This window comes from Malaclemys terrapin, chromosome 9 (genome assembly GCF_027887155.1).
Source record: "Malaclemys terrapin pileata isolate rMalTer1 chromosome 9, rMalTer1.hap1, whole genome shotgun sequence".
In the NCBI taxonomy this organism is placed as follows: Eukaryota; Metazoa; Chordata; order Testudines; family Emydidae; genus Malaclemys; species Malaclemys terrapin.
Window position 1 is genome coordinate 100433899 of NC_071513.1, and position 121896 is coordinate 100555794.

The 121896-nt window shown below is 44.9% G+C and overlaps 1 protein-coding gene across 5 annotated transcripts; it reads right to left on the reverse strand.

Annotated features, from left to right (window-relative positions):
* Positions 1-4451: 4451 nt before the first annotated feature.
* ARMC9 (armadillo repeat containing 9) lies at positions 4452-118180 on the reverse strand. 5 transcript variants are annotated; one of them, XM_054040353.1, is made up of 26 exons: positions 118149-118180; positions 116170-116257; positions 114388-114513; positions 111747-111917; positions 108745-108900; positions 102835-102927; positions 101472-101496; positions 87972-88129; positions 82704-82802; positions 73709-73744; positions 64151-64185; positions 61920-62031; positions 60385-60477; positions 57253-57343; positions 55703-55826; positions 53237-53376; positions 52106-52182; positions 43820-43894; positions 40548-40638; positions 38964-39022; positions 26516-26620; positions 25975-26090; positions 20774-20898; positions 16796-16916; positions 10049-10224; positions 4452-5399 (listed from the first exon to the last, which is right to left on the reverse strand). In XM_054040353.1, exons 2-26 carry the CDS (start codon positions 116221-116223, stop codon positions 5377-5379), a joined length of 2481 nt encoding a protein of 826 aa, XP_053896328.1. In that variant the 5' UTR covers positions 116224-116257; positions 118149-118180; the 3' UTR covers positions 4452-5376. The 5 variants fall into 5 exon arrangements, with proteins under 5 accessions (XP_053896328.1, XP_053896329.1, XP_053896327.1 ...); XM_054040354.1 differs by lacking the exon at positions 118149-118180 and adding an exon at positions 117081-117484 and having other exon boundaries at positions 10049-10221; XM_054040352.1 differs by lacking the exon at positions 118149-118180 and adding an exon at positions 117081-117484.
* Positions 118181-121896: the final 3716 nt, after the last annotated feature.

Consider the following 121896-nt stretch of genomic DNA (forward strand, 5'->3'; position numbering starts at 1 on the left):
CGCTGGCTCTCTCCCAGCGCTCTGCCGTGACTACATGGCCGTGCTTAAACATTGCTAGTGAAGATGGGCCCTTATAAACAGAGAATGGGGATTGGGTGGGGGCAGAGTTAACCGAGTTTCTATTCAGTAAGTATCCGTATTGCTTGAGGAAGTCTGCACGTCTGTAAAGACAATGTGGCACTTCCTTCATCCACACACTGCACCCAATGCCATGATGTACAGTATAAAGCGTGGTGGAATGTTCCTTATGACGTTGCTTCAGAAAAAAAAAAAAAAGTCAGCGGGATGGGAGCTAAAGGCCCAAAATATAGGCAGCAAAGAACATTCCCTCAAAATCTCACTATTCCTCTAATTTTTAAATCCACCATTCTGCTACCAAGAAAATAACCTCCCTGACGACAAACTCATGCCATAAACGGCTTGCCGTGCAATGGCCCGGAACTGCCCCACTGATCTACCAAAACTAGTGTGCAAATTCCCCCTGCTGGTGCTTCACTTCACTGCTACAGCGACTAAGGGCATGTCTACACTACGGGCGCCACAGTGGCGCCCGTACAGCGGTAGTGTCGTAGTGTAAATACTTCCTACAGTGATGGAAGGGGGGTTTCTGGCAATACATGTAAATCCACCTTCCCAAGTGGCAGCAACTAGGTCAATGGAAGAATTCTTCTGTCCACCTAGTTCTAGCTACATGGAGGACTAACTTGGCTTAACTGTGGCGCTCTGGGTGTGAATTTTTCAAACCCGAGAGCACAATAGCTAGGCTGATCTAACTTTTAAGTGTAGACTTAGCTTAAGAGCTAAATAAAAGGGGGCCGTGTGTGTCACACAGGTGGTGCAAAACACAGCAGGGAAAGTGGTTCTCTCAACTGTGAAATGCAGGGAAATGTAAAAACAAACAACAGAAACTGACCAAGCAAACCTACAAAATGAATTAAGACTATCCATTCAGTGGTGAACAGCTGTTTTCAAAACAAGCACAAATCCAGAAGCCCTCCATGCAGAATTTAAACATTACAGACACGCAGTTTTTATTGTATATCTACACACACACACACGCTCTAAAGATAAAATTAGTCCGAAGCTATAACTTAAAGTAGCCTCACAGCTTTTTGATCCCAGAAAGCTTTCCTCTTTTGATATATGGAACTCCTGTATTAGTTTCCTGTAAACAAGAATACAGCTGGTTTAAGTAAGCAATGAAGCATTCAAGCAGGGTATTCTCCACTGCTCTGATTATGGATTTATTGTGGGTATGTTTTACCAACCAGCAGCCTTTCGAGAGCATGTGAAAGTGACTAACTTCCTTTAGGCATGAGGTGCAGAATTTATTGCATGCATGTTATCCTGTTTCCTCTTTTATTGTCCGGCTACTTGTAACCCTTTATCAACAGCAATACTTACACTTATGAGACTGAAAAAGCTCTGCCTGCATGACTGACGTTACCATTTTTCCATGGGAAAAAGGTCCTTTATCAGCCTTTAATAGGAATTGCATTGCTGAGAATGTAGTTTAAACACCCACACATGGTTCAATGTTTCATTGCAAATGTGGATGGAAAATTGTCATATCTAATCGATTACTTAGATGGACTGAGGGTAGCTCCACACCAGTCTGATAAAGTCTACAAATTATAGATTGACACTCCAACATGTCTAGTGGCTCAAAGGAGGGAAAACTCCATAGAGTCCTCACTTGTAAAGGCCCCTGTAAGAAAGAACTATTTCTCCCCTCCCCGGCTTGTTGATTTGGGCCCAATTCTGCAAGGTGCTCTGCACCCTCAATTTATCGTGACCCGCAGTTGGTGTAATTCAGCACAACTCCACTGACTGTCATAGATTCCAAGCTAGAAGGGACCGGAGTCTGATCTCCTGCGCAACACAAGCCTTATGACTGAGAGTTACTTTTTGTTTGTTTGAACTACAGTAAATCTTTGAGAGACACAAGATGGGTGTGGTGAGATCTTTTACTGGACTAACGTCTGCTGGTGAGAGACAAGCTTTTAAGCTTACACAGAACTAAGATCGAAGCTTGTCTCTTTCACCAATAGTAGTAGATCCAAATAAAAGATATTATTACCTCACCCACTCTGTCTCTCCACTATCCTGGGAGCAACACATCTACAACAACACTGCAAACAGCATATCTTAGAAAGACATCCAATCTTGATTTAAAAGTCGCCAGTGACAGAGAATCTACCACAACCCTGGGTAAGTTGTTCCACTGTTAATTGCCTCATTGTAATTCAAAGGCGTTACACTAGATTTATGTACCAGCAAAGGATCGGGCCTGTTAAGTTTACTAAAATAGAGAGCTCTCAACCCTTCACAAAAGCTGCTCGCATCTCACAGAAGCAGGCCCATTCTTTCTAAGGTAAACCCCAGCACTGCTGTATAATAAAAAGAAAACTGAACTGAAAGGGAATTCTGGGTATCAGGAAATGCAAATGTGCATACCTAGCACCCCATTTGTAACAAGTAGTCTTGATATTTTACATTGGAAAAAGACAATGCGTAAGAGGAAAAAGCAAAGCTAACTAGACTGACACTTGTCTCCATCAAACCTCCACAGAGCCACCCTTGTGATGTTAATATTCTGTCTGTCGCGGCCTTCTTAGGAATCAGCAGGAATTTTCACCTAATGGCATTTGCCTCTCCCAAGTCAGGATGGGGAGATCTGTATAAGGAGTTGGATTCTCTCCCCCCCCCCCGAGTTTTTTCTCTGGCACTTTTTAAAGAAAGTTTTAAAATGACAGAAGACAGAAGTCAAAGAGACCCACAACCACTTTTGGTCCTATGCAGATATGGAACTATGTAAGAACTGCTGATTTCCTGACTACTTTATCTTTCTTGTGGACAAATCAAAATTACCAAGTGATCTGGTCTTTGTAAATTGCAATATTTCAAACCCATCAGTATTTGCCCAATTCCAAAATGAAGTCTAATTTCCAAGGGTTTGGGTTTGTTACTCATGGGTCAGAGCCCCATTTGCAATAAATTGGTACAGTTTCACTGTGCTCAACGGACCTAATGACAATTTGCACCAATTGAGAACTGACCCTGACTGTTTAATATCACCCTAGGCTGAAATTCGCCACCCAAGGTCTAAATCCAAGTGTAAAACTTTTCTTCCGTTCAATATAAACCATCAATGACAATGCAACCATTTCTTTCCTATGGGAAAGTGATGACATTTTTGCTTCAAAGGCAGTGGGGTCATTCAAACCACCAGGAGGTTCATTCTAATTTGCGAATGCTCTCAATTTAGTGTTGCTTTATCATGTCTAAGGTTTTCGACTTGCCTTCCTCAGATGCAGCAATCCCAGCACAAAAGGCCTCAACTCCCCACCTGCCCCGATGTTTGGTTTTGAAAAGTGAACATGTAAAAAAGTGAAAAAGCACTGGCTGCCCCTCCCCCCCCAATCAGCAGCCAGACGATTTGGGATTTGGAAGAGGGCTTCTTGTTTTTGTTTCCATCGGGGCTGACACGTGAGAGGATGTTACTGAAAAGCCAGTCCCGGTGGCTATTGCAGTGTTTCCTGATCCTTGCTACATTTAAAAGAATGAACAACAAAACAATTTCTGCATCATAAATCACTGCTAGGAGTAACTGCTCTAGTTCTGATTCAGTGATTGGCCCTCTCACCCTCCACTTTACATTTACTGAAGAACAGCTCAAGCCTACTTTGAGAAAACAGGTTCCTGCTAAGATTTCACAAGAAGATGTAACAGCTCATTGTTCAAAGTCAGAGGTAAGGAATGTCACACACGGTGACAAAGGGTCAAGGAAGGATAGCCAGGTGCACACTTTGGAGGGGTGTGTTTTGCTCGGGACTGGCTCAGGGACTCACAAGGAGAAAACATTTCTTCATCCCAAGTGTGAAAGTGGATTATTCATTCAACGGACATGGACGAGTGCTCCACAAGGGGTTGGTGCCCTCAGGGAAGGCTGCTGAATAGCTCCCTACTGGAAAGCACTGCCACTCCTTTGGGCAATGGTGCAATATTGTTTCAATTGCCACAGGTTGCTCCCTTGCCCATTTTATGTTTCTTCAGCAAAACGGAGCAGGTCCACACATCTTCCCAGAGAAGGAGCCTGAACACTGCCTCCTGAGTACACACCGACTAATACCTGCAAAAGATTCCCCCAACACCACAGACACACACGTCTCAAATAAGGCGGATGAACAGGGATCCTAGAAATCCATTTGCTGCGGAAAAACGCACAATTGGCGTTTTTACAGAGACGCTTCAGTTTTTACATTTTGTGAAAAAAGAAAAACATACACGCACACCCCTTTTATCAGAGCCTCCCTTATCCAGCTGTCCGTCATAAACAAACTGGAGCAGTCAGCCCCGGGCGGCAGAGCTCGGGCTTCAGCGGATCTGCCACCGTTCCAATTAGATCGGATAAATGGGGTTCCACTGGACAGAATACAGACACAGAAGTATCTGGGATATGCAAAAAATACAAATTGCAGTGCTATTAATTTTATTTTATTTTAAGAACTGATGGCACTGGTAGGCTTCGAACTCGCTTACAAATTGTAAATATAGCAATAAAATATCGTGTTCAACTGATACCTGTAGATATTGTGACTTGGGAAACTAAATTCAGTGTTTCATTTTCATCACATAAAAAGGCGGATTTTTAATATTTTTTATAGGAGAATTTGGGGGTTTTTAATCACGGAAGACTAGGATCCCTGTCGACCAAGCACCCAGCACAAATCTCAGCGGGCCAAATTCAGAGCTCACTTACATGCATGTAAGCCCCATGAAGTGAACAGGATTGCATGGGGCATTAGTCAGCACAGAACCAGACACATGGTCTTTCTTGGCTGCTGAAGTTTCCCTGTACATAGATGTTCCATCCCCTCAGCTCATAAACCAAGGGCTAGTTTTAAAAGCAGGTCCAGAATTTGGTCCAGTGAACAACATGTAAACAGTACACTTCAGCCAGCTCATTACATCAGCCCTGTGGACCTTCTCCCCAGGGCAGTCCCTCGGGGGGGGGGGGGGGAGACACACACACACACACACACACACTCTGTTTAATTCTATTCAGCAATGTCGCTTCAGAATAAACTATTAGGAATAATTGGATTGTGTACATCTATCCAACCAGTCCTCGTCTGCTGCTGGAGTGGCGCTGCTACCCAAATTGTGATTCCTGAGAAGGTCTCTTGTTTTAACCAATAGGGGACACATCCCATCAGATAATCCCTGAATCACAGTGCAAGGCATATGCAGTGGAGTGTTGATAACCTCACTCTCCTCCGGGGCTGCTGCCAGTGAAGCTAGGAGTCTTGTTACAGGATGCTACCTGTGTCCTTAAAGGATAAGCCAGGTGGTTGATGAAGAAAGGAACTGCTCTCACTTCCTGGAGGACTGGCTGCCTGCAGAAGGGGAGTAAGAAAGGGACTGTCAGCTGAAAGTAGAACTGATTATCAGATGTCCTCTGCCTGTGGGGAACACCTGTTCAACCTGGACACCAGCACGAACAGCACAGCAAAAATGCACAAAGGAAACAAACCACAAATGTTACAATGTTGAAAATATGGGTTTAGTCATGACTGGCATTTACACTGTAGCTGAGCTTCCACCTATTTGTCAAATATTACTGTCACCATCTCTGGACAATGGGATACTGTGTTAAGGGCTGGTGTTTCCACAGATAAATTAACCCTTTCTTCTTCTTCTTCTTCTTTTTGTATTCCAGTAGCATCCAGATGTCCCCGCCAAGATCAGGTCTAGCACATATACATAGTCAGAGAGCCCCTGTCCCAAGGAATCCACACTCAGACTAGCCAAGACAGACACAGTGGAAGGAAGGAAGGAAGGAAGGAAGGAAGGATACTTCTCCTCATTTTACAGAGTTGGAGCTGAGCACAGATTAGGTTAAATAATTTACCCAGAGTGTCTGTGGCAGAGCTGGGAACTGAGCACAGATCTCGAATCTCAGGTTGGTGCCTTAACTGCAAGCCCACGTGTCCTCCCTGTACAAGCCTGCCCAAGAGGGAAACTAGTAAAAGCCCCAAAGCTGTTGGCTTTACTCTGAGGGGGCCTAGTTTTGCTTTATGTTACATCTGTGCAGCGCAGCCCCCAATGATGTCACTACTGATGCAGGGCTCAAAATGAAGGTGGAATTTGGCCGTAGGTGTGTAGATACCCCCGTGCTACCTGTGCATACAGAAAACATTAAGTCCACGTGCCCTCAGTCACCCCAAAAGGGAAACCCATCTAGTCAAACACGACTGTTTTTAGCAATGAGAGCTAGTGCATGAGGACGCACAAGCTGGGACTCCTATCCCTAGCTGGGTTCCTAGTGTAGACGCACCATTTGACTAGATGGGTTTCTTTTTTGGGGTGACTGAGGGCATATGGACTTAATGAGAGCTAGTGAGTGTCTACCCCCAGCTGGGAATCACACCCCTAGCTCCTGCTGTAGATGGAGCCTAAACTTGATTTCTTGAAATGTGTTGCTGTTTTCTATAAAATACAAGTTACACTGTTAATAACAAGCGAGAGACTCCAGTCTGTGGGACTACACTGGCTATAAGCTGTATCGGACAATCATCTTTCTCTCCTCATCATGACCAGAGCTTGGCTCTCATAAAATCTACGTCACCAGAAACTTGTGTCAGACAAACAAATCAGCCTGACCCAAGGGTGTGTGTGTGTGTGTGGGGGGGGGGGGCTATAGTCCCTCTGAGCATGTAAAAATGAACAGGCCTAGAGGTCTGAGCAGAGAACTGGGAGTCAGGCACTCCCATGCCCTCATCACAGTTGCTAACTTCCATGTGGTCAATAAGCACCCGACTTTCACAATAAGCCGAAAATCAAGCTAATCCCATTTCAAAGCAAGGCCAAAACAAGCCAATCCCTAAGAACCCCAATGCTCTGTGTGACTAGATCTCCCCAGCGTGCAGTCTGGGACTGGGGTGGGCCCGCTGTGCACCCGACTCTCTCTCCCCCCCTTGCTCCCTGCTTGCCCTACCGGGAGCTGGTCAAAAAAAGAAGCAACAAGTAACAAGTCAAACAAGCAACAAGCCAAAAACTAGCCAACAAGCAACCATAAGCCAATTAAGCCAAAAACAAGCCCAATTTGTGCTTTTTTTTCATGGGTTTGGCATGTCTGGCCCTCATCCTTGGGTTTGGTTGCTCATTTAAGACCAGATTTTTAAATATTTAGGTGCTTCATAAAATCCCAGTAGACATCTACCTGCATCTTCAGACACTTCAGAAAATCTGGCCCTTAACCTATGTATCTCAATTTTCCCCTCTGTAAAATGGGGACAAAGATGCACACCTGTATCACAACACCCATGTGAGGTGGGGGGGGTGTTCATTCATTAATATCTGCGAAGTGCTTTGTGAAGGCAAAAGGCTGTACAAACGATAAACATATTGAAAGTAATATTTATGAAAGATACCTGTCTACAGCCCCTAGACTACTTAGAAATCTCAGCCATTACTAACGAGATAATACAGTGACCAGCGAAGAGTTCCCTGTTAATAGCCAAGTTAGTGCCAGGGAATCTGTGACTGATGCAATAAGCCTAACCTGGAGCCTCTTTCCAACACTCAGGAGAGGGAACTGCCTGTTTGTGTGATCAGATGTATCCACTGTGCACATAACTTTAAGATGCACACTCAGGGCAGAATTAATAGAGCTACGTCCAGGCGAAGTCTTGAAGTTCCAGTAGCCCGGGAGTCTGGGCTTGTGGAGGCACACCCCGAGCCTTTAGAGAAACACAAGGGACTTAAATCACTGATCACATTTGGTTGAATGTGATTTTGATCAAAGCTGCACTGTACGCTGGTTCCCTGGATACAGAACTCCCTTCAAAGCCCCCACTGAGCACTTAGCACAAGACTGGATGTAGAGAGGACCGGTCAGGACAGATCTTTCATAAAACGCATGCAGTCAGGAGCATGAATTCACGCTCAGCTCCACACTCCCTGGAGAAGCTGGACACGTGGACAGCATTTCCTTGTGTGCGCGCATGCTGCTCTTCCCCCTTTTTCAGCAGCGCTTCCCTTTAAACAGGGAGCGAAACAGGAACCGGGGAAGGATTCTTGGCTATTTACACCATTATCGATCCAGTCAGGACAGTGCTCGTATTACAGGAAACAGCAAGCACTGACATCAAAGCTAAAGGGAGGGGGTGTGCAGCAGGAATACAATGGGGTCAAGCTAACGGGCCTGGCCAGCAGCATGCTCGGGGGGGGGGGAGGGATGAACATGGGACTAACTCGGTTCTAATCCTGGTTCTGCCACTGACTCACTATGTAGAGTCCCAGCTCTGCCACCGATTTACTATGTAACCGCAGCCAAGTCACTTCACCTCTGGGTCTCAGTTTCCCCATCTGTAAAATGCGCTTAATAATACTTATGTACCTGATACCGGGTGAGGCTTAGGGGCATTGTGAAGCTAATTAATGCTTGTAAAGCACTCCAAGATCTTCAGATAGTAAGTGCTACAAAAATGCAAAATCCCAATGATGATTATCGCCTGCTTGTAATAAGTACACAGCTAGCAGGTGCTTTCATATTTATTCATGCTGGCTCCAAAAAAATATGCCTGCATATAGCTGAGTTTTGGAACAAAGTGTCTAAAAATGTCAGGCCTCGTCATTACAAAAGACAGATGTGTTCTTGAGTTGAAATCCTAACAAGGACAAGGCAGTTTGTAGTTTTCACACGAGTTAGCAGGTCGAGACACAGAGAAGGATCCCCCATCTTTAACTCAACCTGCGGACTCGTATGAAAATCAAGAAGTGCCTTGTCCTCACGAGGATGCTAACTCGAGTTAAGAACACACCTTTTCTCCCAGTGAAGACACAGCCCTTGGACTCCTTTACATCTGCTGAGAGGCACTGACTGCTGCGTGAGCATTTGGGAGTCAGCTGAGGCACTTACACATTGAGGCGTCAGAAGGGCTAAGAATATTACAATAGGCTGGAAGCGTCTTTCACTTCCACTTCCTTGGCCATCACACCCCTTTTTAGCTCCTCTCTTCCAGAGTCTGGGCAAGCAAGCGACACCAGCTTAGACTTTGTTAGGCTCGCACTCAGCAGGTCAAATTCAACAGTGATTCACAGATTATAGATTATAAAGCCAGACGGGACCATTGTGATCATTTAATTGGCCAAGCAAGTTACACGTAAAGTGGGTGTGAGCCAAAGGAAGTCTAAAGGATTAGACCGGAAGTCTAATTTGGGGGCTGGAAGAAGGTTTAAGTGTCACTAACTTAGATTCACCTTTGAAATTGGGCCACCTTCTATAACAAAAGCAGAAAGGAGGCTATTAATGGCTATTAGCCAGGATGGGTAAGGAATGGTGTCCCTAGCCTCTGTTTGTCAGAGGGTGGAGATGGGTGGCAGGAGAGAGATCACTTGATCATTACCTGTTAGGTTCACTCCCTCTGGGGCACCTGACATTGGCCACTGTCGGAAGACAGGATACTGGGCTAGATGGACCTTTGGTCTGACCCAATATGGCCGTTCTTATGTTCTTATGAGGTTGGATCTAAATGCTGACATGACAGTCTTGAACAGTGGTGGGTAACCTGCAGCCCGCACGTGGCCCATCAGGGTAATCTGCTGGCAGGCTGTGAGACAGCGTTTACATTGACCAGCCGCAGGCACGGCCGCCCGCAGCTCCCAGTGGCCGCGGTTCGCCATTCCCAGCCAATGGGAGTTGCGGGAAGTGGCGGCCCGGGAATGGCGAACCACAGTCATTGGGAGCTGCGGGCAGCCGTGCCTGCAGACGGTCAATGTAAACACTGTCTCGGGGCCTGCCAGCAGATTACCCTGACAGGCTGCGTGCGGCTTGCAGGCTGCCCACCACTGGTCTCGAATTATGAGCAGCGTGCTCAGCAGGATAGAATTCTATGATTGTATATCCAGCAGTGGATAACTACATAGTCATATACTGCTGGAACATTTACAGCACATAACACCATTCATGGAGACTGCTGTAAAGCTTCCTTCTTTCCTCCTTAAACACAGACAACTTGAAGAGTGAGAATTTTTCACTTACTCTGCCTGCTTCTTGTAGATGATCCCGAAGAGCTGGGCCGGCTTGTTTGCTGGGGTCCAGACTGTGAGAACTGTGGTGCAATGGTTGGGATTTTTCCCTTTCGAGGACTGGGACTCTGCACTTCGGGAGTGCGCAGGACCCTACGTTTACCGGTGAAGGCAGAGGAAAACTCGCTGCTGGAAAACAGATGGAAAGATTTAGAGTGTTCATGCTCATGTTTTTATATCAAGGGACAGAACAGGCTGCAGAACATAGAGGAATCTAACTGCCATTTGGATACCTACAGTCAACCAAATCTCATTGTTAGGGTTATCATATCTCATAAATAAAAAAAGAGGACCCTCCACGGGCCCTGGCCCCGCCCATTTCCCCACCCCAGCCCTGCCCCAACTCCGCCCCTTCCCCACCCTAACTCCGCCCCCTCCTCCCTTCCACTCCCAGCCTGGGGTAAAGGGCTGCCCCAGTGCTACCAGCTTCACGGTTTGCCGGGCAGCCCCCAGACCCTGCGCCCCCGGCCGGCGCTTCCCCAGCCCAGCTGGAGCCCGGAAGGGGAAGTGCCAGCCGGGGGCGCAGGGTCTGGAGGCTGCCCAGCAAACCGTGAAGCCGGTAGCACTCGGGCTTTGGGCAGCCCCTATGCCTCCGGACCCTGCGCCCCCAGCCGGGCACTTCCCCTCCCGGGCTCCGGCGGCGCAGGGTCTGGAGGCACGGGGCTGCCCAAAGCCGGTAGCACTCGGGCAGCCCAGCTCTTAAACAGAGCCAAAGAGTCGGGGAGGAGCAGAGCCGCCATTTTCCCGGACATGTTCGACTTTTTGGCAATTCCCCCCGGACAGGGGTTTGACTGCCGAAAAGCCGGACATGTCCGGGAAAAAGAGGATGTATGGTAACCCTACTCATTGCACACCCTCGCCAACACAGCGCTAGACACACTGGCCAAAGTCTAGCGAGGTCACAGATGGACATGAACATGGTACCCCCTCAGCTGCACCTTAGAAAACACACGCCTCATTAAGGAGCCACATTCCCTTCCGTGGCTCATGTTTTCCACTGAATACTACTTAGGTCACAAACACAGAATCAATGAACCTGAGGTGCTACAAAGCTATTGAAGAGCTGAATATATGGCTCTCACATCAGTTTAAGACTACACTATTATTTTTACCTGTGCGCCTCATCTAGGTGTCGATCCTGAGATTTCTCAACTCCCGTTCAGGTCAATGGGATTTGTAGGCACTGGCACCTCACAGGTCTCCCTCACACATGTGGATCATGGCAAGCTAAGTTCCCTTGGCTCTCCCTCAGTTGTGTAATCCATGCACTTCTCGTTTGCAGTGTGAGCCTCTTTAACATCTGCCCTTACTTAATGCCCCACCCTGTGCCCTAAGTTCAGTTCTGTTCAGAGTTTAGTCAGAAGGACGCAAGGATAAAGTCTCCTCTCTTAGCCCTCTTTCCAGGATCAGTATTCTTGTGAGGGGAATGAGAGGTACTAACTAGTGTTGGTGGATTCTCTGGAGGCACCTGGCCAGTGCCCCAAGCGTTGATCCATGGAGTATTCTTGCTTTTGGGTCTATACTAATTTATGACTCTAGCCAGCCATACTTTTCCTAACCAGAAAAGACCAAACCGAAACAATTTCAGCATGAAAAGGACAATCACCTTTAGGAGGAAATAAAATTAGAGTCAAGAGAAGAGACCCAAAAAGTGCCAACCAGCAAAAGGTAATTGAAGTGGTAGCTGGAGGGCCTCTTTTGCTTCATCAAAAGAAGCCATTGTGAGGGATAGGAAGAGTGATTAGGAGGATTTGAGGACAGCTAATCTTCCACTCTGGATGGAATGCTGCAGAGTTGGCAATGATTAACTGGTCCCCGGCTGCTGTTTCACCTTTTGCAGAGCTACGCTAGCAAACATTTCTTTTATTTTTTAAATAACATTATTTTTCCGGGAGTTTGCTTTTGCAAACACTAGCTGTAAGACTTGCTAATCAGTCAGTGACACAGACTTGCTAATCAGTCGGTTAAATGTCTGCTCTGAACCATCTTTGTAGCAAGATCTCTCTCAGATAGTCGTTTATTACCCTTCCTAATCATTTCAAAAGATCATACAGATGATATCCAGTGTAGGGAAAAGGCATTTACAAAAAGAGGAATCTGACTGGCCAAAACAAAATTCCAGGCCATGGTGCTATTACAAAAGATCACAGGGATTTAGAACCAACAAAAGTGATTTAAATGTTACTGTCCACAAAATAGTTTCACGGTCATCTCCTGTTTGCAGTTTTTATCACTTGCTTTCAACTTATTTAGTTTTTGATATTCTAATGATGTACTTGTTACAGATGTACATCTACAGATGTAGATAATCATTAAAATGCTAATGACTACCAAAAACAATCCTTAAACACGCTTTGCACCATTTGGGCAGAAAGTAAGCTTCCCTATCCCTCAGTCCCACATACAGTCTAGATCTAAAATTCTGCATGTTAAAAAACCCTTGCATGGCCATTAAGGATCTCCCTGGAGATTAGCTATAGGAACCTAAATAGCTATACTGTAAAAAGCATACTTAGAGACAAAGTAAAACAGAGCAATCAGAATCCATGTCTTTGCAAAGGCACAAGTGCAAGAGGACAGGGAATAAACTTAAGGTACAAAATCTCCCATGTTGAAGGCAAAATACATGGAGCATATGGCAAGTGTTGATAGTAGACCCCTAGGTGTCCACATGTCCACTGTACCTCAGCCACCTATCAAATATCAAATATCCAAAACTCGATGAAAACAGAATTAGCCAAAAATAATGAGAGTTTAACTAGAGAGGTGCTGGACACAAATATGTCATGGGACAATATTTAGCAGTACCTCCTCTTTTGTCCTATAACTCCAGAGGTGTTAACTGGTCAGGGCCGGCTCCAGGCACCAGCTTGGCAAGCAGGTGCTTGGGGCGGCCACTCCAGAGAGGGGCGGCAGGTCCAGCTATTCGGCAGCAATTTGGCGGATGGTCCCTCACTCCCGCTCGGAGCGAAGGACCTTCCACCGAATTGCTGCCGCAGATCGCGATTGCAGCTTTTTTTTTTTGGCTGCTTGTGGCTGCCAAAACCCTGGAACCGGCCCTGTAACTGGCCACTTCACCTTGAATAGTCTCTTACAATGTGTGTTAACTACTTATGCTCAACGATTTGTTCCACCTTTTATTTAGCTGTGACACCCTCCCTGAGTACCTTTTCCAGACCTGATGAAGAGCTCTGTGTAAGCTAGAAAGCTTGTCTCATTCACAAACAGAAGCTGGTCCAATAAAAGATATTACCTTGCCCACCTTGTCTCCCATAGGAGGAATTATTTATGACAACTTGCTGCCATGCACAGAGAGTTTTCATCCCCCTTAGCATTACATCAAAACTTAAATCTTTATTTAGAAGAAAAAAACCTATTTGCTTTCCCAGTAGCAGCCTGAAGCCAGAGAAATAACTGGAGAAGAAAGATCCATCATTGGATGTGATAGGGTTTGAATGTATGAAGATTAATGACGGCCTTGTTTTCTCCAGAGGAACCACAGTTGAATTTCTAGATAATTAAAAACGTGACATTAGGGAGGTATCCAAACTCTCTCTCTTCTGCAGGTGCCGAATGAAGGGCCTGAGATATTAAAATAATACTGCGCTTGCTCTTAACCAAATACAAATACAACTTCAGCTTGTCAAAAGCCAGCTTATTTACAAGTGTTCTGTAGACTATTAAATAAAGACAGACTTTATTATACATAAATTAGTTTTTGATTGGCTAAAACCACAACAGGTCTATACTCAGACAATGAGAATGCCGCAGATCAATAAAAGTACAATGGGCAATTGTCACTCCATCATTCATTAGCTAAAATGATAATATGTTGCAACAGAAATAAAGTCATTGCAATATGAACTGTCAGAGTCAGTGGTGTTCATTCATTTCTCAGTTTGGTTTAATACCAATGTAAATTCAGGGCCTGGCTACACTTGCAGATGTGGAGCGCTTTCAGTTAAACCCGCCTTCGGCGAGCGCAGGAGGGAAAGCGCTGCAGTCTGTCCACACTGACAGCTGACAGCGCACTGGTGTGGCCACATTTGCAGCACTTGCAGCAGCACTGGGAGCAGTGCATTATGGGCAGCTATCCCAGCATGCAAGTGACTGCAATGTGCTTTTCAAATGGGGGGGGGGTGGAGTGTGAAGGGAGCGTGTTGTGTGTATGTGGGGGGAGAGAGAGAGAGTGGGTTTTTGCTGTCTTGTAAGTTCAGACAGCAGCAGATCCCCCCCCCTCTCTCTCTCACACACACACACACACACACACACACACACACACACACACAGCATTCCACAGTAATGATTGATTTGTCTCAGAGCAGATAAGCAGCCTGCTGTCAGAAATGGAGCCTTCAAAGGGCACTTCGGCATTCCTGCAGTGATTCAAAACAATGACAAGAGTGGCCACTTGACTTCAGGGGATTATGGGACGTTTCCGAAGGCTGATCAGAGCGCAGTAATGCAACATCTCGTTCACACTGGTGCCGCAGCACTCCAGTGGGGGCGCAGCAAATGTTATTCCTCTCGCCGAGGTGGAGTACCAGCAGCGCTGTAGCTGCGGAGTCAGAGCGCTCTACGTGCCTTACAAGTGTGGACAGGGAGTGAGCTAGGGAGCCCAGGGCTGCTTTATTGAGCTGTAACTCGCAAGTGTAGCCAAGCCCTCAGTGACTTCAATGGAGTTATTCCAGATTTACATTGCTGTGAGTGAAAGAGGGATCAGGCCCAGGGTCCCTGGCATTGAAACAAAACTATTCTGCTTTGCCTCAGTGCATACTTTCCATATATGCCTCGGCCAATGCGCAGCATTGAGAAGATTGCTTACAGTGGGCAAAACTAAGGTGGAAGCAATGGTCCATTCACTTTGTTGTTCATTGTCGGAACTAGTTCATGTAAGTATTTATCGAATGGAGGAAATGAGACATTGGAACAAAAGGCATGTTTGGCTACTGTAGAAGCACCATGTTGACTTAGCACCTCTAATGCAGAAAACCCAGCACACTGTTTGCTTTGCAAATGGCTACATTCCAATATCCATAACTTTAGGCTGCTTTTGTATATACAAATCACTGCAAACATGGGGGGAAAAGAAAAATTGCCTCATGGGTGAGATTTCACTTTCGCATCTCCACATAGAGACTCCTCTAAAACAAGAGCTGTACGTCAGTGAAGAAAGGGATACCCCAATATTACAGGTCATAAGCCACTATACGGAGCTGGAGAGTTATTTCTGGTGACTCAGTAGACAAGGTGAGCCCTATTCGCTCAACCCAGGAGGATAAAAAGGGGTGAGGTATCCCATAGAGGCAAAGGAAGGAAGCTTAGGCAGAGGTTTGCTTTTTTTTTTTTTTTTGTTATTTATCAGTAAATGCAAATCCCAAGAAGAGGTTACGTTTAAACATTAACACAGAGCGTGCGCACGCGTGTACGTGTACACATTGTGCTGGGAATGGGGTGGGGATGCTGCCAGTTCACAGCTAGCTGCATCCAGAGTATCTGAGAAACAGCCGGTTCTGTCTGACACAGGGGAGGACACGTGGATCCTTTCACATACTTCTGTTCGTGTTTGTAATGTTTGCTCAGTTACCATGGAGATGGGCAATTCAGAAATATAAATGCTGCTGCAAGGCAACAGAATCGGACCATTACATGTCCCAGAAGTGCTAACTTGTTGGCAACAGATAATGTATCAGATCTCAGCATTGGAACAGTGCAACTGAGAAATTAAGGAAATAATGGGGAGATGTATGCAACAGAGAAACAGAAAGCTCTACCCACAGAGCCCAATTCCCAGAAGGGTGAGTACCCACAGCTTCAACTGAAGTCCACGGGACCTGAAGGTCGTCAGAACCTCTGAAAGTTGGTCCAGATACTGGCTTGGTATGTCCTCTCCCCAACACATCCACACCCGGCCCCTTCAGCATCTATCCTCATCCACTCCATGTTCTTTTGCTTCTGAGTCACTGCTTCAAATCTGCCCCAAGTCAGGCAGCAGCAAAAGTTGGTGCCACCCAATGGTTATTTGAGGGAATCTATGAAAAAAAGATAGTGGGTCTCGGGGTCCAGTTCCTAATAGACAAGGATCCCCAACCCAACAGCATCACAGTTGCAGTTCCATGACAAACCCTTGCGGAGAGGCCAAGCAGTAGTGATCTCTTTGGGTTAGGGATGGAGCACACTGATGGAAGAACTTGCCCTGCTGCTGTCTTTGGCTATCCCTCGATGCGAGGATGATGTCTGCCAAGGGGGTTCATTGGTGGGTTTTTAAGTGGCTGAGGAGCCCAATTCGTGCCCTGCAGATTTTTCCACAGAAGTACTCAATGGATAACTCAAGGACTCGATCTCTGTCATGCTTCCAATGGCCCCGGCTCCTGATGGATATAATAAATGGTTTTTCTGCACAGTAAGTCATCTAAGGAAGCGATCAGGATTTTTTTTGCAGGTGACAATGTTGAGGCTTATGGCTGATGTTCATTAATTAAATCAGTTTGCTTTAGATTTCTTCTGTTCTGGCTCAGATTTTTAAAAACTGAATAGCTGCCACTGGCAGAGGTAAGAGTATTTTGTTTGGCAAGTGTCATCACAGCTGTGTCACACCACACTACATCATACATCAATTGGCTTCACAATAGTATGAAATTAGCTGGTAACCACCTGGAGTACTTCCCCGTTTCCTGATATTCAGCACTTTAAATCATACCTGTATGATTGCCCATTAACTTTGTCCTGGACAAAATCAGTGGATCGGGCAGACAGGACTTCAGTAACTGCTGGGACGTGTTGATCCGCTGAGAATACCTTAGATGAGTCTGTTTCAATTGCTGTTTGAAAAGAGGTAATGTTTCAAGGCAGAGGTGTCACTTTACAAATTACAAGTAAACATTGTTAGTCTGAGTTCCCCTCACACAAGGAGCAGCCACTCAAAGACCCCACTGTCAGTATCATGTTATGACATTTGCTCATGAAACCAGATTGCCCACCCCCTGCCCAGCACTAGTGTAGAATGTATAAATCAGACTTGTGCATGAAAGGACAAGTCAGTTTTCTGAGAGGGGCACTGGGGACTAAGACATGCAAATCCAACTGGAGTGAGGAGGCACTGGTGGCTAAGTTCCCTCACTTAGAAAACATGCCCCCAAAGCATTTTCATTTGGTGCTCTCATAAAAGTGTACTGCTCTCATGTGCTGAAACAAGGACATACACTGGGACACTTTCAGACAAGCACCAGACCAGCTGGAGAGAGTTTTCTATTACTGTCTCACGTTCTGTGAAAGAAGTGCAATGATCAGACCTGGGGAGATCACAGGGTCTTTGCTTGAAAGTTGCAAACAGGTGTCAGAGGGTCATGGCCACCCTGTCCTTACCATGTTGGTAAATGGAAGAGTGGTGGTCCGAGCTAGATCCTAATGAGAAAGGAGAGGGATTCCCAGGTGGGTGAAGGTCCAGGTATGGATGAGCAGAAAGTGGGCAAAGGTTTGTTGGGGCAAGGGCAGGCACTTCCTTGTGACTCTAAGCCTGGATTACATCGATCCAAACTGTGCATCTGAAGCTTTCGTCTCACCCAGCCCTTCACTCCTGGTCAATTTCTGATCATTTTATACCTCCACTGCATCAAACCCAATGACACCCTCAATCCTGGGCTGTTCAAAATGAAGTTGGAAAATGACCAAAACGATCATGATCAGGTTTCCAGTACACCAAGGGCAAAACTTAACTAACTAAATGCCCTACAGCAGAACAATATTATTGGGTGACAACAGAGCTTCCAGAGGGAGTACAATTTTTATCAGACACGTATGGAAAAGCGTTACAGAGGAGGGGACAGAAGGGTTTTGCACACTAAGATTTGTAGGTTTGTAGTTTCATGTGATTATTCTACATATTGGTTTTGACTCAGCCTTTTCATGGTAATAATTTTCCATAGGATCACAGTGTTGCAACCAGATGGGAATGCACCAAGCACCCAATCCAACTTCCACTGAATTAAAGGAGTGTCTTGCCACTGACTTCAATAGCAGTTGGATCAAGCACCAAGTTCTCTCTTCTTGCTTCTCACCTCTTCCATCCCCTTTTCCTTTCTGAATCCCAAAGATCAGGGGAGAAATGGATGAGCAATCATTTATTTTGCAAACCACTGGGAACCCTTACGACAACAATACTGGACTAGTTGCATGACTATTAAAAAGAACCTCGTCTCTGCTATTTGAAAAGGAATTACTTTGCCTGCAAAAGTATATTATACTTATAATATGTGCATAGATATATATGTAACACGTTCCCATTTAGTGACCTCCCCTCCTACAAAAAGAGATACTGCAACTCATGTAGTCCTCTTGATAAGCTATATATTAAATACATCCACATGTACACAATCTGGATAGAACCTATGAGTAGATTTTGGTTTAGATGAGACATAGTATCAAGGCTATATTTATCTGTGATGATTAAAGAGTTAATAGCACTTTTTCCAAGGGTAGGGGCATTAATTCCATTGTCTGTGTCGAATTAAACAATAGCATTTACACTCTGCTCTTACCTAAATTTCCTGTTGTTTAACATGCCCCTATTAACAAACTGCTGTATAGCATCACTGGCAAGGAATGGCTGTTGCATTTCCACGCCAGAGATGGCTGTATTTCAGGGGTGAGATAATATCTAAACACACCATTTACAAGACACTTTGGGCTCCTTCGGACTGAACTGTCCCTTAGAAATAGAGGGATTATTTCTCAGAATCAGTATCCAATAGAGGGTTTCATCCTACCAGACATTTTTAATCAGCAAATAGTAGCACCTTTGATGTCTGATTTGCTTAATCCCCTTTACGAAGTTTGAATACTGTTTTTTCCTCAATATAGGAAAACTGCCAAGTCAGCGGGTTTCCTATTAGCTTATAACCTCTGATGTTCTGAGCCAATGTTTCTGGCCAGCTGATCTCTGCAGAATGTTTTTGTTCTGTTCCTATGCGCTACTGAGAAATCTGAGGCTTGAAGACCATGCCTCTCATTATGACAGAATATACGGAGTGCTCAAATGCATGCCTTGAGCTGGAACTTCATCTGCTCCTATTGTACCCCGTCTTGGGTTAGGCCTATTATATCAGCTCTGCACATTATGCAAGCAGATTCTTGTCTGTGAAACCTTGGTTATTCTTCTCAAAATCCCTTTCATTTCCTTTCGGAAATTTAAAAAAATATGCCATTTCTTTACTGATTCAAAGCATATTTTTTTAGCGAAGCAAAGACATCTTAGTCGGGGACTTTTTAATAATTCTGCACTGCCAGCTGCAAGACACTGTAACTGGGATCCCAAAACATTTTGCTGTTAGTGCCTAATTTACACAGTCGAACTTACCCCTGCAAATAGGCTGGGACCCTACTACCCGGATCAGTAAGCTGCATGCCCTTCCCCTTCTCAAAAGCAGGCCCAGATGAGTTTGTGTTAGCTTCCATTCAAGTTGCAAGGAGAGAATCTCTAGCAGAGCCTTCCATGCTGTTGTTCTCTACAACAGGACCTTGAAGACTAAGCTTGATAAGTTTATGGAGGGGATGGTATGATGGGATAGCCTAATTTTGGCAATTAATTGATCTTTCATTATTAGCAGGTAAATACGCCCAATGGTCTGTGATGGGATGGGATCTGAGTTACTACAGAGAATTCTTTCCTGGGTGCTGGCTGGTGAGTCTTGCCCACATGCTCAGGGTTTAACTGATCGCCATATTTGGGGTCGCGAAGGAATTTTCCTCCAGGGCAGATTGGCAGAGGCCCTGGAGGTTTTTCGCCTTCCTCTACAGCGTGGGGCACGGGTCACTTGCTGGAGGATTCTCTGCACTTTGAGGTCTTTAAACCACAATATGAGGACTTCAATAACTCAGACATAGGTCAGGGGTTTGTTACAGGAGTGGATGGGTGAGATTCTGTGGCCTGCGTTGTGCAGGAGGTCAGACTAGATGATCATAATGGTCCCTTCTGACCTTAAAGTCTATGAGTCTATAAATGCTGCCCAGCTGAGGGAGGCTCTGGCAACTTGCTAGGGACCTAAGGGCCACAGCTAATTTAAAATCATACGGAACAGACGTACAGGTGTAACCACAAGGGAGGAGATGAGGGGGGATATGCTGCCCTCTCCCCCCCAAACTTTTTTACTATCCTGTTTATGGCCCTCCCACTCTGCAGCTGTAAACTCAATGGGTTCCCATCCTCAACCACATTTTATCATTTCAGCGTAGTCGTGAAAGTGACTGCAGCTGCCTTCAATGGTAATAGAGAGGAGACGACAGGTCCCAGCGACAATTCATTTAGGCCCAAGCAAAGGGCTTATTTGAGGACAGTAATATTGCCTGCTGGAAACTGTAGATTCTGTGGGCTGCAGTTCCATTTGATTCAAGATGGAACATGGCTTTCTTGGACCTGTAGTTGTAGAGCGCAGTTTCATCTAGCTCAAGATGCAACACTGCATACTGCAGTTTCGGGCCCTTATGTCTTTGGGTTGCAGCTCTGCTTGGATCAAGATGGAGCACTGCATGCTGGGGGCTTGTAAATGATGCCATCCCAAAGAGGAAGTCAGCGGCAGAGCATATTTTAGAACTCCACAGCCCAACCACGAGGCATCCCCGTCTCCAAATGTCCGACCCAGTTAAGGAACAATTAACAGCAGCATTCTCAGAATATCCTTACCTGCAGAGGAAATACAAAAGTCGGAAGTGCTGGACCTGCTGCCACTACGAGTGGGAGGACGACAGTTATGCATAGACTGGAATTTGCCGTCCCTGCCATGGGAAGAAATGGCATCATTTTCTGGCCTAGAGGAGAAATGAGAATGCAGGGTGATAAATATTTACAGCCTAAAAAAGCTGCATGAGAATTACCATATCATTTCCTGGAAAGGTACAGAAGAAACAGAAAAGTGTATTTTATGTTGCAAGCTAGTGCCAGGGGCACAACTTAATAGCATTTTGAATGTGCTACTCAAATCAGATGATGTTAGATATATTTGAAATTAACCTTTTTTCCTAGTGTAATAAATAGCTTGGGAAGGAACCCACAACTTGCGACAGTTTGGAGAGACAAAATACCAGTGGCCCCCTCACCAAAGACAGTGCCAATGGGTCTACCAGGTTTCCCACATCAAGATTTTTCAGGAGTGTAAAATTTGTTTCTGAATATTACGGGGGTTCCACACGATGCAAGATCAAAACATAACGTAGTATTTTAACTTAACAGCTGTAGAACTTCTTGGATAGGGCTGGTTGTCAGGAGGGAAAAGTTGCTGAAAGAGAAGAGAGAGGATAAGATTGCTTGGCAATCAGATGGGGTGAGAGGAAGCACTGAGGGTGGGTTGGGTGGACAAAGTAGGGGGCTAGAAGCAGGGCCGGCTCCAGGGTTTTGGCTGCCCCAAGCAGCAAAAAAAAAAAAAAAGCCACGATCGCAATCTGCAGCGGCTACTCGGCGGGAGGTCCTTCGTTCCGAGCGGGAGTGAGGGACTGTCAGCCGAATTGCTGCATGTGCCGCCCCTCTCCAGAGTGGCCGCCCCAAGCACCTGCTTGCCAGGCTGATGCCTGGAGCCGGCCCTGGCTAGAAGGGAAGTTACCCTGAGTTGAGAGTTTTGTTGAATACTCATGGCAAGATCAGGCTAAGAGACGTCTAGTTAGAAAAGGGCCTTTCCAAGGAGGTGGTTAATAATTGGCCCACTAAATCAGTTTCTAAGGGAACAGACAGAGAAATATTAAACAATTTGTCCTTCCTGAGTGATCTCATAAAGTAGGAGGTCTTTAAAAAGAGCTCTCCAGTATTTCCTGGTGAGAGCATCCCCTTACAGTGTAGACTGAGGGCTTGTCTACATGGGGACAATAGGAAAATTAATCCAAATTAACCAAACACGTAAAATTAAAAACGATGGGTTAAACCGTATCAAGTCCCTATATGGACATTCTCTTTCAGAATTAAATGGTCTTAATTTGGTTTAGTTTAATTCACTTCCAAAGGCCACTTTAATTCTGAATGGGAGTGTCCATATAAGAGTTTAATGCAGTTTAACTAATCCACTTTTAATTCACTCCTTTAGTTAATTGGAAGTAATTTTCCTGAGTGCCCCCCGTAGTCAAGCTGTAAACTGAATGAACGCCACGCTAATTCTGAATAAGAGTGTCCAAACTGGTTTAATGTCATTTAATCCACTTTAAATTTATACTTTTAGGCTTGGTCTACACTACCCCCCTAATTCGAACTAAGGTACGCAACTTCAGCTACGTGAATAACGTAGCTGAAGTCGAAGTACCTTAGTTCGAACTTACCTTGGTCCACACTCGGCAGGCAGGCTCCCCGTCGACTCCGCGGTACTCCTCTCGCCGAGCTGGAGTACCGCAGTCGACGGCAAGCACTTCCGGGTTCGACTTATCGCGTCCAGACTAGACGCGATAAGTCGAACCCAGAACTTCGATTTCCAGCCGTCGAACTAGCTGGTAAGTGTAGCCAAGGCCTTAGTTAATTTGGATTAATTTTCCTGAGATTCCCCATGTGGAAAAGCATCAAGGAGTAAAACTTGTCATAGTCCACAGCAGTTTGATACAATGCAGTCACTAGTTTACTTAAGTGATTTAAAATCAAATAAATATAGCTCAAGCCTTTCTCTTCATGTCTGGACTGCTAGAATTTGATCAGTTTTACTGCTTTTGCTCACAGAAGGGCATCCTATTAGTTCTTATCCTCTAGTAATCAATTTCATTTGCTAAAATAAGTTAGCTGGGTATAAACTCCATTAGATCTTGTCCTTTTCTTCTGTAAATCCACTTTTCTAGTTATTGCCTTTCTACTCTAGTAGTTTTCTTGCACACAGAAGTTAGCTATAGAGGGTTTCACTGTAAAATGCAAACCTCTCATGCATGCTATTAATGCCTGCTTTCCTATTTTAAACTTGGTTGGCGCTTAATAGTGTTCACACTGGTTTTACCATCTGACTAAAATAGTGAAATTTACATTTCCCCCAGTTTTTAAATCAGCAAAAACAAACAGAAATGATTTCAAGTTTTGCAACATGGGGCAAAGAAACAATCTGCAGAGGCTGCTTTGTATCCTCATTATTCCAGTGCAGGAATAGTTCCCTCAACTATTGTAGCTGGCTGTACCCAGAGGGTTTCTGAGCAATCAGTCATTTAGTTGCATTGTGAGACAGGAGCAGGCTGCAAGGCACAATTCAAATTGTGTCACAGTCAGCCTGTGGCGTGGAATCAATATCAGGCAGAGAAGTCTGGGAAGCCTTGATGAAATCTTTAGAAAGGAATCAGTTCTGGGTATTACTTGTGTGGAAGTGAGTAATGGACATGAGTTATTTAACCTCATCTAGGGAACAGCTGTGATCTAGAGAGGAGTGCAGTGGAATGGAGTCAGGAGACCTCAGATCTATTCCCAGCTCTGCCACTGATTTGCTGCATGACCTTGGGGCAAGTCATTTCACTTTGACATGCTTCATCTTCCCTTTATCTATAAAATGGGATAGTGAGGCTAAACCACCTTTGTGGCATTTGAGAGCTACAACGATCGTAAACTCCACAGAATGAATCCAGGTTTTCTCGCTTACTGTGGGTAGCAGAAATTACAGGGGAAGGGGAACCCTTGAACACATTTGATGGTGTTGACCAGTAGCAAAGTGGCTTTGGTTCCATGTTCAGCAGCATATTCGACAGATTACATCATTCGAGTCTGTAGCTCTTTTGGGGAAGCGCAATAAAACCAAGAATAAAAAGATCTGTGCGTTACTGAGAGCAGCCCACATTCTTACTGAATCACTCCTCTCCTGCCATATGTGGATGGTTTGCTAAGATTTGGAATTTTATGGATATGGAAAAACAGACCATTCTGAAGAAAGATTCTTTTACCATATACTTTAAAATCTGTACCCCGCTTATGCTGTGAAGAGGAACTGGATTCTATAATCACACCTCAGCCATTTTCTTCATAAATTTACCGAGAATAGTATATAGGCAAAAATAGGACCTTGCAGGCCAAATTCTTCCCTGGGATACCCACATACATTTCCAATGTCAGAACTTGGGACTCCTTGTTTTATGTACCCTGCTCAATTTTTATATCCTGAAATGGGGAAAATGTTACTCACTCAACTAGAAACTGATTTTGACAAGGTTCTGCTTAGTGTCTTTGTAGATATACAATACATGTAGAATAAATGTTGTCTTTACCATTTCCCCTACTTTCTGCTTTCATATTTTACCTTTGTAAATGCTTTAATCAAATAAAGCATTTTGTGACAGTTTATATGAAAGAAACTATATAAAAGTCATATTATAGTCAAGTAGCACATGGATATTACAAAAATAATTTGTATTAAATGAGGCTTTAGCTCATATCAAAGTGATTTTGACCTTTGGGTTTGGTGCAGTATAGATATTGCAAATACTCTTGTTGCTTATTCAAAAGGTAATTTTCTCACTGGACACAATGCAGTAAACCATTCTCTGTATACAGAAACTCAGTATAAACTTGTCAATCTACTGATATTACTCCCCAGACTTTGTGAGTGTAAGGGCAGCTTTAAAATAAATGATCACAACTTGTCTGAGAATGCTCCCTATTTTTCCAAGTAATACCGAAGATCACTGTAAATGAAATATTTTCTCTGTAATTTCTCTGTTTGTTTACTTTGTACATTCGGCAGCTCTTTGTGTTTAATCAGTTTCACCGTTTGCACATTCAGAGTCAGTTTCCCTATTTGTGTGGGTCTTCCGCATGTAATGGGAAAGAAAAGCATTTTAAGAAATAGAAAGATGTGAAAGTAAAAACAAAAAAAACTGACTGGAGAACTTAAAGGCAGATATAGAACCTGAAACTGAAGGTAACTCATTTTTTAAAAATGTGCAGATTTCAACTTGACATTTTTCTTTTTAATTTTTAAATAAAATAAGTAAAAAGCTATTTAACTATCTTGTTGATCTAGTGGTTTTTGAGGTACCATATTCCATCCTAATAGGAATGGTTGGTAGTCTTTCAGTTTGAAAAGTGCACACAGAAATGGATACGAGAAATCCTCAAGACAGACTACTCCTCAACCCTGTATCATGGCTACTTGGATTTGGTACAATCCAAGATTGCATGAACCTGAAAGAAGAAAAATTGGTTAAACTTGTTCCTTGTGTGACAGGACAATGTCAAATCCTCTACCTCCCCCATAATGGAGATGAAGAGGAGAAATCCCATCTCAAGAATGAACTAGGTAAGACTTACTTTGTTTAATAACAGAAAGCTTGATAAATACCATGTCTTTAGGGTCCTGAGGTCTCTTATTTCCAATTGCAAAACAATATCCTACTACTGATTTCAGCTACACCTAGAGCTGCAACCAAAAGTCACAGATCACCCTTTCGCCAGATCCCTTTTACTTATTATTTTAAGTAACTAGAGCATTTATCACATTTGTAATCTTTGTCTATCTTAATTTCTGCTCTCACATGAGGGTAGCAATTGTCCCTAGAGGAGATTACATTTTCTGGTTTATGAAGTGGAAGATCCACTGGTATGTCAACTGCTGCATGGAACTCACTCACAGAAATACTATAACCAGCTGGAGAACATGGACACACAGGATTTACTGCAAGCTTAGGCCAAATGACTCTGTAAACTTTCATTCCATTATCCCAAGTACATGACTTTGGTCAATGGACCCGTCTTTGACTGCAGTTTTCCCTCCCTTTCTTTTTCAAACGTCCAGTATTTTAGATAAAAAACCTGTAAAGAATGACAATGGCAATGTACTTTCCAATATGTAGGCTTTATTTTTTTGTATATTCAAGTTACATTATTTTGGAGTAAAATTCAAAGTTAAGAAAAAAATAATAAAACTTTCTGCCTCATTTGCCCAGACTTACGTTGGGTATGCAGCTCTGTGATAGCCCGGGGTGACTGGTCTCTGGAGAGGCTCATCTATGCTTTGATGGACACCAGGAAACAGCTTCTTCTTCACTTTTGGTGTATGGGTCATTATCTAATACACAGAAGGAGAAAGAGGAGGAAAGAGAGGGGAAACTGAAGTCAATGGGACAGGGATATGAAGACTATCTGAGCATCAACCTAGATTTGTATCCTAATGTCACTGAACAGGATTTGCCATGGTTTACCGCATGTCTACATTCTAGCTCTTTCTGTTCCAAGCCGGCTCAGTAAGGATGCAAGTTCACCTTTCCCAAGCCCATCTGATTTCTGCTGGATAGACGTTCCTCAACGTTCCCTAGTAAGGGGTTGGGGCTGAGTAGGCAGTTAAAGACTTGAGTCTCAGCCAGCCTTATATGTAGAAGGCGGCGGCAGCTGTTATAATTAAACCTCTGGGTGTTACATGTCGATTGAAATGTTGAAATTAAATACCTACCCAAACAAATTCAGTATTTTAGAATCCCAATGAGTGGTACTTACTCCCAAATACTCTGTTGTCAGCAGCTTCTCTCCTGATAGATCTCCCAGCTGAGGCTGTAACACCTCATCTTTGTCCAGATCAGCCTCCATTGTATCATGGTCCTCCTGTTACAATAATATAGCTTGATTACTTGAACCCAGTCCCCCTTGGGCAGCTTTCAGTTCCAGTCTAAGCATTTAATTTTCATTCCGGCAGTCACTTGTGCCATACACATTTAAAACATAAATGACTCCTGCTACTAGGGCTGCACATGTGAACTAATGTGTGTCTGAATTTTTATATAGGTGTGTGTGTGCGCATGTGTGTACATACACACTTGTCCAAGCTTTTGATTCAATCAGAAATAAATACAAATAATTCCTCCCAGCAATAACCTTAGCAAGGCTGGAGGAAAAAAATTATAGCCCTGACGGGCTGCTCGCCTTGAAATCTCAAATCCCCAAGTATTCTACGCAGGCTCAATAATAAAGAACATGGTGTTAATATTCATTACTTTCTAACGAGAATAGTTCCCCCTCCATCCTCTGAAGAACATGACAGATCAGCACCACGACAGAACTAAGGGAAAGGTGGCGTTGATTTTTAAAAAAGTTGTAACAATGAATCATTGTACGGAAAAGTAAATTACCGTAATCATTCTAGGCGAGGTTACTTACTTTCTATAGTAACTGCAGTTCTTCAGGATGTGTCCCCCTATTGGTGCTCCACATCAGATGCGCATGTGCCCCACGTGTCTTTAATCAAAGATTTTTGGTAGCAGTGGCCTATTCAGCCACGCACACACACCAGACCTCCTTCTGTCCCATACTTGAGGATATATAGAGCTGTGTGGGCAAAACATCCTCAGTTCCTTCTCTATTGCAAAGACCCGTGAGACGAGACTCAGAAGCAGAAAGGAAGGAGGGCATGTAGCGGAGCACCCATAGGGGGACACATCTCAAAGAACTACAGTTACTGTACAAGGTAAGTAATCTCTCCTTCTTCTTTGAGTAGTTTCTCTATGGCTGCTCCACTTCAGATGACTCCGGAGCAATACTCCTGGAAGGAGAACAGAGCTTCAGAGTTGTATCTAAGACTGATGATAGGACTGCCATGCCAACAGCCGCATCTGACCGGAAGTGTGCATCAGTGTGCATCAGGGCACAATGTTTAGAAAAAGTATGAACTGATGCCCAAGTTGAAAAGCTTTGCAAATTTCTGCAACTGGTACATTTTTCTACAGTGCCATGGATGTACATTGGGCTCTTGTAGAATGGGCTATTAATCTAGAAGGTGACTGATCATTAGCAGCCTCATAAGAAGAAAGAATACTTGTTTGCCTGTAGGCAGTACAGTAGCCAGAGTCTGCCAGATGGTCTTGCAGGTTCAATTAGAGCCTCATTCACTGGCAAGGGCACTTGACCAGAAGTTGTCACGTGCAGAATGTCTAAAAACTTATGCTGCAACTCTTGGACTGACTCCATGGGGATCTGGAGAGAGTTAGCAATCTGTTTCATAAGTTCTTGAAACTGTTTAAAATCGTCAGCATGAGACGGTGGGGAAGGCCTTACAGCCTCATCTGGTGAAGATGAGGAGATACTGGTTTGTGGTGTCACTTCCTTCTCAACTCTTGCCTCTTGCTCCTTGAAAGCAGGCTGAGGTCTCTGTATACCAAACCCCAAACCTTGTTTAATACTGTTTAATGTCGGGCAATGACAGTGTCATGTTAATACCTTTGAGGCTTCGGGTCTATATATTCCATCTAAATTAATACAACAGATATCCCTGTCCAGAAATCTGGGAATCTGAGGAGATGCCTTCAGCATAGTCCAAGGGAGGAGCAGACTGGAGGCAGAAACAATGTTTATCTGCCTCATCCCGAAGGTACCGGAGAACTAGGGGGTACTGAGGAAGGGGAAGGTCTCCGTGACCTAGAAGATCGCAGTACTGACAGTCATTTGGTATCCAATAACAAAGGAAACATTGGCTCATCTGAGATAGACAAGTTTCTAAATTCCTGCAGTACCAGGAGAATGTGTGCTGAAACTGAATGAGGTTCCGCAACAGTCAGCAGTGGTACCAAGGATGCTGTTTGCTTCAGTGGTATTTGTCTAGCAGACAGAGATGGTATGGAGGATGTTGCTGGCTTTAGAGTTACCAATGTAGTAATCTGAGACACCTGCTTATGTACTGGCCATAGCATGGAGAGCTCTGTAGACAGTACCAGCTTCCTTGATGCAAAGTGTTTACTCTCTGTGGTGCAATCTACTTAGACTGTACTGGAGATGGCTTCAGTACCAAGGCATGGTTGGTACTGTGATTCTTGAAAGAGCCTGAAGTCTTTGACTAAGAACTCCAGGTACTGGAGAAGCCTAGAGCCTCAGCGGTACCCTTTCTGGAACATGAAGTCTCTGAAACAGTCAATTTCTACAGTGACTGAGGTCGATGGGGTACTGTGATCACTCAGAGACTGATGTACAGGGCAGGCATCTGGGCCTGGATCCGAGCCTGGTCGAAGGGAGAGCTCCCTCATGAGGAGCCTAAGTTTAACCTCCCTATTTTTCCTAGATCTACTCCTGAAGGCTGAGCAGATGTTGCTCTTACACAGTATGTACGTGTCTGCAAGATATACTGGCAATGCCCGTTGCTGACTGGCATAGATTAATGGTAGGTGAGGCAGTACTTGAATCCCAGGGATCCCAGAATCCCACGCAGAGGACAACCCCTGAGGGAGAACCCCTCAGATAGGGTTGGGAAAGGAAGGGATGTCTAATGGAAACAAACTCTTAGTTAACGAGCAGAACTACAAAACTATAAACGTAAAGGAGCAAACTAAAGTAGACTGAGAACCCAAATGAGCTAAAAGCTAAAGGTTAAGCTTGAAGTGGGAACACTATAAACTCCATCTTAGGCCATAGGGCAATTGAGAAGGAACTGAGGGCAGTTCACCTGCACAGATCCATATATCCTCAGTACTGAGCACAAGAAGGTCTGGAGCACGTGTGGAACGAACAGACCCTGCTACCAAAAACCTCCAATCAGAGGCACATGCACATCTGAAGTGGAGTGCCCATAGGGACACTACTCGAAGAAGAACTAGCTATTGTTATGAAACATAAAAAGTCTGATCCAAAACCCATTAAAGTTAATGGTGACTATCTATTGACTACAGTGGGTTTTGGATCATTCCCAAAGAGCATAAAAGGAGAAAAAGGACAGAACAAGTATCTTTACACTAGCATGACATAAAGTGAGGCAGTAGGTTTCAGTCAAGCTGGGAAATAACTCTGTCACAGGATGGCCCCAACAAGAGCACCTTCCTGGGTAGGCCATGGCACAGCAGACATGCCTGCCTCAGTTTCCCCTTTCAAGGCCCCAGAAATCGTCCAAATGGTATTCCTGAGTATAAATATAACCCTTGGGGGATTTATTTTAGCAGGCCAATGCACAAAAGCCATAACAAAGTAAGTCCCAATACCAAGTCCCGCAACCACAGTCCAGACAGTACATCAAGTAGAACCCCGGCATCCCTCATCACACCCCGGCTCTCCAGCCTTCTTCCTTCTCTGGCCCTCTGGCTTCAGCTCTCCAGCTCCAAGAACCAGGAGGCACCTCCCTCTGCTGCTGTCAGCCTTCAGTCCTCTCCAGCCTTCTGTGCCATGGTTCTCTGCCTCAGGAAGGACAGCTGGCTCTCTCTCCCCTGGCTTCCTAGCTCTCAGCCTCCCAGCACCAGCTTTGACTCACTCTTGAAAGCCAGCAGGCTAGCCTCTCCACTGACTACCTGGTAATTCCTCCCTCTTTCCAGGGAAAGCCTGCAGACTTAACTCACCAGCTCGTTCTCTCACTGAGTCTCTCTCCTCTCAGATTCTCCCTGATCCTTTATAGCCTCCAACAGATACGACCATCCCCCCTTAAAAGGCCAAATGAGAACAACTGTTCTGGCACAGGGGAACAGGACCTACTTCATTTAATGGGTCAGCCACCTTATGACACTTTGCTACAAAAATCATCCAAATGTCGGATGCTTATGCAATCTCAAAACAGTTTTAGAAAGATGATACTTTATAAGTGTGCGTATGGGAGAGATTTCATGTGGTAGAAATGGGCACATGTTGGCTACAGATACTGCCGCCACCCTCAGTAGGCCTTGACTCAATGGAGCTGTGCAGACACACAACAGCTAAGGATCTGATCCTATATTTTTCTGCTTGCACCTTTATCTATTTAGCACCTATTGAATATTTTAAACAAAACCATAATCTTTGTTCTGATATGGCTAGTTTGTTTCTTACTAGCCCTGCTGCCATGGGCATCAGGAGCATGTGAACATGCCTATGTTACATACGTTAGGTTATAGACATATTGCTTATACACCTCAAAAAATATTCTATGGTTTAAAGGAAAAGCCTTGGAATGAATTATTGTTTCATGCCGGGAATTAAGAAAGCACCAGTTAAGTTAATCATCTGGGATGAATTCCACTTTAAACCCACTTTCTATTTAGTGAGTGCAGTCTTTACTCGTTTTCCTTTCTTAATTATACTTCCCCAAAATAATTCCAAAAAAGACCAACAGAGTCATTTTTCTCAACAAATTGGAGACGTTATTCTTCATACCCCTTTCTAAAAACGGTTGCATAGCACTGCTAGTATAGAATGACTGCTGTATTATAAGAAATACATTTCAGTGGTGGGCGTGAAAAGTTCAAAAAGCTTGCCTCTCTCACCCATACAAATTGGTCCAATAAAAGACAGTACCTCACCCACCCTGTCTCTCTAATACCCTGGGACCAACAAGGCTACAACACCACTGCATACATTAATTTTAATGGAAGATACAGTACATGTCTAAAAGTTGAAAATATCAACCATAGTCTATAAAGCAATTTTGCAATTATTCTGGATGAAAGCAACAAGACAAATGTACCATCAGTGGCTTTCCTGTTATTTATCCTCTTTAGAATGCTTACAACGTAACAGGTAGACACATGCCAGGAGTTAAACTGGATGATCATAACATCCTTTTTTGCTTTTTCCATTGGCCTGACAGCAGTTTTACTTCTAAAAAGCTTTAAAGCTCTTTACAGATTGGCTCTATTCATCGTGTTATCTATCTTAACTAGATATTTAAGGTCCTTCAGTTTAGGCTTCGATTTCACTCTGCACACAAAGTTCTAGGCTCTATTGGCGAGTGGGCATAAGAATGGCCATACTGGGTCAGACCAAAGGTCCATCTAGGCCTGTATCCTGTCTTCTGACAGTGGGCAATGCCAGGTGCCCCAGAGGGAATGAACAGAACAGGTCATCATCAAGTGATCCATCCCCTGTTGCCCATTCCCAGCTTTTGGCGAACAGAGACTTGGGACACCATCCCTGTCCACCCTGGCTAATAGCCATTGATGGACTTTTCCTCCATGAATTTATCTAGTTCTTTTTTGAACCCTGTTGTAATCTTGACCTTCACAACATCCTCTGGCAAGCAGTTCCACAGGTTGACTGTATGTTGTGTGAAAAAATACTTCCTTTTAATCTCCATTCTAATCTTCAGAATCTCGCAACTGCCTGAATATTGCTTAATGTACTAGGTACGTGGATCCAAACATCCACATTCTAGTCCCTTGTATGGAGTACATCCCAAATAGAAGTATCATCATTCCACTACAACCACAACACAATGATGCCCTACCACACAACAGCTGCAGCAGACCACAGCAGTGAAGGTGTTAATGGCTTGAAGTCTGAGGCTTGGTCTACACTGGAAAATTGGGTTGGTTTAACTATGTGAGTCAGGGATGTGAAAAATCCACACCCTTGAGCAGCATTGTTAAACTGACCTAAGTCCCCATGCTAGGTGCCTCTTGGGGAGGTGGATTACCTACACCGACAGGAGAAAATCTCCCATCTACAGAGGTAGCATCTATACAGAAGTGTATCAGCTGTGCCACTGTAGCACAAGTCCTAACATTAAGCTCTTTTCTTTTGATGTTGCTTCTGGAGCTGTATTTTCACACTGAAGTGAACTGATTTTATTGCCAGGTGCCGAGTGATAGGTGGATCAGAAGGTATCCTATCCATGTCTGTTCTCCAGTTATCTAATAAATCTCAAATTTACAAATTAACTTAGAATTAGAGCTAGTATATCATGTATTTACTTTTACAGATGGCTTTTAAAGGCTGTCCAAACCCAATTAAAACCACATTTAAAGATTAATTATTTAAAGTAAAGCCAATATTTAAAAATAAATACTTTAACATCATCTCTGCTATTACAGGGCATAGCAAATACACTTATGTGCTGACACGAGTATGCTTTGCTGAAATAGGTGATTTACTCTGTTCTTAAAATAATAAGGGGCACATAATCTGTCTCTTAAGCAATAAATCCTGCAGTCTTTACTTCTGTGGGGCGTCCTATTGACTTTAATGGTGGGGGGGTGCACTGCAGGAGCAGGTACTGAAGATATATTAAATGATTTGTGCCTGAATAAGGTAGGAAATAACATGATATGGCATGAGGTTAAACTGGGTAAATTCACAGTTTGGGTGTGTTGTGAGCCCACCTATTAGATTATCTGGTAAATCTGTACTAAGAGTATTTTTTGTTTTTGTTTTTTTCAGAAAATGTTCTTTCAAAACATGTACATAAAATGAACCACATAATTGTATTGCAAGAAAGGTTGTGTGTAAAGATACTTTAAAAAGGTGTAGACTTTTAATATGTTTTTCTTGGAGAATTACAGAGTTTTGGATTCCTAAAGTGTACACGTGCTTTATGGAAGCCAATATTCTTTGCTCTCAGCCGGCAAATCATAGTTCTAACTCCCAGATGGTGACTGACTTTCAGCTCCTGTTTCCATGGGAAATGGCTGATGGAATTGTTGAAAACGAGGTATAAACGTTTTGAGATCAGCCAGCATGTATCTTTTTTCACCCTTGCTTTGTGTCTGGTGAGCCACTGTCTATTTCCACAGTGAGAAGTAGAATGTAGGGCAGCACACATGAGTAAGATTCCCACTTGTTAATGTAGGGTGCTGGATGGCAGCCAAAGACACCTGTTCTGTTCTCCCAACAGTGAACACACAATTCAGAAGCCCAGAAGACTCTAAGGGCTTGTCTACACTGGCACTTTACAGCACTGCAACTTTCCCACTCAGGGGTGTGAAAACACACACACACACACCTCCGGGTGCAGCAAGTTTCAGCGCATAAAGCGCCAGTGTAGACAGTGCACCAGAGCTGGAAGCTGCACTCCCAGCGCTGGGAGCTACGCCCCTCATGGAGGTGGATTTTTCAGAATGCTGGGAGAGCTCTCTCCCAGCGCTGTGCTGTGACCACACAACGTTGCCAGTGTAGACTAGCCCTAACATCTGTTGTACTTACAGTTTGATGGGAAATGCAAATTAGACTCTTTTGCCTACTATTTTTATTTATTTATAATTTTTTTAAAGTTTCCTTTTCTCAATAAGCAGATGATTTTAGCGAGGATGTACTGGCAAATGAATAACCCACTTTGTTACATTGGAGGCCTGCACAACTGGAAGCTTCCCCAACCACTGCAATGTCCACATTTCACAGTGTCTATATCATTTTATGAAGTGTAACACTGTGATGGAATCCACACCTATGAACACAAACAACGATACAATTTACTGTAATTATAACTGGTTTTGAAAAAAAAATTGTTTCAACCCATCTCTTTTTTATAAGAAATGTAATTCCTAAGAGCTGGACAAAACTCAGCAGTTTGGTTAAAAGCTTTGAGTTCTGTTTGTTTATTTATTTTAAATAAACATGAGCACATGACAGGGTTTAAGATGTTACAAGAGGTTAAAGCCTATTGTTATTATAGCTTCGCAGACCCATGGGCTGTTAAAAAAGGCCTTTCAGAAAAGCTGCAATACCTAGACAGATACTTTAAAAAAAATGATCAGAGACAAGGCTTTGAAACAGACACACAGCTCCAGCTTTTCTGAAAAGCCCAGATATTCCCCCATAGTGCAGTAGCCTCTACCAACTCTTCGCGGAGTAGTTTAGTCTTAAGTGGTCACTACCGTGAGAGCTGCTAAAAGCCAACAGAAAATCAGATTAATTTAAAATTAAATACAGAAATAGCAAAATATAGAAAGCTAATGGTAATTGGGGGAAATCTTTGCATAGACATATGGCTATAATGGAAGGCGATAGGGATGTGGTGAGGAAAATCGGTGGTGATCCAAAAATGCCACCTCCCTACAATGCTTTTTTTGGTGTTTGTTGTTTTAAAATAGCCACTAAGCTATACATATTTGCAGCAAGATAGTCACTAACGTATTATAAAACAGGCAGTCTGTGTTAACAAACAGCCAACATGTATATATCCTGAAATGCATCAATTTCGTGACAGTTTGTAAAGTTACTTCAACTGGCACTGTTGATTTGAGTGTGTACTTATAGACTTTCTGTGTATAAAACTTTCCCAAACTTTCCCTTAAGTTGGTTTGCCAGACAGCTCTGTAAAATCAGATATAATCAAGGGACTCCATCTCACCACGGAGAACAATTGCATTCTGCATTCCACAAATACAAAGATCTAACTAAATCTGTGAGGCGGTGAGTGAACATTGGTTATTTTGTAAATAACATTGCTTGTTTACAAAAACAATAACCTGCATGAAGTTAGTATATCATTTTGTTGCCATTTATTTTGGCATGTATCTTCTATACCAATTTTGTAATCAAGGGACTGGAATAGGCCTCCATTTGATAACAGAATAAAATTACAGTTATTCAGTGGCAATGATCTAGCTAAGGGCCTGACAGGATGTTCATAAGCCCCTGGAAATAAAGAATTATCACTTACCCGTAACAATTAGCACCTGAAAGTTAGCTTGCCTGGAAGCAAGTTTTTAAAAAGTGGTCTTGGGAGTTTTCTCTTTTATATAAAGGAAGAGCTTATGTAACACAAAAATATAGCCATTTATTTGTTTCAACCTTCCAGCTCTACAAACAGAACATGGAGAATTAACTCCCCTTTCACTCCTGAAAGCGGCCCCTGAAGAACAGAGTGCTCAACACTTATGAAGTTCAGGCCACACTTTTCTTGAAGTGGTCTCTGATCACTATACATCACAACAGATCAAAGCCATGTCCAAGTATTCCTCAGAAACAAAAATGCCAGAGACCAAAGGAAGATTTCACCATCTTGTGCTGTCACAGTGGACATAAGGCAATTACTGTCACAGAAGCTCACCTCTAGCAATAGCTGCTCCCAGGGCCGGTGCAAGGAAGTTTCACGCCCTAGGCGAAACTTCCACCTTGCGCCCCTCCCCCCCCCCCCCCCCCCGTTGCAGCTAACCTCGCCCACTGCCTCCCCCCCCCGTGGCAGCTAACCACACCCACCCACCCCTCCCACCCTAGGAGCCCCCCCCCCCAATGGCAGCTAACCCCACCTGCCGCGGCAGCTAACCTCCCCCTGGGGAGCCCCCCCTCGCAGCAGCTACCCCCCCCTTGCAAGTCCCCCCTCCACAGCAGCTAACCCGGCCCGGGGAGCCCCCCCCCATGGAAGCTAACACCACCCCCCTCCGCGGCAGCTAACACTGCCCAGGGAACCCCCCCCTCCCCCGCGGAAGCTAACCCCGTCCCCCTCCACGGCAGCTAACCCCACCCGGGGAGCCCCCCCACGGAAGCTAACCCCATCCCCCTCCATGGCAGCTAACACCGCCGGGGAGCCCCCCACAGAAGCTAACCCTGTCCCCCTCCACCTGGGAAGCCCACCCCAACTCTCCTCCGCTGAGCATGCCGGCGCTGCTCTAATTCTCCTCCCCTCCCAGGCTTGCGGCGCTGATTGGAGGAGACTTAGAGTGGGGGCTGTGTGCTCAGCAGAGGAGGCAGAGTGGAGGTGATCTGGAGCGGGGAGCGGTTCCCCTGCGTGCCCCCCCTGTTACTGTGGGACTCCCCCCCCGCCCCAGCTCACCTCCACTCCACCTCCTCACCTGAGCGGGCTTTTAGGCTCCCTCAACCACTAGGCGCCCTAGGCAGCCGCCTAGTTTGCCTAAGTGGTTGCACCGGCCCTGGCTGCTCCCCTAATAAGGGGTTTTATAAACAAGTGATGTAGGTAGCAATGAGAGGTCATAAAGATAAACTCCTGAAATACCCTGGATGTGCCACATCCATTGCTTTGAGGGCAGATTACTGGGCATTCATGTACTTAAAGATAACTGGAAATGAAGTAGTTATAATAATTTAATCCTATAATGAATCAGTTCTTTGCGCTATCTAGGAGCTAGACAGCTGTGAGTGTTAATTGACATTCTTGCAAATGTAGATTCAAATATGGGGAAGGTCAAAGGTGGAATCAGTTTGCTGGGTTCAATCTAGTTCCCAGGGGACATATGCTCATCACCATCTCATTAATCCATGGTATGGACATTGGCTACCAGAAACCCAATCGCTTCAGAACTACCCAACCACAGAAAACAATGCGACGCAAAGGCCAGATGTTGTGAGATGCTGAAGTCAATGGGCACTGAGGGGGCCTAGTAACTCACAAGATTGGGACCTTTGCAATGTTTTTCTAACTTCACAATGAATTAAATGTGGGGCAGGGACCATCTTTTTGTTCTGTTTCTATACAGTGCCAAGCACAGTGAGGTCCTGGCCAATGACTAGGTTTCATGGCAATATGATAATAGAAATAAATAATATTATTATTATTAATAATAATACATTATTTTGAAATGTACATTCAGCTGTTGTTACCCTGTAGTAAAAAGATTGTAAAGGGGAGTTTGCTTTGTATCAAATAAGTTCTCTGCACCTGTTCATTGGCGTTTGTTTTCTCCTTTAAATTCCATATGCTTTAATTTCTCTATGTTGCACTCTACTTCTTAACACAGAAAATTTGCAAAAAAGTTGGTAATTTTTTCTCATTTAAAAATAAAATAAAAAAACAGCTCCACTAAAGTGCGATAGCTATACAATTAAGCACAACTACTGTAGTAGAGAAGAAAAGGAGTGCCTTGAAGTTAGCCCAGTGTCTGCATGACTTGAGTGATAACAAAACATCTGTGCCTGAAGCTGGTGAATACAGGACAAAGTATCAGGGGGTAGCCGTGTTAGTCTGTATCTACAAAAACAACAAGGAGTCTGGTGGCACCTTAAAGACTAACAGATTTATTTGGGCATAAGCTTTCGAGTCTCTATGCATCTGAAGAAGTGAGGTTTTTACCCACGAAAGCTTATGCCCAAATAAATCTGTTAGTCTTTAAGGTGCCACCAGACTCCTTGTTGCTGTTACAGGTGAACTTAGAATTTCCTACGTTTTGCTGGTTTGGGTCATATACTTAGGTGTTGTCCATAGCTATTCTCCAGGAATTTTCACAGTAGAAAGTGATTTTGTAAAGAAAAACTAACCATGATTGCTAGCTATCAATGCCAAGGGCCAGATATATACATACACACACACACACACACACACACACACACATATATGCATACAAACATATATTTGTCTATTTACTATATAGTATAATCCTATAAAATCATAACTTCTAGCTGTCCCTTTAAATTGATCATGCATGCAGCACTTTTTATGTAAAAAGGCTGCTCTATAGAGGAACTCCCCTCTGGCTGTCTACAGTATTTTTCCAGAAAAATCTCCCTCTGTTGCACTTGCACAGATGTTGCAATGGCAGAAGTGCTAAGAGCAAAGGCATTTTTACCACCACACCATTCTATTCTGCTGGTTTGTTCAGGTAATAAAATGGTTAAAAGGCCTAAGTGCTGTCTACATTAGGGCTCCCCCTGTTGCTGTGTAGGAGGTTTCCCGAAAAACACTAGCACAGAAAAATCTTAAATTAGCAGAGATTGAAATGCACAGCTGACTAGTTCTTATCTACCCAAATTGCAGGCTGCCTGCACATTCTGTCCACTATTCTGATTCAACTTTTTAAGGGAACGGATTTTCCAAATCAAGAACCACATCTGTACTTACTGGTTTGCTAATTTTACATTAACAGAGTTAATTACAAAGATTTCAAAATTTCAAAGTAAGAAAAGAAGTTACACCTTAAACAGCTGATGATGCCCCAAAGAATAAACTGGTAATCATTCAGTTTACACACATTTCTGCTGGTGTTTTTGGTCATTTGCTTCCCTTGTTTCTAATTACTAAGGACATCTGCATGAAAAGAGGATCTCTGCTGGTATAACAGCTCCTCTTCTCATTCCTTACTTTAAATTGTAATCCTTTGTTAGGTCATCATAGTTTATTGTGATGATTATGATGCCATAAGAAAAGGATTAGGACTTCAAATGAGGAATAAGCAGCAGGAGCAGAGGTCCTCTTTTTATGCAAATATCCTTGGTAATGAAATTTAAAACACACCCCACAGAAGAAGAGACATACAAAATCCACCACAATCAGCACAACTGTTCCTGACTAGAATGTTAATCAGTTTCCCAGGAGATGTCAGCAGGCCTTTACACTTACTTCATCATCTTCATCCTCCTCTTCATCATCAGACTCCACACTATCATCCAATGGCTCTTCTAGAAAGAAACAAAAAACAAAATATCAGTGTAAGTGACCAAAAGTGAATTAGTCTGTGTCCATCCCATCAGAAACTCTAGCTATTACCCTCCGTCCTGAAAAGTTTAGCTTGCCAATATTTATTATGCTAGTTCTTTGTACAGCAGCTCTTGAACTTTGTGCTAGTATTTTGAGAACAGCAACATTTTTAGAATCACCAAAAATCCTCTCTTGGATTCCCTGAAGAAGGCAGAAGCAGAAATAGTCAGGAATAGCTACTTATTCATGATTGTACCCAGCTAGATAAATCCTCATATTTACAGTATGATAAGGGGATAGCAGGCACACAAAGCAGTAAACAAATAATTGTTGAAGGATATGATTTAAAGATGCCCCCAATAGTAAATAAAAAAATAATGTCATTATTGGAGAGGCATATTTCACTAGAGCAAACACACCCCACTTCGGCTTTGCTTCCTCTCTCTCCTGACCAGGGTGGTCGGACTCGGGCTTTGCCCCCTCCACCCAGGGTGGCAGGGCTCAGGCAGGCTCAAACTTCGGTCCCCCCTCCTGGGGTCATGTAGTAATTTTCATTGTCAGGGGTCGTGGTGCAATGAAGTTGGAGAACCCCTGCCTTAGTCAAACTCTAACTGCACACGATTCTATTTGTTCTTTTCCACACTGTGGCCATGTCTACGCTAGAGATCTTACGGCGGCACCACTGTACCCATGCAGCTGCACTGCTGTGAGATCACCCGAGTAGCCTCTCTATGTCGACAGGAGAGAGCTCTCCCGTGGACATAATTAAACCACCCCCAATGAGCAGCGCTGTCCACACTGGCGTTCTGTCGGTGTAACTTACGTCACTCAGGGGGTGTTTTTTCACACCCCTGAGCAACATAAGTGATACCAAGAAAAGTGCGAGTGTAGCCATGGCCTAAGACAGGAAGATTCATCGCCACCTCTACTCCTTTCCAAAGTACAAGAAGACAACTGAACTAGAATTATTTTTAGTTAGCAGGAGGATGCCTCCTGAATTCACCCTTGTTTGCTATCTTTATTTCGTCTCTCTCCAACCACTTCCCTCCAGCCACAAAGGCCAGAACATAAATGGTCAATTCCTCTTCAGGTTTGGATTGGGGTAAGGAGAGGTCACAGACACTAAGAGCTTCCTGTCCTTGCCCATCTATGACGCAAGAGAAGAGCACGACTGAATCCTGTGCCACTGTACTGTGCTATCAGCTTATTCAAGCATTGTACTTTGTTTCCAGGAGGACAATGCCCCAGCATAACCATCCAATATCATGCTGCACGTGGTCAGAAAGCTTTGGAATTTAGGCCCAAATGTTTCTTTTCGAAACACAAAAGAAATTTTAAAAACACATTTGACACGGAAATCCTCATGTTCCCTATTTGAGCTCTCCCAGTCCATCACCCCGTTGTCATTCTTTGTAAGTTCCCAGGGCCATATAAAAACATGAGCTTTTTTTATGGCCTTTGTGAAAGATTTACAGCCCGGATAATAGCTGCATCTGTTCCCCTGACCTGAATTGAGTTGCTTGATAATGAATTCAATTTGCCGGATCATCTCGGCGTTTCCTTCCTTGATGAAGCACCGCAGAATTTCTTCCATTCCCTGGATACATTGGAAAACATAAATTTGTTAGTCTCTAAAGTGCCACAAGTACTCCTTGTTCTTATTGCTAGGTGGGTATTTCATGCCACTAGCCCAGCACAGGTCATTTTACTGACTAAAATCATTGTTTTGTTGGGAAAAGAAAATGCATAGTGAAACTGCTGTGTACAATTTAAATATTCCACTCTGTCCATCATCTGCCCAGGGATTAAGGTAATTTGCTACCACACTTGAATACTGAAGCCTCCAGCACAGGCAATATTCACAGATTTCCACTGGAGCTACTCCTCTGCTTTCTAAACTCAATCATACTGGTTCATTCAAAACATATCTCTGGAAGGAAAAAGTATGGAAAGAATTGTGCAGGCTTCAGAGGAAAGTGGGAGGTGAGGTGGGGCTGATTTTCATCCTCTCCTTAAACCCACCTCATCCCTTTTTGCAACTGTGGGCTCTGTTTTGTGTCTGTAATTTTGTAATGTCATTTAATGTCCAGCTCCGTAGGTTAGGTAGCAGCTTACGGATTGGGCAGGGCAAGGCACAATTGTGCCCGCAAATTATGAATGCAAAGAGAGAGAAGGCCCTAAATCAGTAATTAGGAATGGAAGTGGCTCAGCTCCCTCCTACCAGCTTTCTTTGCCATCAGAGACCCTACTCCTTGCTTCTCTCCTCTATTACTGCACTCAGAGACCCGAAATGCCCTCCTTGGCTTCACCTAAACTAGGACAAAAAGGTGTGTTGTTAGAAAGTGTTAGCTAATATTTTCTAACTAAGGCCAGGTCTACACTACATTCCTATATCGGTATAACTATGGCCTTGGCTACACTTGCGAGTTACAGCGCAATAAAGCTGCCCAGAGCGCTGTACCTCACTCCCCGTCCACACTGGCAAGGCACGTACAGCGCTGTATCTACCTGGCTACAGCAGCGTAGGCCTTGGCTACACTCGCGGATTCACAGTGCTGCCGCGGCAAGTACTCCACCTCTCCGAGGGGAATAGCTTGCAGCAGGCGCTGATTACACTGGTGCTTTACAGCGCTGCACTCGGTATGCTCGGGGGGGTGTTTTTTCACACCCCTGAGCGCAACAAGTGCAGCGCTGTGAATTGCCAGTGTAGCCAAGGCCATAGTGGCTACAACTCCCGGGTGTCAGTGAACGAGGAGCGCCTTGCTGCACTGTGATAATCCCCTTACCCCCTTATCAAGTGGCCACTCTTCTCATTGTTGTGATCGGCTCCAGGAATGAGGAAGTGCCATTTCAAAGCTCCGTACCAGAGAGAAAACGCAAACATTTTGCTGTTTGCTTTGAGTGAGTGAATGAGAAGCAGGTGGGGCAGGGGGGTCGGAACTTGCAAGGCGGGGTGCTGACACACTCTCAGCACCCCAAAAACCACTCTCTCCCCCACCCACACATACTCCCTGTCACACTCCACGCCACCCCACCCCTTTTGAAAAGCACGTTGCAGCCACATGAATGCTGGGATAGCTGCCCATAATGCACCGCTCCCAATGCCACTGCAAACGATGCAAATGTGACCACGCCAGTGCGCTGTCAGCTGTCAGTGTGGACAGACTGCAGCGCTTTCCGTACTCATCTGTACAAAGGCGGGTTTAACTCACAGCGCTGTACAGCTGCAAGTGTAGCCATGCCCTCAGTCACCCAGGGATGTGAAAAATCCACACCCGAGTGATGCAGTTACACCAGCCTAACCCTGTGGATACAGCACAACAGGAGAGCTTCTCTAGCCAACAGAGCTACCATGCAGATGGGAGAAGCGCTCCCGTCAGGGTAGTGGCATCTTCACTAAAGTGCTAGAAGAGATGCAGCTGCACCATTACAACTGCACCGCTGTAGCACTGTACATAAAGAGAAAACCTAACATTTGAAAAGTCTGCCTTCCGCACAAGCTAAACCTGTCAAGTTAAAGCCTCGAGGCAGCCTATGGGTTAACATGATCAGCTTAGCATGTGTTAAAATCTACACCGCCTTGTCTACGTTTGCTTTTTCAAACATGTGAGTTGGATCGTGGTAGCTAACATGTTCGAAAATAGCACCTTTAAATCCTAATTTAGACAAAACCCTTGAAATCCAAGCCCTGTCCCTTCCCCTTAGGTGGATACCACAATGGGTAGAAGACTAGCGACCTGCTAACCCCACCGGATATGTGAATACATGGGAGACACCCACACACATAAATTGTGTGTATTAAGGGGGAGATTTTCAAAGGTGTCCAACTCCTCCTGACTCTGAAAAATCAACCCCAAGTTGTCCTTTAAAATAGATCGCCAGTACAGGCTATTCCTTAGGAATCTTCCAGATGCAGGGAAGTGGCCTCTCATCCTAATTATTACAAGTATTATTTAATGAGGTATCACCTTCCCCAGCTAACGCTGGAAGAGCCGATAATGAACAGCTATTTTTAATCCAAACATTTAAACACGAAAAAGCCGAAAACGGAGTCTTCAGAGATGCCTTTTGAATAGACATTGTAAGATAAGAATGACAGGAAAGGAGACATGCTGCCAAGGTTTACATTTAAATTGATTTCACATAATAAAACGGACAATGTGAGCAAGTGCAAATTAGACTAGATACAAGCCTCTCCCTGCTGGCTTGCCATGGTGCATTGTTATCTCCTCCAAAAGATAGTGCCAACTCTGCAGGAGACCATTCATCACCTCAATTCCTTCATCATCACCAGCTACAGGGATGGCAAATTCCCTCTTTCAGAACATCCAGCAGTTCCATTTTGGCTACAATTTCTCACAGACCACTTTGTAATGGATGGAGCGGCTCAGCCCGGACCACACAGCTTTGTAGTAGTCAATAGGAAACAGTGATCCAAACTCAGCCTGGGTGTAAGTGGATGCAACTCCACTGACTGCAGTCACGTCAGACCGGCTTGCATCAAGGTGGAATTGGCCCAATAGCTCCCCAAAATAAAATGACATACTCTGTGACACAGCCCAGAGAATAATGGAATATTTAACATTACCTACAGTTACTTTAATGAAATTACATATGGGGAGGGGAGGCGTTGCAGAAGTAAGATGAGAACTCCAAATAAGCATTTACAGCACGGTTTGCAGTGTGGGTGTCAGAAAAACGATTATGTAGATATGTTACTTCCTTACTCAATCAGTTTCTTCTCATTTCTTTTCTCTGTATAATCCGATGTTCCTTACCATTGCTCTGGCTTCTTCTCGTATGGAAGGGATAGCAAGAATGCTGTACAGCGCTCCATTCACATATGGCTGTATCTGAGAAGGAAGAAAAGGTGCCAATGGTCAGTCCATTTTTAATTATTCCAACTCTTGAATTCTACCTGCCAGGCGAAGCGTAGGTGGAAAGGAGCCATTCACTGAGCCATATGCATGGAATCTGATGCCTGCAGCCCACTCACACAAAAGTCTCCCTGCTTTGGATAATGCCACTTGGTGATCAGTGAACTTTTGGGAAGGTGATCAGAAGGCCAGCTGGTAATTAGGAGCTTTGTGTGGGGGCCAAGTTTAGCTACATGTGGATTCCACGGATTTCTGCACTCTGCTTGAAGAATATAAGCAATGTGGCTCATGTAGATTTAGACCAAGAATGCAAGAAATATGTGAAGGTCCTAAACACCGTTCTTGGCAAGACTTGTTGGGTTTGTTTACTGTCATGGCGGTATTAGATAGCTTTAAGGAAAAGTAAGCTAAGCTAACGTCATATCTGAAACTTCTCGAGACAAGAGGTGACCCAGAAGATCACAGAGGTCTCTTCTTCAGACCCTATCACTTGATTTTGTTAGAAGAATTTTTGTAGGTAGGTCCAGATAGTGCAAGTATATGCAACGAACTACCTACTATGAACCAAAGTTGCCTCTCATGATGAAGAGGGTTGGGTCCCACTGTTCTACGCATCTACTTTAAAAACCCATGAGGAATCTCTTTTGCACAGGACAGATTGTCAATAATTATAACATAGTATATCTAGATCTAGACTACTAGTTTGAGTTCTATAAACTTCAGAAAACACTACCATCATTTAAGGGCCTCATCCTGCTGCCCTTAAATGGCAAAACGTCTATTGACTTAAATGGTGCAGAACTGGGCCGTAAGTGGACATCACCATGCACTGTACAAACCACCTTCAAATTCACATTGGTCACAAAAACGAGGCTAACAATATAATCCAACCAAAGCCTCCCAAGACGAATCTTAATTAAAATAAAGTAGTACAGAGAGGTGCTGAGCCACATCACACCGTGAATTTTTATAAAACATGGAAGAAACACACAAGTTGCTCAGGGAAATTGTTTCTACTTTCAGTTTCAATAAGGTAAAAAAATAAAAAAATGTTTAAATGCAGAATGGGATATAAAACTGTCGGCCTGGCCACTGGTGTTCATCAAAGGTTCCAAGCAATTTTCCATGGGACTGAGCCCTGATGTCCTGGCCCAAATTCCCATTCTGATAAATGACATTCTGCCTCCCCACACTTCCTTTACAATTCACACTGAAGGCAAATGCTGTATCCACTTTCGCCTGCCCTGAACTGCTGTTTTGTCTTGCTGTGTGCAGTTAACCAGAGATCTCAATCCATCCCAGAGGTGGATGAAGTAATGATGTATAACAAGGGGCGGTGTCTAACGGGACCCTTTGAGATGAAAGGTACTAGATAAAAGTAAGCTGTTATTATTAGCATTCTGCCCCAGGGTTGCATGATGTGGCAAGCCATCACATAAGTGTTTCTGGGAAAAGAAAAGGAACTGAGATCATTAAGCGTAAAAAGGCAGCCCACATGAAGCAGCAGATGGAGAGATATTTGGAGTTGAATGCTTAGGGCCATCCAGCTATTTTTATAGTATTCTTTAAAAAAAAAGAAAGAAAGAAATATTGGTGGAGGTGACTTGTTTGCACCTGATGCTTTGCATATGGTCTGCATCGCAAATAGTTTTATATCTCCTGATGTCGTAAGGCTTGGAAAGATTTGGTTTTAGATTACTTTAAAATAATCCCAGGAACCTACAGTCTGAAATGTGATAACCACACCGCTACCAAAAAGACGGTTACTCACCGTTGTAACTGTTGTTCTTCGAGATGTGTTGCTCATATCCATTCCATTAGGTGTGCGCGCGCCGCGTGCACGATCGTCGGAGAATTTTCTACCCTAGCAACACCGGCGGGTCGGCTGTGGAGCCCCCTAGAGTGGCGCCTTCATGGCGCTGAATATATACCCCAGCCGACCCGGCGCCCCCTCAGTTCCTTCTTGCCGGCTACTCCGACAGTGGGGAAGGGGGGCGGGTTTGGAATGGATATGAGCAACACATCTCGAAGAACAACAGTTACAACGGTGAGTAACCGTCTTTTCTTCTTCGAGTGCTTGCTCATATCCATTCCATTAGGTGACTCCCAAGCCCAACTTAGGTGGTGGGGTCGGAGTGAGACATTGCTGTGTGCAAAACCGCTGATCCGAATGCAGCATCGTCCCTGGACTGCTGCACTAGTGCATAGTGAGCTGTAAACGTGTGGACTGATGACCAAACCGCCGCTCTACAAATATCCTGGATCGGAACTTGTGCCAGGAAAGCAGTCGAGGAAGCTTGGGCCCTCGTGGAGTGAGCGGTGAGGTGCGGTGCTGAGACACCTGCCAGGTCATAGCAAGTCCGGATGCAAGACGTAATCCAGGAGGATAGGCGTTGTGAGGAGACCGGTGAGCCTTTCATTCGGTCGGCCACTGCAACGAAGAGTTGCGTCGTCTTCCTAAAGTGCCTTGTGCGGTCAATATAGAAAGCCAGGGCCCTGCGTACGTCCAGAGAATGCAAACGTTGATCCTGGCGAGTAGCATGTGGTTTAGGATGAAAGACCGGGAGAAATATATCCTGGTTGATATGAAATGGAGAAACCACCTTAGGGAGAAAGGCAGGATGTGGACGAAGCTGCACTTTATCCTTATGGAAAACTGTATAAGGGGGCTCGGATGTAAGCGCCCTGAGTTCAGAAACGCGCCTTGCTGAGGTGATGGCTACGAGGAAGGCTGTCTTCCAGGATAGGTACAAAAGTGAACAGGTGGCCAGTGGCTCAAATGGAGGACCTGTGAGCTTGGAGAGAACCAGGTTAAGGTCCCACGTCGGGACGGGCTGACGTTGTTGTGGGTACATCCGGTCTAAGCCCTTGAGGAATCTAACGACCATCGGGTTAGAGAATACCGAGGACGCGAGTTCCCCTGGGTGAAAGGCTGATATAGCGGCCAGGTGAACTCTAATTGAAGATATCGCCAACCCCTGCTGTTTTAGGGAGAGGAGATATTCCAATATGAGAGGAATAGGTGCCTGTAGTGGGGACGTGGCTCGTTGTTCGCACCAACAGGAGAACCGCTTCCACTTGGCCAAATACGTGGCTCGTGTTGAGGGCTTCCTACTGCTCAACAGAATCTGTTGGACCGATAGTGAGCATTGTTGTTCTGTCTGGGAGAACCATGGAGCAGCCACGCCGTGAGGTGAAGAGAATGCAGGTCGGGGTGACGCAGTCGGCCGTGGTCCTGAGAGATGAGATCCGGACATAATGGAAGCGGGATCAGTGTCCGAATCGAGAGTTCCAACAGTGTGGTGTACCAATGTTGTCTCGGCCACGCTGGAGCGATCAGAATTACCTGTGCCTGGTCTCTGCGCAATTTGAGCAGTACCTTGTGGACCAGAGGAAACGGAGGGAAGGCATAGAACAGGTGGTCTTTCCAGGGAAGGAGAAACGCATCCGAGAGGGAGCCCGGAGCTCGACCTTGTAGGGAGCAGAACACGTGGCACTTCCTGTTGTCTCGAGATGCAAACAGGTCTATCTGGGGAAACCCCCACTTCTGGAAGATGGAATGTATGATGTCCGGACGGATGGACCACTCGTGCGTCTGAAAAGACCTGCTGAGTCGGTCCGCTAAAGTATTCTGGACTCCAGGGAGGAACGATGCCGTAAGATGGATTGAGTGGGCGATGCAGAAGTCCCACAGGTGAATGGCCTCTTGGCATAGAATTGACGAACGTGCTCCTCCTTGCTTGTTGATGTAAAACATGGCCGTGGTGTTGTCGATGAGAACTAACACACAACGGCCACGTAGGAGATTGAGAAATGCCTGGCACGCCAGGCGCACCGCCATCAGTTCCCGAACATTGATGTGCAGGGCTAACTGAGATGCAGTCCACAGGCCCCGAGTATGGTGTTCGTTGAGGTGGGCGCCCCAACCCAGAGATGAAGCGTCTGTAACCAGTTGCAGAGAGGGTTGTGGTGCGTGAAATGGCATCCCCTCGCAAACCACATTGTGATCTAGCCACCAGGTGAGGGAGGTCAGGATCGAGTTCGGGATCGTGACCACCATGTTCAGGCTGTCCCGATGTGGGCGGTATATCGATGACACCCAGGTCTGGAGTGGGCGAAGCCGAAGTCTGGCATGCCTGGTTACGTACGTGCAGGAAGCCATGTGACCCAGTAGGGTGAGGCACGACCTCACCGTGGTAGTTGGGAAGGCCCTGAGCCCTTGAATGAGGCTCGTGATGGTACAAAAGCGGTTGTCTGGCAGGATGGCTTGTGCACGTCTGGAGTCTAGGACTGCGCCGATGAATTCTATTCTCTGGGTAGGTTCTAGAGTGGATTTGTCCTTGTTGAGAAGGATGCCCAACTTGTTGAATGTGTGCACTATTATGTGGACATGATCTCGAACTTGCTCTTTGGTGCGACCGCGTACCAGCCAGTCGTCTAGGTACGGGAACACCTGTATCCCTTGTCGACGAAGGTACGCTGCCACAACAGCCATACATTTCGTGAACACTCTTGGGGCCGAGGATAGGCCGAAGGGAAGGACTGCAAATTGATAGTGCACTCTGCTTACCACGAATCGCAGGAAGCGTCTGTGAGGCGGGTAAATTGCGATATGAAAGTAAGCGTCTTTCATGTCGAGGGCGGCGAACCAGTCTCCAGGATCGAGGGAAGGGATAATGGCCCCCAAAGAGACCATGCGGAACTTCAACTTTACTACGAATTTGTTGAGTCCGCGCAAGTCCAAGATGGGCCGCAGACCTCCTTTGGACTTGGGGATCAGGAAGTAACGGGAATAAAATCCCCTGCCCCTTAACTCTATCGGAACCTCCTCTATGGCCCCCATGGCCAGGAGCGTAGAAACCTCCTGTATAAGAAGTTGCTCGTGAGAAGGGTCCCTGAAGAGGGACGTGGAGGGGGGGTGGGAGGGGGGGATAGAAGAAAACTGGATAGCGTATCCCCCCTCCACCGTGCGGAGGACCCAACGGTCCGAAGTTATAAGGGACCAAGCACGGTGGAAGTGGGAGAGGCGATCCCGAAAGGAGGGGGCTGGATCCTGGGGGATGACTGGGGCGCCGTCCTCGACCGCACCTTCAAAAGTTCTGTCTAGGACCTGAAGGTGGTCTTGGTGGCCCCTGGTTCTGACCGGGTTGAGGGCCAGCCCATCTTCTCCTACCACCTCGCCCTCGCTTTCTGGCAGGGTCCTGTCTCTGATGAGGTGGAGGGGGTTAAAAACGTTGAGGCTGGGGCCTAAATGGTCTGCGCTGGGGACCCGCAACATGCATCCCCAGGGAGCGCATGATTGTCCTGGAGTCCTTGAGGCTCTGCAATCGAGAGTCCGTCTTCTCCGAGAACAACCCCTGTCCTTCAAAGGGCAAATCCTGTAGGGTTTGCTGTAATTCAGGGGGCAAACCCGAAACTTGGAGCCAGGAGGTCCTTCGCATAGCGATACCTGCGGCCAGGGTTCTCGCGGCCGAGTCTGCTATGTCCAGGGAGGCCTGTAAGGAGGTCCGAGCCACCTTCTTACCCTCCTCAACCAAGGCCCCAAACTCTTCCCTGGACTCTTGGGGAACCAATTCCTTGAACTTCCCCATAGAGTTCCAGGAATTAAAGTTGTAGCGGCTCAGGAGCGCCTGCTGGTTAGCCGCTCTAAGTTGCAGCCCTCCAGCTGAATAAACTTTACGGCCAAACAAATCGAGTCGCTTAGCCTCCTTTGATTTGGGCGCTGCAGCTTGTTGACCGTGGCGCTCCCTTGCATTCACTGATGACACCACCAGTGAACACGGCTGGGGATGGGTATACAAGTACTCGTAGTCTTTGGAAGGGACAAAGTACTTTCTTTCCACCCCTCTCGCTGTAGGTGGGATAGAGGCAGGGGTTTGCCATATCGTAGTTGCATTCGCCTGGATCGTGCGGATCAGGGGCAACGCCACTCTTGATGGGACATCCGCCGCGAGGATATTTACAATGGGGTCCTGCACCTCCACTATCTCCTCCGTCTGTAGGTCCATGTTACGGGCCATCCTACGTAACAGGTCCTGATGAGCCCGAAGATCTATTGGGGGTGGACCTGTGCACGACGTGCCCGCCACTGCCTCATCCGGAGAGGAAGAGGAAGATGCCTCTGGTGGTAAGGGATCCAGGGGAGGATCCTGGTCTCCCTGTTCCTGGGTCGGAGCATCACCTGCCCTTGGGTCCGGGACGTCAGGTGGTGCAGATACAGAGGCCTCCATGCCCCCTGGAGGAGGGCGAGAGATGGTGGACTCTGGGGCCCTTGTATCAGAGTGACCCGAGCGAGAGGTTGTTGGAGCCCCTTGCGCCTGGTGGTATGCCCACGGGGTCCAGAACGACCAGTGAGATGGGCCATGGTCAGGGTCCTCTGCTCCCTCTTGCCAATGGCCTAAATCTTGCTCCCCGGTTTGCCCCTGAGGGGGGTATGCCGATCTTGACAAGTCCTCAGAGGAGCGAGACACCGATCTCGATGGCCATGGCGGTGCCAACTGCGCCGAGACGAATCCCGTGGGATACGGTGCCGTACGGTGCTGGTCTAGAGATATTCTATCTCTACGCGGTGCCGGCGACCTCGCCGGTGCCGGGAGTCGGACCTGGATCGAGACGATGACCTGGAGTAGGCCCGGTGCCGGGAGCGGCCTCTCGACGTCGAACGTCGATCGTACCGGTGCCGAGAACTACGTCTCGACGTTGATCGGTGCCGACGATCATAACGGTGCCGAGATGTAGAGCGGTGCCGCGATGATCTTGGCCGCGAGTACGACCGGTGCCGAGGTGATATCCGGCGCCGGGACTGCGAGCGGCGTGGGGACCTGCTTCGGGACCTCGACCGGTGCCGTGGTTCCAGCCCTTGCGATGGAGGGCGCATCAAGGCAGGTTTTCCCCTAGATTGGACCGGGCGAGTCAACGGTGCCGACGGTGCCGGTGGTTGGGGCGGTGCCGGCTCCGTGAGGGCGATCAAGTCTCTCGCCGTCGCGAAGGTCTCCGGTGTCGACGGGAGGCACTGTATCACCGCCGGTCTCGGTGGTGATTCTGTCTGCACCGGACTCAACGGCCTCGGAGCCGGAGTCGACGGTGCTGGAGGCACCTGTTTTCGGTGCTCCACAGGTGGACGCGGCTCTACCCCCGGCACCGGGGGAGCCGGCGTCTTCGGCACTGAGGTCCCCGCCTTATGGGATTTTTTATGTCCCGGGGATAATGAACGGCGCCGAGGCACTTGCTGTGAGTGCGGTGCCGATGAGGTCCGGTGCCGTGGAGGCTTGTCCGACGTGGTCGGTGCCGCCGGGGCACTGCGCACCGAGGTGCTAGGTGCCGGGGCCTGACGCGCCGATGGAGCGTCCGGGCTAAGTGCCGCCTCCATAAGGAGTTGCCGGAGTCGAAAGTCCCGCTCCTTCTTGGTCCTCGGTTTGAAGGCCTTACAGATCTTGCACTTATCTGTTTGATGGGACTCTCCCAGGCACTTCAGACACGAGTCGTGCGGATCGCTTGTTGGCATAGGCTTAGCGCAGGAGGCGCACTGTTTGAAGCCGGGAGCCTTGGGCATGAGCCCGGCCACGCGGCCGGGGAAAAAGGGGGAGACAACCCCCTGAATCCCCTTTAACTATATAACAACTATAAACAAGTGAATAACCAACTATATAACTATAAACAACTAGAACTATAACTATAACTGTGAATAACTGGATAAGCTAGGGAGAGTGGAGAACAGCTACGCCGCGCTCCACAGTTCCAACGACCGTCAGGGGCGGTAAGAAGGAACTGAGGGGGCGCCGGGTCGGCTGGGGTATATATTCAGCGCCATGAAGGCGCCACTCTAGGGGGCTCCACAGCCGACCCGCCGGTGTTGCTAGGGTAGAAAATTCTCCGACGATCGTGCACGCGGCGCGCGCACACCTAATGGAATGGATATGAGCAAGCACTCGAAGAAGAACATTCATTTTCAAATTACTAATCATACGGTTGAAGAGAGACAACAAAATCTCTAGGGAAAAAAACCCACAGCGTTCACTGAGCCCAGATGAGTTTACAGGACTATGAACTTTACTGAAATTCCATGTGATTTACTGCCAGGGTACAATAGCAAAGGACCAAGCAAAACACAACTTTTTTTTTTTTTTTTTAAATCATCAGCTTTACCCTTCCCTTGCCCAAACAGGGGAATATTCGTTGTACAAGTACCTCATGGTTCTCATGGCCAAGGAGATCAGAGAGAACTTTGAGCACGTGGTTCGCAACTTTCGCACACATTTTCTTCCCTGCAGAGGCATAATTTTTTTTTTGAATACAGAAAAGGAAATTAAAAGAACCAAACTCTTCTTTCTTTCCTAAAAATTAATACAATGCAATATGCAATGGACTAAATTCTGTTCTCAGAATAACGCTACTGAAGTCAATGGAGTTACTCTGGTTTTAGACAGGTACGTGTTCCAAAATATTTACTTTCAAAGTCTGAGACATTGATCCCACAACAGTTTAACAAAGATATCACTTTGATGATGCCAATTGAGGGCTATTGTTTACTTGTCTAGATTTAACTCCACCCCCTTTTTTTTTATTATTAAAATCTTTTAAGATCGTAAACTCCTTGGGTCACAAACTGTATCATTATACTATCGTGGGGATCTCTGTGTCGTAAGAGGACTGTTGAGCGCTATGGGTCCAATCCTGCAAGGTGAGGATTGGGCCGTATTGCATTATTGAATAGTTCAATTCTAACTGGCTTTTATAAACAGGCATATTGTTTGCTTCAGCCAGTCAGAAATCAGGTAACTCATACTAGCCCTGTAGCAGGCAGACTGTTTTTGCTTGAAACACTCCATCCTATTAGGTGATGAACATGCTGGGAAGGGGTTATATGGGTTTTGCTGACTCAGTGAGGTGGGTGGCTCCTTACATCACCCGTATATAAAGGAAAGTGGGAGTGGCTCTCTACAGAGAGGACCTAGGTGTAGATAGAGCAGTTCTGAGGGGAAAAACCCTAGGTACAGACAAGCCAGGGGAGGACTGAGCTGAACACTAATTTAATTTCTTTGGTAACAAGCCAAACTCCAGCGAGAAGGTGAGTTTTGACTCCTCACAAGGCGTGGATTTTGTTTCAAAGCAGGTTGGAAAAGATACCTGATCAAAAGCACCATTTATGGAGCTCAGATTCTACAGTGGTGGGGGCCATCTAACACAGATAAATCTTGATAAAAACAGACAAAGCAAAATCACTCGAAAGCCCTCAATAATTTCAGTATGAAAGGTTCAAGGTCAGGGTTTTTCCCACCCATTTCCCAGCAGAAAATCACATCTGTAACTGGAAATGACCTGAACTCCTGAGACAAAGATTCATGAGCAAGGCGACAGAATATTCCAGCGTGTAATCTGACAGGCAATCCGTATCCTTTAGCACATCAACCAGCCAGAAAATGAGCCCGTCATTGATCATAGCCGTCTGCAAGGCACGTCTAGGATATAAAACAAATACATTTTATACTGGATATATTTATTTCAAATAAGAGTGCAGTAAAACACTACTTCTCCTACATCCTACATGTTGGCCCTCCAACAAGAGTGTAAATTACACTTTTTGGCACAGGCAAACTAGAGCATTAATAAAACCCGAAGAAGTGAAGAGAGACACCTGTAGGGTGTGAAGACTTATGTAGGCTACGGCTACACTAGAGAGCTTGCAGCTGCACCGCTGTAAGCTCTCTAGTGTAGTTGCTGTAAGCCGACAGGAGAGAGCTCTCCCGTTGACTTAATCACGCCACCCCAACATGCAGCAGTAGCTATGTCTGTGGGAGGAGATGCAAGGAAAGCTGATTCCCACCCCCAATATTATCATTCCTTAATCTTATTTGCTCTTTTCCCTGGAAAGATTCTTGGTTCCTTTAACTCTCTTCTCACACAGAGTTACCCCCTATACAATACCACACTGAATATGTGAAGGTTCTGCTAACTACAAGGCTGTCTGTTCCCTGGCAAGGCAAGACATTCACCAGAAATTCAAACCAGGATGCAGAACTCTGCAGAAGTCTGCAGAAGAGAAGAATGAGGGGGGATTTGACAGCTGCTTTCAACTACCTGAAAGGGGGTTCCAAAGAGGATGGAGCTCGGCTGTTCTCAGTGGTAGCAGATGACAGAACAACAAGTAACAGTCTCAAGTTGCAGTATGGGAGGTTTAGGTTGGATATTAGGGAACACTATTTCACTAGGAGGGTGGTGAAGCACTGGAATGGGTTACCTAGAGAGGTAGTGGAATCTCCTTCCTTAGAGGTTTTTAAGGCCCGGCTTGACAAAGCCCGGGCTGGGATGATTTAGTTGGGGATTGGTCCTGCTTTGAGCAGCGGGTTGGACTAGATGACCTCCTGAGATCCCTTCCAACCCTCATATACTATGATTGTATGATTCTATGAACTCCTTTTACCTGGTGTCTGAGCCTGGATTACTACAAGATGATGTTTCACTGGTGGAAACTTAGTGCTGAAGAGCTCATTACCTACATTTTATCTAATGTCCATGGCACTTTAAGCCTAATTCACAGGTCGACCAAAAATAATCTTCAATGAACAAAAAATATGTATTCCTATTATTATTAAAAGGCCAGGCAATTAATCCAGATAGCCACCCCAAGAGAAGATTGCTGCACTCATGGATTGCCAAGTGGGTTTGTGGCATGGACCTGGGGAACATTTGATACAAAGAAAAATGTCTTCATATGGGGTATCTGTAGCAGTCCACAAGATTAAATACTAGTGTGAAAAATATATCATTTTAAATTCTCTGCAGCCTATTGCATCATAACATGCTTAATGCCAAAAGAATACTTTATAAATTCCCCTGTATTCTTCATAACTGCATTTACAGAAAGCTCTTTTTCTCTAAGAATGGCATCTGATTTTTTTTTTCTGGCTGGGATTCCAAGCAGCATGGTACAGGAAACAATTTGCCCGATACCATAAAATCTCGAATGAAAGAAAATGTGTTTAGTCTCATCTTCCCCATCTCAGGGGTCCAGTGTAGGATCTCTCCCTTATGGTATATTCAAATGTTTTCTCCAGTCAAGTTTTAAACGAGACAAATGTAACAAACAAAAACAAACCCACAATCTTCAAAGGCAAACTTTTAATCCTGATTTAAAAGAGAGACCGAACATCTCTTGTAATTATGCAAGACTGATTCCTTGCTGCTCTTCTGAGGGACTTAGATGGAGTGTGACTGACTCAGGAGGGTGTGACATCATCTACCTTCCTCCAGTCCCGTGAGAAATTCACTGCAGGAGACACTGGCAGCACATTTTCTAAGCTAGAGGTGCTTTCACAAAAGCCAAAGGAGAGACAGTGTCTGAATGGATGGCTCCAGACTCAAAGGTCGAGGATGAAAACTAGCTAATTCTGTGCAGAGAGGGCAAACCCTGATCCCACCCTTTGCCGATAACTGAATGAGAACTCAGTTTTTCTTGCCCCTGAATAGATTTTTGGGACTTTCAGGATAAGGGAGCTGTCCTGATATAGTTTCAATGAGGTTGTGCAATTAAAAATACATATTAAAATGCACAGACATTAATGTGCATAAATTCACTTGAGTCTGACAATTGCTAAGAAATCAGACCAATTCTGCCAGCAGAGTTGGGGCCTCCTCAAGTTATCAATGGCACTTCTTTCATCAGCCACAGTGGGTTCTGATGACTGTTGTACAAAAATGAAGTGCTCTTCTTTCCTCCCTGAACAGAGCCTGCCTAGTCTGCATTTCCCTTCCTGCTGTCACCACTGCCTGCTGAGCTGTCATCACCTGAGGCTGAATTTCTGCAAAGCCCCCAGAACATTCTCCCGTGTAAGGGAATCCTTGTCTTCAGCTTTCAGCCTTTCCTCCAGCACTCGCAGCAACTTTGGGTTCTGGGAAAGGTAGAGCCGACCTGGTGCAAACAGTGATGAAAGAATAGACAGTGAGATATCAGCCCACGAAAGAGAGCCTCCCTCCCCTTTTGTAAAGAAAGATGGCTTGAGCCAACTTTCTCTCTCTAACAAGGCAGTAGAAACCCTCAGTAGAAACCCACAATCTGCACAAAACACATCACTTTTAAGATGGCTTCCACCCATTTGGGGCAACTGTACCAGCTGACCAAGCCATTACTTTGGCCATACTAGCCAGACCTTGCTACCTCTCATTCAACTATGTACTTTTTACCATATTGCTCAGGGTGATCTGACGCTTAAGTTTTGGATTTCCAAAGGGGCCTAAGAAAGTTAAGTGTCCAGTTCCTATTGATTTTTAATGGCGGTTGGGTACGTAGCTCTAATAGGCCCCTTTGGAAATCCCAGTCTGAGAGACCAAGGTTTGGAGCAAAGCTCCATCATAGTTTAGTATGCAACTAATCGAGCAGCAGTGATGCACAGAGGTTCGTCAAGGTAGAGAAGGGGAGGGTAAGTACCAGATACAAAAATCTGCTGTATCAGTACTAGCACACAACCCAGTGGCTGGGACTCTCTGCAGTAGTCTTTGATCACGGCAGTTTTTTTGGGTAGCTGTTTTAAATGTGCATTTTCAGAACATTAATGATGCAAGATGGGAACAGTTACAGGTTTGATTCTACAAGATGCACAACTACTGTGGCTGAAGAGCACACTTCACTACCCCATGAAGGGACTGAAGACATAACAATGATAATGTATAGTGTGGAAATTAGAAAACCTACGGTTAACAGCCTACAGAGACCATGGGAGGCATGGCGCATAGGCTGGGAAAGGCAGTGCCTTCCCAAACAGCCCAGAGTGGCCCCAACCACACTCCTCCCCGAGCCCCCTCCGGCTCCTGCTTGCCCTGCCCCCTTGGCCCCAGCCCAGGCAGTGCTTGGGGGAGGGGGGACTGGAGGCACTGGGGCTGCCCACCCGCCTGGCGCTTGGGGGCTGGGGGGGAGGGGCTGCTCGCGTGCCATTGGCCCACCTGCCCAGCACTCGGGCCGGGAGGATAGGGCAGGCTGCACATCGCTGTCCCACCTGGCGCTGGCGGCCGGGGGAAAGGGGGTGTTCCGACGGGGGAAGGGAGACGGTCTTTGGGCGGGGGGTGGGGCGGGGCTGGCCACAGGCTAGCCTCCCCCAGCTGCCGGTTCACCGGCTGCCCATGACAAAGACCACACACTATAAAAGGTGAAATAACAAAAGCTGAAATAAACTGTGGCAACTGTACCGACACTGACAATTCTCAACCTTGGACAAATATAACAAAGGACAATGAACGCCCAGAAGAAGGATGTATTTAAATTTCCACACATAAAGACAATAAAGTTCTTATAATGCGCCAAGGTACATGAAGAGTCCAGCCCTTTTCAGTGCATCTCTTACCTTCTGCCAGCGAAGCAAAAGCATTGATAAGCCTCGCCACGTACTGTCGGACCACCTCACTCTTGGAATGTAGCAATTTTAGCACATTTCGCTGCAAGAGAAAGCAAACATTTATCAAAATAAATAAAGCTAGAAAATTCTAGCACAGGCTTATGAAATGTTTAAAGGCATTATAAATGACGCAAAGCAAATATCAGAACTGTACAAACAAAAGCATATTAACAAGTTGCCAACTTGACTTTAATCTTCCAGTTGTATGGGTGAAAAAGGTGTGGTAACAAAATAGAACAAGCTTTGATGTGCAGGGTAAAGTCATAATGAAGCAGCACCCTAGAAAAGGAAATTAAGTTAACTAAACTCAAATTAATAAAGTTAGCTTCTTTGAATAAAACAATTATTTTGTAGGGGTTTTGTTCATTTCTGACTAAGCAATAATACTACTTGGAATAGGGACATTTGCTGTTTGACAGCTATTAGCATGTTTACGTGCAAGGGAACCATTAACAAAAAGTCTGAACCAGGGCCGCCCAGATGATTCAGGGGGCCTGGAGTCTTCGGCGGCGGGGGCTGGCGGATCCCGGGGTGGAAGGACCCCCCGCCGCAGGTCTTCGGGGCACTTCGGCAGTGGGTCCCGGAGTGGAAGGACCTCCCTCCACCGCCGAAGAAGCTCCGGGGACCCGGGCCCCGCGAGAGTTTTCCGGGGCCCCCGGAGCGAATGAAGGACCCCGCTCCAGGGACCCCGAAAAACTCTCGTGGGGGCCCCTGCGGGGTCCGGGGCAAATTGCCCCACTTGCTCCCCCCCCCCCCCCCCCCCCGGGCGGCCCTGGTCTGAACATATTCCCCTGAACTAGGGAAATACGGTCTAGATAACATTATAATAAGGTAGGTGCACAATTGGATGAAAAAAAGTCCTCACTGAGTAGTTATCAATGGTTTGCTATTGAACTGGGAGGACATATCAAGTGTGGTCCCATACAGGTCTGTCCTGGATCTAGTACTATCCAATATTTTCCTTAGTGACTTGGATGATGGACTAGAGAGTATACTCCTGAAATCTGGAGATGATAAGCTCAGAGGGCTTGCAAGCACTTGGCAGGACATGATCAGAATTCACAATGATCTTGATAAACTGGAGAATTGGTTTGAAATCAGTAAGATGAAATTCAATAAAGACAAGTGCAAAGTAAGAGGTTTAGAAACATGGCCTATGAGGAAAGGTTGAAAGAACTGGGCATGTTTAGTCTACAGACGAGAAGACTGAGAGGGGACGCGATAAATCTTTACATATGTAAAAAGTACAAAGAAGACAGTGATCAATTATTCTCCATTTCCACCAAGGGTAGGATAAGAAGTAATCAGCTTAGTTTGCAGCAAGGGAGATTTAGGTTAGATATTAGGAAAATCTTTCTAATGATAAGGATAGGTAAGCACAGGAACGAATTACCCAGGAAGGTGATGGAATCCTACTCCTTGGATGTTTTAAAGAATATTTGACAAACACCGTCAGGGATGGTCCAGGTATACTTGCCATGTCTCAGCATGGGGCTGGGGAAGACATGGACTAGATCAGTGGTTCTCAACCTTTCCAGACTACTGTACGCCTTTCAGGAGTCGGATTTGTTTTGCGTACCCCAAGTTTCACCTCTCTTAAAAACTACTTGCTTACAAAATCAGACATAAAAATACAAAAGTGCTATTACTGAAAAATTGCTGACTTTCTCATTTTACCATATAATTATAAAATAAGTCAAAAGGTACATAAATATTGTAGTTCCATTTCAGCCTATAATATATAGAGCAGTATAAAACAAGTCACCGTCTATGAAATTTTAGTTTGTACTGACTTCACCAGTGCTTTTTATGCAGCCTGTTGTAAAACTAGGCAAATATCTAAATGAGCTGATGTACCCCCTGGAAGACCTCAGCATACCCCCCAGAGTACGCATACCCCTGGTTGAGAACCACTGGATTAGATGACCTCTTGATGTCCCTTCCAACACTACATTTCTATGATTTCTAGGGTACCTGTAGAGGCAACAAATGCATCCTGATGAGGACAATGGGCTTACATCTTGAAAATTAGACCCATGGCATCAAAGAGATAAAGAATGAAACTGCTACTCTGGATAAAATTAATTATCATCAATAAATATAAAAGTCATGACTTTGTTAATGACCCCAGCTGGATTATCAATCACTGAGGACCCCTTCCAATCAATATGCAGGCTAGAGCATTCTGCGAAAGAAAAGTTATAAGTGCTGAATTTACTGAATTTTAAAATGTGATTACAGCTGCTGCATAAAAGGATATATTGTATGTACATCGTAAGAACTAAATCCTAGTTTAATTCTTATTCTGGGTCACAAGAGAAATGAATTTAGTGTATCCTCTTACAATCCATAATTTACTCAAAAAAGATTTATCGAGTGAGTCATTCTCCTGTGACAAGTCACACAAGTGAGAGCCAAGCTCCTGTGTTAGGATCTGATCCTGTTCCTACTGAAGTAAGTCAATGGTATAATTGCCATCGATTTCAACTGCCGCAGGGACAAGCCCTCAATGCATTAATGAACTTCCATGTCTCCACAAGTACTACACACTCGCATGCAGTATAAACCTAAATTAAGAACTCTAGTAACACAACACAGCACAACACTAACCACAGAGACACACACCTAGTATTTCAGCAAACTGATCCCACAGAATCACTTATAGAAACTGTTTCAGGGCCTGGTCTATGAGGTAATTAGCATCTCCTGTGAGTACCGTGTGCATCCCACTGACCTCAATGGGAGTCGAGGGTACTCAAGGCCTAGCAGGACTGGGCCCTCCTACTGCATAAATGATAAATGTCATATTTTGGCTTATGGACCACTGTTAAGAGGTCATCCCACAACATAGCAATTAAGATGAAAAAGGTCAGCTCCCAAAAACAGACAGACCAACCCTTCCCCTGACAGAGAGTCTGTGTTAGTGGTCAGTGTATTCTGAAATGTGTGTCTCAACCCAACAGATCATGTACAAATCTGTTTAATTATTTGTATGTTGTAATAGACAGAGTTTACTGATCAGCACATTATAAAAATCAATAATATCACACACAAACCAGAGTAAGATCTACTCTTGCTGACCTGGTTACTGTTGTGGATATCCAGTAGGTCATTGCTGATATAACCCTGCAGGACGGTGTCTCTCTGCTCACCGGGATGAGACGTCGTCAAGCGCTATAAAAATGGGGGAGGGGGTGTGGCAAATTAATCATTCACATAAATTAATGCTAATGTGAGCGAGTGTCTGGGAGAATTATTTGTGGAGAATTAATCCTCCTCTCACATAGAGGATGAATTCAACTTTGAGGTCTGACAGCAAGTGAAATGAATTTAGTGCTCTCAGCTCAGTGGCCAGCCACAAAACTCATTCAGACTCTGTCAGCATCTGCACAGGACTGACCTGGTAAGATAGACAGGGAAGAGACCCACAACAGGGCTCAAGTCATTAGCAAGATAGGGTGTGAAAGTTTACACTGCATCTACCTGGTTTATAGGATCATCTTTCTTGCCTGTCATTTTGCCCATGTCAGCCTTCCTTTTGAATCCCTCCATTAGCTTCCCCTCTTCCGTGGCATGAAGTTAAAAGATTCTTGTTGCCACCTTCAAAGTTTTGCTAGAATATGCTTACAGTTTCCCCCCAAAACGGAAGATTCGAGATATAGGCAGTTTCTCTCCAATTATTGCCCTATCGAGAGAGAGTTTTTCTTGAACAAAGACACACAATCATTTCTTTGGCTTGGTCTACACTACAGAGTTAGGTCAACGTAAGGCAGCTTACATCCACCTAATTATGTCAGTGTGTACACTACAATGCTGTTTCTGCCCAAGTAAGTGGCCCACTACACTGACATAACTCCACCGCCACGAGAGCCATAGTGTTTATGTCAAAGTAGCTAGGGAAACACAGCGTCTGGTTAGACACTACATTACTTACATCGCCTGTTGGCTGTCAGCCCCAAGTGGAGCCCTCCCCAGCCCCCTGCTGGCACTGACAGCCTGAGCTGGGTGCAAGCTCACAGCTAGGACCCGCTGCCACAGCACTGATAGCTCAGGCTTTCAGCACCAGGGCGGGGAGAGGGGGCCAGCTGTGAACCCCAGGGCTGTCCGGGGCCAGCTATTAGTGTCCCACTTCAACCAATGGAAGTGCTCCTGGTGAGGACACATACCACCAAAAGAAGGAGCAAGTGTGGACGTGAACCACCGCTGTAATTATGGTGGTGGCTGTACATCAACTTAATGTAAGTCAACTTAATTTTGTAGTGTAGACATGCCCAATGAAACAAAAGGACCCCTTACCCGCCCTCAGGCATCATTGCAATGAAGGTTCCGAAATCTTCCAGTTGGCCTTCACCACTCAGAAAGGCCACAGACGGAATTCACAAGGCACCTCCTGCACTTCCCTCAGAGCCTCAGCAAGTGTCATTGACTGAAATGCAAGCAGAGAAGCCTCTGCATTCTCTCTCTGCCCCCCGCATACCCTATTCTGGAGGAAGACAGCTCTCTCCAGATGTGAGCCGTCTTGTCTGAAAATTAGATTTTAGCTCCAGCTCTTCAGAAAAGGCCTATGCCAGTAGCACGAGATCCTTCTTCACTTGTAGTGAGACCATCTCACTTACCCAGCGCAGAGCCTGCAATAAGAAAGCTTTAAGACGATCACTCCCGCTGATCAGATCTTTCTTCAGCTTCTCATAATCCAAAGAAGGTAACAATGGCACTTCCTGCATTTTCCTACATGGCAGATAGGAAACCAGACATTTATTAAAACCACGTCGAACTCCTTCACTGAAGTGAGGTAAGTGAAGAGAGCAAATCTGGTTTCAAAAAAGCACTTGCATGTGTCCTTCCTTTTAAAAGGAAAATAAATCCCACAATTTTTTGACTTCTTTCCTTCGACTACTAACATCAGTTTAGAATACTAGAACTCAAAGGATTTTTAATACTGGGTTTTTCACCATTTCTAGTTTGTTTACTAGGTACATTTTGCTCAGGCTGGACAGAGAAAATCAACTGGCAAATGTAATATGCATTGCCAGTGAAGGTTGCATTCTGTTCACATACACAAGCACAATACTGCTTCTTGGCACACACTGCAAGGGAATGGTGACTTTTTTAAAAGTTGCTTTCATTAAACTGTTTTTGTTCTGAGTACTGAAATATACATTTTCTGCTAAAACTGCTCCTACTCATAGTAAGATCCCCAGGGCCATTATCCCTTTAAGACAAAATCATTCAATCACAGAAAAACTTGCCATACAATTATTATTCCTTCAGGGACAAAGCTACTAAATCCACTGCAAATTTGGTTCTAGGAACACACAACTAAGCTTACTCGGGGCTTCCTTTCCTCCTGGATTTGTGGGAACCTAACTACAACAGGATTGTACTGTCTATAAGAACTAAGGAAAATACAGCCACTGAATGCCAGCTAGTAAAATATTGTGCTGCAAGCTATATTAACTAGGGTTACCATATTGCAGTTCTGGAAAAAGAGGACACTCCAAGGGGCCCCGGCCCTGCCCCAACTCCGCCCCTTCCCCAAAGTCCTGGCCCCGCCCCAACTCCACCCCTCCCCTGAACGCTCCACCCCCTGGTCCTCCCCCTCCCCTGCTTCCTGCGAATCAAATGTTCACAGGAAGCCTGAAACAGGCAGGCAGCAGGTAAGCTGGAGTGGCGGGGGGGGGGAGGGGAGGCGTGGCCCAGTCCGGCCCCCCCCCGGCTGAGCGGATCCCTCCGGCGGCTGGCCAAGAGGCTCTGGCCCCAGCAGCTCCGGGCTGTTCCTCACTGCCTCAGCTGCAGCTCCTGAAGCCCTGGATCGCAGGCTCTCCTCCCATATGCTTTCTATAGTGCAAGCTTTGCCTGCAGAGAAGCTGACTATGGGGGTTGCGGGGGGGAGCTATGGCTGCTGGAGGGGGAAGCTGGGGAAGGGGTGGCACGGCCTCAACCCCCGGGGCTGCCTGTCCCGCGGAGGAGGCAGAGGGGCGCAAGCTGCAGCAGGACCCCAACCCCCGGGGGAGGGGATCTGGGGCCAGCCCGGGGAGGCAGGAGCAGTCCTGGGGGTGCTGGGTGCATGCAGGGCAGAGCCCTGGGAGAGCCCCAGCCCCGCGGCGGGCAGTGCTGCAGAGGAGCCCGCGCCCCATGGCGGGCGAGGGGAGCCCCAGGCAGGGGGAGCCGGGCCACCCGCACCCACCTCTTGCGGCCGCTCCATGATGCTCCCCATACCGCTTTCCGCCAGCGTGGCTGCCCTGTCAGCTGCTTTTGGGTCTTTAAATAGCTGTCCGGGGGGAAATCCCGGACATTTTTAGCTTTTTACTAATTCCCCCCGGACGGCTATTTAAAGACCTAAAAGCCGGACATGTCCGGGGAAACCCGGACGTATGGTAACGCTAATATTAACAAGTTTCAGAGTAGCAGCCGTGTTAGTCTGTATCCGCAAAAAGAAGAACAGGAGTACTTGTGGCACCTTAGAGACTAACAAATTTATTAGAGCATAAGCTTTCGTGGACTACAGCCCACTTCTTCGGATCCGAAGAAGTGGGCTGTAGTCCACGAAAGCTTATGCTCTAATAAATTTGTTAGTCTCTAAGGTGCCACAAGTACTCCTGTTCTTCTTTTTGCTAATATTAACAGGGCTAAAAATAGTTTGCTGAGATTGGAATGTTAATGATCCCTTTAGATCAAGAGTTTACAAAAGGCGTGTGGGCCACGTTGCATTCACATACAACAGTTGTTGGTAACCATACACAGAGAGGCAAGTGATTCTCATTAGTAACCAGCTGGGTACTGGCTGTCTCCTCCCACATACTCTCTTTACAAGATAACCAAGCAAAGCTCAGCAAGAAACACTTACACAGGGGCTAAAGATGCTCTTAACATTGTTGATGCCTGGAGAAAAGGAAAAGGAAACACAATAGGTTAATCCAAATTTTACACAGGCAGTGCTTATTAATTGGATTCACAGTGTTCTCTCTCATCGGGGCTGGGAGGTTTGGAGCCTACCACTACTACCACCATGGTGTACTTAAACCTAACGAAAGCTGGAGGGAAGTGACTGCTTTTACTTCAATGGGAGTTCGATCAGATGCTAGCTCCCAAGCAAAAAGGCCTTTGATTATGCTCAGGATTGACACTTCTCCTTGCCGACAGACTCCAAAAATCACCCGATGAAGATCCAAGCCTTTCAAAAAGAAAGCAAAAAGTGATAACAGCGAGCAGGAAAAACAGGCTTACAGCCAGTGAGCTATCGTAAACAGTGAGGACTGGTATTTCATAAGAATCAGCTGGGGTCAGAGAGATGAAGGGCCACTTGGAAGGTCTTCATTGACTCTAATACTTTAAAAATACCCTTTACGGTTGAAGGGCCTTTTTTCTATATATAATTTCAAATTCACATACAAAATAACAAACAGGAATTGTATCTCGGGAACTCTGTCCTATGCTTGGTGTTGTACAAAACAGAGGAAGGCATAGTCCCTGCTTCAAGCAATGTACACAAACAGGATGGTCAGCAGAGCACCCCACAGCAGCAACGCTTGTTTCTGGTCCTGCCTCAACTTAATTCATTTTAAATCTCGTTGTCTCCCTCCTTAGCAGCCCTTTTTCAGGAATCAGAGATGAGCACCCATCAGAAGACTGACTGGTTAATGTCAGCATTGTATGTATAATATTTATCTATTTTAATAAATGGTCTTTGTTAAAGATGACTGTGGGTGGGCCTGGGAAGAAACAGTTCTGGCATAAGAGGGTTCCTTGGTATGTATTCCACTGATGTCACCTGTGTGCAATATTCACAGACTATTCAGTGTCTTCCTTTTGTGACAATTACTCCAGCTCACTTTCTAAAAATCTCTCAATACCACTTATGCTTTTAAAATTGGTCTTCTTTTATAACCAAGCTCTTTCAAGAGAGACCATATAATCAATGTCTATTGTCCGATTTAAAACTGGGAAGTTTAGAAGATGAAAGGCAGGAATCACCGCAGAGAATACTGAATGACTCCATCTCACGTACCACTGAACACTTAGGTTTCACAATGGTCAGAGGTATCCCTTACAAATACACCTCTACCCCGATATAATGCGACCCGATATAACACGAATTTGGATATAACGCAGTAAAGCAGTGCTCTGGGGGGGCGGGGCTGCACACTCCGGCAGATCAAAGCAAGTTCTATATAACTCGGTTTCACCTATAACGCGGTAAGATTTTTTGGCTCCCGAGGACAGCGTTATATTGAGGTAGAGGTGTACAAGGAACATTTCTCTCACAAATGGAATGAACTTACAGTTGCACTGACAGTCATTTTATGTTATGTTTACATCAATGACTACTGTACATAAGAGCCAATTAATGGTTCTTAGGCCTTAAAATTAACCTGTCTTGACAGCAGCGCTTCCATGTTGCAGGAATTACTTTTCACAGTGGAAAAGTCTTTCAGATGTGTCATATTATATATAAACATTCAATTTACCTTTCAGTTATTTTTTTTTTCATTTTCCTTGATGCTTTTGTAAATATTAAAGGTAAGTTTTGTTTAAACAAAGCTTTCCCCTGACCCAAAACCATTGTCTCCTACCTGAGCTGGCAATGAAATCACAATTCATTTCTAGCACCTTAGAGCTTGTCTACACTTAAAATGCTGCAGCTGCATTGCTGTAGTACTTCAGTGAAGACGCTACCTACGCTGATGGTAGGAATTCTCCTGTCGGGTACATAATCCACTTCCCCAAGAGGCAGTAGAGAATTCTCCCGTCAACCTAGTGCTGTCTACCCCGGGCATTATGTCGGTCTGGATTTTGCACACCCCAAGCGACATAGTTATACCGACCTAATTTCCTTGTGTAGACCAGGCCTTAGTCGGCTCTGTGACAATAAATTAGCACAACAGTGACTGCACTGCATGTTCAAGCAAAAGGAAAAGTAACATGGGTAAGCTGGAAGGGGGAGGGGGATGGGCAAATGACACCGATGGCAAAGGAAATGCCTCAGAAATGCCTCAGATCACTAGCAGGGTATGTGATAGTCTGTACTCTTATGTTCATCCTTTTTACAAGACTAGGATACATTTTATACAAAGTATGCCTTGTGAGGTATTATTTGAAAACTCACAATCTGCTGAACATTATTGTCTTGCTAAAATGTATACAGTCTATTAAGGGCCAAATTCTGCCATCCTTAACCACACGACTATTACCTTACTCCCGGAGTAGTCCCTTGAAATCAATGGAATTACTCATGGAAGAAGCTATTGTTCAGCGTAAGCAGTATCTGCTCTTTAGGGACAGGAGTTGGTTTACAATACTAGTTAATGTACCGGGGCTCATTTTTTTTTTCCTGTACCTGCTCTCAGGGTCAAGTGTGATGGGCTCATTTTATTCATGCAAAATTAAATGCCTACTTCTACATAATTGCTCTGGGGTTAATGCTGTATATTCACTTTTACCACATTCGTGGTGATTTTTTGCTTTTGAATCTGGCTGCACATAGTTTAGAAGCATCAATGGCAAATAATGGAATCATTCAAGATGCCATGAAGAATTTAATCTTGTCACAGATGGTGGAGTCCTTGTGCCCAGATATATGATTACTTCGACAAAAGCCAATTTGCAACATTTCAGTGTTGCCTAGTGAAAAGAGCACTAGGGACTCAGGAGACCTGGGTGCTAATCCTGGCTCTGCCACTGGCCTGCTGGGTGATCTTGGGCAAGTCACTTCATCTCTCTGTGCCTCTGCTTCCCCATCTGTAAAATGGAGATAATGATACTGGACTTTCTTTGTAAATTGCTTTGAGATCTACTGATGAAAAGTGCTAGGTAAGGGATGGATACTGCAATAAAATTAAATGAATGCTCTTGGCTGTTAAATAATGCACAAGCGGGAAACACAGTGTTTGACTCGGCCAGAGAACAACACTGCTACAGAAATTAGGTTAACATGAGTTAAAACAAAATAAAAATTATAATTCTTTAACAAATGTGTTTTATTTTTGGAACTTGTTTGGTCCTATATTTTTAAATAATTTTATGAGAACAAGAATAGCAGTAAAACATTGCTAGTAAGTTATTTGATTTCTACAGAAAGCCACTTGAAAGCTAGCCAGTGCTGTTACTAGAACACTCATGGTTTATAGGGCTATACATTCCGTTTCCATGATGCTTTCAGTTGGCCTTGGACAAGCATCTGAGTCACACGGTATGCCTGTCCATACTGTATGCTGAGGGATAGCTGTACACCGCTTTGTTCTCAGGCCACAGCTGATTAGGTCTGAACAGGGCCGGCTCTGGCTTTTTTGCCGCCCCAGGCAAAAACGCCTCCCGCCGCCCCCGGCGGGGAGCGCAGCAGGGGAGGGCGCCGAGCCCGGCCGCAGGCCGCTCTCCCCCGACAGGCCAGAGCGCCGAGAGGAGGGCAGAGAGCCAGGCCGGGGCTCCGCTCTCCCCGGTGGCCAAAGCGCCGGGGGGAGGGCGGAGAGCCAGGCCGGGGCTCTGCTCTCCCCGGCGGCGAACTCGCCGCGGGCCCGCTCTCCCCCGAGCGGCCAGAGCGCCGGGGGGAGGGCGGAGAGCCCGACCGGGGTTCTGCTCTCCCCGGCGGCGAGCCCGCCGCGGCTCCACTCTCCCCGACAGGCCAGAGCGCAAGGGGGAGTGTGACGTTATTGATATAATCTGGGACCATATAGATCATTGTTGCAACCAAGGTCCTGTAGTGGCATGCAAATCTTGTATAAAGGGGGTCAAATGGGGTGTCTAAGACAAGGTTATGGTTTACTGGTTATGATTATGCTGTCTATATGTATGTATCAATTTTGTAGTTGAAGTTATGAATATTGGCTCTATACTGTCTGTATTTCAAACTTATGCTATGCTGCTGGGTGACATCCCAGACAAACTGGTGTTAGCTCTGCCTAGCCTGCTTGATGGCCCATTAAGGACCATCAGCTATACAATGTACCCATTGAGAGAAGGCAAATATGCCTTGAGACTCAGCAAAGTATGCAGGAACTTGCCCATGTGACTCCAGACTCCATTTCCACAGTAAGAACAAAGAGGTGTTCTTACACCTGGAAAAGACTATATAAGGCGGATGCCTCATCTCCATCTGGTCTTCAATCCTGCTTCATACCTCTGGAGGTACTTTGCTACAAGCTGAAGCTTTGAACAAAGGACTGAGGACCCATCCCAGCGGGGGATGTATTCCAGAGACTTGATTTGAACCTGCAGTTTATTCTATCGCTGCTGCAAGCCTGAACCAAGAACTTTGCCATTACTGTATGTAATTGATTCCATTTAACCAATTCTAACTCTCATCTCTATCTTTTTCCTTTTATGAATAAACCTTTAGATTTTAGATTCTAAAGGATTGGCAACAGCGTGATTTTTGGGTAAGATCTGATTTGTATATTGACCTGGGTCTGGGCCTTGGTCCTTTGGGATCAGGAGAACCTTTTTCTTTTACTGGGTTATTGGTTTTCATAACCATTTGTCCCCATAACGAGTGGCACTGGTGGTAATACTGGGAAACTGGAGTGTCTAAGGAGATTGCTTGTGAGACTTGCGGTTAGCCAGTGGGGTGAGACCGAAGTCCTCCTAGTCTGGCTGGTTTGGTTTGCCTTAGAGGTGGAAAAAACCCCAGCCTTGGGCTGTAACTGCCCTGTTTGAGCAATTTGTCTTGAGTTGGCACTCCCAGTTGGGTTCCGCCAGAACCGCATTGTCACAGGGAGGGCGGCGAGCCCGGCCGGGGCCCCGCTCTCCCCGACCGGCCGGAGCACCAGGGGAGGGCGGCGAGCCCGCCGCGGCTCCGCTCTCCCTGGCGGCCAGAGACACACACCGTTTTTGTTTTTTTTTTAAAGTTGTGGCCATCTCTATGAATAAAGACAGACTTTACTGAGAACTCTACAGCCTTCTGTAGAAGGGCTTTATAACCAAAGAAAGAACTGCAGAGCAATCAATCCTTTTAGTTATAATATTCCAATTTTAACTCCTGTTTTATTACTCAGTACGCCATAAAAATGCTGTTCCCTTAGCTACAAGATACTTTGTCCCACAGTAAGCTGGGAGTGGAACACACACCCCTTACAAAATTCCTATAAATAAGCCTGACAAATCAAATATACTGCAAGCCCCACTCCACTCACAACATCCTGCATATTTCACAAAGTTTTTGTTTGTTTGTTTGCTTACTTTGATTCATTCTGTTTGGTATTGATCTGAGAGGTTCCAGTCTCAGGATATTAAATACCTTTACATAAACTATAAAAACTGGTTTTAGCTCTCTCCCTTTGACATCGAAACATCAAATGGTCCTGAGCTCATCTGGGTCTAATTCAGGCATTCCCGTACTCATGATTAAGTTATGTACTTTGAATACACTCTGGACAGTGGCACAATCCCATTTCCTCCACTGTCACACCTGGATATAGTAGCCCTGAGAGCAGCACATCGGGGAGAGAGCAGCAACATTAGGCACACTGGTTGACTGACACAATTAAGCTGCTTTTTAGTAAGGTGGCATTTTCAGGAGAAATGTCACAGAACAAGGGCTCAAGGACTCAAAGATAATGAGGCAGGGTAGCAATTCCTGTAGGTAAGTCTGACCACTGAGATATCTCTCACACCAACCCATCTCTATCCATAATAAACCTCTTATGGTTCATGAACAGCGTATTAAACATACAATAGCAGAGCACAACATCCACTACCACCAGGGGCAAAAAAGAAGAGATCTGAAAGAAACTGATCCCATTACAAATTTAGTAACAAATAAAATACTCACTGTAATCACGGTTTCCACAAAGCACTTTAAATATGGACTTTCACACTGGGAAAGCATTTAACGTCCAATGCTCCTTTCCTAATATGTATAAAGTGACATGAGAATTTACCTGGAAAAGGTAACTGGATCTACTTACAGTATGTATGGATCCCAGTGTGGACTGCTTTGCATAATGCACTCAATGGGACTACAAGGGGTACGGGAGCCAATTTGGCACTAAGATTTTTGATCCCTCACAGTCTATTGAATCCTAATTTTTTTTTAAATAAATGGAGATATCCTATCTCCTAGAACTGGAAGGGACCTTGCAAGGTCATTGAGTCCAGCCCCCTGCCTTCACTAGCAGGACCAAGTACTGTTTTTGCTCCAGATCCCTAAGTGGCCCCCCAAATATTGAACGCACAACCCTGGGTTTAGTAGGCCAATGGTCAAACCACTGAGCTATCCCTCCCCCCTCTTTCTTGATTCTTATACTGAAGTCATAATACTGAACTATTAACATCATAGTTATTTCTATGGCAACGGTGCAAATTCTGATGTCATAAGCATAGGGATTTTGAATGTATCATGGGTCTAGCAGAAACTGGATTCTGGAGGAGAACTGGACTTATTTAAAAACAGATATCAGAAAGAATTGTAGGAGAAACAGCAAAAACATCAGGCCAAGTATTCTATAAATATGCTGCCCTTCCATTCAAGGATCTCAGAGTATCTTGTAATAAAGCAAGCCTCATAAAATCCCAGTGATGCTGGTAAGTAAATCCCCACTTCGCAGCTAGGGACACTGAGGTGCAGAGAGGTGAAAACAAAGACTCCCTAATTCACAGTCCCTATAACTTAAATTCTAGACCACTGGTTTTCAACCTTTTTTCATTTGCGAACCCCTACAAAATTTCAAATGGAGATACAGTCTCCTTTGGAAATCTTGGACACAGTCTGCGGGACTTCTAGGATTCGCAGACCGTAGGTTGAAAACCACTGTTTTAGACAATGCTTCCCCTCAGGTTTTCAAGTTTACCCAGTGCAATGTTGCTCTTTAACTACAATTAGCTAACAATAAAAGGACTCGCCAGGCCATTTTAACAGCCATCTACTCACCCTGACACCATGCACCTGATCTTTCTTTGCATGGGATAGGCACTGATATTTTTTAACCTTTTGAATAACAGTATTTTGCAGGCTGCCAGCTGAATGATTAAGAGGAACATACGGTATATAAATGTATCTGTGACATTGTAAGGGTTCATTCTGTACAAAATCCCACACAAAATATGCCTTGCGGCCAGCCAATTTTTCAAACCTACACAGTGAATGCAGAGACTAGGCATCTTTAAATGAGGAAATAAAAAACCAATAGCCCAAGCACAGCTCAGTCTGGCAGGGTCATGGGCCTATGACTAATGTAGCTGTGTTAGGTCTTGCCAAAGCCGACCCAGTTGCCATATTAATTTAAGTAATTCTGTCATAATGCAAAGTAGCTACAGATGGCAACCCTTCATTACAGAAAGAAGCGAAGCATGAATGTGACCAGAGTTGAATAGAAAAAAAAGTTCAAAGGGAAATCAATGTTTATAAAAGAAAATGTGAGAGCCAAAAACCAAAGATGAGTTAGCAAATACTGTAGCTCTGCATCCATCCAACTGGCTCGTCTACATTATTTTATGTGGTACAACATACAGCTGAAAGCCAGATTCTGATCTCAGTTACTAGGGTGAAAATCCAGTGTAAAACTTGCAGGTTCTCTGAATTTGCAGAGGTGTAACTGAGGTCAGAATTAAAAACGTAGGTGCCTGGTGAAGATGTAAATTACAAGATCGAAGTTCAGGCTCAGTACAGCTTACTAGCACCCTGAAATATAAACAATATACCTACACTTTGGATGCTGAACTTGTTCATTATTCATAATATGCTGGTGCCAACTAAAAAATCAGATGCAACCCGTAATGGGCCAGATTCTGAGCCTGTGTAAATCACATAGCTCCACTGAAGTAACTAGAACTAGGCCAATTTATATGATCTGAAGATCTGGCCCATGGTCAGTTCCTATAATACTACAGGTATTTTGTCTTATGCAAATTTCTCTTTTCTCATACAAAATAGATCCTCTAAAATAGATCACTTATAAATGAATCAAAGGACAGTGCAAGATTATCATGGTGTGTTAGTGTGATCCCACTAAAAGGCTGCCTCAGGTACCAGCATATTAGAATGTATACAACTTATGAGTAAAGAATTGAAATATTGCGTGGAAAAAAAGAATCACCCTTATGAGCTTAACAAATGCCGTCTAGCTGGAGGCCAATGATGCTTTGTGGATAGCTTTGAAAATAAGTGGATTCTTTTTTAATTTGCATCTTTCTATCTATCTTATACTAAGAACATCAGCATAAAAAGCAATACGTGTTTCTCCAAGCGTCCTTTCACTCCTGCTAATTCCTCACCTGAAATCAATCCTTCTTCTTAAAACCTCACAACTGGCTGCTGCAGAAGTGAGCGGAATGTCAAACACCAAGTGAAGATCATGATAAACGAGGACTCAAAGGATCAACAGAAATGGGTTGCTTAATGGAGATGATCTTTTAGTACAGGTGGGCCTGGCTTGTACTCAGTGGGTGAAGATCAATGGAGGTACACTAAGGTTACATTTGGCCCCATGCATTCAGGGATACTTTGGGGCAGTTTCCTAAAACAAGAGGTTATCCACTAAGGGTGAGCTCTACAGGTTTCACTGTATTTTCAGAGAAGGAATAAGTAAAAGCAGCAAATGGAGGAGAAAAAAAATCATGTTTTATGCAAACATCCTTACTAAAGACAGGAGTAGTGCAGGGGGAAAATACACACACACATACGATTTTCTAAACAGAACATTGCTTGACATTTTTAAAGGAGGTGTCAGTAGTTCTTTATGGTTTGATTTCGTACTAGATTGTTTAGCAGACTAATATCCTTTCTCTGCAAAGAATGCACTGTCTATGGGCAACATCAGATGCTTATGATGCACTTGTAATGTTGTCAGAATACAAATGTCCATCTGGGGTGCAGAAGGCACAATCAGCACTCCCTGAACTATTTTGTTTTCGTTTTTTTAAATGAAAATGCTGTGGTATTTGATCATGTTTAGAGTACCCGATCTCAATTTGTGATTAAAAAAAAATACAAGTAACTCTTCTGGGGAAAAGAATGTGAATCTCTGCCATGTTATCTTAAGCAGTTTATCGACTTACTTAACAGGGTGTTGCAGGGGTTAGCTAGTGTTTGCACTGAACTTTGAAGATGCAATGTGCTATTCAAGTGCTAAGTATTAAGGCTCACAGATCAAACAAACATCTCCTACACTTTATAAAGAAGCTTCGTTCAGGTAAAAGCTGTATTAATGCAGCAGCTCTTGAGTTGAGGTGCTTTGTGTTAAATGCATTACACAGAATGAGTTCCATTGGAATTTATATCTTGTTCTCCATGCAAGGGTTCCCCAAACCCTTATATAGGTTTAAAAAAATAACTAGTGTCTATAACAGTCAGTGACTCGGTATGAATGAAAATAGGGCAAGTGAAATTATCATACACGGAGCAAGAAGAGAAATACAGAATGTGACAGGGTGCAGCAGGCAATGTGAAAGATATAAAGAAGATATAGAAACTTACATATCCGTCATCACAAGGGCTGAGAGAGTAATATCCCTTTATGGACAAACAGGCACACATTAAAATGAAGAAGATTAAAAAAAATAAGTTAACAGAAACAACTCACAGAGAAAACAGTTAAAAAACCCAAAACCAAATCAAAATAGCTGAAGAGTAACAGACTGCTGAGTTTGAAGAGCGTAGGGCAAACTCCTCCTCCTCCTGCAATAAAGCTATTAGTACCTCTGGCTGTGGGACTGAGAACAGGGTAGGCCTCTAGTTGCCATTTGCATTGTTAGGCCTGCTACAGACACACCTGGTCTACACACACTTTTTGCACAGGTATAATTATTTTAGTTCTGGATATGATTTTTTTAACCAATATATTTTTATACCAGTACAACCCCTAATGTGGATGCAGTCATACTGGTGTAAAGGTGCCTTCTACCAATACTTCTTCCTGTACAGGAATAGCTATACAGGTATTAAACACCTTCATACTGGTATAATGCCTTCATACTAGGGGGATTGTACTGCTGTAGCTATATCGGTATGGTTAGAGCAACAGATACTAGTGAGCCCAATCTTGACTGGATGACACCAACTACTGAGAATGTAATTGTCAATGCATTCACTTGCACTGATTGGGACTTCTCACAAGTGCAGCGTGACAACTGTGAGAAATAATATGGGGGGTGGGGGGGGTGGGATTAGTCTATAAGCAATTTCCTACCGAAGGCAGCTTCAGAGTTGAACTGAGGTGAGTTCCCAGAGGTCAAAGTCAGGGCGTAGCTACACACAAACTGGAATCAAACTATCTAAGGGTATGTCTACACTTGCAGAGTTTTTGCACTGTAAATTTCACAGGTGATAGGGAACCAGTGAAAGAAAAGTGCTGGTTTGTGTATTCACTTAATTCCTCAGGCGTCAGAGAGTGTTTACACTAGCAGCACTTCCATCCCCGATGACAGCAGCGCTGTAGGGCAGCTATTCCACAGTGCAGCTCTCTCGATAGGTCTTGTGGGAAGAGGGGGGTGAGCGGAAGGCATTCTGGGTCCCTGCTCAGTGCTCCGTGATGCCCTGCTTCATGTCTCAGGAGCCCCATTATTTCCTTGTTTCTTTTGTGGCATTTTTTTTAACCCCCCCCTGTTGTCTGGCTGCTTTCCCTGCCACATCTACAAACAAAGGGAAAGGGAGTTTCAAACTTCCCTGGGCTTACAGGGGAAGGAGCGAACATCTGTTTGCCTGGCGTGAGAGCAGCGGAGATGCTGGCCAGAGTGGTCACTTTTGGAACTGTGGGTTATCCTCCGGAGGCCAAAAGGTGTTTACACAGGTAGAACGTGTCTTCACTTTCACAACTGCACAAAAAGAACAGCGGAAAGAACTGTATGTCTCTCCTGAAGGTGGCTTCTTTTTGTGGTGAAACTTCTGAGTTTCACCGCAAAAAGTCATGAACAAGTGTAGACGTTCCCACGGTTTTAGCGCAAAAAAAGGGACATTTTGCGCTTTAAATAGCAAGTGTAGACATAGCCTAAATCAGTTGTAATTCCCACCTTCAGGGCATGTCTACACTTACCGGTAGATTGGCACTGCTGCAATCGATGCAGCGAGTGTCGATTTAGCGGGTCTGGTGAAGACACGCTAAATCGATGAGAGAACACTCTCCCATCGATTTGTGTACTCCACCTCCCTGAGAAGCGTAAGGGAAGTCGACGGGAGATGCTCTCCCATTGACACAGCACAGTGTAGCCACCACGATAAGTGGATCCAACTACGTCGACTTCAGTTACCTTATTCGTGTAACTGAAATTGCGTAAGTTAGATTGATTTACCGCAGTAGTGTAGACCAGCCCCAAGTTATTTCAGTACAAATCTGCTTGTGCTCATTTCAAATTAAGAGTGTCCTTTTTCGATTTAACTTAAGTTGTTTTTAAATCTAAATAGGACATTCTGAATCCAAAATAAGAGTGTTCACACACAGACTGGCACCAATATAACTTATGATACAAAATGCACCCACTTGGTTTATTTTGGTTTTAGTTTGTGTGTAGAGAAGCCCTCAGTATTTAGTTACTCCTGCCTTAGGGTGACCAGATGTCCCGATTTTATAGGGACAGTCTGGATATTCAGGACTTTGTCTTATATAAGTGCCTATTACCCCTCAGCCCCATTTTTCACGCTTGCTACCTGGTCACCCTAACCTGCCTGTGCAGACAAATAAGTACATAGGAAAATGCTACAATCTGCAAGTCCCTCATTTAAGTAGCATCCATACTGTACTGTTCCTTCAATTTAAGTAAGGATACAGGAATTTTGCTACTCTCCATCATGACTGGGATTTGGGAAATAGCATTTGTTGTGTTTGCCTGTGAAACCAATACCTAGACCATTTGAGGGAGGAGAGAGGGGAATAAGATATAGGAGTCCAAGCTTCCCCTTCCCTCCAGAATTAAGACATTTTATTCAAACATGAAACATCTCCCCTACCCTCAGCGCAGAGGGTAGTTACACATGAAATGCACACCATACTCTGCATCAGTTGGAAAGCATAACCTGTCTTTGTCTAGAATATAGAGCAGTTTTGTTTCTGCATTATCCAAGATCACACATGAGCATTTTTTTCTACACAGGAGTGGGGAAGACAGGAAAGGGTCTATTTTGTTCTGGGACGAGTCTACTTAAGGCTATTAGCTGACATAATAGGTGTTTTTGTTTTTAAAAAGACAGAAGTACACCCACAGAAAATTTAATGAGTACATTCTGGAAAGCTAAAAACAAAAATTCTACTATTGTGCCGCCTGGCTTTGCTTCGGTAACCTGCTATAGAGAGCATTTTACAAACAAAAAAAAGAACACTTGCTACAAAGTAGCTACTATTTAAGGGCACATTTACATTGGCAAGGAAGGGGTGCTTATTAAGGAAAGGAAGCAGTGGAAGACCACAAGAAAAGGGAACATACTATGCTAGGTTACACAGTAAAGAAAACAAACAAAACCCAAAATCCCAGAGGCTTAAGACAATAAATGACTTGTATGCAGGTATTAAATAAATAGGCACCTTAAGCAAAAGCTGACGTCTGACAAGAATGTCAACATAAAAAAAAATAAGGGTTTTTCCTCACAGACCCTTATGAGCTATGCCAAAAGAAATCTACCATTTGCCAAACGGACAAGTACAACATAAGTAGAATTATGGTTTAGTCCCCAAAAGGTAAACAGAACGCAAGGGAACAGCAAATAGCCAATGGCAGAGAAAGAATGTAATATGCTTTTTAAATTAAAGGTGAAGGACTTTACAATTTAATATAGATTCAATATGTGCTGTCAACTATTTGGATTCTTAGTCATAATGCAATCCCATTAAAAGAGCAATGACTGAGACGCACCCAGGACTCTAAATACAACAGGCTCCATCAAGGAAGTTATTTCTCTTCACCTACATACTTAGAAGTTTCACTGACTTTGAGTGTTTTCGATTTCATTGTTAATATTTTGTATTTTAGGTGCCTCATCGGCTTCTATGGTTTGTGTTTCAGCATTAACATATTTTAAAATATGACCTAAAAAAAAAAAAAAAACAGTAACAATAAGGGCTAAATGCTCCAAACTGCCATGATAAAGTCCCTCTCTAGAATAAGATAAAAGGTGGTTTTAAAACAAAATTTCAGTTTTGTCTAGACAAGGCTAAAAGGGATATTGTAAGTATGCATTAGCTACCACGTGCTAACGGAGTTGGAGGTGATAGACATATCTGTGTAGCTCGGAATGAGCTAGCACGTTACAAACAGCAAGCATGGATGGTGGTACAGGCTAGTCAGCCGAGTACTTACTGTATCTAGAATCTCGGACAGGGTTGTACTCAGGGCAGCTAGTCTGTACTGCCGTGTCATAGCTACACTGCTACTTTTAGTGCATCAACTTCACCAAAACTGGCACACATGCATCTATCTAAAATGGAAATTACACCTCCAGCTACAGTGTAGAAATATCTTAAGGTCTTTTGAAAGTTGAGGCTTCTCCTTCAGCCTCGTCTTCACATGGAAAAAAATTGGATTAAAAAAAATTTTTTTTTTACAATGTATTCATTAGCATGTGGCAAATAACGTGATTAAATCCTCAAGACAAGGCGATTACAATTCTAACTCAGGGTAGCTGGTCAATATAAATCCTAGGTTCCTCCTAGTTTTTGTTGCCTGAATTTCCTTGATTTTTAAGGGTTTTTTTATTTTCAAATAACTGGAAGAATATTTTTCATCAGACTAACCTAGGATCAAAACAGAAGAGAACCAGTGGTCTAAAATACAGACAAGAGGGCTAAAATGTAGAGGCCAATCCTGCAGAGACTTAAGTGTGAGACTAATTTATTCGTGCATAATCTTATTTGAGATACTCATGTTTGAATCTTTGCAAGATTGGGTCCTTAATGTGCAAACTAAAATACAGTCTGCATTTATCATTAAACATTTTAGTTAGAGACCTTGGTTTTCTTCTGCCAAATAACTGTTGAGGGGCCTATGGTCTAAAAAGCTTTAAAAACAAATGTATTTAAACTTGTAAAATTATTCCTTCAACTGAGAACGTTTTTTAAAGTGTTCATGAGGCTGACATCTTGAACGTCAACTTTCAATCCAAACCATTACATCTGAATTATGATGCACTAACAATTGGTATTTATTATGCAAAGGCTATCAATCTCACAGACAGGAAGCATACCCTATACTACAATGTAGAAAGTAGTACCGGGGCAACCAGTTTTACTCAACTGAAGACCATGAGCTTGATCCTGCAAGATGCTAAGCACACTGGCTCCAACCCAGCAAAACACTTCAGCATATACCTAATTTTAAGCATGTCAATAGTCCTAATGAAGTAAAAGGGACTACTCATGTGCTAAAGTTAAGCATGTGCTTAGGAGCTGTGCTGGACTAGGTCAGAGTGTTCAGTACTTTGAAGGATCAAGCCCCACTTTGCCAATTAGCCAGAAGCCTGTTAGCCACACCTAGCTTACATTAAACAGATATGACTTCAAAGATGGAGACTAGGGGTACATCTACATTGCAATAAAAAAGCAAATCTCAACATTGATTCTCAGAGCCTGGGTCAATTCACCTGGGCTCTCGAGCTCAGGCTAAAAACTGCAGGGTAGACGTTCAGGCATGGGCTGGAGCCCAGGCTCTGAGACCCACACCCTTGCAAAGTTTCAGACCCAGGCTCCATCCCAAGCCCAAATGTCTACACCGCAAGTTTTAGCCCGAAAGCCCAAGTAAGCTGAACTGAGCCAACTGTGGCTGTGCTTAGGATCTTTATTGCAGTGTAGATATACCCTAGAGACCCTAGTCCATTATTCGCTGAGTACTTTAGTATCGACGAAAGACAGTTGTTACCTAGAGAACACATAATGCCCCAGTTTGATCCACGCTCTATATTAAAAAGATGAGAGCCTTATTATGGAACTCTCTGGGCAGCATTTGGCAGACAGGCCACAGCACAACCAGCCCTGGGGCGGGACTTTTTTTTTTTTTTTTTTTTTAAGTCGAATACATTCATTTTTAAACTTACCCACCAGCTTACTGAACTTCAGAAAGTTAGGAATTTGATCATCTCTTTAAATGCTTCAAATCCATTATTGTTTTTTCAGAACTGCCAGCGCTGCGGCTCTGACTTCCCATTCTCAGATCCAGACCCCTTTATCCACGGCATTGCCCTGGCCTAAGTCTTATGCTTGTGGAGACATCCAGGCCTGAATCCTGGAAGTCAGTCCAGTGGGAACATCTAGCTTTTAGATTTACCCTTCTGCTTTGGACTCCTTTCAGTGATGGAAGGATAGACTTCTAACCACACTATGATACGTTAAGATGTGTGTTCTTGTGCGATAACAGTACACCCAACAAGCTGATGCACTCTGCCTTTGATTACAATTATATGACCGCCCAGAGACCTCAGAATTTTGTATTCCACCACAACACTTTCCCAACCCATAAAATGACTCATTAAAAAATATCATGTTGCCTCTATATAAATCCATGGTACGCCCAAATCTTGAATACTGTCTGCAGATGTGGTCGCCCCATCTCAAAAAAGATATATTGGAATTGGAAAAGGTTCAGAAAAGGGCAAAAAAAATGATTAGGGGTATGGAATGGCTTCCATATGAGGAGAGATTAATAAGACTGGGACTTTTCAGCTTGGAAGAGATGGCTAAGGGGAGATATGATTGAGGCCTATAAAATCATGACTGGTGTAGAGAAAGTAGATAAGGAAGTGTTGTTTACTACTTCTCATAACACAAGAACTAGGGGTCACCAAATGAAATTAATAGGCAGCAGGTTTAAAAGAAATAAAAGGAAGTATTTCTTCACACAACACCCAATCAACCCGTGGAACTCCTTGCCACAGGATGTTGTGAAGGCTAAGACCATAAGAGGGTTCAAAAAAGAACTAGATAAATTCATGGAGGATAGGTCCATCCATGGCTATTAGCCAGGATGGGCAAGGATGGTGTCCCTAGCCTCTGTTTGCCAGAAGCTGGGAATGAGCGACAGGGGATGGATCACATGACGATGACCTGTTCTGTTCATTCCCTCTGGGGCACCTGGCACTGGCCACTGTTGGAAGACGGGACACTGGGCTAGATGGACCCTTGGTCTGACCCAGTAGGGCCATTCTGATGTTCTTATGTCCAAACTGAGAGCAGGGAACAAAATAGAACAAACAAAGGAAATCCTTTTTTAAGAATGTACTCCAAGGTATACAGCCTTATTTCTTTTGTACAACAGAGAACTGTCGTCTACAGCAGTGCTTCTCAAAGTGGTAGTCCATCGGCTGCCAGTCCGCGGCGAGTTTCCTCATAAGAGCGTCAAATAGGATAATAATATGGCACCAGTCCCTGGCACAGTGGGGGAAAAAATTGCTGGTCCCTCACATCAGATAGCTTGAGAAGCACTGGTCTACAGCATTAGAACTCAGTCCTGCTCTTTGACACTTGAGTTCATTCATGTATGCTGTGTGGAGTAACTTATTTGACAAAAAACACAGGGCACTGCAGTGTATTTGAGGGCAGGACTGAGCCCTTTGTTACAAAGGAGAGGTCAGAGAGAGCTTTATAAGTGGGGTAGACAGTTACTGATGGCTTGTCTACATTTTGAGTTAGTGCATCCCAATGGGGATAGAAATTCTAGTCCGCATCAGTGTGTTGCGCATTAATTGGTGCACGTGGACCTTGCTGGTGCGAACTATCAGTTCCCTAGTGCCCGTGAACATAGTACCCAGGACTACATTAACACCCACTAGCATGCCACACCACCAGCAGGTTCCACACGGGCGCGTCAGTGCATGGCACACTGATGTGGACTAGAACTGACACCCCAGAGATGTGCACTAACACACCATGTAGAAAAGCCCCTAGAGTAGCTGGAGAGGCCATATTTTGGTCTCCTTGACTGGCTTAAAGTAAACAGTGAAGTGACCTTCCAACACATACCCAGCACAGATGTTACAGGCTCAGATTCTAGGGGCTGATTCTGACCTGTGTCACTTGGGACACAGTGCCTCTAGCTTTATTCCAAAGCTGATGTGAAAAGCTGAAACTATTTAAGGACAGACAAAACATCTAGTTACATAATAACCAGTTATTTGGAAATTTTAAAGGAAAGAGCGATAGGCTACCTCAGCAGCCTTGTGAATAATCTGCACTGCCATGCTGGAGATCTGGATTTGATTTCTAGTCCTAGTCTCTTCTGCTTTCTGGGTCAGCAAAGATTGGGAGTGCTGCGATATATCATACAGATGGACAAGGAAGAAGTCCCTGATTTTGTGAAATGCCAACTTATTTCAGCTTTCTCTAAGGAAGTGGGCTGGGCTGGGCAGGTTTTCATTTTTTGACATTACTCTTCTTGTTTGAGTTTCTAACTACATTGTTCACACACCTAGAGTGGTTCTGGGAGGCACACTGTATAAATTGGAAACAAACAAAAACTCTATCATTCAGAAGGATGAAAGGACTGAGTCAGAGGAGCTGCTTACAATGTGGTTAAGATTTGCAGGGCAGACTGTAGTTAACCCTGTCCCCAAACCTTGGCTAACATCTCGGTTGGCAACATGATTAGATCCCACCCACACTACAAATTTTAATCCTCTTATAATCAGGCCAAGAGACAACTGTATTGTAACTGGCTCTCTTACACCTGTACGGTAACCTCCCAAGTGTCCATATTGCCCTCAAGCATCATGGTGTCAGAAACAGGGTCTAAATCATCAGAGAAAGGAACCATTTGCCTTTCAGGTTGGGTCTATGCTAGTCTTGTATGGCAAGTTACCCACTGTTGCACTGCTGTTCGTGGATCTGTGCCAATAGTTGTAACAGGGGAGTACAAATGTAGATAAGACCCCTGCATTGTATCACTGTTATCTAACCCAGCTCAGAGTAAGTCTACAATGACAAGATAGTAAATATTTGCCTGTTCACATTAGCACTCCCCACTGTTGCTACCACTAAATGAGCTGCACCAGTGAAACTATAATAGTGGAAGATTTTTTTTGAAAGAGGCTAGCGGAGGCACAAAGTTTTATATTGCAAGACAGAGAAAGCAATCCTGACCACTATGGTACATTGAAGCAAAGAAGATCTAATTGAGCATGGTGATCTGTGAGGTGTACTCCATTCTCCCAAGCAAAAACATAAAAAAGGGTATGGAACATGTAAACAATCCTACAACCAACTAATCTATATATTGTCATTATAAAGATCAGCTGGAATGGCAAATGAAACAGATCAGCAAGAATTCCTGCTTCTTTTTGTTGTTCCTTTTACATATTACAAACTATCACTATATGGTGAGGAAGACTTGGTGCGGTCATGGCGAAAAAAATTGGGGAAGTTATCATGTGTATGTACAGCAAAATCGACATTTACCAATAAACATCTAATCTTTCCAAGCCTAAATATACAGCTTAATGAGTATTGCATTTTAAGATGGCTACAGAGATAAGAGCAAATATTAGTATCGATTGTACTTACAGTTCCAGGCCTTGTGAAGTCAATACTATGTGCTATACTTTGTCTCATCTGATTGCTAAACAAACGAACACAGACACTTTGAAGATATTCTGGTGTGATCTAAAATAAAGAAACAAACCAAGCACATGGAATTACCTAACATTTCCATTTGACTTCAGCCAGGTACTTGTACAGGAAGTCAATGTTTCCCAGGTTGTGATGTTCCAACCCATCAGTGGGTCACAGGAAAGTTCTAGATGGGTCTTGGGCCCAGTGTGGAGGTGAGACCCGGCAGGCGGAGGAGAGGGTGGGAAGGGGGAGCAAACCCACCCCGTAATCACCCTGCAGCAGTGGCTTTTCTCCCACGGGGCTGGGCCCGGTTCTGGGTTTTGTGACCTGGCACATGGAGTCGCAGCTCACTCAGGTTTGTCCCAGCCGCCCTCCTGCCCCCCGTCATGAATGGGGATGGACAGGACAAACCTGAGTGGTGCTGCGACCCTTTGCACCAGGCTGCAGCACCACTCACTCAAATTGGGACTCGTTGCCCCTCCATGATGGCAAACCTGAATGGCACTGTGAGTCTGTGCACCAGGTCACAATGCCTGGAGCGGGGAGCTGTCTCTGCAAGGTGAGCACAGGGTGGGTTTGCTCTCCACCACCCTCCCCTGGGGCTTCCCCTCTGCACACACTAGGCTGGGATTAGGGCTGCAGTACCAAGGTGGCTGGTGCCTCCTTGGTGGGGCACCAAGGAACAGGAGGCAGCAAAGGATGCCGGCCTATGAATTTGGGGCCTCCTGACTAATTTGGATCCTGGGAGTGTGGGGATCACAACAACAACAAAAAAGACAAAATGGAGTTGGTGGGTCACCTTAGAAAAATGTTTTTGGGAATCACTGCAGTAAGTAGTTTTACAAGGAGGTGACAAAAATGAAAATTCATCACACTAAAGTCTATGTACAAGTTTTCTTTCGTTAAAAGGGAAGTTAAACCAAGAATAAATACTAAATGGCAATACTGCTGAGAATTATGAGGCAACACCTCACCATAACCTCGCCTAAACAAATGGCAGAGCTCAAAGCATACACATACAGCTATCCAGGAGAGAGCGTAAGTGCATGGACAGACGTATACATTTTGTGCCTCATTTCATACAATTCTAATGTTGTTTACAGTGGGCTTTAGGGTTTTGGGAAAATAAAAATCACAGCAGCCCCACCTCCCAGGGAAATGGCCATATGCTTTCTGGATATCAGGGAATTTGAGGGTTGGGATGTTCACACTTCATTCCCCCTTGGTGAGTAAAAGGGCTCCTGGACAGGGATCTAACTGCCTCAAAGTAGCTGAAAGCTCTTCAGTAGCTGAGAAGCCTGCTCTTTCCTCTCCAGGGAACCCCAATTTGTGATATCTTTTGGACCCCCGAACAACAGCAGTCAGGTTCCTGAGGCCCTCAAAGTGTAAAACAACATTATTCTAAATAAAAAGAACAGGAGTACTTGTGGCACCTTAGAGACTAACAAATTTATTTGAGCATAAACTTTCGTGGCTATGCTCAAATAAATGTGTTAGTCTCTAAGGTGCCACAAGTACTCCTGTTCTTTTTGCGGATACAGACTATCATGGCTGCTACTCTGAAAACTGTCATTATTTTAAATAGTCCAGTTTGGGGCCACAACGGGTTTTTTTTTTTTTTTTTTACAAACTGATGGGCAGGGACACACCAATACTTTCAATCAGAACTAATATACTCCCAACATGATTCTATTCAATGTTCAAAACCACCTTGAAGTCAGACCAGGGTAGACACATTGATCCACAACTCAAGAGCGCCACCAGTTGGACACATCTGGGAAGGATCAGATGATGCACTGTACTTAGCTTCGAGTGCAAAGGAAAACAAAAGTCAAAGTAACAGCTCCTTAGCCTGGTGCTCTTGACACAGCTCCACGTAAGAACACAGGGAATATCGCTTAGGACAGCACCGCACCAAGATATGGAATGGGAGCAGCGAATGACTGGACATTTACTCCCAACTATTTTCAAAGCTAGTGTTAGCAGGCACCTTTCCCATCCTATTCTAAAGTGAAGTCCACACACTGTGACAGATTATAAATTGCTTGCATGGTGCCACTTCAACACTGCTTCATTAGCAGAAAGCAACCCTAAATTCAGAGTCACCAGCAGCACCGGATTAACTCTCCTGTGGGCCCGGGACAATTAGATTTTGTGGGCCCCCTGTATACAAGTCTTTTTCCTAATTTAAAACAAAATGATCACAATTATGACATTGAAGCTATTAATGCTATACTAAACTTGCCTTTTAATTAACAGAAAGCTGTTCTGTGGTTACATTTCAGTCTTAAAACATGTAGAATATAGTTAAGTTAATTCAAAACAGCCTACTTCTTACCTTAGAACAGCTGTTATATTAGTTTCTTTCTGGGAGGGAGTTTGGGTGCAGGAGGGGGCTCCAGGCTGGGGCAGAGTATTGGGGTGCAGGAGAGGGTGAGGGGTGCGGGCTCTGGGAGGGAGTTGGGTGAAGGAGGGGATTCTGACCTGGAGCAGAGTTGGGGTGCAGGAGGGGGTGCAAGGTGTAGGTTCCGGCCGGGAGGCGCTTACGACAGGTGGCTCCCGGCTGGCGGCGCAATAGGGCTCAGGCAGGCTGCCTGCCTGCCAGCCATAGCCCCATGCCACTCCTGGAAGCTGCCGGCTGCTGGCACATCTCTGCACGCCCCTGGGGGAAGGGGGATAGCATGTCTGCGTGCGCTGCTCGTGCCCGCAAGCATCGTCCTCGCAGCTCCCATTGACCAGTTCCTGGCCAATAGGAGCTGCAGGGACAGTGCTGGGGGTAGGGGCAGCACGCAGAGCCACCTCCCCCCCCAGGGCCACAGAGACATGCCAGCTGCCAGCCGCTTCCGGGAGCAACATGGGGCATGGCATGCAGGCAGCCTGGCTGAGCCCTGCTGCGCCGCTGGACTTTTAGCAGCCCGGAGATCGCGATCGACTGGCAGAGGCTCCAGGATCGACCAGTTGATCGTGATTGACGGTTTTGTAACCACTGAATTGTATATAATTATGGATTTATTTTTGCGGGGTCCCCCTTAGCCTGATACCCTGGGCTGCAGCCCCTAAAGCCCCTGCATTAATCTAGCCCTGGTCACCAGCCACAAGACGTTCACCCTAGTGTAGGGAGATCCTTCAGTGGCACAGAGCCAGTGTAGCGACGCCAACCTCCACTTTCCGCTTCCTTAACAGCCCCTGGAAGCTACTGGTAGCCAGCATAATTACAAAAAGCCTTCAGGCTGTTCCAAGTTACACTGGAAGAACTAGATCAGCAGAGTCAGGCCTTGTCTATACTACAAACTATTAAGTTTGGTTGCTGTATGTCAACCTCAGTAATTACTACAGTGGTTTATGTCCACATTATGGCCCCTCTGTCGGTAGTGTGCATCCTCACCAGGAGCACTTCTACCAACTTAACTGCGTAGGGTATTGTGGGGCTCTGACAGCCATGAGCCCCGCGTGGGGCTGACAGCCAACAAGCGATGTAAGTAACACAGTGTCTAAACAGACACTGCCTCACCCTAACTACATCGACCTAAGTCCTACATCTCTCACAGAGGTGGCGTTATTAGGTCAGTGTAGGGGGCGACTTACATCGGCGGGAGCAACATTGTAGCGCAGACGCTTACAGAGTTAGGCGGAGGTAAGCTGCCTTACCGCGACCTAACTTTGTAGTGTAGATCAGGCCTCTGCCCCGGCTCAGGGACAGCGAAGGACGTTCAAGGACATCTCTACAATGCCTCCACCCAAAGTTGGGCTGTGCATTCCTGAGTCACAGGTAGGGATCTGAGCCTTTTTGCACACAGACAACTCCCCTTCTTCAAGGGAATTTTTCTTTACTAGCTAAGTTAATGTAACACAAAGTTCAGCTTGGGGGATGGAGGGCAAACATGGCTTTCAGTCACCCTTGCACTACCCAGATCCTGGGTTAGCTGCGAGACTGGTATAAATGAGAGAAGCCCAATGGGTGTGTCTAATTTAAAGCAGCCTCCTAAGGGCTGTCATGTGCTGTGCCATAGTCCATAATCTCCAGACCACTGTGCGCTATGGAGATTCGCCTTTCCTACACCTATGCCAGAGCCCATGAGGGGAGCAGCGTAGAAACAATTATGCTTGCCCTATACTGTTCCCAAGCTGGGGTAATTCTATTCCAGCCCTTTGTGGCACCTTTACCCTACCAGAGCAGCATGCAGGGACCAAGGGAGAATCTCTCCCCAAGATTTCCATTTGTCTATTAAATGCATGCTGTACTGACAGACAGGGCCGGCCCTACCCATACGCAAAGTAATTTCCTGGTGCCCTACGCAGCTGCGTGCTGCTCCAGCCATTGGAGTAACCAGGTGGAAGGAACAGGGGGAGCAATAAAAAAAAAAAAGCACCACCTGCTGCGGCGCTTTTACTCACCCGGTGGCGCGCCAGATCTTCGGCGGCACTTCGGCAGCAGGCCCTTCACTCACTCCGGGTGTCTTCGGCGGCACTGAAGATCCCGCCGCCGAAATGCCGCCGAAGACCCGGAGCGAGTGAAGGTCCCGCCGCCAAAGTACCGCCGAAGACCCAGAGAGCCGCCGGGTGAGTAAAATGAAAGCGCCACAGCGGGTGGCGTGTTTTTTTTTTTTTTTAATCACTCCTCCGGGTGAGTACAAAGGCGCCACGAAATTGACAAGGCGCCACTTGTGCTCAGTGAGGGAGCGACCGCTGCCCCACTCCCCCCCTAGCTACGTTACTGGCTCCAGCCCCTGCTCCGCCTCTTCCCCATGGGCCCCACCCCTGCTCTGCCCCGGTCCCACTCCCACTCCACCCCTTCCTCAAAGCCCCTGCCCCTTCTCTGCCCCCTCCCTGCTCCACCCCCACTCCCCTGAGGACTGCAGCAGGGGTCGGGCCTCCACTCACCAGTAGTAAGTAGAGCGACCCGGCCCCAGCCTGCTCCGCTCCGCCAGGGGAGCAGAGCGGAGCGGGCTGGGGCCAGGTCACTCCACTTCCCGCCGCCCCATGAGTACAGGGTTGGGCCTGGCTGCCCTGCATTCACCGGGCGGCAGGAAGTGGAGTGACCCGGCCCCAGCCCGCTCCACACCGCACCCCCACAGGGGGGGCTGCGGAGGGGACCAAAATGCCTCGGGACAGCCCTGCTGACAGAAACACTGAGCTACCGTAAAGCTTAACTTGCGCTTCAGGCGGATTCTACTGCCATTTCCTAAAGCAGAAGCATGTACACACTGGGGCTCATCTTACCATCTTGCCATTGACCGTGGCCTCGAGGGAATCCACCAGCTCAGCAGTGACCCCGATGAGATTGTGATAGTCCACCTGGATTTTATTAAAGCGTTTCAGGTAGGTCATGCTCCTGCGCTCGGCCTCCACGAGCTGCTGATGAAGCTGCTGCAACATTTCTATGAAGAGGTTAAAAAAACCAAACCCTTACTCTTGTGATTAAAAAAAGGGCAGAATCACAGTGGTATTGCTTTGCAGGACAACAACTTTGCCTGCCGCCATAGAATTATTTTAGTCCCAAGATCATAGGCGCTGACTTCCTCTCGACCCAGGGAGTGCTCGACCCCGCCTCCGCCCCTAGCTCTGCCCCCACCCCACCCCTGCCCCCAGACCCCACCCTGCTTCTTCCTGCCCCCGTTCCACCTCTTTCTGCCCCCTCCCCCGAGCGCGTCTCGTCCCCGCTCCTCTCCCTCCCGCCCAGCCCCTCCTGCACATGGGGGAACAGCTGATCGCAGTGGGTGGCGCAGGGAGGGAGGGCAAGGAGTTGATCAGCAGGGCCCTCGGTGATCGAGCAGCGCTGGGGGGGAGGGGAGGGAGGAAGCTTGGCTGCCAGTGGGTGCTAAGCACTGGCTTATTTTTTTCGGTGGGTGCTCCAGCCGTTTCCCCCCCCATCCACAAGGCTTGGTACCCTGTCAAAGAAAGCTATCAGGTTGGTTTGACATGATTTGTTCTTGACAAATCCATGCTGACTGTTACTTACTATCTTCTAGATGTTTACCAATTGATTGTTTAATTATTTGCTCCATTATCTTTCTGGGTACAGAAGTTAAGCTGACTCGTCTATAATTCCCCGGGTTGTCCTTATTTTCCTTTTTATAGTTGGGCACTAGATTTGCCCTTTTCCAGTCATCTGGAATCTCTGTTTGGATTGTTTTGTAATTTGCATCTGCGTGCTGAGCTCTCCAACCCCATGGCACAGTGAAGGGACTTCCAGCTGGCTTCAACTACCATGGTCCCGTTGCAACCAGCCAGCATCTGGCCCACGCAGCCAGGGTTCAAGAATTCAGAGCAGAGGCAGACTCAAAATCCAGTGCAATCCCAACGGATGTGACCCGTTGTTACCTCAAGCCTAGACTACAATGTGTAATTCAAGTTACTTGAAACTACAAGAGGTAAAACATCTTCTAACGGAAGGGTTATTTTGAAGTTGGAGCTGTCACTTCAAACACAAACCAGCAAGAGGTGAAGGAGGACCCTTAATCGCTCACTCATGGAGAGTCATGGTGCTTTGGCAGTAACATGAATTAGACTAAGCATTTCCTGTAGTAAAATTTGCGATGACTGTTTTTGTAAATGCAGCTGTGCAATGCTTTTTTTCTGTGCTAAATCACTGTCCATTTTAGACTTAAAGAAAAAATTAATTGTACGGACTATAATTTTAAAAGCCCTCTCAAGATATCTAGCCATCCTTCTACATTACAACATTCATGGGATTTTACAAATTCCCCAAGAATTCCCTGCATCTTCTGCCTTAGAAACCCCTGGGAGGGCAATTTCACCATGTACGTTGGCAGATAATTCCTCTGTCTACCAGACTTGGCAGTTAGCAGAATTTGCAATTACAGTAGAACCTCAGGCTTGGTCTACACTAAACCCCCAAATCGAACTAAGGTACGCAACTTCAGCTACGTGAATAACGTAGCTGAAGTTGACGTACCTTAGTTCGAACTTACCGCAGTCCACACCCGGCAGGCAGGCTCCCCCGTCGACTCCGCGTACTCCTCGCGGCGAGCAGGATTACCGGAGTCGACGGGGAGCACTTCTGAGTTCGATTTATCGCGTCCAGATTAGACGCGATAAATCGAACCCAGAAGTTCGATTGCCTGCCGCCGAACCAGCGCGTAAGTATAGACAAGCCCTCAGAGTCATGAACACCTCAGGACGGAGGCTGTTCATAACTCTGAAATGTTTGCAAGTCTGAACAAAATATTATGGTTGTTCTTTCAAAAGTTTACAACTAAACATTGACTTAGTCAAGTTTCATAGCGGTATTATGCAGAAGAAAAATGCTGCTTTTAAACATCATTAAAATGAAACAAGCACAGAAAGAGGTTCCTTACGTTGTCAAATCTTTTTTTAAACTTTCCCTTTCTTTTTTTTAGTAGTTTACATTTAACACAGCACTGTACTGTATTTGCTTTTTTTTTTGGGGGGGGGGGGGCGGGCTCCTCTGCTGATGCTTGATTGCATATTTCCGGTTCCAAAGGAGCTGGGTGGTTGACCAGTGAGTTTGTAACTCTGGTGTTCCTAACTCTGAGGTTCTACTGTATATTGTACCCATGCTGACAACTGAAAATAATTCCACTTTTTCTTTTATTTACACTCCTTCTACTACAAAAGGAATAATAAAGCACATTAATGGGTTACATTTCTGTTACATTTTGTTCTTTCACATCCAATTGCTTTTGGGGTAAATGGAACACCAATACAAACTGAACAACAATGTTATTTTAAGTTTTAGTTTTCAAGCCTAATCCCTAGATCCCTGCTCTCAAGGACTAACAGCAATCTGTATCACATTATTGACTACCAGTAATAGCATAAACATACAAACAGAAGGTGGGAATTTGAAATTGCATGGAATAGTGGACAGGGCCACGAGCCAACAAAAGCTGTAAATCAGTGGTGGGCAACCTGCAGCTCGTCAGGGTAATCCGCTGGCAGGCCGCGTTGACCGTCCGCAGGCACGGCCGCCCGCAGTTCGCCGTTCCCGGCCAATGGGAGCTGCGGGAAACGGCAGACAGCACGTCCCTGTGGCCTGCGCCGCTTCCCGCAGCTCCCATTCGCCGGGAACAGTGAACTGCGGCCAATGGGAGCTGCGGGCAGCCATGCCTGTGGACGGTCAATGTAAACACTGTCTCGCGGCCCGTCAGAGGATTACCCTTATGGGCCGCAGGTTGCCCACCACTGCTATAAAGGGAAGCAGAGGAACTCTGCAATTATTGCTGATGTTTTTATTTGCTAGAACATTATGTTTTAAAGTAGCTAGACACTCAGCCATCTTTGCTCCTATGGTATGAAGATGGCATCTTCCTTATCTGTAAAACAAGACTGAATACTTACTGTGGAACTAGCTGGTGAAAAATTCCCAGGGATCTACTTTACTACAGCACATTAAACTTCTTTTATCAGACATCAAAGTTTTATGGAGTGGCAGCAATGCATTCAATCCCCCCCACTATGAAACAATGCAGCTTTAAATGAATGCATGAGAAAAAGCACAAACAAGTGCTTAAGATACAAGACCAGGAGTCAGAAGAACTAGGTCCTATTCCCTGCTTGATAAGAGACTTGTTCTGTGATTTTGAGTAAATAACTTTGCCTCAGTTTCCCACTCTGTAAAATGGGGATAATACCACCCTCCCTCACAGGGGTGTTATGAAAGTCAATTGTTGTTTCTAAAGTGCTTTGAGATCCTCATTCGGAGGGTGGTACATGCCTACACTGCATATCCCAAGCACAAATTCTTAGGAAGTTCAGAACACTACACAGTTACTGTGACACCTGATCTAAGTATCTCCCAAGCCATCCTTTGTAGTCCCAGACCAGTTAAATTTCGAGGCGTTAGGGGCCAATTGTGAACAAGTAACTATACAAACAGTTTTTTTTTCTCTCCTGCTAATAAAAGCTTACCTTAATTGATCACTCTCCTTATAGTGTGTATAGGAACACCCATTGTTCCATGTTCTCTGTGTGTATATATATATATATATCTTCCTACTGTATTTTCTACTACATGCATCCGATGAAGTGGGCTGTAGCCCACGAAAGCTTATGCTCAAATAAATGTGTTAGTCTCTAAGGTGCCACAAGTACTCCTGTTCTTTTTGCAGATACAGACTAACACGGCTGCTACTCTGAAACCTATCAGATCACTGTATAGTAAATTATTTTCTGACTAAACTGTTTCACCAAACATAAACTACATTAAACTGTCCAGAAGGGCAATAGTTAAACTGAACTGCTCCATAAAACCTTCATTATCAATGAAAAAACATACAAGTCACTATGTAGTAGCATAAATTCAAATACTAAAAATTGCTTAAGACCTATCACGTCTCATACTATGTTTCTGAAACATGCTGCTTTTGCCCAATCTTTTCTGGTAAAAAAGCATCTTAAGCCGTCAAATTTCCACCAACTTGTGATGTAATCTTTTTTAAAAAGTAATTCAAAAACTTTTGGATATACACAGATAACGATGAAAATGAAGGGGAGCATACACAGAAGCTGCGTTCTCTTACTTCTAAGCTGTGTTTTCTGTAGTTTGCGAATAAAAGGACAATTATAGCATGTTTACAGTTCTCTTTGCCCTCCCCGCAAAGAATTGCCTCTTTCTGAGAATCACTTATAATGAATCCTGCAGATGCAGAATGCTGCAATTCATGACTGCATCTTTGTATCCAACTGCAAGTCAAGCCATTTTGGGGATTTTTTTCTAGAGTAGATAGCCAGAATCTCAGTGAGAACCAATAACAGCTGACCTTCGGGCAAATCATAGATCAAATACATATCTGGCAAAATAAAGCATCATAGAATCACAGAACTGGAAGGGACCTCAAGAGGTCATCTAGTCCAGTCCCCTGCACTTGTGGCAGGACTAATTATCTAGAACATTTCTGACAAGTGTTTGTCTAACCTGTTCTTAAAAATCTCCAATGATGGAGATTCCACAACCTCCCTAGGCAATTTATTCCAGTGCTTAACCACTCTGACAGTTAGGAAGTTTTCCCTAATGTCCAACCTAAACCTCCCTTGCTGCAATTTAAGCCCATTGCTTCTTGTCCTATCCTCAGAGGTTAAGAAAAACAATTTTTCTTCCTCCTCCTTGTAACAACCTTTCACATACTTGAAAATTGTTATCATGTCCCCTCTCAGTCCTCTCTTTTCCAGACTAAACAAACCCATTTTTTTCAATCTTCCCTCATAGGTCATGTTTTCTAGATCTTTAATCATTTTTGTCACTCTTCTCTCGACTCTCTCCAATTTGTCAACATACTTCCTAAAATGTGGTGCCCAGAACTGGACAAAATACTCCAGTTGAGACCTAATCAGAGTGGAGTCGAGCAGAAGAATTACTTCTCATGTCTTGCTTACAACACTCCTGCTAATACATCCCAGAATGATGTTCGCTTTTTTTTTTTTTTTTTTTTGGCAAAAGCGTTACACTGTTGACTCATATTTAGCTTGTGGTCCACTATGACCCCCAGATCCCTTTCCACGGTACTCCTTCCTAGGCATTATTTCCCATTTTGTATGTGTGCAAGTGATTGTTCCTTCCTAAGAGGAGTACTTTGCATTTGTCCTTATTGAATTTCATCCTATTTACTTGAGACCATTTCTCCAGTTTGTCCAGATCATTTTGAATTTAATCCTATCCTCCAAGGCACTTGCAGCCCCTCCAAGCTTGGCATCATCCACAAACTTTATAAGTGTACTCTGTATGCCATTATCTAAATCACTGATGAAGATACTGTCCCAGAACTGATTCCTGCGGGACCCAGGGCCGGCTCCAGGCACCAGCTTCTCAAGCAGATGCTTGGGGCGGCCGCTCCGGAGAGGGGCGGCACGTCCAGGTATTCGGCGGCAATTCGGCAGACGGTCCCTCACTCCGCCTGGGAGTGAAGGACCTCCCGCCGAATTGCCGCTGCAGATCGCGATCGCGGCTTTTTTTTGTTTTTGTTTTTTTTGTTTTGGCTGCTTGGGGCGGCCAAAACCCTGGAGCCAGCCCTGGCAGGACCACACTCATTATGCCCTTCTAGCATGACTGTGAACCACTGATAACTACTCTCTGGGAATGGTTTTCCAACTAGTTTTGCACCCACCTTATGTTCGCTCCATCTAGGTTGCATTTCCCTAGTTTATTTATGAGAAGGTCATGCGGGACACTATCAAAAGCTTTACTAAACTCAAGATATACCATGCCAACCACTTCCCCCCATCTGCAAGGCTTGTTACCCTGTCAAAGAAAGCTATAAGGTTGCTTTGACACGATTTGTTTTTGACAAATCCATGCTGACTGTTATTTATCACCTTATTATCTTCTAGATGTTTGCAAATTGATTAATTATTTGCTCCATTATCTTTCCAGGTACAGAAATTAAGCTGACTGGTCTGTAATTCCCTGGGTTCTCCTTATTTCCCTTTTTGTAGATGGACACTATATTTGCCCTTTTCCAGTCTTCCGGAATCTCTCCTGTCTTCCATGACTTCTCAAAGATAATTGCTAATGGCTCATATATCTCCTCAGTCAGTTCCTTGAGTATTCTAGGATGATTTCATCAGGCCCTGGTGACTTGAAGACATCTAATTTGTCCAAGTAATTTTAACTTGTTCTTTCCCTATTTTAGCCTCTTCTGATCCTACCTCATTTTCACTGGCATTCACTACCTTAGATGTCCAATCACCACCAACCTTCTGGGTGAATACCAAAACAAAGAAGTAATTAAGTACTTCTGCCATTTCCACATTTTCTGTTATTCTTTTTCCCCCTCATTGAGTAATGAGCCTACCCTGTCCTTGGTCTTTCTCGTGCTTCTAATGTATCTGTAGAATATTTTCTTGTTACACTTTATGTCTCTAGATAGTTTGATCTCGTTTTATGCCTTGGCCTTTCTAATTTTGTCCCTACATACTTGTGTTATTTGTTCATATTCATCCTTTGTAATTTGACCTAGTTTCCACTTTTTGTAGGACTCTTTTTTGATTTTTAGATCATTGAAGATCTCCTGGTTAAGCCAGGGTGGTCTCTTGCCATACTTCCTATCTTTCCTACGCAGTGGAATAGTTTGCTCTTGTGCCCTTAATAATGTCTCTTTGAAAAACTGCCAACTGTCTTCTATTGTTTTTCCCCTTAGACTTGCTTCCCATGGGATCCTACCTATCAACTGCCTGAGTTGCTAAAGTCTGTCTTCTTGAAATCCATTGTCTTTATTTTGCTGTTCTCCCTCCTACCATTCCTTACAATCATGAACTCTATCATTTCATGATCACTTTCACCCAAGCTGCCTTCCACTTTCAAATTCTTAACAAGTTCCTCCCTATTTGTCAAAATCAAATCTAGAACAGCCTCTCCCCTGGTAGCTGTCTCCACCTTCTGAAATAAAAAATTGTCTCCAATACATTCCAAGAACTTATTGGATAATCCATGCCCTGCTGTGTTATTTTCCCAACAGATGTCTGGGTAGTTGAAAAACTTCGAAATGGACAAAATTACAGCTCCTGACAACACGGTAAGCAAACTTACGGAAGGAATCTAATTACACAATTGCCTAAACTATAAAATATTCATAAGTTTCAGAGTAACAGCCGTGTTAGTCTGTATCCGCAAAAAGAAGAACAGGAGTACTTGTGGCACCTTAGAGACTAACAAATTTATTAGAGCATAAGCTTTCGTGGACTACAGCCCACTTCTTCGGATTCACAAAAATGTAGGGCTGGAAGGGCCATCGAGAAGCCATCAAGTCCAGTCCCCATGTGTTGAGGCAGGACCAAAAAAACCTAGACCATCCCTGACAGGTGTGTTTGTCCACCCTGTTCTTAACCTCCAACGATGGAGATTCCTATTTAAGACCATTTCCATTGGATGTATCCAACGAGGGATGTTCACACAGAGGAAACTTTGCAACATATTAGTCATGAAACATATATCCACTCATTGTTCATTTGCTTTTCGGAAGTTTGATGGGGAACATTTTCAGTGATGAGAATAACTCTTGCAACTATGGTTGGCAGGAAGAACTACACACCCAAAGGCCGGTACATCCCACGGAATGTATTTGAGCATCTCCGCATTTAAAAATTCTTTCCACACATGCAGACCACATGATGCTACAGAAATTTTATTTTATACACTTTGCACTGTGCGGCCTTGTACTATCAATAGATCTCCTTCTTTTTTTAGCAATTAACCATTGTCAGCTGCTGAAAGGTTTACTAGCTTTCAAATCTTGGTAGCCTTCCAAGTTCCATTGCTTTTGTTTTTCATCTTTCAACTAAATCTCCATTTCAGAAGGCCCCACGTAGTATTCACATCACAGAATAAAAAACAATACATCACAAGAAAAATCTATGCTATGAGGTTATAAAAATGGATTCATGGGTGTGAACTTTGCCACAGTTTTTGTCATCAGGAAATACAAACGAAAGCTGCTGGTCGACCTCCAAAGATTCCATTTCCTCCATTTTCCTTTAAGCACCCAGGATACAAGCAAAGCCTGGGGGCCATAGATGCTGACTTTTAGTTTTCCCGGGGGGTGCCCCTTCCCCCAAGGCCCCGCCCTTGCTCTGACTCTTCTTGCCCCCACTCTGCTCCCCTCCCCAAGGCCCCACCCTTGCTCCGCCTCTTTCTGTTCCCACTCTCCCCTCTCCCCGAGGCCCCCGCCCATTCACTGCTCTCCACCCTCCCTGAGCCGCCAATCGGCTCTTTGGAGGCATCACTGAACAGCTGTTTGGCGGCACCCCCAATTAACTGATCAGTGGTGCCGCCGAACAGCTGTGTCTGGCGGGTGCTGAGCACCCACTATTATTTTTCCATGGGTGCTCCAGCCCTGGAGCTTGTAATTACATCTTGTAATTCTTCAGATCTACCTAATCAAACAAAAAACGTACAGGGGAAGTTGTAAGGTAAGCACGCCACCCAGACAGCTTTTCAAATCATACAGGTAAAAAAAGTCTTGTGGCAAACAGGTGAGGAGCCAGAGCATCTGGCAGGTTAATCAGGAAAAGTAAACACTCTAAATTCTCCAGTACATCCTCCAGAGCATTTTCACCTTCTCGCCTAACCTCCAAGTGCTTCAGCATGTCAGAGACTAATGACTGGCCACCATTTACAAAAGGCTGTGTTCAGAACTCTTTGCCACGCTACATTTCATTCAGGTGTTCCTTATTAATTTTGTTTGCATTTCTGCTTCATTGATAAAGCAAACATTCACTCATGTCTCCAACAGTGAGCCTGTACTGTGGATCTCACGAGGAGTCTTATGCAGGAGATCTTGGAAGCACATCACAAAGCTCACACCTCAGACCCAATTCCCTTCAGATGAGGCAGGCCCCAAACAATCTTTTTTAAAGTCTAAACTGACCTAAATTCTAACAAATAAAACAGAGCTACATATTAAGGCCTCAGAGTGGTAGCCGTGTTAGTCTGGATCAGCAAAAAGAACAGGAGTACTTGTGGCACCTTAGAGACTAACAAATTTATTTGAGCATAAGCTTTCGTGGGCTAAAACCCACTTCATTGGATGCATGGGTTTTAGCCCACGAAAGCTTATGCTCAAATAAATTTGCTAGTCTCTAAGGTGCCACAAGTACTCCTTCTCCTTTTTTCTTTATATTAAGGCCTGAAACGGACATCAGAACTACACAGGCAGACCCATAGCCGAAGTCAGGAGAAAAAAATTAGTATTTCAGAAAGGAGTTACTCTCAATAGTCTCACTTTTGGAAAAGTACAAGCTAGAACGATGCCTCTATTACTTAATAAAATCAAATGCAACACAGAACACAAAATAATGAAGCAAATGACTGAAACATACAACACCAGAAGAGAAACCTCATTTGTTTTAATAAACCAAATTAGCAGAGTACAAAAAATAAATCCTCAGAGTAAAATAAACCAACATAACGTAAGAAAACATAGGGAAAATGTTCAGAAGCAACTAAATGATTTAGAAGCCTAAGTTCCATTTTCTGAAGTGACCTAAGCACTCACATACCTAAGTCCCACTGACATTCAGGGAAACAGGCTCCACTCCCTTAGAGTATGTCTACATTGCACCTGGGAGTGAGCCTCCCAACCCACGTCCACAGACTTGTGCTAGCAGAGCTTACACTAATGTGCAATTAATAGTTGTGTAGAGGTTGCTTTTGTGACACACTGTTTCTCAAAACAGCACCCCAAACCCCCATATTCACCGCTATTATATGATGTTTTGTACAAAGTATGCTTTGTGAGGTATCATTTGGAAAGTTATAATCTGTTGAGCATCATTGTTCTGTCAAAATGTATGTATCAGGAGATTTTGCTACGTGTTTCAGTAACAAACGTATTGAGAATCTTGGAAACACCCACAGACTAGCTCTTCAGGAGTACTCTAGGAGTGACTAACACGCAGCCAAGTGTAAGAGTACCATCACCAGCAGGGGAGTTGTAAATAAGAGATTTACAATTCACACACAAGACCGTTGCTTGAGCATGTACACCAGAGGCCTGTCTAACCCCCAGGATACAGCAAGGATCTTTCCAGCACCTGGAGGAGAGTATAAGTAAGGGACAATGACACCACCATGTCACCTCTTCTCCCCCTCATACACTGGATGCAACAAGATCTTTTGGAAGACAAACATTTGAAGTGGGGGGGAGTGGTTCTAGACTGCGGTAAGTTTTTGCATAAGAGAAACCATCTACTTCAAATTTGACTTAGTTTGATAAAGTTTAGGAATTAGACTGAGATTTGATCTTTTATTTAGGGCTGTCAAGTGAGTAAAAAAATTAATCGCAATTAATCACACTGTTAAACAATAATAGAATACCATTTATTTAAATATTTTGCGATGTTTTCTACATTTTCAAATATATTGATTTCAAATTACACAGTGCTCACTTTATATTTATTTTGTATTACAAACATTTGCACTGTGAAAAAGAAACTTCAAATCACTGCATTGAAGTACTGTAGTGCAATCTCTTTATCATGAAAGTTGAACGTACAAACGGAGAATTATGTAAAAAAGAATAACTGCACTTAACAATAAAACAATGTAAAACTTTAGAGCCTACAAGTCCACTCAGTCCTACTTCTTGTTCAGCCACTCAGACAAACAAGCATTCAGTGTTGGGGGAGGATAGGGGAGGGGGAAAGTAAGCGATGATTTGTGCAGGAGCAGGGCCTGGGAAGACAGGACGTGACACTGCAGAGGAGCAAGCAATAACTTGTGCAGGAGGAGGGTAAGGAAAGTGTCTTGCTGCTGCTTCTGGAAGGGTGGTTTCTGGTACTGGCTTCACCTCTTTTTACTGAGCTAGGTGGGCACCCTTCCGCTGAGTGAACCCTTGTTTGCAAGGGAGGGCGGATTTTTCCTCAAGGACTCATCATACTGCAGGGGAGGAGAAGCTGGTGCTAGGAAGCTGAGCTCGCCAGGCCCATGTTCTCTATGGGGTACCCCCAGAGCGAGCAGCTGGCTAAGGGCAATGGGGCATGATGCAGGGGGGCTGGTCCGGGGAGCGAGGGGCCGGCTGGGAACAATAGGACCTGGGCTGGCTAGGGTGATGATATGTCCCACTTTGGCCAGGACAGTCCCCTTTTCTAACTCCGTCCCACTTGTCCCTACCTCTTTGCCAAACCTGGGCATTTGTCCGGGCTGCAAGGCAGAGCAGAGCAGAGCAGAGTGAGGCGGCTGCCTGGGGATCAGCTGAAGCCAGCACTGCCCACCAGTAGGAAAGTGGAGAAATTCGCTGCTGATGGGCAGTGCTGGCTTCAGAGCTGACCCCTAGGCAGCGCATCAGGATCAGCCTTAGCCGGGGGGGGACGGGAATCAGCCTTAGCTGGGGGAGGCACAAGCTCGGAGGGGGGGATATCAGCCTCAGCTTGGGGAGACGTGGAGCTCGGGGGGGGGGGGAGAAGAGAGATATCAGCCTCACCTGCAGGAGGCGCGCAGATCAGTGGAGGATATCAGCCCCGGGGGGTGTGTGTGTGTGTGTGTGTGTGTGTCCCCTGTTTTTACTTTAAAAACGCCGGGATGAAAACCAGTTTACTTTCCCTAGACTCTTTTCTTCCCGCCCTCTGGTGGCAGCTTGCGTTACTGTGTCTGAGCAGACAGGTGCTTCAGAGCAGCTCATGCTTCCCTCCCGCCCAGAGGGTCTGCAATTAACGTGCGTTAAAAAAATTAACGTGTTAATTGTGCTGTGCGTTAATCGCACACGTTAATGGCAGTTAATTAACAGCCCTATTTTTATTTTATTTTTTTAATCAATTCTGAATTTCTATGCCTATACCACTTCTAAAACTTCTAAATCTCTTAAAACCTATCTTTCGATAGTTAATCAACTTATTTCCGTGTTTTACCTAAGCCAGTGTGTTTGTGGTTGAAGTTTGGGGAGTCTACTCAAGTTATAAAGGCTGGTGCATATTTGTACCCTTTGATGGCATGACAAACTAATGAGCTTACTCTGACCATGGGGGTCTTGAGCAGTGTCAAACGCACACGTCTGAGGTGCAAGGCTGGGACTAGGGCTATAAGAGTGTTGCCCTATATGTAATTCGAGAGTGGCTGGGCATAGCACTCTGGTATCTGTCCAGGGATGACTTGTGCGCTAGAGGCTGGGGTGAGTGAGCAGAGCAAAGCAGGGCATAGGGCACACCAGACTGGAAAGTTAAGGGGGCACAACCATCCAACAGTTCAGATCGTACCCCGGGCATGTCATAGCTTTGACGCTGTAATCTGGGCTGGAACTCAGACTCTTAAGCCCACCTCCTCTTTAAGAGGCACTTGAGAGCCCAAACTCCAGCCTGAGCCACAATGTCTACACAGTTATCTGTAAAAACAACGAGGCGTCCTTGTAGCACCTTAGAGACTAACAAATTTATTTGGGCATAAGCTTTCGTGGGCTAGAACCTGTGCACACTAGCGCAAACCGAGTCTGTTAACCCGCTCCCAGATGCAAGGTAGCCATACACTCGGGTGCTTTTGAACATTTATAAACAAAATATGACAAGAAAATTACTCCAAAATGAACACATTTTTATCAGGGTTAAACCAATTGGTTCAATATTAGGAAGCTAAAGGAAAAAACCTGAATGGAAATTTCAGAGTAACAGCCGTGTTAGTCTGTATCCGCAAAAAGAAGAACAGGAGTACTTGTGGCACCTTAGAGACTAACAAATTTATTAGAGCATAAGCTTTCGTGGATGCATCCGAAGAAGTGGGCTGTAGTCCACGAAAGCTTATGCTCTAATAAATTTGTTAGTCTCTAAGGTGCCACAAGTACTCCTGTTCTTCTTTTTGAATGGAAATTGAAGACCATAAAACGTATTGTTTCTCTGCAAACTCCTGCAACTTCCAGAATAATTGACTACGATTTGAGAGCAGAGGATCTGTGTCTATGCAGCTATCAACACATACTGGAGAGGAATTCTAGGAAAGTTGTATCTAATCAGGATAGCAACATTTGCTTAAATATGCACCTTTTACCAAATCCTCCATATGTCCTGTTTTTAAGTAAAAACGTTACTAAAAACAAGCTGGAAATGCAAACTCTGCCATTAGGCCCTCTGGCAGACTGCCTAGGGAAAGTCCCACTGACTTCAATGCAGTCTCACCTATAAGAAGTTGTAGGTTTGGGGGCCTTAATTTTAAGGCATTTTTTGCCCAATTTCATTAGCATTCCTCTCACCCTAGGCCTATCCTCCTCTCACAGTCACAGCTGCTGGTAGTATAAAACTTCCCCAGCAAATCTGATCATTTACCTTTGCTGCATTGTCCATTCTCCTTCTGTTGGAAGAGAGAGAGCGCAGTTCAGGAAAACATATCTCCATTTAAGGGGTATTTAGGATAGGGACATAGACCAATGGACTGAATCAGTATGGCAAAACCTATCAAGTCTAGTGTCCATACTGCTTCTGACATCACTGCCTAATGCTTCAGGGGAAAAAGAAAAAACCCACAAAGCACCTAGCCTGATGTGTAATGTTGCACAGAAACATGTGAGAGCCTCTTTTCTTATTCCTGCAGCCTTCATTTTATGCTCTGACGTATGAGCTTTGATAACCCTAATCTTAGCGTGCAGACACCAGGAAAGGGCTTGAAACTGCTGTTATGAAACAAAAACTGTATCAAATATTAATTGATGATATAAGTTGTGCAACTGGTTTATAGAAAGAAATGTTTCCTACCAAAGAAACTCATCGGACTCAGTCATAAGTCAGCCTATACACCCATGCAGAGGAAGAAGGAAGCAGAGGATGCCCACTTACTCCTCTGTGTGGGCTTGCCACATGAAGAGTCATAACGTGGGAAGGAGAGCAGCCACCACTGATCACAGCTTCCCATCCAGCCAAGCAGGCAGAGAGTGAAGGGGCATCACCAGAACAGAAGGTTCATTAGCTCCATCCCCTCGCTACAAGGACCAGTGGAGCCACATTGGTGTGTTGAGGGAAAGGAAGCTGTACTATGATGCAACTCATATCCACTGAAACTAGGACTTGTAGAGTCATAATTTGGTCCCTGTTTTGCTCCTGGGGCTACGCAACAGAAGGCTGCGAGGTACCAGTCTAGCCCTGAGTGAGCTGTGCTGAGCAAAAATAGGGCCAGTAGTCTTGTCATACCCGTTACTATGCAGATTAGGCCTCCCACTGCGGCTCAAGTGACACTGTTAGAGAAAAGATGATGATTTTTTAAATAAAATAAAGCATGCAGCATAATTTGTTTAGTAAAATAATTATCTCTGGGACTCCTGAAAGCTCTGAAAAAATTCCACTCAAGTGGGCTTCTGAGAAAGAGTGAGGATTTACTGGCTGCCCGGAGAGGGGTCATGTTGGGATTGTGCCTCAGACATGATATACTAGCCACATTATATGAAATAATGATGATCTGTTAAACAAGCAAGTCAGTAGGTACCAAATATTTAGACTGCTGTCCTAACATTTGGTATAACTTTTTTTAAAACAATTTTTCTGAATGTGGTATGTCAACATTTCCTAGGGTAAGTAATACAACTTAGTAACATTACGGTGATTACACCGCAAACAAGCGGCATGCTGCTTCAATAAAATTACTATAAAAAGGTGCAGTCTAATCTAATGATCTTTAAAACGTTTTTCAAAAGGATACGTATAAAGTGAGAAGCCTTGGGGCAGGACTGGCTTTGAGAGTCAGAGACAGGAACTTTTCCAACCTTGTCTTTAACTCTGGCATCCAAGAATCCTTGAAAAGAAAAAAGAAAAAATTACAGCGGGAGGTATAGCAACTTCCAGCAGCAAGCAACACAGCCAGCACTGCAGTGAAAAGTTGTGCCTCTAACATTATGAAAGCCAGCCTGCTTGATGAATGGCTCATACACATGCAAGAAAATGACAAGTCAACTCAACAATAACCCTGAACATAAGAACGGCCATACTGGGTCAGACCAAAGGTCCATCTAGCCCAGTATCCTGTCCTCTGACAGTGGCCAATGGCAGGTGCCCCAAAGGGAATGAACAGACAGGTTATCATCAAGTGATCCATCCCCTGTCACCCATTCCCAGCTTCTGGCAAACAGAGGCTAAGGACACCATCCCTGCCCATCCTGGCTAATAGCCATTGATGGACCTACCTTCCACGAATCTATCGAGCTCTCTTTTGAACCCCGTTATAGTATTGGCCTTCATAACACCCTCTGGCAAGGAGTTCCAGAGGCTGACAGTGCGTTGCATGAAAAAAATACTTTCTTGTGTTTGTTTTAAACCTGCTACCTGTTAATTTCATTTGGTGGCCCCTTGTTCTTGTGTTATGAGAAGGAGTAAATAACACTTCCTTATTTACTTTCTCTATACCACTCATGATTTTATAGACCTCTATCATATCCCCCATTAGTCGCCTCCTCTCCAAGCTGAAAAGTCCCAGTCTTATTAACCTCTCCTCATACGGAAGCCGTTCTATACCCCTAATCATTTTTGTTGCCCTTCTCTGAATCTTTTCCAATTCCAATATATCTTTTTTGAGATGGGGCGACCACATCTGCACGCAGTATTCAAGGTGTGGGCGTATCATAGATTTACATAGAGGTAATATGATATTTTCTGTCTTATTATCTATCCCTTTCTTGATGATTCTCAACATTCTGTTCACTTTTTTGACTGCCGCTGCACATTGAGTGGATGATTTCAGAGAACTATCCACAATGACTCCAAGATCTCTTTCTTGAGTGATAACAGCTAATTTAGACCCCATCATTGTATGTATATGTATATATATATATATACATATAGAGAGAGAGAGAGAGAGTTAGGATTATGTTTTCCAATGTGCATTACTTTGCATTTATCAACCTGGAATTTCATCGGCCATTTTGTTGCCCAGTCACCCAGTTTTGTGAGATCCTTTTGTAGCTCTTCGCAGTCTGCCTAGGGCTTAACTATCTTGAGTGGTTCTGTATCATCTGCAAATTTTGCCACCTCACTGTTTACCCCTTTTTCCAGATCGTTTATGAATATGTTAAATATGTCTAGGCCCAGTACAGATCCCTGGGGGACACCACTATTTACCTCTCTCCATTCTGAAAACTGACCATTTATTCCTACCCTTTGTTTCCTATCTTTTAATCAGTTACCAATCCATGAGAGAACCTTCCCTCTTATCCCATGACTGCTTATTTTGCTTAAGAGCCTTTGGTGAGGGACCTTGTCAAAGGCTTTCTGAAAATCTAAGTACACTATATCCACTGGATCCCCCTTGTCCACATGCTTGTTCACCCTCTCCAAGAATTCTAATAGATTGGTGAGGCATGATTTCCCTTTACAAAAAACAGGTTGACTATTTCCCAACAAATTATGTTCATCTATGTGTCTGACAATTTTGTTCTTTACGATAGTTTTAACCAATTTGCCCGGTACTGAAGTGAGGCTTACTGGCCTGTAGTTGCCAGGATCACCTCTGGGGCCCTTTTTAAAAATTGGCATCACATGAGCTATTCTCCAGTCATTTGATACAGAAGCTGATTTAAATGATAGGTTACAGACTACAGTTAGTAGTCCTGCAATTTCACATTTGAGTTCCTTCAGAACTCTTGGGTGAATACCATCAGGTCTTGGAGACCTATTACTGTTTAGCTTATCAATTTGTTCTAAAACCTCCTCTAATGACACCTCAAATTGGGACATTTCATTTATAATATTTTATTATTATTTAGTCATATATAATATTTTATTTCAATTCTAAAATAGTTACCCCAAAATAGGCATACTGACTGTGCATGGAACACAAGGCATTAAGTTGCACAAATGCAAACAAATCAGACAAAAAATTTAAAGGCGAATAAGAAAAGTTAATTTATTTGTAATGGAACATAATAATGAACCATTGCTAATTCTTCAGCTTTAACGAACAAAGCTATAGAAATCATTGTATTCATTTTTCATAGTTGACTGAATCTGGAATTTAAGTTTATGTTTTGTCATTAGACTATCAAGGGTCATGGCCTTACATTAGTGAATCAGAATACAACATTTCTATAAGAGGCTTGGATTCCAAGAACTTGTATGAAAACTGGACTAATCCATGAACCATCTGCTGTCTGGAATGCAGTTTTCTTTCTAACTATCTGACAGATAAATATTCCCCTAAGCACCAGAAAAAACAGTGAATCGGAAAAAAAGACAGCCTTTGTCTCTTAAAAATTCCATACCAACTACCCATTTCCTCAGTCATCACCCTCCATCCAATCTGGTTTCTGCTTGCTGAAAAGGTACCTAACAGGTGAACAGTTGATATTTTTCAACAAGCAGCAACAATTTCCTGAGATTTGCTGTTCTGTGTGTTCAGAGCTGCTCTTACATCTCAAGTTTCCCTGTGTTTCACCAGGTTGGAAAGGATACAGGATTCACATTTGCCAGGTTTGCGAGTCTGAACTCAAGACAATGATGCACCACTGAATACTATACAGTATTGCCAGGTATACTGTATGTGCTTACATCCCTTTCTGCCTATCAGATTTTCAATATATCTCACACCAGAGGCAACATGCAGGGTGCATGCTGGGTCATATACCCCCCTCAGATTGCTGTGAACACCAAGCTGCCCTTGCAGGGCTCAGAGTAAACTGACCCATGGCCCCACAAGGAGTCCATGGCCAGGCGCTGTGTGAAATGCCATGGAGGCCCGACGCACCCCCTTCAGCTCCTGGCTCTTCACCACAGCTCAGCAGGTCTCTCCGAAGCTTGCTCTGCTTGGCCTGCTGGGGGGAGGAGGGCTCTGTCCTTCTCACACTACCCCCCAGAAGTTTCCAGCTTGCTCGGCTCCTCTCTCTGACAGCCAGGCCCAGGTGGGAAGCGGAGGGAACGGGACAGAGCCATTTCTGCCAGGTGAGGGTGGCCGCTCCAGGTCACTGCTTCTGTGTAGCATGCGAGAGCCCGGCTGGGGAGGCAGTGGCAGGGGTTCGCATGGCAAGTAACCCTAGCGGGGCGTGGAGAAAATGGCAGCCCCGGACCAAGCACGGGAGGGGACTGGAGAATGGTCGCTGGGGAAAGCACCGGGAGCAGGTTCTCTGTGCTCAGCCAGAGTAGGGGCATTGCTCACGCTCCTCTCCCTATTGAGGTGTCTGAGAGGATGTGGAAGCTCCGGGGAAAAACTTTGTTGCTGTGAGTTCCCCGCCCAGGGTCCGGGCTGGCCAAGCAGCACGTGCTCCCCACTCCTGCGGTCCCAGCCCCCAAAAGCCAGCGTAATTGGCTGCCCTGGCCCAGGGAAGTGAGGCTGGAAGGTTCCTGCACCCAGAGGTAACGCACTTGGTGTTCACATTCCCCCCCCAACCTTTAAATTTTGCCCCCCAGCTCTTAACACTTACATGTCGCCTTCTGCCAGCACTTTAGACAATACATTTAGTCCTTTTCCAGAACAATAGGGTTCTGTTTTAAAAATATCTGGTCTCTATCATTAACAAGACTGCTTAGTAGGTTAGTGACTCTTTCTTCTTCTCGTTTGTTTTAACTTTGGAATTGAGCAACTGACTTGTTTTCAAGGAAGCATGTGAATTGTATGATTCCACAGAAGCTGTGAGTGCCTCAGGATTAGTATCTTGGACAGTGAGATCCTGGAGATAAATGAAATGTTTCTCGTAGAATAGCATGTAAAAAGGCTGCTGAACAGAATTCAGAAAGTAATCGGATCCCACCTTTGAAACCAACCAGCCCTTAGCCTTTTCTCATTATTTGCAGCAAGTCCCAAAGGAAGCGGCAGAATGTTCCTTTTTTAGTTTCAATTTGACTTACCGGCAGATAGCGAGTTGCCAAATGCATGCAGTCTGCCCAAGGGTCAAGTCAGCACCACTAGCATCATCTAGACATCCTTTCCTAACCATCAATCTGGGCAGGTACCTGGAAGTGGGTTTACATATAGGCCGTTTCCCTCCCCCCTCACTATTAAGTCAATGGGGTAATTGCTGTAAAAGCTCCAAACTAAAAAAGGCACAGAAAGATTGAATCTACCTATGACGTTTAACCCTAATGCCTTTCTTATTCTCTTCCCACCTTACCTCTGCAGTGACAGAAGATGTAAATTCTGAAACAGCCATACAAGGGCAAAGGCCAAACGTGTCTAGCTGACAGAGCACTCTCAGGAACAACATGGGTATGACAACGTTGTTAAACATAGCTATAGATTCTCAATAATTTTTTGGAAAGGAAGTTCTATGTAATGCTGCTACAGAAGTCATAGGAAATGTTGGCTGGACATGTTGGGGGACAGTTGCATTCTCATCATCTACTGGAGGGAGGACTACTTATGAAATAGAGTTTTCCCTCTTCTCCCCATTAACTAAGGAGGCTTGGGTTCGTTTCTCAACATGTATTTCAAACAGGTTCTTTACACATAGGCCATGTCTACACTACCACTTATGTCACTCAGGGGTCTGAAACATACACACCCCTGGGCAACGTAAGTTTCGCCAGACTAAGTGGAAGTGTGCACAGCGCTATGTTGGCGGGAGAGCTTCTCCTGCCAACATAGCTACCACTGCTCTTTGAGGTGGTTTTATGATGTCTACAGGAAAGTTCTCTCCCATCGGCATAGAGCGGCTACACAAGCGATCTTACAGCGGCACAGCTGTGTCGGTATAGGTGTGCCATTGTGAGCTCGCTAGTGTAGACATAGCCTTAGTTATCAGGCTTTTCACTGAGCTTTGGGACCCAGCAACAGTGGGTTTTGTTGGGCAGCAACCCAAAAGTAGTATGAAACATCGATCAGTGTTGCCACATTGTTCCCCACAGGTATCTGCATTTCAGAGGCAAGTGGGACAGTGATCCTATTTATCAACACAGCATCTGCAAAACACTTTACGCAAAAGAATTAATGGACACAAATCTGACATCAGGAATCAAAATACTCAAAAACCAGTGGGAGAACACTTTAACCTGTCTGGTCATTCAGTGACAGACCTGCGGGTGGCTATATTACAACAGAAAAACTTCAAAAACAGACTCCAAAGAGAGACTGCAGAGCTAGAATTGATATGCAAACTAGACACAATCAACTCCGGTTTGAATAAGGACTGGGAATGGCTGAGCCATTACAAACGTTGACTATCTCCCCTTGTAAGTACTCTCACACTTCTTATCACACTGTCTGTACTCGGCTAGCTTGATTATCACTTCAAAAGTTTTTTTTTTTCTCTTAATTAATTGGCCTCTCAGAGTTGGTAAGACAACTCCCACCTGTTTATGCTCTCTGTATGTGTGTATATATATCTCCTCATTATATGTTCCATTCTATATGCATCCGAAGAAGTGGGCTGTAGTCCACGAAAGCTTATGCTCTAATAAATTTGTTAGTCTCTAAGGTGCCACAAGTAAGCCTATGTAAGTGACTGTAAAACGTTACTATGTAACTAACAGCGCTTAGACTGCATCTCACCACAAATATCCTTTTTATGATTTACAATTTCTGCAGAAGGAAAAAATAAAAAGCATTATCAGACTAAACAGTACTCAGCCTCCATCAACCCTGTGAGAAAAATCATTAACAACAAAAAATCTGTGCAAAACAAATATTTACCTGAAAAAGTTCTTTAAAGGATGGGTGGACCATGGGGTTGGGAACAAAAGGCAAAGCATAGAAGGGGAGGAATTCTGTGGTCTGGCTCAGTGCAGCCCCTTTAGTCTCCAGGTATGTTTTAAAGTGAGAAATCCTTTCATCAAAGTCAGCTTTGTCCTAGGAAACAAAGAAACAGGCATCATTATTTAGAAGACAACTTCTGTGAGTGTTTAATGGGACTGGCAGCTGCAAGTGGAGACTAAAAATTCAACATCAAGCACTAATTCTCCATCCCACAGTAACTGCTGACCAAGTACTGCGAATTGCTTCTCAGTGGCCAGCCCAGGGAACAGCCCTCATTCTAGCTAGTCAGAGAGCATTTCACCTGGTAACTTATCCAAAAGGAAAACGCAGAAGGGTTCTTCCATGTTAGGACCACAGAGCCAAGAGAAATAAGGGAGGGCCACTTGCTTTATGAGCAAAACAGTCTTGAGGACTTGGAGCAGATTTCTGCAGGTCAAGTGCCATATCCTCCTTCAGCAAGTGGAGAGGAAGTCACTACTTGATTTTAAACATGTTAAATAAGCCATCTCTCGTATCGCTGGCAAGCATCTTCATTAATGATCTGGAGGATGGCGTGGATGCACCCTCAGCAAGTTTGCAGATGGCACTAAACTGGGAGGAGTGGTAAATACCCTGGAGGGTAGGGATAGGATACAGAGGGACCTAGACAAATTAGAGGATTGGGCCAAAAGAAATCAGATGAGGTTCAACAAGGACAAGTGCAGAGTCCTGCACTTAGGACGGAAGAATCTCATGCACTGCTACAGACTAGGGACCGAGTGGCTAGGCAGGAGTTTTGCAGAAAAGGATCTGGGGTTACAGTGGAGAAGCTGGATATGAATCAGCAGTGTGCCCTTGTTGCCAAGAAGGCTAACGGCATTTTGGGCTGTATAAGTAAGAGCACTGCCAGCAGATCGAGGGATGTGATCATTCCCCTCTATTTGGCATTGGTGAGACCTCATCTGGAGTACTGTGTCCAGTTTTGGGCCCCACACTACAAGAAGGATGTGGAAAAATTGGAAAGAGTCCAGCGGAGGGCAACAAAAATGATTAGGGGGCTGGAGCGCATGACTTATGAGGAGAGGCTGAGGGAACTGGGATTATTTAGTCTGCAGAAGAGAAGAATGAGGGGGATTTAATAGCTGCTTTCAACTACCTGAAAGGGGGTTCCAAAGAGGATGGATCTAGGCTGTTCTCAGTGGTACCAGATGACAGAACAAGGAGTAATGGGTCTCAAGCTGCAGTGGAGGGAGGTTTAGGTTGGATATTAGGAAAAACTTTTTCACTAGGAGGGTGAAGCACTGGAATGGGTTACCTAGGGAGGTGGTGGAATCTCCTTCCTTGGAGGTTTTTAAGGTCAGGCTTGACAAAGCCCTGGCTGGGATGATTTAGTTGGGGTTGGTCCTGCTTTGAGCAGGGGGTTGGAGTAGATGACCTCCTGAGGTCCCTTCCAACCCTGATATTCTATTATTCTATGATTCATGGTATAGTAAAAGCTACACAGGAACAAAATCAATGGGTCAAAAAATCATCCTCAATATCACACGGAATATATTTTGCTGGTAGATATTTATTTCATAAACTGCTTTAAAAAGAAGCATTGTGCTAAACCTAGAAGAGACAAGTGTAGATAAAAAAAAAAAAAAACACCACCACCACATTTTTACTAACAATCATTCTCACTTAAGCCACTAAATTACACATTAGTTAATGAAATAATTTTTAAAATATAATTTACTTTTCATGGACTTCTGTCAGATTGGACAATTAAATAAAAAAAGACTAGTCAGTTTCATCTACTGGCTGCTTGCACCACTGCAGTAGTGCGTCGTTTAGAATAGATCATACACACAGCCTGAGACTATTTGGGTATGTCTACACTACAATTAAACACCCATGGCGGACCCATGTCAGTCGACTTTGGCACGTGGGGCTTGAACTGCAGGGCTGTTTTACTGTGATCCCAGAGTCTGGGCTCCGGCCAAAGCCCGAGTCAGCTGACACGGGCTGGTCTGGGTGTTCAATTGCAGTGTAAACATACTGTTTGCCTTTTTTACATTGTTTAAGTGTTTTTTAAAACAGATTTCGGATCAAATTTTACCTGACAGTTTCCCTTTTTGTTGGCAGTCATAATAAAGCAGAAAGGAAACAAGAGAGAACGCAAAGGCTCACACAGTGGGACATTTATTCTAGCAGATACCAATTCTCACCTGTTAAACACTGGACAGCTTTGTTAACACTAGGTGGCCCATTTAAACTGACTTTTCACAACTTGATGTGCTACTTTTCTATTGTGTAGTTACTATACATTCCCCTGAAGCTATTCCTGTTATAAAGTATCATTACTAGGGTCCAGAATAAATTAGTTAAGGTTACGATCATGCTTATAATACAAATCTAGATTTCGGACCACACTCTAAAACCTGCAGAAAAGGTCATCTGAACCCAAAATAACAGAAATGGTAGATGAGGCTAAAAAAAAGACTTTTTTCACCAAAAAAATTGAGGTGTCAATCAATCTTGAAATATGGAAGTTTGAAATAATGAGATGTTTTTCCTGTTTGGTAGATTCTGCTAATTAATTTGATATTAATTAATAAGATTTTAATTAATATCTTATTTGCCTTGTAGGTTATTGAATGTTCACTGGAATAAAATAACCTCCCATGAATTCAAGGGCAAGATTTTAAAGGTAGACCTCCCTTGGAATTCTTTGGAACTTGACAGCACTCAACACCTTATAGGATCAGGTTCAGGTGAATAATTTCACCTCCAAACTTCACTAGCTCAAGCACCTGCTTTCAAGACAAACTCAAATATAGGCTGCTGTTGAAGGAATGGATTTGCCTGGGGATACCTACAGACCAATCCATCCTAATCCATTTTGTTTTGGCAAACACCAAGATTGGAGAAGATACACACAAAAATTAAAATAAGTCCAAACTGAAAAGCAAACCTACAGGCTTGCCCAAAGAGTGCTTCAAGAGGTAGATGGCGAAGTGGATGTGAAGATAAAACTCCAGCTTCTGGGCAAGAGGTTCATTGTCTCGGAGAGAAGAGGAAATATGCTCCTCCCAAAGTTCAAAGAAAACTTTCTGATCTCCATCTTCAAATGCTGTAAGCAGATCCTTCTGCAAAAGAGAAGGGAGTTCATTCAACCCCACATATAGATGGGCAACATATTCAAAAGTACCTGACTTAAGAGCTTAAGTTCCATTTTCCAAAGTACTGAAATCTCTTAGCTGTTTTCGAAAATTTTACCCAAAGCCTCTCCCAATTCACCAGTTACAGACTAATTACATTAACCGTATTTCAACCTGGACCAGCATTTGGATATTTTAGCTCCACATGCAGTTTCTTATCCTAATTCTCCGTGCCACCCAGCAGTAACTATTGCTCTTCCCTGCCCACCAGCCAGCATGAATTAGAACCAATTAGAGTGCTGCTGAGACAGCACTGAGAGATCACGAAGGAATCGATGCCTGCATGGCGGACACAAAACCCACTTCAGTGGGCCTCTGATCTTGTGACTTCAGCCAATGCAAGTGTGTTTGCATCTTATTAAACTTGCCCCTTCCTCAGATATGGCTCTTTTCATTCATTTTCTTTTTTGGTAGCCTCTCCTTCAGGGGGTTGTTTTTCTTATCATCAGCCTCTCTCATCATGTCTATAGAAGTGAGCCACAAATGTACATGTCCCTGGACTTTCTCTCTGACTCTCCTTTTTCCCCTGCTATCTTCATGTCTCCACTATCAGCTCCTGGCTGTTTGGTAATCACCCACTATGAAATATTTCTAAATACTAGAGTCCTCTGTTTTTCATGTATACTCACCTTACCTTAGACCCCCTACCTACTACAGTTAGAAACCTTGGGAGTCATCCTAGATTCCAAAGTTACCCGTATCTCTCTGCTCTCCCTGTTGAATGAATTTGTCTATCCCCACCTCTAGGGGACAGCTAGAATTCACCCTTACCATCTCCCAGCCTCTGAAAAATAATCCACATTCATGGTTAGATTACTCCTCATCACAATTAATTCAATTTATGGTCTTCTTAAATCCCTATTTATCAAACTTCAGAGAGTTCAGAACACTGCAAGCCTCTCTCTTGATCTAGAAAACTCAGTTATAACAACCTCTTTCCTCCATCACCTTCACTGGCTTCCTGGCCATCTCCAGATCCAATTAAAAAATGCCCTCCTGGTTTTCAAAATTATTCGTTAACTTGCTTCATTCAATCTCTTGGCCTTCACCTTATCCTACACCCCCAATCACTCACTCTGCTTTTTCTTCATCTCCTTTCCTCAACCCTCCACAGTTGGGAGATGTTGACATTATTTCTGTTGCCCTACCTCGCTCAAAAAAAATAAAAAATAAAAATCACACCTTAAAATCTCTCTGTAAGATGGAGATGAAACTCTGCCCAACTTTTGCTCATTCCTCTTCATTTAGCCTTCCCCTTTCCTCCTCTATGATTAGTGTGCAAGAAAATAATACGGGGGATACAGGAAGAAACATTCAATCCAGACATATCAGTTTATCCATGTCTTCATAATAATGAGGTAGAGTCCCAGGAGCAGAGGGGGTACGTAATCCCTGGGTATATTTGAATAAGTTAACATGACGTATGTATTTATTTTGTTTTGTAAAGTGTGCCTATCCCACATTCTAGAGCACATTTACATATAGTTTTATACAGAAACATTCAGAACATTTCAAAACGTTCATAACATCCTCCTAACCAATCAGAAATTACAACTTTGCGACAACGCACTCCTACCCTCCTCAACAACTTGGGACATAACATGACCATCAAGGCCTAAAGCCAGACTATAGTGTCTAGTGATTTTGGGTGCCTCATCTTTGGGCGTCCTATTTGACTTGTCTTAAAGAAGCCTGGTCTTATGAAGGCGGGAGTTTAGAAGTGGAACAGGGCAAAAAGCAGATGTTTTGATTCGCTGGCAATTCCGAAAACACAGGAAAGCCGTTCAGTTTTGGTCAAACCAAAAGTAAACATTTTCTAAATATCGAAACAAATTGTTTCGAGTCACACAAAAACATTTACACAAAACTGAAATGTTTTAATTTTGGCCATTTAAAAAAGTTAAAGAGAATTTTAAAACAAAAAGTCATTTTGAACTGAAAAACATCTAAATGTTTTGATTTTTTCAGAATTTTTTTTTTTTTAAAACACCAAAATAATTTGACGAAATTGACTGGAATTCGTGAAACGTTTAGGTGTTGCTGACTTGTCATTATTTGTCAAACAAAAGTTTTGTATGAAAAGTTTCGTCCGGCTCTACTCAGCACCTTCTGAAAATCAGACCCTTCCAATGAGCATCAATCTGGAAACCTAAAAACTGAGCCACCCAAATTCATGAGTTGCATTTGAAAATTTAGACCTTGGGTTCTGTAGGACTGTGGTTACTGAGGGGGTGAATTTGAGTTGAGGTCCTTTCACTGAAAATACCCTATCAGCCTACTCCTGTTTAAACCAGAAGTTAGCATAAGCATTTCAGATTATTTCAACTGATGTAATAGTACAGTGCCTCTACCTGTTCGGATCATTAGCTAGTCAAACCAAATATAAAAGATTTGTTACCTGGATAATCAAAGCTTTTGAATCTCTCAAGGAACCACCTGCTGTTTTAGGTAATGGCTTCCCTTTTATTTTACATTCCTTTGTAAACATTTTCACTGTGTCTTCAAACTCTGCAAAGTCTAAATACTAAAGACACAAGAACACACATAGATAAACTCTAAGCTTTTTAATGTTTAAAACAGTGACCAATGAATAGGCAAACTTATTTAAAGGTTTGCTACAAAGCTTTACTATAGTCAGTTGATTTTTTTAAATCAAGAAAAGCAACTAATATCCAGTAATGCAACATTTTTTTTAAGCTTGGTTAAACAGATAGTCACATAACTTTCTTGTAATTAACACTTTCTGAAGGTAACATCATCTACAGGTAATGGGACTTCTAGCATCAGGAGAGTCAGGCAAATGCTGTGGCAGAATTTTAAAAGATCTGATAATTTTACCATCACTTAACTTAATATATCTTAACTTAAACAAACCACATTCTTCAGGGCAAGCTGCAAAGGTCCAGAAAGATTTCTCCCTCCTCCATCCAAAATGTACAAAACTAGCCACATTACAGGGTTTGGGGGAGGTTTGCCTGCCTCTGAAGTATTAGCCAGTGCTAGAGGCAGGACACAAACTTGGGTGGACCAACAATCTGGTCTGTCCACCTATGGCAAATCCTGTGTTTGGCTTTACCATTTCATGAGAAATTCATAAAGTACAAATACAGACTAAAAACTGTTGGTATGAAAGTGCAAAAAGAGAGAAACCAAATCACAAGAGCAGAGCCTCTGTCACCAGGGCCAGCTCCAGGCACCAGCCCGGCAAGCAGGTGCTTGGGGCGCTGCTCCGGAGAGGGGCGGCAGGTCCAGCTATTCGGCAGCAATTCGGCGGACGGTCCCTCACTCCCGCTCGGAGCGAAGGTCCTCCCGCCGAATTGCCGCCGCAGATCGCGATCGCGGCTTCTTTTTTTTTTTTTTTGGCTGCTTGGGGCAGCCAAAACCCTGGAGCTGGCCCTGTCTGTCACCAGAGTAAGGAGAAAAGATGTCAATTACATGATGAAGCAAATTGTATGTACTGTTTGTGGCACAGAGCTAAACAGGTGACTGTATCACAGCAAAGCCTTAACTTAAAACTAATTTAAAGAAGAAAATTAGTATGTGTGTTACTGATGCCGAGATGATTAAAATTGAAATAATGTATGTTGATGTTTCACCATTCATGCTGTTTTCTTGTTTGTTACATTTTGGATATACCCCAATCCTGTAAAGAGTTACACAAGTTATTCAATTTCATACACTGCGAATAGTCCTACTGAACGCAATGGCACTAATCACAGTGCATAATGTTAAGTATATATTTTAACTCTTTGTAGGATCAGAGCCTTAGGTTAGACAATAATAGGGGACTGGTACATTTCACTTTCTAATTCTCAGGTACTAGTATATTTGGTCTGGGAGTCTAACATCACAGCGAAAGATTAAACAAATGCTTTTCACTGTTTATTTTAAAAATTTCATTAACACAATTCTATTTATATTATGTTTTGCAAAGCCTTTTTAAAATAAAACCTTTTGGGTCCAAAGTTAGTTGATAGTGTTCCTTTAACTAAGGCCCTGATTTTGCAATGAGCTCCATGCAGGCAGTGCCCCATCACTAGGGCTCCACGCAGCTGCAAGCAGCTGCCCACATAAAGTAATGGCAAGATCAATGCCTAACAGTTACAAATTTGCCCCTTCCCCCATTCCTATGTGCAGGCACCAGATGATTTCCTCTTTTCTATTCCATAATAACATCTACCTCTTTCACCAGTCCAAGTAACTCGGCTTCATAAGCGAGGACGTCTCCCATCATTAAAGATTACTGCTGAGTCTCACTGAAGAAAGACCTACAAAGTCATCAAAACACATAGAATTATTAGCACCACTGGTTATCTATCATTCACACATTATCTATCAGAGTGTTTCCCAAACAGTGGGTCCCGGCCCAGTGGGTCGCCATAAGGTTCTAGATGGGTTGGCAGGCACAGTGCAGAGGGGAGGTCCCAGGAAAGGGGATTTGGGGAGAGAGCATCCACACCCCACCAATCATCAGGAAGCAGAGGCTCCTGTCTCCTGGGGCTTGGCCTGGCTCCCCACTCCAGTCTTTGAGACCTGGTACACAGGGTTGCAGCGCCACTGATTTGGCTCAGCCAAACCTGAATGTCACTGAGATCCTGGGTGCCAGGTCCCAAAGCCAGGAGCAAGGAGCTGAGCCCAGCCTCATGGGACAGGAACTGCCACCATGGGCTGAGTGCAGGGTAGGCTTGCTCTCCAACCAACCAATCTACCAACCACCACCCCGCAGCCTCCCTTCTGGACCAGGCCATGATTAGGATTGTGGTAATGGGACGGAAGATGATGCTGTGGCAGGGTGCTGGAACAATTTTTATAGTGGGGGTGCTGAGAGCCATTGAACCAAACTATAAACCCTGTACATAATGGAAACCACTTCAAGCCAGGGGGTGTTGCAGCACCCCCCACACCCCTAATTGCTGCATCTATGTGCTTTGGGTGGCCTGTCAGTGCCCCATTGGCAAGGCGAGGAGGAGGCAGCAGAGGGGAAGAAAAAGGATGCTGGACTATGATTTTTGCTCCCAGCCGCCCACCCCTGCCATGAATTTGGACACTAGGTGGGTCACATAAAAAGACAAAGTACAGTTGGTGGGTCACCTTAGTAAAAAGTTTGGGAACACTGGTCCATCATATCTCCAGTAATGCGCCAAAAAGGAATTTTGTAAATATATCTTCTCGGTGCTCCATATTTCAGCCCCAATCCTGCAAAGAACCAGCTAGCCGTCTCCTTGGAGTTCCATTGACTCAAATGGAGAGTCTCACAAGTGCAGGGATATGCTTGGCTAGTCTCTTGCAGATGGGGGGGCCTAAATCATCATCAAGGACCTTCACATCAAATTAGATCCGTTTACATCAGCACAGCAAGTTCAATGGCATAACTGGAAACTGGCAGGGGCTAATCAACCAACATCGCCATCAGTACACGAGGGCATAAGAACCTCGGTGGCCGTTTTGTCAGCGGCACAATAGTGAGACTCTTTATTGGTTCCTGTTGCACAAGATGTAAATGTGGGCGTGCGCAGGGGAAAGCGCACCTGCCGTAGCTGGCTGGGAATGGAAGAGTAAAGTCAGATTTAAGAGTCTAGGCTGGCTTGGCCGGCGGCCAGCTACACTGCGATGCCAGCCTTGCCTGCTGGGGCTGATGCCCTACAAAACCGAACATGAGCTCGTGGCTCTCCAACTTTTTGGAGACCCTTTTCACATAGCAAACCCCTTATAAACACCTTTATATTGATTGAACCCCATTGGAAATGCTGGAGGCAAAGCGGGGTTTGGGGGGGGCTGACCGCTCGCGACCCCCCATGTAATACCCTTGCGACCCCTTGAGGGGTCCCGCCCCCCAGTCTGGGAACCCCTGGGCTAGACTCGCCTACCCCTCACCCTGGCCAAGCCCTGGCGCCTGGGCAGAGACTGGCAGGAGGAGCGGGGGCAGCTCCGGCCCTGCCACTGACGAGGCTCTGTGCCCGGGGGGAGCCTCGTTTCTGCTGCACCCCCAGCTCGGGCCTGAGCCCCCATCACAGCCACCCGCCCCAGGGCAGGGAGAGCCCCCTCCCCATCCCCCCACCAACGGCGGGGGGGGCGCACACGAGCCCCGCCCGGGGCGTCCCCCCATCCCAGTGGGGGGGGGGGGGGAGGTCTCGCTACCCGGGGGCCGGAGCCTCCTACCTGCTCCGCTTCGGGTCCGACCAGGCCGCTCCCCCGCCCGCTGCGGCGTTGCCTGGCAACGGCAGCTTTCCCCGCCCGCGCTGAGGCCGGGGTCACGTGCTACGGCTCGGCCAATCCGGAAGTACGGGGCGGGGGCCGGGACCATGGGACAGGGGGGGGCGAGGACGGGAGGGGGCTGAGGGACGCAGGCTGGGTGCCCCCCCCCCCCCCCGCGAGACCTCGCGGCAGCGACGGGCGGGGTTGGGCCGGGCGCCGCCTGTCGCAGCGGGTGTACAGCGCCTAGCACGGCCGAGCCATGTGGCACCCAGCGCTGCCCCCGCCTCAGCGCTCACTGACTGGACAGCTGAGGAGAGGGAAAGAGACTTGCCCAAGGCTACTCAGCGGGCCGGCTGGGAAGAGACTGTGAGTCTCCCCCCCAGTTCAGTGCCCCCTCGGTGCTGAGGGCCCGGCCCTTTGAAAATCGAGCCATGGGGAAATAGTCCCTTCCCACTACCCCGCATGGTGAGCAAGAGTCCCCATTGTACAGATGGGGAAACTGAGGCCGAGAGGGAGCAAAGTGCATCTGAGATTGGAACCTGGAGTGCCCCTGACTCAGGCACATTCTCACCCCAGCAAGAACAGTGACATGTTTAGCTATTTTATTAGTCTCTAACTTTGAACGTGGCAGCCTCGCTAAGGGCTAGTCCACACCGGCAGCGCTTTAACGTGGCTTGTGTGGTTGTGGCCGAGCGCTGGGAGCGCTCCCAGCGCTCTAAACAAATCATCTCCACGGGGGGCGTAGCTCCCAGCGCTGGGGCACTGTCCACACTGGCGCTGAAACGTGCTGCGCTCAGGGGGGTGTTTTTTCACATGGCCGAGCGAGAAAGTTGCAGTGCTGAAAATTGCCAGTGTAGACAAGCCCTTTTAAGTATACACAGTCTAAAAAGGCGGGCCCTCTCGTGACTGCAGACTGCCTTCACATTTGCTGCTCTCTAACAGCTGACGTCAGGAGAGCTGCAGGCCTGAATGACATCTTTGTGTTTGCTCCAGAGCTTTCTAATATTCTATACAGCATTGCTCGATGTGGAATTAATGCTTTGCATTAAGTAGGAAGGGGCTGTGGTTTCAGTCAGAGAGGCTCTGTCACATACATACACCTCTACCCTGATATAACGCTGTCCTCGGGAGCCAAAAAATCTTACCGCGTTATATCGAACTTGCTTTGATCCGCCGGAGTGCGCAGACCCGCCCCCCTGGAGCCAGGGCCCGCTCCAGGCACCAGCCAAGCAAGCTGGTGCTTAGGGCGGCAGATTGTTCGAGGTGGGATTCCGCCCAATCCTAGGGCGGCACGGCTGCCTTTTGTTTGTTTGTTTGTTTGTTGTGCCGCTCTGGCCGCCCTGTAGGGGGTGGCAGCGTGGAGGACGGGAGTGCCCTGCAACAAGCCCGGCAGGGCAGTCCGCGTCCTTCCCTCCCAGACGACTGGAGCGGCGCGGAGCCTCCCAGCAGGCGGCGCACCATTCGGGGCCACCTGGTAGCGCCCTGCTGACGCCCTGGCCATCCCCCTTCTCTCTCTCTCTCCCACCCCCGCTCCCTTCCTCACCCCCCACCCCTGCTATCCGTCTGCACGTGTGCAGCGCAGGGAGTCCCCCTGCACCCTGGCTCCAGCCACGCCACATTTTTTTTTTTTTTTTTTTTTTTTTTTTTGCTTGGGGTGGCCAAAAATCCAAAGCCTGCCCTGCCCGGAGCACTGCTTTACCACGTTATATCCAAATTTGTGTTATATCGGGTCACGTTATATTGGGATAGAGGTATAGTCCTTTTTTTAATAAAAGTTATTTTCCCATGTTAACATGGTCTGCTACCATAAAAATTAATGTTGGTGGGTTTTTTTGCCGACCCTCTCTGATGAGACTGTTCCTTTAACTCTGTCTCTAACATTACATGAAATTTAATTTTGGGTTGGAATTAGTTTTTTAAAAAATCTATAATATCCCACGTCTGTAACCCCTTGCTTTTGGACCTTTCCAGTTGAAATCTGCAAACTGCACACACAGCTTTCTCTAAAAAAAGAAGAACAGGAGTACTTGTGGCACCTTAGAGACTAACAAATTTATTAGAGCATAAGCTTTCGTGGACTACAGCCCACTTCTTCGGATGCAAGTGGGCTGTAGTCCACGAAAGCTTATGCTCTAATAAATTTGTTAGTCTCTAAGGTGCCACAAGTACTCCTGTTCTTCTTTTTGCGGATACAGACTAACACGGCTGTTACTCTGAAACAGCTTTCTCTGTTTTCTAGTGCATAGGCCTTGCGAATACAGCTTTTAATTACACAGACAGTTTATCAAATATAATATAAAACTTCATAACATATACATGTGTAACATCTACCACTGAGTAATAGGCTATTGGTGCCAAACAGATGGAAACCATAAAAGTCATTTATATAGTATAAACAGGGCAAGGACTCCCTGCCTTGTTCACTGTATGCCTTACAAGTTGCAGTTTAGAAAGCTATAGAAAATAAAATATACCATTTATTATTTGAGAAATGGTAAGTGAGTATGCAGTTAGAATCTCAGAGCATACACACAACATGCAGAATGAAGGGTTGTGCATGTAACCTTAACATTGCACATTAAAAAAAAAAGAAAAATCAGAAAGCCACTGTTAATGTTCTGTTAACATAGCTCACCGTGGATTGTTTGGAAAAAGACATTACACAATCTCAACTAATGGGCCAGATACCACCGATGTGCTCTGTCCTGTTCAGAGAGGCCTGTCTCACCGAGTGCACACTTGCTTTCTGCACAGCCTGGTTCATTGAGAGTGCTTGAGACATGCACATTCACTGACTCCTAGCCTAGCACTGATTCCCTGGCCTTTCTTCCTTTAAAATGCTAGTAAAAATGGCTGCAAAACTGAATCCAAAGTTTTACGCATGCACAAAATGCAAGTTTCAAATACTAACAACTATGCAAAATCCAAACCCCATTTTCTTGGGAAATCTCAAGGGTACTTTTCCTCAATAAGGGCTATTTCCCGTCCAGCCTTAAGCTTTCTAGTCCCAGCAATTTTGGTACTAAAGCTATTCAAAACAGTAAAACTTCTTTTAATTAATGATCTACGTGTATTCTTTTCTTCTCACTTTTGATCAGGCGTTCCACAAACAGGAGGGGGGGAAAAATCACACTTGAGCAGACACCAGATGTAAAAATATCAGCCTGATAGGTGAAATGTTTGGAAAGTTAGGAACAACCGGAGACTGGGTTATAATAGAAACACACAACATTCAGGATAGCTATTGCTAACATTCCAGCAACAGCACACTGGATCGCTATACCACCATTAAAAAGCAGCCATCTCTGCAATGGAAAGAAACTGGGGCAAATTCCCTCTCTTAGGGGAAAGGCCACAGGATGTTTAACAACCACACAGAGTAGTCAAGACCTGGTCAAATAAACCCGGAATGAATCAGTGCAAGGAAGGGATCACTTAACTCCATTACTCTTGACCTTAGTTGAATTGGAACCTAGTTCTCAGGTATAAAGCTACTGTGAGTAGAGTTTGTGCCACCAAACTCCTTTAGGTAAGATCCAGGTCCCACAAAGAATTTCCAGGTATTTATAGAGATGTCATTTCAAGACACATCAAACTTACCAGTATCTCAAGTGATGGATCAAGCTAATGGGAACACTCCAGTGATATGGACAACTAGGACAGTTGCGCGCAAGAGCTGGTGCCGAAGGTGTTGTGATCAATTAAGAATTAA

Excerpts from the sequence above, each read along its gene's own strand:
- ARMC9 (XM_054040353.1), bottom strand. The coding sequence starts at position 116,223 with ATGATGGGAGACGTCCTCGCTTATGAAGCCGAGTTACTTGGACTGGTG. Across the intron at positions 39,023-40,547 it reads TATCAAGCAACTCAATTCAG|AAGAGCCATTGGATGATAGT; the intron begins GTCAGGGGAACA and ends GTTTCTTTCTAG. Across the intron at positions 16,917-20,773 it reads CTTTTGTATTTCCTCTGCAG|CAATTGAAACAGACTCATCT; the intron begins GTAAGGATATTC and ends CTTTTCAAACAG.